Raw genomic sequence first — 144,179 nt, 5'->3', positions numbered from 1 at the left:
TTCTTTACGCTTGAAAATGCCCTACTGAAAAAATTGGCCGGGTATCTGCGTGCTTCGCTGCAAATGTCGTTGAAAGACGATAGAGGAGGCGCTGCGTTAACGCTGCGTGAGATATGGACGTCGTCTGGCAATACGCCGGGAAACATGAGCTTGTGCAGAGGCCACAGATGAAGGAAAGTTCTTTCCTTCCTCCGTGGCAGAGGCCTTTCGTCAGGCGTGCATTGTGTGGCATTTTTAGCGCAGCCGCATTTCTAGCGCAGCTTAAGAAACTAGGGTCATTAGAATTACGTATCTATGTATTGTTCTAGTAAAGGAACACACCACCTAATACCTACATAGTGATCTTGCACCAAAGATATGCGTAATGTTTTCTTATTGATGGACAATGTACACAAGTATGAACCTAGCCAGCAGTTAAAAATGGCTAGGCGTTCGGCAAGTGGTTCCACTTTGGCCGGGAGGCTGAATCGGGTGACAGACAGACACACAGAAAGACAGTTCGACAGGCAGATCAAAATTTCTGCGTTTAAGTTCCCCAAGAAAGACTATCGTCTTTAAAAACGACATCGGCTCTATGCTGGCCCAGCGGGCATGGGCGACCTCGCCGGCCACGGCCCGAGCTAAGATGACAGAGTTGGGCCGACGTTGGGAGTGGTTAATGGCGGCCTTACACCGGCCGACATTTGGCTGCTGAAATAGGCCCAAGGCCGTATAGGCCGACCTTGTAGACATTAGGAGGTGCACGGATGGATTAAATATTCTTTTGTGAATACTCTAGCGCAATCTAGTGACAGCCGACGCTGAACGCTGAAAGAATAAATTTTCGCTCACCGAGAAATAATGCGCGCGGTGTACGAAAAAAAAACTTTTATGCGCTCTTTCAGATCAACTTCAAGGCACTCGATACGGCGGTAAGGTTAAACATTACTGCCCCGACGTGGGAGCAGCCGGCGTTCACCTAAGGGTGGATCTTCAAGACCCGAATAAAGTTCATCGTACCATATAGATATAATGCAATGCGGACTTGTCGCTGGCTCATAGTACCTGGTCAACGTCGTAGGTAGCAAAGCACGGCCCTACGGAGGACCAGGTTTGGTCGCCCGAGCATTGGGTGCCGACTCTTTCCCTATCATTTGCCGACTGTTGGCTGAACGTCTTAGGCCAACTCATAACCAGCGTAATTGGTTGCCGATCATGGCCCCACTTTGGGCCGCCATTGGTCGGCCAACAATACCGGTTGCCGAGCGCTGCCCAGTTGTTTACCAATACCATCGGCCAATTTCGGTCGGGTGTATAAGTCTACCGCGTGCTGCTATAAACCGACGTAATGCGCAAGGTCACATTAACACATGCAATAATGTGTACACCTTTTCACGCGAGAGAAGAAACACATCCATGCTAAGCTGTGGCACGGGAGTGGGCTGACGTCACAGCCTCGACAGTGCATTTTTGGGGGTTCCGCCTATTTAGCACAGCCCAAAGATAATTATGGGGCCACCCAGGTAGCCCTCTGCGAAAAGGTCGATTGGGGAGCTCCGTTTCAGCATGAAGAAAATGTCTGTCGTTTCCTTCTTTGCCATTTGTCTCTTTCCTTATTCAGGCTCAATCTGAGCAGCGCTTTGGCAAAAGGGTTGCGATGCACCACCTTGCACAATCTGCAGTATATATGCAGCCAGGCCCGGCCATGGCCAGGAAATTTTTCGGGTGGAAAGGGGGAAGGGGTAGGGACTGGCAGGTATCCGTGATGTGAAATGTTAATGCTCCTTTCACACAATCCTTCTCCACAAAAAAAAAGGATTTGGGCGCCATCTGTCGCTCTTACACCAAAACATTGGCGCTGTACTTTGTCTTAACGGCGATAGATGGCGAAACCGGCTGACATTACGTTGACTGTTCCTATTTAAGGCGAGAGCGTTAAAGAGCTCGTTTCGCAGGAAGTGCGGTGTCGGCGTCGACGTCGTTGTGAGCGAAAAATCGGCGTACTTTATAAGAGAAAAATCGAGACGGATGCAAAGCAAAAAATAATGAAAACATTTGGTTCGAGTGGGAATCGAACCCCAGCCTACTGCGTGGGAAGCTGCGGTTGTATCGCACAGCCATGCCATGGCTTGGAGGTGTTTCAGAAAAAAAACCTATACGAATGCCATGCAGTGCGAGGAGTCTCCTTAACGCATGCAATGTTGCGTGGCAACAACGTAGAATCGCGCCAAGCGTCAAGCGTGTGAATTGCACAATGAGTAAGCGGTTTGAAGGCCCACTAATTCAAAAGTGTTCAGAGATACTTAGTAATCATCCTGATCAAAGGCATCAGCAAAGTGCGAAGCTGCGTAGGTTCCCGTGTTGGCTTGTGGACGCGTAGTGGGTACTTCGTTAATTCGCAAAAAGTAGAATTATGGCGTAGTTGGCACTTGGCAAGTTATTTGCAATAGGCATTATAGGATAATATTAAACGGCCAGTGTACCTCGCACAGACGTTGCTTTCCTTGCAACAGGGTTGAGGCGTTCACTGAAAAGCGAAGCAGGCTAGCGATTGAGTAGGCGTTGCGAACGGGGCCCTATTACGCAATCGTGTTCTACTCTTGAAGCGAAACCCGATCGACCTCCAACTTTATTTTACACCGCACAGTTACCTGAAATAGTGGTTGTAGCCTGCGTCATACCTTGCCTCGCTTCGCAGGCGCTTCCTCTTTCTGGTTTGTTCGTACTTAACTTTCCTATGGTTAAGCACGACATGTAACCATAGCCACCTGCAATGGGCTCGCTGTTTTTATTGCTATCCCTGGCCTTGACCGCAACCAGGAATGTTAGCCAACTTGCCCAATGCCGCCGGTCTTCTGCATCGCAAACGATATTAAGTACCGTAGGGGTTATGGTCATGTATAGTTATCTGTCGCTTATTTATCCACAGAATAACTTTACTTCTATTTCATTATATTACGAGTACTTCATCGCAGGTGATCTTATCGCTTATTTTGTGGGACCTGTGTTAGAGATTGCATTTCATTAGTTGGCCTGTAAATAATTAAGCTGTCTTTTACAGCGAAAGCTTTTATGAGATCTTTTCAACGGCCGTTTTTGGTGCCGTAGTTGTCCGCCGCCGCCGCCGGCGTCCGTAACCGCTATCGCACGAAATAAGAAAAAAAAGGAAATAAGAAAACATTACCAGGATGGAACGAGGTTCAAAGCTGGTCTCTCTGCGTGGGAGCCCAGTGTTCTACCTCAGGGCCATGCATCTTGTGTATGCATCTTCTCAGAAACCTTAAGCGCTAACTGCGGCAGGGACAAGAGAGGGAGGAAACGACACCAGCGCTTTCTATCAACTGAAAGGTTTATTAAGCAAAATCGAACATATATACCCAACGAGAGCATGTCACCCGCTGCACCATAGAGTTTCCTAAAATTAACTAGAGGGGACTCTGGCGCCGCGATCGTTCAGCTTCCATGGGAATGATGGGTAGTACACAAATTTGCCTAGTCTTCGTGCTTGCGGCTTCAAACGTACTTGTGGCTTTGTTTATTGCTATGTTTTGGTTTTCTTTCGGATAAAAGAATGGATCGTTGTGAACTTCGTGACCAGATTTGAATCGCTGAGCCTAAAGAAGTTAAAGTGGCGAAGTGAAACTACTGACTTTTGCTGAAATTCGTTTTGCGACAAAGCGGATGTAGCCAACGCGGAGCTAAACGGAGCCGAAAGTACGAAGTTTAGACAAATTTGTGTACTACCCATCATTCCCATGCTGGCTGAAGCGTCATGCGTTGCAGCTCCCATAGACACTAGCGCCAGAGTTCCCTCTAGTAAGTATTGTAGGAAACTCTATGCGCTGCACAAGCGCGCCGTTCCTATAGGTGCAACACCAGCCACTATCACACCGTATCTGTTTACAAACACCTCTCCTTAAGCGGTGACACTTCCTTGCTGGAATACGTATATGATTAAACATACGAATGGGATCATACGTGTGCGAATGTTGGCGTTGCAGGGTTGCTGGCAACGCTGCATGTCGATGCGACAGCCCGCGGTATGTGACTGCGCATGCGTATGCGCAGATCCCTCGCGTTACGCTTCAGAAATGGCCTACATGCCGCGCGCTGAGGGGTGGAGTGTTTCCTTTTCCTTTCAATTACTTTGCTTTTGCGACTCGCTTGTAACTAACGGGAAGCAGCAACACTCGACTCTCTTCTGTGTTCACGAGCTTTTCGGAAGAAACCTCTGCTCAGAAATAATGTTGAACAAGAGGATGCGCTTCCGATACCAAGAAAAAATTTAGAGATGTTAGGCCAGCCTCGCACTGGTGGTGCCAAGCCTGAAGGAGCAGCGGAGCTGCTTGGCCCTCCTTAGCAAAACAGCCAATTCTAGTATAGAGATAGCCAATAGGCTTACATATAGTCATATGAGTGTAGAGAGAGGCAGTTAAACCTGGGAAAGCCAAGTCTCTATATTTCTTTCTCTGTTTCACCGTTTTTCTATTTCTCTCGCTCTTTCTTTATGTATGCGTATAGTTCTTTTTCTTTATTTCTAGCATTCTTCCTCTCTCTCTCTATCCTTTTCTCGTTCTCTCTTCATATCCACGCAATCATATGGTTGCCGTTAGGAATTGTTCTGCAAGCGTGTCTGGATAGCCAAGCGGTTACGACTCTCGCTTTCGGAGCATGTGTACCCGCGTTCGAATCCCGGCTCGCCAGGAAATTTTATTCAATTATATGGACAGTCTCGACGGGTTTTTACCGTCGCCGTTGCCGTCGCCGTCATGTCCTTCCGGTATGAAATCCAAATTGATAAGGTCCCCCCGCGCATTGGATGTTCCACCGCGGGTAAAAGCGTGCGAGCGGGGGCGACGAACGTGGTCGAAACAGAGATCAAACGAGCTGGCCCATTTCCTTCGCTCGGAGGGTGCATGTGATAACATCACCCCGCTCGGGAGGCCTGCCGTCGAAGCAGAGAGGAAACGCCCCGGCCGTCTTTAAAGACCATGAAAAGACACGAGATGGGGGCGGGGGGGGGGGTGTTCGCGCGAGGAGCCACTTTGAACTTTGAATCTAAGGGCACGGTTGCGATCGCTGGCGCGCGTGCTATCTCGAGAGCCATCACAGCGGGCAGCTCGTATACCCTTCTACGTGCTGCGCTCTCAACGCGAAGTGACTATGCGGAGAGCATTTCTCCCTGGAGCGGCCGTATTCTCTTACACTAGCGTTTTGTAGTTACGCGAGATCGAATACAAAACACTTAGCTGCCAGCCGCACTTCGTGTAACACTACAATTTGTTGCTATCGCATTCATTGCTTCGACTTTGCTGCGAAACTGTGGCTTTTTATTGTTATTATTTATTCTCCTCCCCTTCTCTACTCTCTCTCCTCCTTTCCTTTCTCCAACGCGTTGCCAGGCGACGCACGGTGATGTCAACGCTCGGCCAGGTCTTTCTGCGAACACCTAACGGCCTAACCTTCGGCTTAAACAGCTGCGCTGTTAAAAATGACAGACGACCCCGATCCTTCACTTAGGTGTCTCGTAGCGGCACTCGCGCGTCGGCGTTCGTGGGCACTGGTGTATTCCTTGGGTCAACTTCCCGTTTCGTCGTACTGGCGAAGCGGATCTCTGAAGTCACCTTGAAATAAGCGCGTGGTTTCTATCTACTCCGCCAGGTGTCGCAACTATGCCAGCTGCTCACAAGAAAGCCGTCTGCACTTTAGGTGAACCGAGTCAGTTAATTTCCATTAATTATTCTGAAACTTAATTGACCCTTATCATAAGCAAACGTATGCCCCGATATCATGTGTATCAAAACATAACTTTTAACTTAAACAGAACCATCGATTTCGTAGCACTTTTACGTTTTCGAAGACTTTTTCTGAATGTTTCCATAGTCAAGTCTGACGGAATCCCGTCTGGTCGGAGACAAACATAGTCAAATAAAGCAAGAACGCCGAACTAGGAAAAAGGCACAGAAAATTGAAAAAGACGCATGGGCTTGCGAACAAGGCGCCCGTGCGGGAGCCGAAACGTCTCTTTCAGTTTTTTTTAGGGGCGAAGCTCCTCTTAGTCTAACCTTGTCACGCGTCCGGCGTAAGGCGTAACCGGCAGTATCTCCCGAACAGTGTCTCCCATCACCGATCCTTTGCAAACTGCCCACTACATCGTCTTTGCACACATCCCACTATGATCCATCACCGATCCATTACTTGACCGACCATAAAGGCGTTATAATGAAGGGGGAACGGAAGCCACCTTTGCAAACTGCCCACTACTTCGTCTTTGCAAACATCCCACTACGACCCATCACTGATCCATCACTTCACCGACCATAAAGCCGTTATAATGAAGGGGGAACGGAAGCTACCACTTACGATTAATAAAATTTCTTGTATAAATATATACAGCGTTTGTCACGTCTTTGATGATGTACTGGGCTATCGCTTTGATTACTGCTGGGCGAAATCACTGAAGATTTCACGGTGTAACCACGATTGCTTCAGGAGCTTCGCCCAAGCTCTTCATCCATCACCCGTGGATATGCTGTGAATGTTTTTGGCTTTTACGTTGATCGCCGTGACCGGACGTAAGTGATTAGTAGAGAGGCAAGAGCGTCACTCGTTGCTCGTTACACTAACAAAATGTGTGGTGTTGTGGGACCAGTTGCGGTGCCTCATCACCCCTAAAACCTATTGTAGGCCCTACGTGGTGTCCTCGGTTCGCATGCGTGGTTTCGTGGGACCGAAAGCAAGCGTCATAACTGGGATGGTCGCATTGGTTCGCGTTATATTGACGTCACTAGGAATTTCCAAGTGAGACAACCCGGATATCAATCGCTCGTTTGTAACAGGAATTTCATGGCTAAACATGCCCTGAAATTTTATATTCGCCAGGGGTCTGCGAAAAGCTGACTGCGTTTAAGTACTGGTCCTACTTTATTCTCCAGCGTCCATACTAGCCGGATGTTGCAGGCCTGAATGCGGGGTTGTAAGTACTCACGGATTGAAATGAGACATCATTTTAGCCCCACTTGTCGGCGGCATTCAAGTGACTTTGAGTCAAAAGCCGGCGTCGTTATCCTGGCGTTCACGCGAGACCATCAGGGCACTTAAAACGGAACATCCGGCAACTTTAACGAGAACATACGGGCGCCCAAACGAGATAACCCGGGTATCGTTTTCTTTTGTGTTTTTCTTGGTTAAACGGCTGCTATGAGCAATTCCTCGTGGTAACCGAGTGTTATCGCTGTAAATCTGGCCGCAAGAGGTAATCTTGACCCTGACGCAAGTCTTCGAGTCAAAATTATGCCCATATGATGCAAACAGTAGACACTGCAAAAAAAGTACGTGCATTACTTAGCTCTGAAGCTTCGCTTTTCAAGCAGTGAGTACTGTACGGTGTAGTCGTAGGGCTGGACGCGATGTGATTAAATTTGGATGCAATAGAAGTTAAGTAGCATTTATTTAATGCGACGAGTATTGAAAGGCTCGGACTTTGATGATCTTCGTTTGATGATCTCCGCCACCATAGTTTTCTCTGTTTTTGCTGAGAATGAGTAATACTGAGCATGAATCTTATTTTCAGGTTGCCAGCTTAACCACCGCCATGCAGTGCGATGCAGCTGCCAATGACCTGACACTTTACGGACAGGCGTCATACGGAAAGACTCCGAACGCGCTGGCGCCGTAGGAACCGGTACCGAACGCCCAGGAACCGATTGTGCAGGCACCGTACGGACAGGCGCCATCCGGAAAGATTCCGAACGCGCTGGCGCCGTACGAACCGGTACCGAACGCCCAGGAACCGATTGCGCAGGCACCGTACGGACAGACACTGAACGCTCAGGCACTCTGCGGACCGACTCCATACGCACAGGGACCGAACGCCCAGGCTCCATACGGACAGACTGCGTTCGGAGAGGGGCCAAACGGACAGCAGTGCCAGCAGCTTGACTACCTGCCAGTCACCGAGGGTATGCCACGCAAAACAACGGTTCACTCTACGATTTGCGCAAGTCTTGATGGCCTATGCTGTTTAACGTAGACTTGCGAGTGCCACGTAAGAATGAGAAATTTCCAGTTTAGTTCGCAGTTAAAGACGAACTCCTGCGATCTCAGCACTATTTTTAATATACGTTACCTTACCCCCTCCACGGTGGTGTAGTGGTTATGGCGCTCGACCTGCTGACCCGAAGGTCGCGGGATCGCATCCCGGCCGCTGCGGTTGCATTTTCGGTGGAGGCGAAAATGTTTTAGGCCCGTTTACTTAGATTTAGGTACACGTTAAAGGACCCCAGGTGGTTGACATTTCCGGAGCCCTGCGCTACGGCGTCCTTCACAATCATATTGTGGTTTTCGGACGTTAAACCCCAGATATTATTAATATACGTTCTCTTGTGACGTATGTATTGGTGGCCTACCTTTTGACGCATATGCTGGCATGGCGACGTAATTTGTGACTGAACTCTTGTGACGTATGTGCTGGTATCGTTCATATGAAACGTAGGTACCGTTAGCGATGCTCCTTACACTGTTATAAAATTGACCTATTGTTCGTTAAAAGCTCGCAAACTACTGAACGTTGCGTTTTATATAACTTTTTCTTGACAGGTTATAAGAAGGAAAAATCGTAAGTACACCAATTTATCGTGATCCCTAGAATACGCAGGCATTGAAACCTTCAGAGCAACGTGGCTTTAATGGGGTTATGTGAACAGCTCAAACGTGTTAGTGCTTGTTGAGAGCAGTTAGGGTAAACTAGAGCATCCAAAAACTGGAGACGGCCGTGATGCTTGACTTAGATGCCTAAATTGAAATTGAGTGACTGAATTAAATATCGTTATAAAACACACAGCGTTAACAATTTTTTTGCAACCCAGTAATTGTAAAGTAGATGAAAGACATTTAGCTTTCACCCAAATGCTATCGGCTCCAAATGAAACCCGAACAGTGGAAAGTATTCGTAATGGTATACAGTCGAACGCTTCAATAACAATATCTCCGGGGAATCGATTTTTGTTCGTTCTCGTGAGAATTTCGTTGTCGCGGCAAATACAAAAAAATACGCACGCCTGTTACTTCGCACAACCAAAATTCATTTAAAGAATTCGCTTATCTTGCTCCGTTTCACGTTGCTTTGAAGGAGCTTGACGGCTCGAGCGTCACAGCCTAATGAGCTTTGCGTATAGCTCCGTTGTCGTCGCGTGGGCGCCGAGAAAAAGTGAACGATGCCAAAAGCATGAAGAACTTCGCGCAAACTTACTTGCCCGTCTTGCGTTTTGTTGCTTTCCTCACTGATGATCCTAGACTTGTCTTGAAGTGTCGTGAGCTTACGCGTTTTAATAGGAGGCGGCGTCTTTCCGAAAGGCCAAACAACACTGCGCGTAAGCAAAGCGGGGGAGATATCGTCGTGCACACAAAGACACGCGCCCCCGCCACAGTGGTCTAGTGGTTATGGCGCTCGACTGCTGACCCGAAGGTCGCGGGATCGAATCCCAGCCGCGGCGGCTGCATTTTTGATGGAGACGAAAAATCACAGCATATCTACGGAGTGAATGATGATGAGTGGGCGAAGCTGCGGAGGTTCATCGGTAAACCGTGAATCTTCCGTGAATTCTGCCCAGTACATCATCACCGACGTGAGATAGGGCGCGTTTATACTAAAGGTTCGATGAGTTATGACGACTTGCAGCTCACTTTAATTTTACATGTACGCTGTGAATTTTCATTGTTTAGAAAACCATTGCTTTAGAAAACATCTGGCGTCTTTCGTTAAGCAGCTGGCGTCTTTTCCTTTTGCTTTAAAAACATCTGGCGTTCTTCCGTTTTGCTTTTACAAAACATCTGGCGTCTTTCGTTGGTTTTTTTCATCAATCAACGGCGTTTTGAACAAAATTCTTATTGTTTAATCACGCACAGGAGAAATCTAACCAGGCACTACCTTGGAGGTAAAGAATGGCTGCTAATGGGAATGAGAGACAGAAGATGTCGGCTTTTAGCTACCGCTGCGAATTTTTTATTGTTCAACAACGCACAGGAAAAATCTCCCACCGGCACCACCTTGGAGGTCAAAGCGTAAGACTGGTTACGGACTACGACTACGACTACGAGGGACGAACGGGTGCCGCCTTAAGGAGCTTCGCCCCTAGAAGTTTGAGACCCTTGTACTTAGATTTAGGGGCACGTTAAAAAACCCCAGGTGGTCGAAATTTCCGGAGCCCTCCACTACGGCGTCTCTCACAATCATATCGTGGTTTTAGGACGTTAAACCCCGAATATATTATTGAAGAGACGCGCGGCTGCAAGCGTGTACACGATGTATGTCGGCATGACCTGACTTTAATGGGTGTCGTCACTTGAAACATCATATGCCGACGTAGTTGCCAACAGAGGCGTTAGCAAAAAAACTGTTCCTAGCGAAAAAAAAAGGAATTCTTGCTGCTATCATCATCGACAGATAATAAACAGGAATGGTCGCATCGACGGTTGTTGCACATTTCGAACTTACGGGTTACACTAGCTCATGGGTTGAAAAAAATGTGGCGGTTCCCGACCTCAAATTTCGTTATTGCGGGAGTGCTTTTTAAGATCTCTTCGCTGTTGAGAGGGGCCAAATGCATTCAATTCTATGGACGTTCGCCGAGGACGCTACATTTCTTCATATCCGCGAGAATTTCGTTTTTCAGGGGTTCAACTGTAGTGCGCGCCCTCCTGTCATCACCACTGACAGGCGCACGCATCTGCTTTGGCAGCACTGCGCATATGCGCGCCTGTCCATGATGACAACTGGACGGCGCGCACTATACCATGGCGAATGCTTGCGGCTGTTTCGGTTCCATTTAACGCCGATAGTACATAAATCGGTATCATTTTGATCGAAAGGCAGCACTAGAACGAATACAAAGGAACAAGAAGAAGACAGGACATACGCTGTGTGTTTTTGTTGTTCTTCTTAATCATCTGCAATTGTTCTAGCGCTGCCTTTCTATCAAGATGAACCCAAACCAACTTGCCCAACCATCTGCAATTTGGTATCATCTCTCTTGAGTTCACATAGAAAAATTATGGTATGCATTTTAGGCAGCACAAAGATGTTACTATGCTGTTAAGGTACTTCAAGATGAATAGACATAATCGAAAAGATTTTATAAGGCATTTCTCTTGAACTTACCGCTTAATCAATATTGTCTGTCTGTCGCAGAGGGCGCAGCGCTTGGATGAGCGTAACGATGGTCAGCACGGCCGTCCTGATCCTAATCGGCATCGTACTGGGCATGCTGGTGTTAACGGGCAACACAAGTGAGCGTTAATTTGTCACGGTGCAGCAAGACCCGTTGTGGTACAAGCTTAGCGGCTAAGGTGTCGCTCTGCTGAGCTCGTGGACGCGGGTTCGATTCCTGGCCAATGCAAGGACAATACGACAACACAAAGATTACCTTGTTCTCTTCTCTTGTGTCCGTGTTCGCTCGTCTTACCTTATATGATGAGCCTGTCATGTCTCCTGACGAGGCCAGGCTTTTTAACACGGAGCTGTTTAAGGACTTTACGAGAGTTGACTGTTGGGCTAGTTGGTGTTTAGACATGGGAAGCATAGTTAAAAGCGCAACAGCACACAACACAAGAGAAGACCAGACGAGCACAGGCGCAAAAAATAACTGAAGCTCCTCCCATTACTGTCAGCCTGCTGGTACGACGTTCCGGCTCCTTAGGCATCGCCACAGCACCAAGGATCCACCTAAAGTTGTAGCTCCACCAGAATTCCGTAATTCGCATGGCTTCCCGTTCAAAAGTGTGGAACTGGTTTTTGCGCCACAACTCCGGGGTACCGAGTAAAGGTAGCCACCCTCAGCCAGTCGAAGTATACACGCGAAGTATAATTGCGCCTGCGCTCGCCTGGTCTTCTCTTGTGTTGTGTGGTGTTGCGCTTTTAACGATGGTTCCCCTGTTTAAGGACCAGGTGAGTCCCAAGGGATCGTCGTCCGCACTTTCTAGCCCAGCTGCGAGAGCGAGGCCTGAGAAGAGAGAGAGGATGGGTAAAGCTAAGTGCGAGAGAGGGAAGCTAGTTTAGAATCTTGAGCCTGGTAAAACGAAAGGGCACAAAGAATGAGCCACAGTAAGTATGGTTGTTTTGCGCAAAGAAATAACGAGAGAAAGAACCAAGGGAAGACGAGCTTTCTCTAAAGGGTAAAGATGGGGCACAATTGCCGAACATACTGCAGTTTACATAAGTGTGAGCCGTGGATTGAACAATGTTCAGGTTCTGGGCAAAAGCAGGGACACCGCGGCTCGCGAATTGTAGGAGGCATTCCATATAAAACATGAGGTTCGTTTTGTATCACTGCCACTTCATTGTCATTCTCGCAGGTAGAATGAAAGCTCCTAGCTAACAGGTTGCGATTATGGAGGTACGCGCTCGAAGTTTGCTTAGCTTGCTGCGCATGTGTGTGCCGATTTATTTCAATGTACAAAGCGTTCGATAAACGGCCCTCCTTCAACCATTCCCTCGTTATTATTGCGATAACAAATATGTGGAGTGTCGACGGGTTTCTGCCGTCGCCGTTGCCATCGCCGTCATGTCCTTTCGGTGTGAAGTCCAAATTAATAAGATGTGTAGCGCCACAAAATGCGGCGCTCGTCAAGGAAGAAGAAGTTGGCATTCGGCCGCGCGGCGGGTGCAGCGCGATAATAAAAAATCAGTTCGAAAATTGAACGCTGTCAGGGCTGGATCTTTCTCGTGTTAGCTCCGACAGTTAATGGTGACCCGACAAAAAACACGCAGCCCCGATCATCCCGCATGGATCCCGCCGGCTCTGCCAGCAATCCTACCGGTCCTGACGCCCAAGAAGACGCCAGACCTAGCGGTGCTGCGGTCGCTGCGATCCAACATGTCGACCTGCCACCATTTTGGCCCAACAGCCCCAGCACATGGTTTCTGCAGGTCGAGGCGCACTTCCGTCTACGGCAAATCACCAGCCAACAGACCAGGTACTGGCATCTGGTGTCCTGCTTACCTCCGGACGTAGCCGACGACTTAGCTGATATTTTAGCGTCGCCGCACCCGAGCCATCCCTACGACACGTTGAAGGCAGCTATCATTTCCCGCAAGTCTGAGTCCGAACACAGCAGACTCCAACAGCACATCACGGCTACAGAGCTCGGTGACCGTCGCCCATCACAGCTCCTACGACGTATGCGCCAGCTCCTTGGCGGCCCCTTCGCCCCTCAAGAGGAGAAGCTGTTGCGTGAGTTGTTCCTCTAGCGCTTACCGCAGAGCATGGTCCCGGTCCTCGTGGCTGCAGGAGATGTCCCAGTAGGCACACTCGCTGAAATGGCTGACCGAGTGGCGGACTACTCGCAGGCACATAGCCTCAACGCCGTTACCACACCGCCACCGGCCACAGCTGCAGACCCGGCGCTCGCAAGCATCGAGAACAGTTTGGACGCCCTTGTCAGGCGCCTCGATGACTTTGTACCTGCGCATCGTCGACCGTCATCCAGGTTCCAGATACACAGTCTCTCCTCGACGCCCCCACGTTCTCCGGAACTTCGGCCAACCGACGCGCCGCGGGACGTCTCATCCTCAACCGTGTGCTGGTACCACCGCGGATTTGGTGCCTCTGCTCGCAAGTGCACTCGCCCGTGCTCCTGGTCGGGAAATGCGACGACCGGCCACTGACAGCGGCAAGTGGTACTGGTCGTAAGTTATGCCGCCTTTCATATGTTTCTGATAAGATCACTGGCGCTTGCTTCCTAGTCGACACAGGAGCCCAGGTTAGCGTCATACCGGCCTCGTGTGCAGATCGCCGTCGCGACGAACAGACCTGCCCACTCCAAGCGATCAACAATTCCGCCATTCGCACTACGGCCAACGCTCTCTTACACTTGACCTTGGACTACGCCGTACGTTCCGCTGGATTTTCATGCTCGCTGACGTCTTGCAAGCTGTTCTTCGAGCTGACTTCCTCAGTTTTTTCAACCTTGCTGTGGACATGCATGCTCATCGCCTCATTGATCTGAACACCCGCCTCTCCATCAGCGGTGTACTCTGTACTTCCTCGTCAACGGGACTGCGAGCTCTCACACCTGCTTCGCCGTATGCAAAAATACTCGCCGACTTTCCCAGCATCACGAAGCCGCACATCAGAGAGTCCCGGTGAAGCATTCCATCACTCACCACATTGTGACCACTGGACCTCCCGTTTTTACACGACCCCGTCGACTATCTGGAGAACGCCTCGCCATCGCCCGCCGTGAGTTTGAGCACATGCTTGAACTTGGCATTGTGTCGCCTTCCTCAAGGAACTGGGCGTCGCCACTCCACATGGTGCCGAAGAAAGATCCTGGCGACTGGAGACCATGCTGGGATTACCGCGCTCTCAATGCCCACACCTTACCACTGTCGGAGCTAACTGTCGGAGCTAACACGAGAAAGATCCAGCCATGACAGCGTTGAGTTTTCGAACTGATTTTTTATTATCGCGCTGCACCCGCCGCGCGGCCGAATGCCAACTTCTTCCTCGACGAGCGCCGCATTCTGAGGCGCTACGGACGTCCCCGTTCTACCGCTGGTAAAAGCGCGTGAGCGGGGGCGACGAACGCGGCCGAACCAGAGATCAAACGAGTCGGCCCATTTTTGTCGCTCGGAGTGTGCATGCGATAAGATCACCCCGCTCGGAAGGCCTGATGTCGAAGCAGACAGGAAACGCCCCGGCCGTCTTTAACGACCATGAAAAGACGCGAGGTGGGGGCGGGGGAAGGGGTTGTCGAGTGAGCAGCCACTTTGAACTTTGAATCTAACGGCTCGGTCGCGATCGCTGGCACGCCCGCGTTATCTCGACAGCCATCACAGCGGGTGGCTCGTATACCCTTCTACGTGCTGCGCTCTCAACGCGAAGTAACTATGCGGAGGGCATCTCTCCCTAGAGCGCCAGTATTCTCTTACACCAACGTTTTGTTGTTACGTGAGATCAGATACAAAACAGTTAGCTACCAGCCTTACTTCGCGGAACACTACAATTTCTTGATATCGCATTCATTGCTTCGCCCTTGCGGTGAAACTGTGACTTTTTTTCGTTGCAGAAAAGAGGCATACTTTCTGTTGCTTATTCTTTGATCATGAATAGACTAGCTCAGCAACGTGTACATCTAGAAAAAGGGGTAGCGACGTGGAGAGAGTGAGGTGGGTTAGAGAGGAGGAGATCAATGAGAAAGCTATGGCAGGAGCGGAGCAGGTGATCTGGAAAGGAGGAGAGAGCGGGAGCACCATTGGATGTACCGGTTAAAGGAGTCGATCAATGGTACCTCGCGCTCGAGCACAGGCAGTGCTCGTGAGACATTCATTCTTTATTGTGAGGTATGGAAACAATAAAACCTCAGCCCACACCACAATAATATAGCAGGCAATGCCTATTAGAAAAGAAAATGAACAGGGCAGAGCCAAGTGAAATTTTGACGGGGAAGGAGAAGGGGACCCCAACCCCAGGAAGCCGGAAAAGCTACTGTTCTTAACAATGGTATTCTTGCTGCTAACATGTTTCACAGAGTTTAATCTTCCGCTGCTGAATCCTTGCAAGTGGTAGCTTAGAACTGGAGGCTGCTGCTTGTAATTCTGAAGTGCTTGAGCTCTTCAGTCTTGTCTTCTGGGCGTCTCTTGCTTGTGTTGTTTTCTGTGAGAGTAGGCTGTTGATTGTTGGTTTCAACTTCTCTTACTCTCCGAATGCTCTGCAAAATAAGGAACTTTTGATGATTACTGCTCCCCCCCCCTCACCACAGGAAGAAGTGCGTGCCGAGCGTTGGCGTAAGCGGGGCAAAGCACGCTGATGCCACGAGCTCCGCTGTTTAATCAGCCGTCACGGCCTTAAACCAATTGAAGTTGCGTTTATGTTTTTTTCTTTTTCTTTATATTCGTTACAGCCGATTCCAGAGCAGCGGTGTTGCGCTCTCCTCATTGGCCGATTGTCCGGTGACGTTTAACGTAGTGTCTGTTACGAAGGGCATGCGTGCGTGAGATTTTCCCTCTCTCCCGAAGGGCGGCTCCCTTGAAATAAAAGGTACATGCTTCGTCGTGTCTGCCCTTTCTTTTAACAGAGAAGCTGTTCTTAGTCGACCATTCGGCGTTCTCGTTACGCAGCTAGGCGAAAGGATTGTAGTGAGTGCGAAGAGGAGGCTGGGGGAGGAGATGATCAATGAGAGACTGGACGCGAGGAAGAAAGGCCCAGTGGAGACGAGGCGATCGCCTGTGGGTTTCGCGAATAATTTGAGCCAATGCGCCACATAGCGGAGAACGCGCGAAACAGGCTATCGAGGTCCATGTAGCAGTCGACATTCACTTTCGCACGTGCGGTAGCGGTTCTGGCGGAAGGATTCGCCGTCAGCAAAGAAAAAAAATGGATCGCGAAGCAGTTTTTCTGTGTTTCGCTATGCACGTCGGTGAGGCGGAAAGGTAGGATAGTATCTTTTCGCAAGTTTCTGTTTTCTGAGTGAATTGCGAAGAACGGCGTGAATTAGTAACCTCCCCAACGGCAATGTTACTCCGACGATGGTTGTTTCTTCTCAGCACTTCAGGAACAAGTAAATACGTCGCTGTGCTGAAAAGTTGCTGCATTCTTCGAACGAGATCAACGAAACATGGATAACACAGCTGGAATGAATCGGAATCGGCTTATGGGAACTTGCCGAAGCGACTCAAGCTACGAGAGACCGTAGTGGAGCGCTCCGGGCAATCTCGACAGGCCGGGGCTGTGAAATTGCACGGTACGCGGGCGTCTAGCATTTCGCCTCCATCGAAAGGCGACCGCGGCAACTGGAATCGAACTCACGTCCTTCGGGCTAGTGGTCATGCGCCGTAACCACTGCGCAACAGCTGCGGACAAGATCGAAATCTTCGTAGTGCTGTTATCAGCAGGCTTTGTGCGCGGAGTAAATGTCTCGTACGCTTACTGGGGATGGCGTCCAGTCAAGAGATGCTTGCTGTCTTAGGTCTTATGTCTTAGGCCTAGTGCCTTGCTCTCTAGATGCTATGTGCTCGATTTTCTTGACTTGTGGGCACGCGTACGTTGCAAAACCTGGCCGATGTCTGATCGTATACGGTTCAGGGAGCTATGAAGGGGCCAATTTACATCTACCTATAATGACAGTGCTCTAGCAGCAGGTAAGCAGTATTGTTTGTGACAACTACAATGGCGCTCACGTGTGCGGATCAGCTGATACACACACAATACACAGAGATCAATAAGGCTATCTGCTTTAAAAATGGTCAACAAGTTTCCTACCATCACCTTTAGCAGTTAGCAGTCACTGTATCTCTCCGCCTATTCTTGTAGCCGCACCGCATATAGAGCATATAGAGCCCGAACCACTATTACGCTCAGTGTACCGTCACCGCCTCATTCTTCGGATTAGGAAGCAAATGACGGACTAAGTCGCTGCAAGATATTGACGTGCCGCCGTGATGCTCTAGGCAATCAGCATTCGATGAACGATGCCCTCTGGCAGCTGTCGACTGCGTTAGCCCACCTACCTACAAAACACTGTCGAACAGTTTGTCTGCGTGAATGACGTGTCTGATGTTGTGCCAACTGAGGTACAGCGGCGGTCATCCCCCCGTCCACTTTATGGGATCTATATGTGCATTTAAACCTAAAAGAGTGTTTCACACTCGCCGTCATGGCTACTGGCGGCGCTGACTAACACTCCTATGTTTAAATGCACATATATACCCTAAAGTGGACGGGGGGATGACCGCCGCTGTAGCTCAGTTTACAGAGCATCTGACACGTTATTCGAAGGTCGCAGGTTCGGTCCCTGCCAAGGGCAAGTTATCTTCTCGTCCACTTTACTTTCTTCACATTTACGCCATAATTCTAGAAATAACATCCCCTGTACTTTTGTTGGGTTCTTGTCTGTTTTGACCAAATTCACACAATACGTTTACGTGCACGAACAGTGCAACATTCATTCCATCGTCGACCTTGCCCTTCCCGACAACCAAAATGAGGTACTAGGCAGTAAATACACTCTCACCTTCGAAAAAACACCGCACGCACACGGCGCCAAAGGAAGAAAGCTAAAGACACGGCGCTGACACTCGGCGTTTTGACACCGCAATCTACAAAACGACGCATTTCCAACAGCAACAATCCGAACGTGGAACTTCTTACAGCCGACATCTTTACCAGCGCTGCCTAACTTCGCAGCGCCCCCCTGGATTTCGTTTTAGGTGTGAATAAGAGCGTGGGTTTATGTGCGCGCCGCGCCTTTACCGGAAATGAGCAAGAATTCGCGTACGCCCGAGGAAGAAGTCGCGAGTGGAAGTGGCAGTTGGCACGAGAGCGCATCAGCGTTTCGGCAGCTTTCACTGACAGTAAATGGTGTTACTTTTTTAAAGACGATAGTCTTTCTTGGGATACTTAAACGGAAAAATTTTGGTCTGTCTTTCTGTCTTTCTGTTTGTCGGCACGTCCCTTGATTCAACCACTCGGCCAAAGTTGAACCACTTGCCCAAGGGCCAGGCATATTGAACTGGTACGGCTGTTCATACTTGTGAACGTTGTCGATCAAAAAGTAAATATCACGCATACCTGAGGCGCAACATCACTAGGTAAGCATTAGGTGGTGTGTTCCTTTAATAGAAAAGGCATACATACGTAATTCTAAAGACCCTAGTTTCTTAAGCTGCGCTGAAAATGCAACTGCGCTGAAACTTGTCTTCCTCCGTGCCCTCTGCACGAGCTCATTGTTGTGTTCGGTTTCGGTTCTGTATTGCACTGTACGAATGCCATGGGTCGCCGCACTGACATTCCTGTTTTACGCAGGCGACGTGTAAATAAAAGAGTGTGTGGAGAGTACTCGTTGAGTGCGGACATTTCTTCTGCTTCAGCGCATCGCGCCAAACCGCTTGTTCAGGCTGGCTGGCATCCCCGCCGCTCGCGTTGGTCACCGCCGGTCTTGCCTGCTACTGCGCCGGGACTACCAGCCCGCAACATAGCACTCATGTTTCCCGACGTATTGCCAGATGGCGTCCATATCTCACGCAGCGCCTCTTCTATCGTCTTTAGACGACATTTGCAGCGAAGCACGCAGATACGCGGCCAATTTTTATTGATGTTCTTTTTCTTTACGAGCGAGGATGCTGTCACCGTGGAAGCACGTATATTGTATTTATTTTGTGAGACCTTTATACTGTGCACAGATTTCACAAGCTTCCCTCCGCGCCTGTCGCTCACGATGAGGCTTCGGATGCCTCGGGCATTGAAATGAGCGCATTTCATTGTTGCAGGGCAGTCCCCCAGTACCACAGTAGCGGAGGAGGTTACCGAAATTTCAGTGCCTCCCACGGTGGTGATCGTTGACAAGCCGGCTACCCCAACAGCGAGCACGCCGGCGCCTGCTGTCATCACTAGGTCCCCTACTTCAGCGGCCACTACAAGAAGTCCCTCGCCTCCCCACTGCCACGGGGTACACTCCCACTGAGCCTCACACGGACCACAAACCCGGAAAAGGCAAGTCGGTCTCACTCTGACCTGCACGTTTATCTGTCAATCTGCCGGTCCGTCGGTCCGTCCGTCCTTCAGTGAGGGAGCGTACAGCCACAAAACAAGTGTCAGAAGGAAATATATTCTTCCTATACGCAGAGGTCTGCCTGGAATGCCAGTGATCGTTGCATAGCGGGTAAAATCGGGCGCGCCGAGCAGCATTGGCTGCTATGCTACGGGAGTGATGCGTTACGTCTATGCGGTGCTAGCGGGCCACACTATGACGTCGCAGCTGCATTCATATTCAACCACGGCCGGACTCGACTCTCTCCTCCGCTCTCACCTTACGGCCTTCGCAACTCGACGGGAGTAAATGGAACTTTTCCTTGGCGAGTTGTTCTACGGCTCACCGCACGAGGTCGCCACCAGCTCACCGTCTCTATGCGCACGAGCTAGCAGAGCTAGGCTGAGTGCTGTCATTTCTTGACTGGCACCTGCATAGATTGGTGATTCGTAGTGCGCGCTGCTTTCATCAGATCGTCGGTGAGTCGACTTGCATCCTGCAACCCTGGTCTATTTTTTGTGGGCGCAGTTATCACGCCACGTCTGCGTTTGACAGCGGCGTCTGAAGGAACTCGTCTATGCGCGCCAGCTTCTGCTGAACTTGTGAGCTTTCTCCATGGGATTGATGTAGGCGTCATCGTGTTGTTTCTTCCTGCCGCTTAGGGTGCAATCGCTGTAGCCGTGGTGTACTGTTGTGTGCCCTTCTGCAGATCTCAACAGGGAAAGACGCCAGGTGTTTCCTTTCACCAATTTCCTAGCGATGCGGAACTGTGTTCTAAGTGGCGAAAAAACATTTCGCGTGAAAATCTCGTCATCAACGACAAGTCCACGTCAACTGTGGGTGTAGCAAACACTTCAACGAAAGTGACTTTGTCCCCGGATGCCGAATACGGAAGTTGCTTGCTGGAGCTGTGCCAACCGTCTTTGAACTGTATCCGTCGTACATGGTGCCTACTGCAAAGAGACCGCGTAAGGACCCAGCATGTCGTCGCCCCCCAGCTCCTAGAAATCCTTTAAAGCGAAAAGCAGAGTCGCCGCTGCCTGGCCATGAAGACTTTGGTGCGCTGGAGGAGGTAACCGACATACGAACATGTGTTTCTACACAAACCAACAGTAACGATGCTAATCGAGCTAGTCGCTATCTCGGCATGGTCAAAGGCTTCGGACTCAGGTTGCCTACCAACGTTCAAAGTGCGGCGGGCTCCTGAGACAGCTTGCTGTACAAGGAGATAAGATGAAAGCGCACAACGACCACAAACACTATGCTGCTGTCAGAGGATCGTTGCCGATTCACAGACAGGTGAAAAAAGCTGTTTTTCGCCGTCACCAGATCGAAATGTATGGCAGCAAACGACCATCTTATTCAGAAGAACTTGTGAGAGAGTGCGTGATTTGGCGCTTCGTTTCGCCAAAAGGTTATGACCACGCTCGAAACTCTGACCTCTTGACACTGCCGGCGAAGTGCACACTTCAAAGGTATGTAGGCCCTAGCCCAACGTCGTCAGGTATGAGCCCTGTCATAAAGGAGAGGCTGATCTTTGAGGCATCGATGCTCAGCAAAAAGCACATGGCATCGTTGATCATAGACGAAGCTGCCATTGGGCCAAAGTGCGTCTACGACAGAAAGGCCGACACAGTTTTCCGTCTCAAAGACAAGTCCGACAACAGTGCAGCATGCAGCTCTACAGACACGCTTGCAAATAGAGTACTGTGCTTCGTTCTGCATAGTGTGGCGAATTCATACAGAATACCATGTGCCTACTACTTCACCAAACAACTGAGTGAAAGAAACTTGTTTACCTGGACCAAGGAGGTAATCTGTGCTGTGGAGTCTTGTGGATTTGTTATTGTCGAGTCGTTAAGATTACTTACTCGGCAAATGTCACAATGTTTAAACACGTGGGAAATGGATGTTTGTCTACAGTTAGTACCCCATCCTCGTGATCAGATACAGTGATTTTTCCTGAGTTTTTGACCCTGTCATATCCACAAAAATGTACGCAGCCAGTTCCTGGAGCGCGAGCTTACGACGGCGCAGTCATTACTGGGAAGTTTGTCCAGAAATTGTACGATTTTCAGAAGGACAAACAGTGAAGTTGGCCAGAAACCTAACAAGGAAGCACGTTTACCTGTACAACTTAGAAAAGATGAACGTGCTTCGCGCTGTTCAGACATTCTCTCTGCAAGTGACTGCAGCATTGTCTCACCTCCAAGGAAAACGGCCGCGGCGACCCAGCCCTTTGCAGTTTCAGAGAAGTCACCCCAACAATACTGTTCATGAAGATGATGAAGCAATGGTTCGACATCCGTGACACAGTGTACAGCGGGAGTGAGAACAAGACGCCATCTCTGAGGAAAATGACCCCAGAATGGTATGGCTGGAGAAGGATTTCACCTGCTATGTAATGAATGTTCAGGAGGCCTCAATCGCATCAGGAAAAGGTGAATTGACAAATTAAACGTACCACGCCTTGCTCTTCACCACAAAGGCAGCAGTGGAGACTATAAAGTTCCTCTTAGGGCAGGGTATCAAGTATGTTCTGACGAGGAACTTCAACAGCGACCCAGTTGAAGCTCTCATCGGACGGCTCAGGTCCATGTGTGGGGGTAATGATGTGTTTGATGCAAGGGCTGTGACAATTGCCCTTGATAACATCGTCAAGAAAAGGCCATCCACCCAAGGCAGGTCCGGCTGATGTCAGAGGACTGAAGCTGAAGAGCTCGCTACAGCCGTACCACAGGAAGTGACTGAACAGCTGGAGAATCTGAAAGGACACTTTTTAGATCCATCCCTTTCAGTGACATACTCCTGTCTGGTGTATGTGGGGGGGGGTGGGAAGGGGTACCTTCGTGAAACTCATTAGCGAGTTTGGCTGTGATGCATGCTTGATGATGGTGACGACGACTAACAAAGAGGACCCTCTGTTTACTCTGTTGCACGAACAGGACAAAAGTAGACTTCATTACCCAAATCGTGTGTTCTTGGCACTTTTGCACAACATTGTGGTTTTCTTTGAACGGCGGCGAAGCACCTACCACGGACAAAAGTTCACGAAGTGCTGCAACTTCTTGTTTACACCGTACCTCGAACAATCGCCCATTTTGAACTGCCCAGAGGATGTTGGCAACGGTCACAGAAGCCGCACAGCTAGTGTGATTGCTGTCAAGTTTCTCAGGCTGCTTCTCGTTAATCACACAAAATGGTAACTGAAAAAAGCTAGAAACCAGTTACTTACGTGCATAAGCCATCGAGAAAGCATTTTAGGTCTTGATGCACATGATATGAAGGTTGTCGGCACGTGCGCGTGCTTAAATAACCATATAGCCTAAGTAACGACGTGTGCTGAATAATTGTGAGTGTTGGGTTGATCTTCCCCTTTTATTGTTCCAGCGTCGTCTGCTGCTAGCTTGCGTCTTCGAGGAGAGGCCTCTAAGCTGTTCCGTCCGCATTATATGATACTACGATGTTGACTACTGGCGCTCAAAATGAAATATAAAGCTTAAAATAACAGATAAATTGTGTCCGCCAGCTGAGGTTACACAGATATTGCTGGCATGCAGCCTGCCGGAGCGCATCCGTCAATGCGTTTTGTGGAGCCGAAACAGTGAGCTGACAGCGCTACCACAGAGCTGCGGCAGCAGACGGCAAAATCCATCATTGCAAAGGCCGTAAGGGGAGAGCGGAGGAGAGAGTCGAGTCCGGCCGTGATTCAACACACTCGCGCAATATTCAAAATTGATGTTTTAATTTTTGTTTATTATCCAGTAATGTGACGGAGTAATAGAGACGGTGCAGTTGTGTATAACTTATCAGTCTAAACTTATTTACTATGTATGGTCGCCCATTTGATGTCGTCACCGACCATCATGCACTACGCTGGCTGTCGTCATTGAAGGATCCCTTTCAATTGAGCGTCGCTTCAAGAAATTAAAATTACAAATATCTGCTTATTCAACGAGTGATTAATGTGAATCAGTGCTTTAAAACAGCAATGACTCTGATCACTGTCTCGGTCTTTATTACGAGATCATCCGCTCGTTTGAGCCGTCGATAAAAAAAACTCGAACGGGTTTAGATGCGAAGCACTACATTATAATGCGGTTGCAGTTGAGTGAGTATTATAATGTTTTAATGGATTTTTAAAAGTAAACTAAACAGGGCTACCAGCCCTGCTATATTGAATTTTGCCGTGAGAAGTATGCCTAAATTTTAATAAAACATGTTCAGCCAAACTGAAAAGAATTGGCTAAGATTCTTCTAAGCCTAGTTATAAAGAGTGAAATGTATGTTTGGCTTCTTTTGGAAAGGCTATGTACAGAGTGCTTCATCAATAATACCTTCGACTTGTCACGTGGTACTGCAGCGGCAAGGCGTCGAGCGAGCGCAGCTGCGACTTTTCTCTGCAGCGGAACAGGTGACGTGATGTCATGGCTGCCACAGTGCAGCTCCGACGGCTCAAGGATGTTCCGACGCAATGAATTAATTTGGCAAACATAGCGTAGTAGAGCGTTCGCTCAAATATCAATAGGGTTGGTCTTTATGTCTTGTAAGGTGTACACACCAGTCTGTCACTGCGAATTGGCTCCTGTGGTGCAGTCGACAGGCATCCCCTGGTGTGTATCATGGGCGAGAGGCTTACCTCGGTTCAGCAGTTCCCGCCGGACAGAATGTGCGACTAAATCTTCTACGACTCACTGTACAAGGAAGACAGCCAGAACCTGCTTCCCGATCAGACCACCTACAGCGAGAGCATGAACACTTTCATCAACGACCACCATGGCTAGCGACATACGACGCTCGGCCTAGGCTTTTCTTTCGGGTGAGCAGACCGGGGTCTGATGGTCTGATCAGTGCCACACTGTCATTGGTAGAGCAATTACGTGGACATTCCAGGCGCATTTCTGCCATCGCCGAGATGCTCCGTATTGGCCGCGAGATTGAGCAGAGTCGCCGCCTGGCGGCTACTGGCTGAAGCTCGCCTAGTGTGGATTGCTCCCTGCGTCGTCTGCTAGCCACGTCGTGTTTCATGTGCGCGTACGTCCTGCACGTTCTCAAAGGGCGGTTTGTTCTGTTATGTTAGCGCGAGTTTAACTGCTCGTACGTATACCTAACATGGTGTACAGAAGCAAATGGGCTTGCTCGGCTGCATGCGCATTGTAATAGGATCAGTGAGTGCGACTTTCCAGAGGGCTGTGTATTGGTGTCGTACCTTTCGTGCGCCAAAATCATTTTAGTGTTGGTGCCGCTTTCTAGTTTAAGAGCATCCGAAAGTGCGCTTGGCAAAGCCCCAAACATGAGGAGCATTAAACAGTGTGTGAATGCCACGTTTCAGCGACTCGGTGGTAAACAAAGGCGAGGCTCATGCACTTTCGCGTTGTTGTTAGGTGTATAACTGCGGCACTGTAGTTCATGATGAGCTTTAGTTGTGCTTAAGATGTCCTTTTATTGTACGGTCGTGGTCCCACTACGGAGAAATATTTCTATGAAGTGAAGTCTGACACTTCGGTACTCAAACTGTCCCTTAAAAAAACAGACAGTGGAATGACACGGCAGTGATAAAAACAGAGTTGCCGCGCACAATTTTAACTTGGGGCGAAATTTATGTGAACCACCTGTGAGCTTAGATTTAGGTACGCTTTGAGGAACCCAGATGTTTAAATTAATCCCGATGGCGTGCCTTACATTTTTGTCGTATAATGTCGCAGAACCTCATCCCTTTTTTTACATTATCTGGAGCGTTTGCGTGGAGTTGTTATAATTGATGGAAGGCAGCGGACATGATTACTTCGATGAAAAAAACCCTTATTCCATAAAATGACCGGACCTTTGTTGCATCACTGTCGTGCACGTAATCAATCGATGAAAAACTCTGCGCTAAACACTCTTACACGCGTATGCGTATTCGCGCGAACAGTGCCACTGAACTCATTGCGCAGGAATATGGGCTGGTATACAAATCAACAAGAAGTAAATACTTCATTTCAGTCGTGCTACAGCAGTGCGTGGTACACAGAACACAAGGGTAAACACGTACAGAGGAAAACAACAAAAACCGTCCTATCGTGCGTAAGCGCAGACTGACACCCAGGGCGAGCATACTTTTCATCGGCAGATTGCGCTTCTCTCACTAGTAATAGTAACATTGGATGATCTTCCTGCACCGATTCAATAATGAAGAGCGTATATATTACCAGTCAGCTGCAATCAACGCATTTTATTCGCCGACAATAGGCTCAAACCGCTCACAACTAGGCGCCGCTGTGAGCATTTGTATACGCGCCGCCGACCGCCTCTCCACACTAACGCGGCGACGGTGCTGCCACCTATAGGACGATCTCGCGGCCAATAGAGTCCAAATCGTTAGCATCGCCTCGTGCGAGGTATGTTCTATGTGCGAGCATCCGATGATCGCGGCTCAAGCGGAGAGGAAACGCGTCGGCTATTTATATCCACTGTTACAACGAATATAGGATTTAACGAACTAACTTATAGCTCTGATGCTACTTCGCTATAACGAGGTTAGACTATACTGACGATTGAACCCCTGCCACTTGTACTTATTAGATAATTTGACTGATTACTTACTTGATTACTTTGCAGATTCTTGGCGATGGCGGAGGAAGACTTGAAAATGACAAACTCGAGTTCGCTCGCACCTTTTTGGAACCGAGGCATCTTCCATGCCGGAAGTCTCGACACTCCCACGAAGCCGACTCGAGATCAGACGAAAGCGGCCATTGCCACCCTGAAGGTGCAGCTTCGCGTCGCGCATTCGATAGGGCTAGTTCGAGATGAGATTAAACGGGCACTGTGACACTTTATGGTACGGTTCCGCATTTCACACTCACGAATGCGTACTCCGGAATGACGATATCGGCTATTTACATATTTAAATGTAAGCTTCTATATCGCAAGTTAGCAAGTCATAGCAAGTCTGTCATAGGAATCGGAACAACACGAAAGTAAACCGTGCCCTTACAGAACTAACTCAATGTTTACTGTACATTGATATAAGAGAGTTTGCACAATGTATATTGATGTCTGGCAGCTATGGCACTGTTTGACGTGCATGCACCCGCTTTGATGATTGGTGGATACATCTCCATCCCAACGACTAACGTCCACGTTAAATGATTGAACAAACCCTTGTGGTAGCTGTAGTTAACGGTGAAAGCGTAATCAGCGTTCGAGGTGTGATAGCCAGAAGAGCGTCGCATATTGGACGCAGAACTTGGTCGCCATCCCGCGGCGAACACCACGGCCGGACTAGAGGGAAACGCAAAGCGCGTCGTGCCGGCCCGGTAGCGCGGCCGCGATTTTTCTCAGGGCGAGTTCGTGAGCGTGAGCGGGGAACGCGGTGTTACAGCCAAATGAGGCAGGCGCGTGTCGCAGAGCTTTTGGTTTGGATTAGCGTGATGCTATGAGCGAGGCCGACGCTTTTACGACGCTTGGGCGAAGGTCGCCACCTCGCGGTGTGTTAAGGCATTGACAAAATCGAACTTCTTTTGAAAACGCGCCGAATGGGACGGACATGTAACGCTTTGCAGGTGCTAATCGCGGAGGCCACAGTAATGTAGAAGTACTTTACTTTACCGCTCCCAGAGGGCAACACCACCCCGCCGACCCGGAGAGTGGTAGATATAGAAGGCGCGTTTGCAAAGCCTCTAGAGTCTGTGACCGTGGCGCAGTGCATAGCGTGCCCGGCATCTGTTGTTGCGGACCGAGCGTTTGTGGGTTCGATGCCCGTTGACGGAACATTTTCCTTTGCCATCTGATCGTGTAAATTATTTGGACGTCATTTCCGTGACGGAAATACGTCACTGAAATCTTGGTGGACCCCGGCATAAAACATTTTCTTGTTAACAGAAAATGAAAAAAAAAGAACAAGGGATGGCGCCACTATACCAACGCACGAGGCGCATATGTACTTGTGCCTATATATATACTATACGCTATACTTGTACCAGAGTTGCAAGTTTTGTTGGCTCCGGAGCATGGCTTCGCTGCGAAGCTCTGGAATGAAATTGGGGCCCTATGCTCAGCCACTGCGTGTACAACTAAAGTCACTGGAATGGGAAAAGTACCACATTCGTTTTCTTTTCGCCGGCCGCGCGCCTTCCCGCTCCATGACCTCGCCATGAAGCGGGAACTGAAGGAAGGCTCAATCACTGTGGGATCACTACATATCTATGTAATAAAAGACCTGCCTGTTATGGAACTTCCAGCCTGCCACAGTGCTGCATATAAGTTGCTCAAACGAGCTTTCGTTTGTAGACTGATCTGCTCAAGAACATTTTTTAAACACTGAAATGCGGCTCCAAACGAATGAGTATGTGAGCAGTCTGGGCGAAATTGGCGTAAAATAATATTAAAACGGGGGCACCATGTATCTGTCGAACGGCTGCATGTAGTTTTATACCGGTTGTCGCAAGAAGTGTGTCCGAAATTCTTAAAAATCAGGGGAATGCAATATTTCTTGGATGCGTTCGCAATTACTCGTTTTGCTACCGCAGGCAACTTAAGATGGCTAAAGACATCATTTGGGACAGTAATCAAGAAAGTTAAATTAATTATATTTTATTTTTGTAATTAGGTGGTTATGTTAAATGGGAGGATTGAAGTCCTTCATGCGAAGAACCAATTACAGCTTTGAGGTTTGGAAAAAAGCGGCCTAGGTTAAGATCGGATATGAGATCACTAAAATATAATGGCTGATGCCGTGATCGCAATGGCCGCCATTTTCTGTTCACGACGTAGTGACTTGAACTTCCTCTTTATCCATTTTGCCTTTTAATAATTTATTTAGGTCGACTTTGGGGTTTTATATCGTACTCAGAATATAAACCGGGTGCTGGACACTCTGCGGAACCGCGGTGAGACTGCAATCACGGCGTTCGCTGTTCCGCATCCGGACCTTGAGTGGGCCTTCAACTTCGCCGAGGACTTCAGGTACAGGTTGAACCAGGCTAAACACCCTTTAGGGTGCATAGCGGTGGCTTTTCTTCGTTTTTTTTACTCGGTGTTAAACAAGGCTGTACACACTGAAACTCTTGTGGATCTATAAAGGAAGCTCGGTTGTACAATAGAAACATACCACTCTGACGTATCAGTTTTTCTATTAAGCGAAGCTCGTTATGAGTGAGAGATTTCGGTGGTAGCGCTGTCGTATAGAAAAAAATCAGCCTAGCTTGTACTGGAGGCGCAAGCCTAAAGAGGCAGCGGAGCTGATGGCCAGCTTCGCACTGGTACCAAGCCTGAAGGAAGGGTGGAGCTTGATCTTATTTTTTAAATGCGAAGCATTTCTTAGCGAACCTTTGGCACTTTGAGCGTTTCTATCTATCTATCTATCTATCTATCTATCTATCTATCTATCTATCTATCTATCTATCTATCTATCTATCTATCTATCTATCTATCTATCTATATCTATCTATCTATCTATCTATCTATCTATCTATCTATCTATCTATCTATCTATCTATATCTATCTATCTATCTATCTATCTATCTATCTATCTATCTATCTATCTAGCCGCCTACGTATGGGCGCTGTCGTGATCGCCCTCCTTAACTTGGTGTAGACCAAATTGACATGAGAGGGTAAGAGGATTTGCCGAATATGACTGTTGGGTGATGACAGGAATGACGTGAAAATCTTGTCGCCTACGTCATCCAACCCTTTCCTCCAGACGTGTGGCACGTACCCGTTTACGACAGGTCGTGGTGTACGGGTATGCGCCACAGGTGATTGAGAGTTTATATGTACCCAGGAACGGCGAGAACAGTAATTCGTAATTTAAATGCGAGAGCCTTAAGAAAAACCGTCATCCGCAGCGTTGACCGACGAATGGAAAGAATAAGAATTAGGATACCAGCAGGAATCGAACCCAAGCATTCTGCCGGGCAATCAGGTATTATACCACAGAGCCACATGAGGTCTGTAAACTGGTTTGGAAAAAGAGCCACTGCAGGCGCAATGTCGGTGCAATGTCAATTGTGTTGGTGGTGCTGGCTACTTAATTTTACAAGAAAGCAATAAACACTACATATGCACTCCTACGATACAGGCGTCATCTCAAATTAACGTCTGTGGTTGCAATGTTGGCTCCACGTTTATAGCACTGTAATAAACGCTACATGTGTATTCCAATAATTCAGCAAGCTATATTGAAGCATTGCTCGACCTCGGTGGAATAAAATAACGAAAGTTACGTGTGATATTCACATCATTGCGCCATAAAGTGCACTTAGTTTCGATAATACTAACGTATGTACTCTATGGACTGACGTTACGTCGCACCATATTTTACCCTTTAAACGCCAGTGTTGTCGACGTGCCGGGTAAGCCCACGATGTGCACATAGCTACTAAACTTACAAAAACACGTTCATCCACCTCGTGACGCTTGGCTCAAAGCCATAAAGTACAGCATAGAAGTACTCGCTGACTGCTTCGTATGAAACCGATTCCCACAACGCGTGGGATCTGCCGAATTTTTCCCTTTAGTTTTCTCATTCTCAAGTCGTGCGACGTAGCGGAAGGGGCATGCCGGAAGTTAAGTGTGATCTCGAGGACAGGTTACGGAAAGGGGGCAAGAGATTCGATGGAGATGGGGTGGCGTGGTGCAAATGCTTAGACGCTTAACGAAACGCGAAAGGAGACCATAGGCGTCAACACGAATGGAGCAAAATCATGTTTGTCGTCACCACATGACGTCGCAGATTGCCGAAATTTGCTAGAAACGCTACATTGTTGCCATGATGTCTCGATCCACTGCTGGAGTTGTTTGGCGATTGGTTTTCCTATAATTTCATCTCGATGCAGAGAGCTCCGCTTCACCCCGGGCATGTTCATCTCGATCGGTCACTACCGACTTGGTGACGAACCGCGCGGGTTCTGCTACATCGTGCCCCCGACACGCCACCCGGAAGACGTTCCGTGTCGAAGCATCCTGGAAGACTACAGCTTCGATGTGGTTGGCGCAGATTCCTTTCTATAAGGCGAAAGCCTTAACTTCTTTATCGACCGCAGAAAGTGACCGTGGGCGTCAAGACGAATGATGCAAAAAAGATCATCATCATCATCACCATAATGGTATGACGTCATCATGACGTAGCGATTGCCAAGATTTGCGCTGTCACCGTTACGCCGCTATGACGTCACATAATGTGACGTCACGGGATTACGTCATCGCATGTCATCGTCGCTTGGCCAAAGATGTGCCGATCACGCAGGCACTGCGAAAACACATGATGTACTGAAAGATTGAAGAGCCTCCGGCAAAACATAATATAGGAACTGAAAATATCATGATTTTCGCTATGAGTTCATCAATGCAAAGCGTTACGGTGTTCTGTGAAAAAAAGTTCACAAAGCATGCCATGTTAAGTCTCTGAATCTCCTAAAACGTGATGTCGTTCATTTTTACCTATAAAAGGTTACACACGCTGTCAATGTCTATCACATAACGATAACCGAATGCGAGAACTTTAAGCGCTGTCGTTTGATTTATGTGCGTTTTTTGTGGCTTACCAAGCTTCTCCTCGCGTGTAAAGGAGCCCTTACGGCATTGCGAAATGACATTTTAACAATACGAAGTTCATCGTTTAACTGGTTAGGGTCTCTTTAATGTCATCTATAGTCGAATACTACTTAAGAAGGCAGGAGAGGCCCCACGAAGATATCATAAGCGTGCCAGTCGGTTGCCTCCGCGACTAAACAAATAATCCGCTCATGTACTCGGCAAAGTTCTCCAGCAGCGCAGTCACGGACCGTGCGGACTATGACGTCAGTCTAGAGCGCGCGCTCATTGGTGCATGCTTGTGTGAATGTGATTTTGAGGTGGAAGTTCCTCTGGTTTCTAATGCTGTATCCGACTATAATATGTAGTGGGTAAGCCTGTTACTTTCTCTTCTTTAGGATGCGGTCTTTTTGTCTCACTTCGTCATCGTCTCTCATTTCATCATTTGTTGAGTAGTACTTATTCTGGGAATTCCTTGCGAACAGCGACACTGCTTCTCCGTGCCCAAAGGATAACAAAAATATGGCAAGATGGAAGAGGTATTTGTACAGGGTGATTCTTTTAGAAGTGACCTATTTCACTGAGGTGTAGCTTTGTTACACATTATGCGAATTTAATGCGAAATGCAGCAAAATTTTGAAGAAGGACGAAACTTTATTTACGCTTCCCGTTATGTGCTCAACAAAATAAACAATAAACAAGAAGTGACGAGTATTACGTGATTCCGCAAAATTTCATACAAGAGGGACGCCGGGCGCGACTAAATGCGAATGCGTGAATTCGACGTGGCGCGGCGCGCGCGTCGCATTATAAAGTGCTTGGTTTTCGCGTCAATATAACGCGATGAACCCTGGAGTCGACAACATCTGCCGCCGCTGGCCCACGCGAAACCTGCGCCGGACTAGCCATCTCTCCTTGTATAGCATTTAGGAGTTATTGTTATCGCTTATATATTCTAGTCCTTCTGTGGTGCGCACAGAAAAACTGGACTAGCCATTAAATTTTTATCGTTTGTGAATGTCATGCCGCAAATCGCAATAAAATCGAATGCTTTGCAGCAAAACTACAGCCCAATCAAATAGGTCAGTTCTAAAGGAATCCCGCTATATCGCAGTTATCAAGGCGAAAGCCATGTATTCCTCATCAGACGCGAAAAGGAACAGTCGGCGCAAAAGTCATATACAAAAAGTCAAGTGATCACCAGAATTCACCAGAATTTGTGGCACAAAGACGGTGTCACACAGCATGACGTCACATGATGAGGTCATTACACCGAATCGTCGCTTGGTGAAAATGGGGGTCGATCCCGGAGGCAACAAAACACGAGGTGAGGTGAAGAAAGCTTGCAATGGCCTGCGATCCGGGAGGCAGTGCAAAGCAACGTTAATGTCAGAAAATCTTCAGAAGGGATGGGGGGGGAGGGGATAAGAGACGTTCTGAGTTATTTTAGCACGAATAACTATTACTAATGCAGTAAAAAGCTAACCTATTACTACATTAATACTAATGCAGTAATAGCTAGACCCTCATCAGTTTTAAGCATGATTAAGTATTACTAAAGAAATCAGTAATGCTAGTTCCTGCATTAGTGATTAAGTTGTTATTCTTAACTGGATTACTGCGTTAGCGATTATGTTCTTACTGGAATTATGCCACCACTGTCATAGTGTCATTCGTGTAATTAGTGATTATTTTCTTATTCCATTAATGATTGTTGTAGCCAATTTGTAACTATCAAATGTGCTATTGCTGCTGACCCTGTGATGTGAGGCCTAGGCAGGAGGTTCAAGTCCGCCTGTTGCCTTACCTTGTGGGCAAACCCGGTGTGTGTCATGCCCAAATATATTTTGTTCATTCATTCATAATGTAACTGTTCTGCAGTCGTTCGGAAGATAATGTGAACGCATCAAACACTTATTAATGCAACTATTCGCGTACTGTGCAGTCTTCTCCCATGTACCAACTACGCTACCTCTATTCCAATGGCACGGACACCAGAGGGCTCCTGGGCGTTACACTGAAGGGTCGTTTTTCATACCCTGTGTTTAACTTCGACGTGGACTTCTACCAACCCTGCTTGCCACAGGCTACAGCGTTCGACAGCTACACTGAAGTAAGCCTGCATAACGTCCGCGTTCTTAAATCAATGAATGAAACTTCCCAATATTGTGAAATCACCGGTGTCCTGAAATACACAGTGCATCCCCTATTACCCTGGTCACCAAGGAGTGTTCAGCACACTGCCTTCACGAAGCTTTTAGTGCGCAACATGTTCTGAGTGTGAATTAAGTGAACCGGTTTTCCGGATGCAGTATCTTGGTTGGCTTAAAAAACCATTTGCAGGGCTAGAATTGTGGAAAATGTACAATTTGGGGAAGGTATACGTTAAGTATCTTCAATTCGAGATTTAAGCTAGAATAAATTACACTGAAAGAAAGTAATCCTTCTACGAAATTGTTACGGAATTAAGCGAGAAGTCGCATCAACGCCTGGAAGTATAAAGCATTAATTGCTAACGTTAGCTTTCACTGCTTAATATTGCGTAACTGTGGCGCAATGCTGCCAAAAGAATCCATAGCTTGGCACCGGTGTATTTAATGTTTTTGTTATGCCAATTTTCGTCCCCAGAATGTATCATCATCAAAGTAGATGAAGAAAAAAACAGCGCTTAAACGGGATGAGATGAAGACACAGGCAAGGCGCTGACACAGACAACTAGCGATGTCTGTGTCTTGATCTTGTCCCGTCTTAAAGGAGTACGACACCATTTTGAAACATTGCAAAAGGGATATTTTTCATTTCCATGGTGTGCACTATCAACGCTCTCGACACGCCGGAGCCAGACAACACCTGTGAAATATTTTACTTAATTTAAAGTTTTCTTCGCCCAGCGTCTGCAAGCCAGCCCAACCACACCGGACATTATTACGACGAGGTAAACACGGTTCACTGGATTCGCGAAGCATGCGTCCTGCATGCAACATAAATCTCAGAAATCGCTGTCAGAGTGTCTGCACTACAATTCGCTCATCGCTGTTTACGTTAGCCACGTGCGACTGACAGCAAACTGACAGCTGTTGCTAGCACGTCGCGAGTTGCAGTTTCCCCGTGACGTCAGCCTTGTGTTGACACGTCACTGCGAAGCCGCCCCTTGATACTGAAACCGAAATTGCTTTTTTTGATGTAGCGGTATTGAAGATATATTCAAAGCATTCCCAAACACTACGACACTTTTTTTAGGGTCCTCGACACCCATGTTTCTGTTTAGAGCAGCAAGCCAAAAATACTTAAAATTCGTATCAGTACTCTTTTAAGCGCTGTTTTATTCTTCTACTATGCATCAACCAGCTAATAAAGAACATTGCTCCATCAAGAACGGGTATGAGCCACAGAAAGCGGGCACTCCAGGTCGCATTCTCACTGAGGCTAGTGAAGCGAAACTCCGGAAGGTACTAATTACTGCTAACCGAGTTGATCCTACTTAAACCCGAAACAAGTCTAATACGTACTAATTAAGAAAGCCTAATTAAGACTAATTGTGTGACCGAACAAAGCCTACCACAGATAGTTGAGTTTCATGTGATCTACTTATCCAAATGAAGCCCAAATGAGCCAAGCCGAGACTAGCTAAGAGACCGCCAGGTCCGTTGTCACTAAGCCTTGCGCTTCTAGTGCAAGCTGCCCACATTTTCCAGCCAGCCATTTTGAAGTTATCCTGGTGCTTCCTCTCTTCAGGTGTGTCCCGGTGGAGGCGGCCAGTTCGTGGCTCAGTTGAATTATTCGGCCGAGCACTACGCCATGTTTATCTTCATCTCCAGCATCCGTCGCACCTTTACCTACGACAACGAAGATGCTTTTACTCAAAAGGTGCGAAAAAATCACAAAAAAATCACAAAAAAAAGAATCACAGGGGCAGCCCAAGGGCTACATGATTCTTGGATGACCTTTTAACATCTCTTCTACCTGTTCAGCAATGATCTTGCGCTCTGCAGGTGACACACGGTACGGTTTCTCCCGGATAGGGTGAGCGGATCCTGTGTCGATCACGTGACGAGTCCGCGAATCGGGTGCACTTGTTTGCTCTTCATTCTGTGCAAAGTCGAAACAGTGGCATGCTTGGCAAGGACTTTGACCAAGGCTTGGCGTTTTTCTGATGACAGCGACTTGTTTATCATGCTTACAAAGTTGGTTTCTGTATAGTGAGTTGCCCGAACAAGGTCTGTCAAGAAAGATTATGACGACGGCATGAATAGCATGCGAAGCGTATGATCAAGGCACATGTCTAACGGTTAACTAGGTAGCTCAATTCCAGTCATGCAGTGACAGGGAAGGATGGCTTATACATTGATCTGTATTCCTGGAAATGTGATATGCTTCAGATATTTCGCGCGTAGTTTGATGAGGATGCCGGAACAACACAACTGTATTCTCAAACAGAGGTTGGCACTTGCACGAAAAGCAATGTGACGCTAAATGGGAGTAAGGTGTGTTCTTCAACGAGCTTTTGTGTTCTCTGAGACGCACGTTCACACATCGGCCGGTTTGGCCAATGTACATACGTCCACAAGAAAGGGGTATCTTATACCACTCCGGTGTTGCACTTAACAAACTTGTTTACATGCTTCTGGAGGCATCTTCTACCTTTAGATGCATTCTGTGCCCTCCTGTGCACCATTGAACATATACTGCCCAATTTATTGGGTGCAGAGAAAACAACGCGCACGCCAAAACGGTTTCCCACATTTTTTAACCCATGGGCCATTTTATGAATGTAAGGGATTACAGCCGCACGCTTCTTTTTTTTCTTCTTCCCTGTTCCCTGACGAAGTGCATGTGCGTCTTTCTTTATTTTTGACCGTACGCAAGAGCTTTTCACAGACTGAGGCTATTACGTAGGAAGGGTATCCAGCACCTATTAGCCGTTCTAACTGTGCTACGAAACCACTTTGCATGGTATGAAGGCAACATTTTTCGAGGGCTGAACGTAAGCACGACATTACTATTCCGCGTTTAACGAGCTTGGAATGACCAGAAGAGTAGTCTAGAACGGGTTTTGCAGAACGAGGATTATATCTCCAACAAAGATGCTTATTACCGAAAAACAGGGAAAGGTCTAGGAACTGCAATTTGTTATCTTTGGGAACCTCGGAGGTAAACCGGAGGCCCATGCCTTCATTCTCGAAGCATGCCTTGACACTTTCAACGTCCACTGCTGAACCCTTTTTGATGATTATTAGATAATCGTCAACATAACGGAATACTTTTGTGTTTGGCTGAAGTTTAGTGCTTAGGGCTGCATCCACCTTCCCAAGAAAAATTTGGCTTAAAACAGGGGCCACACTTGAACCTATACAAACACCTGATTTTTGCATGTACAGGTCCCAAGCCATACGACGAAGGTGGACTTCAAATAGAACGTCAGAATTTCTAAAAAAGACTGAGTCGACACTCCTGTGCTATTCCTGAACGATATCTCATCATTGTCTTCCACAATGCACTGCTCTACGCTGTTTAACAGTTGATCATGCGGCAAAGAATAATATAAGTCGACTACATCAAGACTAAAAGCTGTAACACCGGAACATTCACATTTGTTGAGGTATTCAACCACGATACCAGAATTTTTTACGTGAAAAGGGTCATTTACGCGCAACGCAGAAAGATGTTTTTGCAGATACTGAGATACAGCCAACTGCCACGTATCCCTTTCTGAAACAATCGCGCGCAGCGGCATTTCCGGTTTGTGTGTTTTAATGGAGTAAAAAATTTCCAGCTCTACACCTTTCGCCTTTTCTACTGAAGAACCAAGCTTTCCTAGGTTAAGCCTTTTTAGCAGCGAAATCGCTCTTGTCTTCACTTCCTTGCTTTTCACAGAAAGTGGTTTGAAATTCCTTTCTATGGCTTCCTCGGCCTTCTTAAAAAATCTTGTTCATTAATGATGACGAAGAACCCTTCCTTGTCAGAAATGAGTACCCTTAGCTGATTGTTCAAACAAAACTTAACAACTGGTTGAATGCTCAATTTTCTACTGAAATGGCTAACACTGCTCGAAACTGCTTGAACACATTCTGTTACACACCTATAACGTTCTTCCTCCTTGGCCAGCTTGGAGACGGTCCTTGCTGTGGCAATCTTTTCTTCAGGTCGAAGGGTAGGTTCCACGGAGAACTTCGGGCCTTTTCGCAGAACTTGCTGAATTTCTTCTGGCACAGACACATCACTTAGGTTCAAGAAACGTCCCTCGCCTGAAGCTTGTTTTTTCCTGACAGGTAGTTGTGGTCTGATGCAATTCCACAGGGTTTCCGTGACAGTTGTCGAAGTTTTGCACCAGTCGCGATACGAACCGCGGTTGTTGCATCTATGTCCGTCTTGGTCACAAATGACCCTCAGCCAGTCCTTATACCACCGGACTTGTGTGTACCATTCCGAACGAACGATTCGGCACATCCTCTTGGTATGACCAAACGACGGACTGATCAATCCAAACAGCATTTGTACATCTGCCGGACATGTTCCTTGACGAAGGTGCCACGATGCTACTCTTGCCCGACATGTAGCGACAGCAATCCACGATGCCAAAATGGCAGGGTCTTGAAGAAAGGGACTAAAACAGTTAAAAGAGCCCTGTGTAATAGAAATACATTGCAGGAGGATCGAAAGGTGGGCCAGTTGGTAATTCATTTTCTTCGTTCAGCGAACTGGGAGCGCGGAAAATACACAAAGGACGAAGCGAGGAACCACATAAGACGAGCGCTCACTAACAACTGATTTATTTTCCACATCGGAATGACACATTTACACACAAATTGCGCATGTCAAGAAAGATTATGACGACGGCATGAATAGCATGCGAAGCGTATGATCAAGGCACATGTCTAACGGTTATCTAGGTAGCTCAATTCACAGTCATGCAGTGACAGGGAAGGATGGCTTATACATTGATCTGTATTCTTGGAAATGTGATATGCTTCAGATATTTCGCGCGTAGTTTGATGAGGATGCCGGAACAACACAACTGTATTCTCAAACAGAGGTTGGCACTTGCACGAAAAGCAATGTGACGCTAAATGGGAGTAAGGTGTGTTCTTCAACGAGCTTTTGTGTTCTCTGACGCACGTTCACACATCGGCCGGTTTGGCCAATGTACATACGTCCACAAGAAAGGGGTATCTTATATACCACTCCGGTTTGCACTTAACAAACTTGTTTACATGCTTCTGGAGGCATCTTCTACCTTTAGATGCATTCTGTGCCCTCCTGTGCACCATTGAACATATACTGCCCAATTTATTGGGTGCAGAGAAAACAACGCGCACGCCAAACCGGTTTCCCACATTTTTTACCCATGGGCCATTTTATGAATGTAAGGGATTACAGCCGCACGCTTCTTTTTTCTTCTTCCCTGTTCCCTGACGAAGTGCATGTGCGTCTTTCTTTATTTTTGACCGTACGCAAGAGCTTTTCACAGACTGAGGCTATTACGTAGGAAGGGTATCCAGCACCTATTACCCGTTCTAACTGTGCTACGAAACCACTTTGCATGGTATGAAGGCAACATTTTTCGAGGGCTGAACGTAAGCACGACATTACTATTCCGCGTTTAACGAGCTTGGAATGACCAGAAGAGTAGTCTAGAACGGGTTTTGCAGAACGAGGATTATATCTCCAACAAAGATGCTTATTACCGAAAAACAGGGAAAGGTCTAGGAACTGCAATTTGTTATCTTTGGGAACCTCGGAGGTAAACCGGAGGCCCATGCCTTCATTCTCGAAGCATGCCTTGACACTTTCAACGTCCACTGCTGAACCCTTTTTGATGATGATTAGATAATCGTCAACATAACGGAATACTTTTGTGTTTGGCTGAAGTTTAGTGCTTAGGGCTGCATCCACCTTCCCAAGAAAAACATAGATGCAACAACCGCGGTTCGTATCGCGACTGGTGCAAAACTTCGACATCTGTCACGGAAACCCTGTGGAATTGCATCAGACCACAACTACCTGTCAGGAAAAAACAAGCTTCAGGCGAGGGACGTTTCTTGAACCTAAGTGATGTGTCTGTGCCAGAAGAAATTCAGCAAGTTCTGCGAAAAGGCCCGAAGTTCTCCGTGGAACCTACCCTTCGACCTGAAGAAAAGATTGCCACAGCAAGGACCGTCTCCAAGCTGGCCAAGGAGGAAGAACGTTATAGGTGTAACAGAATGTGTTCAAGCAGTTTCGAGCAGTGTTAGCCATTTCAGTAGAAAATTGAGCATTCAACCAGTTGTTAAGTTTTGTTTGAACAATCAGCTAAGGGTACTCATTTCTGACAAGGAAGGGTTCTTCGTCATCATTAATGAACAAGATTTTTTTAAGAAGGCCGAGGAAGCCATAGAAAGGAATTTCAAACCACTTTCTGTGAAAAGCAAGGAAGTGAAGACAAGAGCGATTTCGCTGCTAAAAAGGCTTAACCTAGGAAAGCTTGGTTCTTCAGTAGAAAAGGCGAAAGGTGTAGAGCTGGAAATTTTTTACTCCATTAAAACACACAAACCGGAAATGCCGCTGCGCGCGATTGTTTCAGAAAGGGATACGTGGCAGTTGGCTGTATCTCAGTATCTGCAAAAACATCTTTCTGCGTTGCGCGTAAATGACCCTTTTCACGTAAAAAATTCTGGTATCGTGGTTGAATACCTCAACAAATGTGAATGTTCCGGTGTTACAGCTTTTAGTCTTGATGTAGTCGACTTATATTATTCTTTGCCGCATGATCAACTGTTAAACAGCGTAGAGCAGTGCATTGTGGAAGACAATGATGAGATATCGTTCAGGAATAGCACAGGAGTGTCGACTCAGTCTTTTTTAGAAATTCTGACGTTCTATTTGAAGTCCACCTTCGTCGTATGGCTTGGGAACCTGTACATGCAAAAATCAGGTGTTTGTATAGGTTCAAGTGTGGCCCTGTTTTAAGCCAAATTTTTCTTGGGAAGGTGGATGCAGCCCTAAGCACTAAACTTCAGCCAAACACAAAAGTATTCCGTTATGTTGACGATTATCTAATCATCATCAAAAAGGGTTCAGCAGTGGACGTTGAAAGTGTCAAGGCATGCTTTGAGAATGAAGGCATGGGCCTCCGGTTTACCTCCGAGGTTCCCAAAGATAACAAATTGCAGTTCCTAGACCTTTCCCTGTTTTTCGGTAATAAGCATCTTTGTTGGAGATATAATCCTCGTTCTGCAAAACCCGTTCTAGACTACTCTTCTGGTCATTCCAAGCTCGTTAAACGCGGAATAGTAATGTCGTGCTTACGTTCAGCCCTCGAAAAATGTTGCCTTCATACCATGCAAAGTGGTTTCGTAGCACAGTTAGAACGGCTAATAGGTGCTGGATACCCTTCCTACGTAATAGCCTCAGTCTGTGAAAAGCTCTTGCGTACGGTCAAAAATAAAGAAAGACGCACATGCACTTCGTCAGGGAACAGGGAAGAAGAAAAAAAGAAGCGTGCGGCTGTAATCCCTTACATTCATAAAATGGCCCATTGGTTAAAAAATGTGGGAAACCGGTTTGGCGTGCGCGTTGTTTTCTCTGCAACCAATAAATTGGGCAGTATATGTTCAATGGTGCACAGGAGGGCACAGAATGCATCTAAAGGTAGAAGATGCCTCCAGAAGCATGTAAACAAGTTTGTTAAGTGCAACACCGGAGTGGTATATAAGATACCCCTTTCTTGTGGACGTATGTACATTGGCCAAACCGGCCGATGTGTGAACGTGCGTCTCAGAGAACACAAAAGCTCGTTGAAGAACACACCTTACTCCCATTTAGCGTCACATTGCTTTTCGTGCAAGTGCCAACCTCTGTTTGAGAATACAGTTGTGTTGTTCCGGCATCCTCATCAAACTACGCGCGAAATATCTGAAGCATATCACATTTCCAGGAATACAGATCAATGTATAAGCCATCCTTCCCTGTCACTGCATGACTGTGAATTGAGCTACCTAGATAACCGTTAGACATGTGCCTTGATCATACGCTTCGCATGCTATTCATGCCGTCGTCATAATCTTTCTTGACATGCGCAATTTGTGTGTAAATGTGTCATTCCGATGTGGAAAATAAATCAGTTGTTAGTGAGCGCTCGTCTTATGTGGTTCCTCGCTTCGTCCTTTGTGTATTTTCCGCGCTCCCAGTTCGCTGAACGAAGAAAATGAACCACCTAGTTTCCCGGCGGTGGGGAAGTGACGCGGCGACCAGGAGACGGGGAACGGCGCCGGCGCGCAGTAGGGGGCGTCAAGCTTCGTACAGAGGAGGGCGAGTCGCTGCGGAAATTCTGGTGGAAATTGCGTCCGACGTGCGTGTCACTGCGGGCATTTTGCTGGAAGCCGTGGCCGACGTACGTGTCCGGCATTGAGCGCACACCACCGCGCCAGCTGTTTTGTCGAGGAGAAGGCGGTGGTCCCTCGTAGTGGCGCTGTGGTGCGCGACGTCTTTGAGCGCAGAATCGAGCCACATGTGCACGGAAACCGCAGTTGAAGCACACAGGGGCCTCACGCACGTCACCAAACCTTCCACGAGGCACCGTGTACCTGTGATCGTCCCACGAGGACACCATTGTAGGTGGTTGGATGAAGGCGTTCTGGGGACCACTGCGACGATGTAGGTTGTCGGTTGGTTGCTCCGGTGCTCCTGATAGGGGCACGTCGTACACCGTGGCATCAACGGCAGCACACATTGCGTCGTATGGCAGAGGGACATCACTGGCACGTGCCCTTGTCGTGGTGACGGCATCACGTCGTCCAAGTTCTTCGCGCACGATTTGTCTAATCATTGCGGCAAGATCGCAGGGTGGTGTTGGAGTGACGTCGACACTTGCAACGGTAGTGACGCTGGCAAGTCTACCAAACTTGGGAGTGATGCGCCTAGCCTTCAGAGTCTCAAACGTGCGGCAGTGTTGAATTACGTCCGCTACAGACTCCAAGGTGTCCTTTCCGATGAGGAAATTGTAGACATCTTCAGCAATACCTTTGAGGAGATGCCCAACCTTGTCATCTTCCTTCATGCGTGGGGCTACAGACTTGCACAATTTCAAGATCTCCTCAATGTAAGTTGTGCAAGTCTCGCCGGGCACTTGAGCACGCTGCATTAAAGTTTGCTCAGCGCGCTTCTTCTTCATTGAAGGGTCCCCGAAGCAGCTCGCTATTTCCTTCTGAAACTCTTCCCACGTCGTTATTGTTTCTTCGTGGTTTTCGAACCACACCAACGCCGTTCCTTCAAGAAACAATCCGACGTTGATCAGCCGGGAGGCCGAATCCCAATGGTTGTATCTACTCACACGATTGTAGTGTTTCAGCCATTCGTCGACGTCTTCTCCAACCTTACCAAGAAGGTTCGTGGCGCCATGTGTTGGGGCCACGTAGCGCCAGACGAAGACCGCGTGTTGTCGCCGTCAGCAATCGGATCCATAGAGAGGGTGGTAGTCCGGCCAGTCGGCGGCTTCGGCGTAGCTCCAGATGTAGCGCTTCCGTGATCGTTCACCCGGGATTGCTCTGCTGGACCCAGCACGTCCACCAATACTGTTACGGTGACAGACAGACAGACAACGAACTTTATTGGATCCTGAGGAGTTACGACCCCCTAACGGGAGGCCGTTGTAACTGCTGGCCGCGCCCACGTAGAGGACAGAACGCCGTGACGCTCCGCCCTTTCCTGGGCCCTCTGGATAGCCTGGGCTTGCTGTCGGAGTGCCGTGCTTCTGATGGCCTCCTCCCATTCGGCTTCGCTGGAGAGTAGAAGGGTTTGAGGCAACGCGGGACATCGCCAGAGCATGTGAGCCATGGAGCAAAAGGTTTCACTGCAGTCGGGGCAACCGGGGTCAACGTCCGAGTACATCTTACTGAGAATGCCCCGCGACGGGAAAGACCCCGTCTGCAACATTCTCAGAGTAGCTGACTGAGCTCTGCTGAGCTTCGGGTGAGGAAGAGGATAGACTCTCCTGCCAAGTTGGTAATGCTTTTACCTCATTAAATGTCAGAAGTGGATCATTCTGCTGAGTCTCTTCCTGCCCCTCCGGAGCCTCCAGACCGCCGCGGCGCGTGAGTTCTCGCGCACGATCGTGGGCCAGCTCGTTGAGGTTTGGGAAGCCCTCGAGAACGTTCTTCCCCATGTGTGCAGGAAACCAAGTGATAAAATGAGAGCCGGGACAAGCCCTCTTCTCTAGAATGGAGGCCGCCTCTCGAGTGAGGTTGCCCGATTCGAAAGCTCTGATTGCCTCCCTCGAGTCGGTGTAAATGTAGGAACGCTCTGGGTCAGACAAGGCCAACGCTACCGCAATTTGCTCCGCTATACCCGGGGTGGCCGCCCTTACTGAGGCGGAGGAGCGAAGCTCCCCCCGCCCGTCTATAACCGACAACGCGAACATTCTCCTGTTCCCGTACTGCGCTGCATCGACAAAGACGGCGGAGTCCATGTCATCTTTAACTCTCCTCAAGATGGCTCGTGCACGGGCTTTACGTCTACCTCGTTATACTGCGGATGTACGTTTCGGCGGGAAGGGCCCCACCATGTAGGTCGCCCTCGTTTCCCTACTCAGTGTTGTCCGCCGTTCCTCCATGATCCTAGAAGCCATGCCAACCTCGTCAAGGATTCTGCTGCCAGCCTTTGTTGACGATAGCCTAACCACCTGGGCAGTGACCTGCGCCTCTATTATCTCGTCTATGTTATTGTGCATCCCGAGTTGATCTAGCCTGTCGGAGCTCGTGAAAATAGGCAAGCCTAGGACTTTCTTGATGCTCTTGCGCATGAGCGTATTTAACTTCCTTTTCTCTGTTTTAGTCCATATTAGAGCTGACGCCACATAATTAATATGGCTCATAAGAAACGCGTGGTACATCCTAAGGAGGTTGTCCTCACTTAACCCCTTCTTGCGGTTGGACACCCTAGCGATTAACCTTAGCATATTCTCTGTCTTGGCTGTAACGTGGGTAATTGTTTTGGCATTACAGCCCCTCGCGTCTATGAGCAGCCCTAGGATTTTGACTGAGTCGACTCTAGGAATTTTCTTGTTGTTTTGTGTTGTTATATGGTATTTTTGGCACCAAGGCCAGTGGTGGCCAAAGAGTGCCAGGTCATGGTATGGGATGTGATCAATGAGGATGTTAGATGGCTGTATAAGGGCCTAAAATTGTTCGCAGTGACGGTGCGTAAAAAGTATAATTGCTAAATCATGACAGTGGCGTGAATTGTGTGTGAGGATAAATCAGTAGTGCTTGCGTTACTAAAATAGAGCATGGAGGTAGCACGAAAACCTCACGTACGCCCTTGAGACCAAGGGCCTGAGGTAGGTGCTTTCTCTTAAGAGACTACCGCAACATCGACCTCTTGTGAGAGGCCGTGCTACGGATCACCTGTGTATATGATGTGAAAATTACGAAGTTCTTTGAAGTATCTTAAAAGATATTCATATTTGAAAAACGGATCCTTGCCTAGCAACATTGCTGGGTGTAGTGGGATTTGCTGTCGGACTGGTACTGGAAAATGTTTTCTCCTAAGCACTTCAAGTTCTCGGCATTCCAACAAGACGTGAAGGACTGAGAGTGGCTGGCCACATTATCACAGCTGGGTGGCTCACCACCGGATAAAAGGTACGCGTGTGTGCTGTGTGTGTGTCCTATTCTAAGTCTGCATAATGTTACTTCGGTGTGGCGTGTCTTTGCAGTGGGCGTCCAACTACAAAGGTGTGGCTTAATCAAGTGTAATTTGTTATCTAGTTCTAGATCCCATGACCTTTGCCAGAAGGCCCTGAGCTTTTTCCTTAAAAAGGGTTTCAGGTCCGTTACGGGAACCCCCATAGATGTATTAGTAGCATTTACGTGGACAGAAGTGGCTAGCTGGTCAGCCAAGACATTGCCTTCGATGTCTCTATGTCCAGGCACCCAGCATAACACGATATGTTGGCCAGATGCATACATGGTGCAAAGGAGTGCATATAGTTCCATCACTACAGGGTTTTTATTCTTTCGGAGAGACATGATGGCTTTCACCACACTGAGAGAGTCTGTGAATATAATAGATTTTTCTAACTTTTCTTTGCTGATATGTTTCACAGCAGTCAATAGTGCAAAGGCTTCTGCTGTGAAGATACTTGTTTCTCGGTGCATAGCGCCGGATTCTGTAAATGAAGGACCGATCGCTGCATAATGAACACCGGCATGCGACTTGGAAGCATCAGTAAAAACTCAGCACAACAGTACTTTGCCTGTAATTCAAGAAAATGTGTATGTATATGCGCTTGTGGAGCATGTTTGGAAGTTCTGATGAAGGATATGTCACAGTCAATTTGTTGGCACTGCCATGGCGGGAGTGGTCTCGCCGGAGGCATTACATGGTGTGTAACAATCGAGACATCCATTTCTTCATTAAGCTTCCTGACACGAAGTGAGAACGGCTCTCTTAGTGCCGGTCGCTTGTGGAATAGTGTGGCACATCCTGTATCATTTACAGTAGGATAAGCAGGGTGTTCAGATTGTGCATTCACTTTCAGAAAATACGTGAAGATATTGTATGACCGTTGCAAACTGAGTGACCACTCGTCTGATTCCACATAGAGACTTTGTACTGGGCTCGTCCTGAAGGCGCCAGTGGCTAGGCGTATGCCCAAATGGTGAATCGGATCAAGCATTTTCAGCGCACTTGGTGCGGCAGAGTGATACACCACACTTCCGTAGTCTAAACGTGTCTTGACAAGACTCTTGTAGAGGTTCATTAAGCACTTCCGTCACTTCCCCAAGTTGTGTGTGACAGTATTTTTAGGATATTCATTGTTTTTAGGCACTTTGTTTTAATGTACTTGATGTGTGGGATGAAGGACAGTTTTGAGTCAAGAATGACACCTAGAAACTTATGTTCTTTGTTGACCTGCAAGCGTTGTCCATCCAGCGTAACCTCAGGATCTGATACAAGGCCTCTTTTTCTGTTAAAAAGAACACACGAGCTTTTAAGGGGGTTTATCTTAAAACCATTTTCATTTGCCCACTTAGTTATTTTGTTCAGGCCAAGCTGAACTTGTCGCTCACAGATTGAAAGGTTACATGATTTGAAGCCTATTTGGACGTCATCAAACATATACACAGTAAAACATTGCGGGAGGAATAACCGTACGAGGGAGTTCATTTTTACAATGAAGAGGGTGCAGCTAAGCACTCCTCCTTGTGGCACACCAGTTTCTTGAGTGAACGGTTTTGACAGGACATTTCCCACTCTAACGCGAAAAGTGCGATTGGACAGGTACTTTCTATTGTTTTGAGCATGTTGCCCCGAACACCCAACGCGGACAGGTCTTTGAGGATTCCAATCGCCATGTTGTGTCATAGGCTTTCTCGAGGTCGAGAAATACGGAAAGAAAAAACTGTTTATGGATAAGGCATCTCTAAACTATTCCCTCAATGCGAACAAGGTGGTCTAGTGTTGAGCGACCCTCCCTGAAGCCGCACTGAAGGGGGTCTAGTAGGTTGTTGTTTTCGAGAAGATAGATTAATCGCCGGTTTATCATTTTTTCATAGAGTTTGCACAAGCAGCTCGTCAATGCTATTGGCCTATAGCTACTGGCTAAGGACGGATCTTTCCCTTGCTTGTGTATTGGAATTATAATGGCTTCTTTCCAAGACGTTGGAATGTACCCAGCTGCCCACAAGGTGTTGTAGAGAGACAGAAGTGCATTCTGTGCTTCGGGGTGTAAGTTCCTGATCATCTCATACATTATACGATCACCACCTGGTGCTGAGTTGTGGCAGGAGTTCAAAGCGGCCTTGAGTTCGGCTACATTAAACGGACGGTTGTAAGGTTCATCTTTTGCGCACTTTCGTTCAAGGCGTTCCCGCTCAGCGCGTTCCTTGAACCTCAGGAAGGTTGGATTATAGTGGGATGCGCTAGAAATATGTTGAAAGTGTTCACCCAGAAAGTCTGCCTGGTCTTCCATGCTATTGCCTTCGGTATTTACTAAGGGTAGTGGTTGTGTTTCCCGGCCATTTATTTTGTTTAGGCTATTCCACACCTTACCCTCATCCGTATAAGAGTTTATGTTAGATATGTACTTTTGCCAGCTTTCTCTCCTAGCCTGTCGACGGACTCGTCTGCCTGCGACTTTGTTTGCTTGAATTAACGAGGTTCTCAGCTGTTGGATGGTCGCGAAGTAAAGCCAAGCTTTGTTCTGTTTTTTCTTGCCTCCCCTACATTCTTCATTCCACCAGGTATACGACGTTTCTAATTGTCTGTTGGTTTGTTAATACATTTTTTCAGCAGCGTCTATAATAAAATCGTGTTATATACGCCACAGCGTCGTCTATGCTAGAGGAAGCAATGTCATCCCACTGTAGATATGTGTGTTCTTGGAACAGCTCCCAGTTTGCGACTTAATTTTCCAACGAGGAAGCTGGGGGGAACCACTGTCTCGTTTTGTTAAGCTTATCGCTATAGGGAAGTGGTCGCTTCCGTATGGGTTTTTAATACCTGCCATTCAAGATACGGAACTAGAGTACTGGGATGTGATGGTTAAGTCGATAGATGAGTATGTTTCGGTGCGTGGCATTGAAGTATGTGTGTTCGTTTTTGTTGGCAGACATGCACCAGTAGAGAATAGGAAATTTTCTATCAGTCTTCCTCTCGCATCACAACGAGAATCTCCCCAAAGAGTGCTATGTGCATTGAAATCTCCAACTAGTAAATAGGGTTCAGGAAGCTCATCAATTAGGTTCTGGAATTCAGTTCTACTAAGTCTATAGCCTGGGGGAATGTATAATGAGATGACAGTGATTAGCTTGTTAAAAAGCACCGCTTGAATAGCGACTGCTTCTAGATGTGTTCTCAGATGGAGTTGCCTGCAGCTAACGCTACTATCAACTATGATCGCCACACCACCGGACGAAGTGACTGCGTCGTCACGGTCCCTGCGGAATATGGCATATTGTCTGAGGAACTTTGTGTGTGTTGGTTTAAGATGTGTTTCTTGAACACACAGCACTTTTGGACTGAATTTACGCAGGAGCTCATTAACGTCGTCTAGATTATGCAGAAGACCTCTGACGTTCCATTGCAATACCTGCGTATCCATCTTGAATGGAAGGTTAGTGCTGTGTGTTTAGAGAAACCTCAAGTTACGGAGCTCTTTCTAGGCCCCGTAATAGGAATTTTTCCTTTCTTAGAGCGGTCGACAGAGTCGCGCCGCTCCTTGGCGCTTTCCGCGCCGCCTCACTCGAACTAGTGTCCATCACCTCTTGCGAGGCGTTGGATGTTCGCCGAAGAGGCTTTCGCCTCAGGAGGCAGAGCCTTTGGCCCACCTGCTCAGAGGCTGTGGGTCCTTTTTTAGAGATGGCGATGCAGCACTGGCTGCAGCCGCCGAGGGGGAAGTTGGCGTCACTGCCAGCTCACTACGTGTGCGCTGGACAGCCGCCGGAAGCCGTTGTGACGCTGCCCCCTGTCGCGCCACATCGGCAAAGCTACCATTCGGTAGGTAGGAAATACGCCTGCGTGCCTCCTTGAAGGAGATGTTTTCTTTGACCTTAATTGCAACTATTTCCTTCTCTCTCTTCCATGATGGGCACAGATCGCGAGGTACGCGGCATGGTCCCCATCACAGTTCACACAGTGTGCAGCATTTTCGCAGGACTCGGACGGATGTTCAGTTGCACTACATTTTGCACAGTAGAGCGGCCGCGACAGTTTTGTGAACTGTGGCGAATCGCTGGCACTTGAAGCATCGGAGAGGATTTGGAATGTAGGGTCTGACTTTGAGTTTGATGTACCCTGCCTCGATCGTTTCGGGCAGGATACTGGAGCCAAAAGTAAGGATTAGATGCTTGGTCTGTATTTCCTTTCCATCGCGCCTCATGCTAATTCTCTTCACATTCAGGACATTCTGGTCACTCCAGCCCTCAACAAGTTCAGCCTCAGTTAGTCCCCATGAGGGTCATCATCTGAGACAACACCACGGGATGTGTTCATCGTGCGGTGGGGGGTGACTGTCACTGGGACGTCCCCAAATGATGTTAGATTCAGACAGTTTCTGATGCTGCATTTGGTCGCGGAGTTCTAAGAGGAGATCTCCATTTGCCATTCTCGATGCTTTGTAGCCTGCTCCAATTGTATCTGACAGTGTTTTCGAGACCAGAAGGTGAGATCATTCCACTGTCTTTCCTGCTTTTTTCGGAATGTACGACATGATAACGTGGAAAGGTTTCTTCTGGTGTCCACAAAGCGAAATACATCTTCGGTGCTGCCCCCTCTTATGGGGACGATCGGAAGTTTCGGGAAAGAGCTATCCATAGGATGTCGTATGTTTCGGCAGTAACGCCAACCACCCACCACAGAGCCCAACTAGGGGACGCTGCAGGAAGTGTGAAAAGCACATCCTGCAAGCGCCAGCTGTACGTTACCGCTATACCAAATATGGCGTATCCAAGGCTGGCTACCCACACAAGGTTAACCCTTGCCGCCATGAAAAAGAAAGTAAGTTGAAGAGAGTAGGGACAGGAAAGGTGAACAGTGAGAGAGAAAGACGAAGATGTGGGAGAGAGATAGGAAAAGGCGACTGCCGATTTCCCCTGGGTGGGTCAGCCCAGGGGTGCCGTCTACGTGAAGCCGGGGCCAAAGGGGCTGTGTTGCCTCTGCCGGGGGCCTTAAAGGTCCAATCACCCGGCGTCGGCTCAACCCCCAGGATCCCCTTTTCCCCGGACACGGCAAAGCACGCACGGCGAGGCGTGGGAAGGGGTCGAAACCCCCCCGTTAGCTCGGGTCCGTGGTGTCGCTACACACCAAACGCCTGCTTGCGCAGACGCCCCTGCGGGGAGGAATTTTCTGTCTACTCGCATATAATGCCACGGGGAGCTGGTTTAAAGGTGTTAGACCTCTAACTCCTTGCCTTGCCGGTCTGTAAAGTAACAGCTCCGACTTAATCGGAGACAGCTTGAGACCCGTGTCCGCGAGGTAGGTCTCCGTCTCGTCCAAGGCCGCTTGTAAAGCTTGCTCGATGTCCGCTAGGGAACCCCCTGGGCACCAAATCGTCATGTCATCCGCGTAAAGTGCGTGACCTATGCCCCGGAGGCCACCCAGCCTGTCTGAAAGACCCTTCATGACTATGTTGAAGAGCAACGGTGAGATAACTGAACCCTGGGGGGTACCCCGAGGTCCCAATTTGTATTCGCTCGACCGAATCTGCTCCGCTTGAATAGTAGCAGTTCTGTTCATGAGGAACGACCTGACAAAGGCCTGGAATTTGACTCCCAGGCCCATGCCCGCCGTGGCCTGCAGTATGTATCGATGGAACACTGTGTCAAACGCCTTAGTGAGATCCAGGGCTAGAATCCCCCTTACGTCCCGAGTGCCGCTATCAAAGATTTGCTTCTTCAGCATTAGCATAACATCTTGCGTAGATAGCCCGTGCCGGAAACCCATCATATTATGTGGAAAGAGGCCCATACGCTCTATATACCCGGAAACCCTGTTCAAAATCGCGTGTTCTGCTACCTTGCCTATGCACGAAGTTAGCGATATCGGTCTCATGTTGTCCAAATCAAGGGGTTTTCCAGGTTTTGGAATCAGTATCACCGAGGCCGCTTTCCATTCGTCAGGCACATCTCCTTCCTCCCATACTCTGTTGATCTCCTCAGTTAGTAGTTCCACTGCCTTATCGTCCAAGTTCCGTAATAGTCTGTTAGAAACCTTATCCGGCCCCGGAGCCGATCTGCTATTTAAATTGTGCAGCACCACCCTTATCTCCGATTCGGTGAAGGGCGCGTCCAGATCCTCCACCGTCGCGCACTCGATCTGCGGATAATCCTCGTCCTGCGTCGGCCCTATGGGGAGGTATTTATCCGCGACCGCATTCAAAAACGATTGTCAGTACCTCCCTCATGCTTGTGCCTGTGGATGACTTTACTGAGTGTTTGCCTTTGATTCCCCTTAGTCTGCGCGTCACCCAGGAGGTGTTTAAGAGGTTCCACTTCCCTCCTGTGCGCATGGACCCGTCTACTGCCGCGCATACCTCGTCCCACTGTAGCCTATTGAGCTCCACGCAATATCTCTCTATCTCTCTATTAAGCTCAGCAACCTTTTTTCTTAGCCTGCGGTTTAGCCGTTGTTTTCCACCTCGTCAGAATCGAGGATTTGGCCTCCAACAGGTGCGCTAGGTGGGGGTCCATCCTTGGGACTTCCGCTTCCGTTTGTACTACCTTAGTAGCCCTCTCTACATCCTCCTTGAGCGAGGCGATAACCTCGCTGAACGAGGAATATGTGTCCGTGCGCTCCTTTCTAATTGTCCTAAACTGGTCCCAGTCCGTGACTCTAAATACCCTTGTTGGTTTGGCGTCGACCTGTAAAGTTACCGCTGCTATGAAGTGATCACTGCCCAGGTTCTCCTGTTTATTGGCCCACGTGACGTTACCTACGTTCCTCACACATGCCAAGTCAGGCGTTGTGTCTCGAGCAACCGACGTGCCCAGCCTAGTGGGGAACCCTGGGTCCGTGATTACAGTAAACGCGAGATCATCCAGGATCCTCACCAGATTCTCTCCTTTTACCGTCTGTCTCGCATAGCCCCATGCATTATGAGGGGCGTTAAAGTCCCCGGCAACTATCAGTGGAGAGCGCTTGGCTATCGACGTCGCCTTCCTAAGGAGACAGTTAAACGTCTGTCTATGGTCCGACGGCGGGCTATACACATTAAGTACAAAGACGCTCTGCTTGAGCCGTCCGTGCGGTATAACCTCCACGGAAAGGGCCTCCATTTTACCCGTCCGGATTGGATTTGGTGTTCAATGTAGGCTAACTTTTTGCTTATCATCGTGGCTAGTCCTCTTCCTCCCTCGTTCCTGACCGACACAGTTTTAAAGCCAGGGAGGGTAGGGACATCACATAGTGTCTCCTGTAATAACAATAACTGCGGCTTTTCCACCTGAATCTCCAAAAATTGCCGCAGTGGAGCCTTGCGCCTTTGAAAACTAGCGCAGTTCCACTGCCAGATTACCAGCTCTTTGTGATCGCCCTCCATGATGCTACATAACCATGCCTTGCTCCGCACCCGTAGCATCCTCGGAGTGATTCGTTGTCTTGCTCTGCGTTCGGACCTTGGCTTTGGCCCTAATCGCCGCCTTTTCCTCCAGTACCGTTACTCTTTGCAACAAAAGCTTTACACTTTCCTGATTTTCTCTACTTATCCTGAGTAGTTCCTCCAACATCTTCTTTTGCTGAGCCTCTCCCTCAGATGCTTCCGAGTCGCTCTCCTCTTCAGGTAGAGGCGCCTTACGCTTTGCTTTAGTGAGACCTACGCGGGGTACCTGTTCGACTGCCTCTGGCGACTGGTTGTTCGCCTCTATTTCACAAGGCTTGGGGTTTGCCTTGATGGCTTTGAGGCGGCGTACCTCCTCTATAAGCGCCTTCACTTCCTTAAGCAATGCATCTACGTGCGACCTACTACCATGCTCTGGCGAAGCCGACCGCGTTACCTCCTTTGGTCTCTGCTGCTCCCTCTTCGTCGTCCCTTTGACACGATCCGCCCAGGTAGGCTCCTCCTGGATTCTCACGCTGGATGCCGAGCACCCTCTGGATCGAGAGCGGCCCCTTGTAGCGTCGTGCTTCCGCGCTGCTGGCGTGCGTGAGCGGCTCCTCTCGGTGCTGCGCTCCCGCAGAGCTGGCGTACGCGAGCGGCTCCTGCCACCGCCGTGCTGACGTTGGTCGAGTCACGTGACCGATGAAACTCCTGCAGCTGCTCGGCGCGTCGCCTCCGTTGCCTCCGTCGTCTTCTTACGATATATGGAACTTGAAATTTGTCCCTGCACTCCTTGGCCGCCGTAGGGGCGGGCCACCGCACAAAGTGCACTTCGGGTCGCACCGGTGATCTTCCGTCGGCGATCGTTTCCCGCAGGTGCGGCACCACTTGCTTCCCGGGTTGGGACACACGTCAGCCCGATGTCCCAGTTCTCCACACTCGTAGCAGACTTCCGTGTGGCGTCGGTAGAGCGTGCAGCGAAATATGCTTGCGCCGCATGCCACGTAGTTGGGCACCCTCATGCCCTCGAAAAGCACCACCACCGCCGTGGTGTTCTTGATCCGCCTTGCCTCCAAAGCGCTCGGGTTGCGATGATTTACAATTCTCGCTCTGAGTTGAGCCTCGGTGACTTCCACGTCGACTCCTCTTATAATTCCTTTGCACGTATTCTCAGGTGGGGCCAGGTACGCCGCCAGCCCGAACGTGCCTTCGCCGAGCCTAATTTGCTGCACTCTGGCGTAAGCGTCTGCGTTTTTCTCGTGCGGGGTGCACACCACAAAAATGTTTTGAACACCATTGGGACACATTGTGTCCTCTTCGATTTCGGCAGGAGCCAAGGCCGCTGCCATGGCCAAGGCTTGCTCAAAGCGTATTCTACTGATCTTGTTGACATTCAGGCCATCCCTTGGTCGGACAACGATACGAAAAGTATCCCTCGGCAGTGGAGGGAGCCTCGAAGCAGCAGTGACGCGTCGTATCGCGTCGCGCGGTGCAGCAGTGCGGCCGCCTTTCCGCCGTCTACCGCGTGTATTTCCACCGTCTTGAGTCGAAGAATATGCCTCCCTACTCTTGCCGGGCCGGCGGCCATATGCCACCTTCCATCCCGGGTCGCATGCCTCTTCTTGAGAAATCTCTTCTCCTTCCACAACTTCCATCCTGGGTTCGAAGCCCCACATGTGCGGGAGTAGGCCTAAGCCTACCCACGTCGCCTCGCCGTGGTAGGCTTACCACGGTAGGGTTAGCTGGACCGCGGCGTGAACGAAAGTTCAGACACCTACAGAACGTCGCAAAGTCCTTCCACCGACGAAAATCCGGTAGCAGCAGAGTCCTCTTGACTCGCCTCGTCGATTAAGCATAAATCACCCGGTTCCGCAGGGGTAACTACCCGAGAACATTTGTTGAAAGCCGGTCCGATGTTACGGTGAGATGCGTTTATTTACAGGAGATGATGGATGCGAGAGTCCAGGGATCGAGCAGATCACAGTTCGTGCCCTGCGTCGTTGTCCTCTTCTTCCATGCGTTCTCCCAGTATCGTAGCAATATCTTTTAGCATTGCCATACAACGAATAAAGCGGTATTCACACGAGGGGCAAAGCCGCGGGAAATAAAGGCGGAGCTTAGTGAGGTCAGCTGGGGGTGACAATTCCCCTAAAAAGTGCCCGCTCACACGGAGGAGGCGAACGGGGTAGGAGGCCAGTGTTAAAACTACACTACTCTGGTGGCTCGTGCCACTACACGTTTCAACTTTTGCTAACGGCAAAAGAGGAATGCGGGCCAAGAAGTAATGGCCAGGTGCGGAATTAGGCTGTTAAGACGTGCGCTGCTGCCTGTCCCAGAATGCGCGTAATAAGTTTACGTAATATTGCCACGCCCACTTCTTGTTTTATTTTGATGTATTTGGGTTTGACCAGCAAGGACAGTTAGCAACGCTCGACGCTGATCGTGCCGCAGTGTTCGAGAAGCTTCGCGATTGTAGTAGATCATTTGTTAAGATTGCGCGCAGGACGCGAATAGTCTAGATTATTCCGGCGCTTACGCGACCACTAGTGATAAGACTGGAAATTACGATGCGTGATGTATAAGGACGGCGCATCCCAGCCATGAGCAGATTATCGACGGCCGACGCCCAGTTCGCCGCTATCAGTGTACAGCGTGTATTGCTGTAGTTTGAGCTTTCCTTTCCCGGCCACAAGTTCGGCCAAATAGACAGTTTCATCTCGACACGCCGACTGCTGTCTTCATCGTCGTCGCGACCACGTGACAATATACCGACGCTGCTGTGCCCTTTGTTTGGATCTCCAGCATTATTCCGCGTGCTTTTGTTGTTGCATGTCCGAACTCAACGACAGGGACGTCGACGGCAGCTTTTTCCCCTGCTGAAGAAATTGCGCAGAGCCTTTCGGATTAATAAACTTCAGCTATAATTAGTGAGGCTTTGATTATGCAGTCAAGTCATAGGAATTGAAATGAAGCATCTTTGGATGATGGTCGGCTTTGTGTTAACGAAAAAGTGCTGTTATCCTAGTTTTTTTTATTTTCACGAGAACGGAAGAGATGTCACCTCTTGATGCGTAACAGTGATGTCTATTGGCGTTTTATTAAAAATGGAGCACAGCGAAACTATAAATTCCTGCTGTCGACAACACGCAGAATCAGTTTTAGGTGTAGCAGAAAAAACGAGATTCCTGTTCCGCGAGGGTATAGCGTAAATTAAGGCATAAATCACGCTTCTGATGGCGTGTTAAAATAATTTTTAATGTATATTGTGAGAGCGACAAGTGAACGACTCTTCATCCTGTATACATATCATCACCTGTAGATCTTCGTCACCTGTATATACCATCACCAATGTGATTTTGGCTCGAACACGGCTGAATAAAGCGGTTCCTCATATATAGTAGAGGTGCGGGGTAGAAGACAAGAAATCCGCGTCCACGACAAATCCGGATTGGGCCCGTCGTCTGCATGCATGGTGCATTTAGGCGCCGACGGCGAGTGCACAGATAATCCGCCAGCAGGCGCATCCACACGATAGGCGGAGTGCTAACGCACAACAGCACCAGAGAGCCGAATTATTCTCGTGCGCAGCTTCTGTGCTGGCTGCCAGCGGACGGGTTAGAGAGTAGTCGACAACATGAAGACCGACAGAAAATGACGCCGCATTCTAGTCACTGCAACGACACTCGCTTTGTCGAGTGTCGAGCTCTGACGAGGACAGTAATTTGTTTCGGTAAGAACGGTGTTGTTGGTGGAAAGACTGTATGGGAATGTATGGGCTGTATGAAAAGAAAAACCTGCTCTACGAGAGCTGCTGAAGACTGACCTCGGTGCTGTCGTGCGTGGGGTCCCGCATACGAAGGGAGGATACAGTGATGCGCCTTTTTCTTTTGCGCACAATTCTGAAATGCAGGCCTTGTGGTTTCAAGGATCACCTGCTCGAGTGCCAGATCTAAAACGAGAGCGCTCTTGCTTTCATTTTCTATGGGCGCCATAGATGCCAGGAATGCGTGACCAGAAATTAAATGCAGATTTGTGTCGAAAACGGGAAGTTTTAAAAACATGAAAAATTCTGGGCAGATCCCATGCATTTTGGCAGTCAATGTCATGCGTAACAGTTTCCATGAAGATACCCGCGAACATTTTTTATTCCGATAGTACTTATATGGACAGTCTCGACGGGTTTTTGCCGTCGCCGTCATGTCCCTCCCGTGTGAAGTCCAAATTGATAAAAAAAACCCGCGCATCGTATGTTCTACCGCGGGTAAAAGCGCGCGAGCGGCGGCGACGAGCGCGGCCGAAGCAGAGATCAAACGAGCCGACCCATTTCCGTCGCTGGGAGGGTGCATGCGATAACATCAACCCGCTCGGGAGGCTTGCAGTCGAAGCAGACAGGAAACGCCCCGCCCTTCTTTAACGACCATGAAAAGACGCGAAGGACGCGAGGGGGGGGGGGGTTGTCGCGTGAGCAGCAACATTCAACTTTGAATCTAAGGGCCCGGTCGCCGTCGCGCGCGCTATCTCGACAGCCATCACAGCGGGCGGCTCGTATACCCTTCTACGTGCTGCGCTCTCAACGCGAAGTGTCTACGCCGATAGCATCTCTCCTTGGAGCGCCCGTATTCTCTTACACCAGCGTTCTGTAGCTACGCGAGATCGGATACAAAACAATTAGCTGCCAGCCTCACTTAGTATAACAGTACAAATTGTTTCTATCGCATTCATTGCTTCGCCCTTGCGGTGAAACTGTAATTTCTTTTTTTGCTTGGAGCCAAGCGTTACGATGTGGATCAACGTATTTGTGTACATGAGGTACTTGAGGGCATATTGAGGGCTTACCAGGCACGTAGACTACATGGGTGCCTAAAGAAGTAGTTCGTGGCCCGATGTCAAACGGATCTCAAACGATGTCAGATCTCAAACGCGCGCTTCTTTCTAAATGGCCTTTGAGATCCCCTTCTGCCGCGCTCGACACGCAGAGTTAACGCAAGGAATACACCAGGGAACGTGAAGGTTTCCTCTGACCACGCCACACGAGATCTACAGACGGCAAGCCGGGCCGCTAAAGCGCTAATCTCTTAAAACTTGCATTACCATAACCTTGTGGTAATGACGGAACCGGTCCGCCTTAGTAAAGGTATAGGGCAGACATGGCGCTCCCGAGATGAATAGGGGTGGGCGGCCACCACCCCCCCCCCTTACCTCCCTTATGCGCAAGCCATGACGAGTGCCATTCCAGACACCTACGTGAGGGAATAGACCGATCTCACCAGATGATCTGCGCATGCGCGAGATTTCGACAGCGGCACTGCCGCCATCTTAGTTGGAGTACTCTGAGCGCTGCTGGTGTGGCTGCTTGCTGCGTGCTTCAGGTATATTGCCGTTTGGCATGAATCCTCGGCACAGAAGACAATTGAACGCTGTGTTAAACTGTGTCCGGACCTCTCATGTATGTTATTTTACTTCAGGTTACACTGCATATCCCAGCTTTAAGAGAGAAAAAAAGAACAGTAGACAACGTTTACATGTGACCAGGTCGGTTTCGTCGTATTGATGGGCGCGCGTCGCTTCGCTGATAAGTATTAGTTAAAAAAAAATAAAGACGAGAAATCATGTTCCTGCCGTCATGAGCGCAAAAATCTTTAGTGAACGTCAGCACGCGAGCGATAAATGTTACAGTGTGCGGAAAATAACTTGCCCAAACGAAGAGCTCTCCGCGACTACGAAGACGGGAAAAAAACAAACAGATGAGACGCAAAAAAAAGAAAGCTTTTTGCGCTTCTTTTTTGTTCAAGCAGTACTTTCAATGTACGTACACTGTGTTGTCAGCGCAGGACTTCGAGCACAGTGATGCGTTAAACGTGAATGAATATGAGACGGTCGCCGTGAAGCAGGTTAGAAGCGCGCTCGCGGGGCGACGACTGGCCGCATGCCGTTTGCAAAAGTTAACGTCACGGAAATCTTGTGAACGGCAAAATTTCCTGCTGCACAAGGGATGGATGAGTAAGTAAGAGGTTTGGTGACACACACAATGTGGCGGATGAGCAGTAGCCCGCTCAGGCCGGCGGCGGCAGGCTCAGCTGATTGCTCGTAAAGTCCCTGGATATTCTTGGGAAAGTACCGTCTTTCTTTTAACCGAGCCGCCACGCCGAGCACCCTCCTCTCCCGCCTTCCTCCACCCCGCTTCACCGGCCGTCGCCCAAGAATTGTGCGCGAGCCTTTCTTTTCTTTCTTAGTTTTCATTTTTCGCCGAACCGGCTCTCGCCACCGTTCTATCAAGAATGCCATGTCACACTGATAACGAACGTGCTGTGCGTGACTTGGAAATATACCGGCGCACAGCGATAGTGAAAGGAGGGGCACGCGGGATATAGATGTGTGGCAGAAACACTCCCCAAATACTCGGTTTTTCAGAACGATATTGCGACGTGTCGTGTATCAGTAGAATTTCGGCACCCGTGCGCTCTGACACTCGAAGGTGTGCTATTTTCATGGGGCGTCCGTCATGCCAGGATGCTGCGCGTATCAGTGCTCCAGCCGGCGGGAAATGGCTTCACGTTGTTCAACATCCCGCGAGGAAAAATGAATGTCGCACGCAGAAAAAAGTGGATTATCAACGTCGACCGAAAGGACCTCGTCCCGACCGAGAATACTATGCTCTGTGAGGTACTGTGTATTTATTTCTACTTCAACTACTGTGTATACTTGAAGCTTGTTGCAACTTCATGAAAGCGAGGAAAATCTTGCTTATTTCACTTGCCATTTGATGGCGTGTGCGTTGTAGTAAAGATTGCTGTTCATCTTCGTAATCTCAATGTAGATTTCTCGAGAGAACGCTTGCAACTCTGACGCTTGTTTTGTTGTTATCTAACAGGCTTTTGGCATGGAGGAGAATAACAAATGTGATTTTTTTTGCAACAAGAAGAAGAAGAGTCATGAAGGCGCAAACCCCGATAGTTTGTGTCAAGCGTGGAGGCGTGGCAAGTATATAGGTTGCACAATAGAGAATAATAATATTAGTAGGAGTTCTAGTGTAATTCTAGTAGTAGAATATTTATTATTAAAAATGAGTGTAAGTAAATTCACCATGTAATAATTACTGCAACTGAAGATGAGCGGTAGAAGTTTCTGTGATTAGGAATGAATAAGAAGCAGACGCTCAAACCTTATTGTTTTTGGTGTACCTGAAATTCGAAAGAGACAGAAAGGACCTGAAACAGAAAGTCATTACAGAGATATTCTGCGAAAAGCTAAATACGTCCGGCAATACAGTGGGCCGAATCCACCGCCTCGGCAAATCGGGTAAACAAAGACCTGTGATAGTATATTTTCAGGATTATAATGAAAAAGAACTGGTACTGAAAAATGCTCATAAGCTCAAAGGTACTAAAATAGCTATCCAGAATGACTACTCACCCAATACACTGAAGAAGCGAAAGCTTTTGTGGAACAGTGCCAAAAGCGAAAAGGAACAAGGCAAGAAGGTAACCCTTATTCACGATAAACTGCGAATCGATGGTGACTCTATTTTTGGGATGAAAGCAGTAACAGCCGAATAAAAGTGCTAAACCGTGAACAAGGGTTCTTTCAAAACTGACGTAACCAGTTTCAAAGCTCTGACTTTCATCTCTTGAACATAAATGCGCGCAGCGTCGTAAACAAAGCTACGCAACTTGAAACTATCCTTCTACGTTATGCTCCTGATGTTGTTGTAACACAGAGACATGGTTGCACGCTGATATTGATGACGCAAGTGTTTTCCCACCCTCATATCAAGTTTTTCGAAAAGACCGATGTTCGCGGGGAGGTGGAGTTGCCGTACTTGTGAAAAGAATATACGGCATTGCTGACGCAACAAGTTGATAATCAAGAAATCATAACTTTGAAGTTATCATGTAGGCAACGCAGTATAGTCCTGATTGCGGTTTATCGGGCACCCGATTCACCCCATGAATTTTGGAATCATCTGTGTGATCATGTAGCGCGCTTTCATGATGACAAAGTCATTATAACTGGGGATTTTAATCTTCCAACGTTGATTGGAATCGCCATACTCGAATAGTAACCCACGTGGGCACGTTGATTACGTGGCCGACATTATGCTGAGTGCTGACGTTCACCAGGTTGTAAATGAACCAACTCGCGTTCAAAATAATTCTTCTTCACTACTAGATCTTATCTTTATTAGCCGTTCAATTGAAAATTACAATACATCCGTTGAAGAAGGTATCTCTGACCCCATATGGTGTGTCTTACGTGTTCTCTCGAGGTACAAAAAACAATTAGCACTCCAGTTTTGATTAAAGACTTCTCTCGGGCTTGTGATGAAAGTATTATGGATTATCTACTTCATAACGTGGACAATTTTCAAGGACATGATGTTGAGGTACTCTGGAAGTCATTTAAGACCTTATGCACGTACTGTCTTGAAAATTTCGTTCCGGACAGAATTAAAAAAACGCGGAAAAATAATCCTTGGATAACAAGGGATATATTGCACCTCAAACGAAAATTTAAAAGACTAAAACGGGCTAAATCAAACAACAATACAGTGAAAATGGCACTAGCGAGGTTGAATGAGGCAGTCTATAATGCAAAGCAACATTACTTCAGTTATACATTGCCTAATTTCATCAAAAACTCCCCCGAGAAGTTTTGGCGATACCTTTCCACACAGAAAAAGGCAGTTGATCGAATTATGTGCGATGGCGTGACTATCGATGATAAGCGCAGTATAGCTGAAAGGTTCAATGAATACTTCCACAGGTTTTTTCTAATCAAACTGAGCCGTTACGTCAGAGCCGTAATAGCCTGCATGAAAATTCCACCCTAATTTCAGAAGCTGGTGTTGTTTCTATGTTACTGAATTTAAAGACGAAATCGTCGCCTGGCCCTGATAATATACCAAACCCCTTTCTTCGTCGCTATGCCGAAGTGCTTTCGAAATATCTTGTTGTTATTTTCCGTGCTTCCTTGTCATCAGCTGGCATTCCTGTTGATTGGAAAACAGCACGAATCGTTCCCGTCTTAAAGAAAGGAGACAGCATGCTATTAACAAACTATCGACCGATCTCATTGACGTCATCATGTTGCAAAATGCTGGAGCACGTCATCGCGAATTACATAAACAAGTTTTTAGCTGACAATAGTAAATTAACTCCGTTTCAACATGGTTTTAGAAAGGGGCTCTCTACAGTCACCCAGTTGACAACAATCGTACATCGCTTAGCCTCGGTTCTAGACAAATCAGGTCAGGTCGATGTTATTTTCCTGGATTTTAAGAAGGCTTTTGACCTTGTATGTCATTCTAAACTAATCTTAAAGCTTCAGGCACTAGGCTTACCAGGTTTTATTATTTCTTGGGTTGCAGCATACTTAAGCGACAGAGTGCAATTCGGTGTATTGATGGCCATTGCTCAAGACAGCTACCAGTGACTTCTGGTGTGCCACAAGGAAGTGTCCTTGGGCCATTGTTGTTTTCTATGTACATAAATGATATCGTTGATGTAATTAGTGAGCCGGTTTGTATCAGACTTTTGCTGATGATTGCGTGCTGTTTAATGAGGTGAAATGTTCTGAGGATCAAGTACTCCTTAATTATAATTTACAGAAAATTCATAAATGGTGCGAAAAATGGGACATGGTTCTCAATGCCCAGAAAACTGTTTTCATGAAAATAACCAGAAAGAGCCATTGTCTTTCCTTTCCGTACTCGCTTGCATCAATTCCGCTTGTTGAAGTTACAAACTACAAATATCTCGGTGTCACTATAACAAACACGCTAAAATGGAATTCACACATATCAAACATATGTGCGTCCTCCTTCCGAAAACTCTGCTTACTCAGACAAATTAAAACAAGCACCAGCTGAGGCAAAACAATTAGCATACTTATCACTAATTCGACCGAAGCTTGAATACGCCGCTATTGTTTGGGACCCACATACTAAACAAAACATCGATGCTCTCGAAAGGATTCAACGAAAAGCTATACGGTTTATTTATTCAAAGTATCGGAAAACTGACTCTCCAACACTTTTAATGTGTGAACACGGTATCCCAACATTGCAGCTACGACGTAAGATACAGAGACTGAAATTTCTTTTTCAGCTAAAAAACAGAAAAATAGCTTTAAATCCAGATGAATACATATCACCCCTCTTAACCCGAGAAACGAGGCATCGTCATGCCGAGTGTCTTACGCCCTACAGCACCAGAACCAATGCGTTTAAATTTTCATTTTTCCCTCGTACGATAAACGAGTGGAATGCCCTTCCATTGACATGGTTACATAGTGCTGAACTAATAGAGCAAATGATTAAATAGACGTATGTCGTTTTGTTTTGATGTAACCATATCTGCTGTATTTACTGTATGTCACCTTACCTACTATATTTTATGATTACTGTATGCGTGTATATACATTCTACTTTGTTGTGTGTATTGCAATGCATGGCGATTGTTTTGCCTTTTTGTGTTGTTGCACGGATCTGTGTACAATGTATAATGTTCAGTTGAATGTAATATTGTAACCACTCCTGCTTGGGCCACTCAATGGGCCTGCAGTATCGTATAAATAAATAAATAAAATAAAATAAAGGACGGAATAATTAACAATGACTTAGCCAGCAAGAATGAATAAGATTGCTTCCTCCAAAGAGAAAATTACTGAGAATGCCCAGGCGAAATTGAGAATGGCTAAAAAGGACTAAGCACAATTAGGAAAGTAATAAATGTGTCGACAAAACTGTGACTGTGACGCAGAACGACCTAGTTAAACTTGAGGATAAATCGGAATAGTAGGGATGGATGATTTACCGACAAAGGTGTTGGGTCTCCCGATGGTGTCGTACCGGATCCCAGTGCGCCCATCTCACCTCACCGACGGGCGGCGCCACCAACGCCAAGCCTACGTCACCTCCGTCGCGCGAACACAGCGCCATCCTCTCGTCGGCGGCGAACCCTAGCGAGACGCGCCATGCGGCTCAAGCGACCCTACAGGGTTGATGCACCCCCACAGTGTAACCTTCTAGAAAAACAGATATGAAAAGAATCTCCCTCTGCCTCGAAAAATCGTGGAATATAAATGTCCTAACAGCTATTGATAGATATTGCGTGAAACATAGGCGATACTGGTCACTTTTTTCGCTTGAATTGTATTGCTGGCCACATGTGCGACTAATGATATTGTTTATTATCGCAGCTGCATTTTGCTACGGATCAGTTAGAGCCGCTGATACTGAAACGTTACGGGAAGAAGAAGTTGAAGCCTAATGCGGTTCCGACCATTTTTTCTCACCGAAGAGCACCTAATCATAGGAAGCCTCTTGTGAAAAAGATGCCACTCCCAAACATAAGTGGTGAGTAACATGCCTTGAAGTTTTGTAGAATGAACACAAAGCACTATTTAAAATATTTGCTCTCGGTATAGATCATGAGTAAATATCCAGCTGTGTAATAATTAACCGCTACGATTTTGAAGTGGTTTTTTTTTGACGTTGCCCATGCATTATTATTTTTTTTTCTTGCAGTACACTTAGCCGCGCTCTGTGTCACAGCTGTAATGCCTGCCAAGTCACCCTCTAATGCTCTTCTGAGCCATAGCGTTTCCGCACATACCTAAACAAGTACTGCAGGCTTTCAGGAGTCTGGGTTTTGTATTTCAGTGCCAATGGAAGAAGGCACCTCAAGTCATGATACCAGTGGTGAGCAGTGCATAACTGAAGGTAAGTTTAACTTCAGCACACCACATGCATGCGCAATGCTCAGTCATAAGATTTCAGGACCCCTTGGATTTTGCATTTCAGTGCCAATCGAAGAAGACACCTGCATTAATGATACTAGTGCCGAGCAGTGCAGCTCTGGCGGTGAGTATAGCGTCGGAGCGCCGCATGTCTTTGCACTGTTTGATATCATACTTTTCACGCAGGTATCTTGACAACCACACATTTCGATGCGGGTAGCATTATGCCTTCAACGCATTCTTTCGTGTCTCCTGAACTTGCTCATAAGAGGCCTTGCACTTCTGCGCAAGCATGAGCGTAATGTTCATGGTGGTCTACCCATTGGTAGCTAGTTACCCCGTATTCAGAAACGCTGCTCGACTTGAACTTGACTTCCCACCGCCTTGGGCAGCGCGTACAAAACGCGTTGAAGGCGGTCGCAAGTCAAGTTCAAGTGAAGGAGCGTTTATGAATACGGGGGAAATGCTTGCAGTGGTACAGATACAACGGATCACAAGCTCGTCATTTAAGCAGTGCGTGCTTTACTCTTTGCAGTCCCCACCACAGAAGAGCCCAAGGTTCAAGACTCACGGGAGCAGCCACCCAATCCTGGAGGTGAATAATACGTTTCCTAATATATGTTTGTTGACGTTTTCTGATACTTTCGTGCAGGTCCGCCAACAGCCACGCAACCAGCTGTAAGCACCATGGCGATTTCGGGGGCTCCAGCGTCGGACCTTGAACACGCGGGTGTGTTGCTGCGCGTTTCTAATTTAAATGTGAATATATATATTTATATATGTGTTTTTTTAACAGCACACCACGCCTTGTCAGATCGCTATCCGAGCTGGAGCGCCTTCAAGAAGAATCAAAGAGAAAGCTAGCTGTTGCCAAGAGGAGATACCTTAAAAGTGAACAAGAAAAAGAAGAGCTGCAGTCAAAAATTAAACATCTCTTCAGTGACGACCAAATGAGGTCCCTAGAGCGGCTTTCAACGCAGGGGATGCGCTGGGAGGCCAAGACACTGGTGCAAGCACTCAAGCTTCGTCTGTCCAGCGGGTCTCAAGGGTACTCTTTACTGCGAGATAGTGGTTTTCCGTTTCCAGCTGAGCGTACACTCCAACGCCATCCAGAGAACTTCAAGTTTCGGCCTGGGCTTCTTCAAGACATACTCGAACCTCTAAGGGAGAAGGTACGCTTAAGAAGACTTTTTAATACCTAAAAACAAAAACATTGCAGGAATGATTTGGGTGCTATGAATACGTAACAGCGCTAATCATTCTGTCAATTACAATATGAGCTTCTGCACCCTCAAGCTCCTTTTTGTCATTATGCTACGTTACTTTCATTCATTTCAGAGTACGGATAATGCATAAATATTTCTGATTTGGTGATTAGCATTAACTTTTACCAAGGTTAGCTGCTAGGCTCGTTAATCGTCCGTAATTTTGATGAATCAACACAAAGACCACATAGAGTAGACACAAGGAGGATATCAGCATTTCCGTTCGTGCCCTTGTCCTAGCATCTACGGCGTTGTGCTCTTTCCTCCGTTTCCCAAAAATGATGTTAACACTACTTATGTATGTATATATAGATGTGTGTATGGCGCATTTGTATCTATTCTCAGGATTGGTTACGTTTTCTCCCTCTAGGTGAACCTCATGACGCCTTATGAACGCCACGCCACATTAATGATCGACGAAATGCAACTTACACCAGGGCTTGTTTACGATCATTCATGCTGGTGTGTTCTCGGCCCTCCTACACTGCCTCTAGCTGATGGTTCTCTGCCGGAAGATACCTTAGCTACTCACGGCTTAGTGTCCATGTTGGGTGGACTGTCTACCAGGTGGAAGCAAACTATTGCGTATCATTTAACGGGCAATTCATTCAGTGCTCTAGCTTTGAAGGAAGAGATAATTCACGTCATAATGGCCTGCGAGTCACTTGGGTTGAAAATTCATGCAGTGACTTCAGACATGGGGGTGGGAACCTGGCGCTCTGGAAGCTTTTCGGTATTCACGTGGGAAGACACACTAGGCCACAAAAGTTGTGTTCACCCTGTGGGCCTGAACGGAAACTGTGGTTTTTTGCTGATGCGCCACATTTGCTCAAGAGTTTAAGAAATCACTTGACTAAAGGTCAGCTAATTTATCTTCCGGATGATGTAGTCCAGAAAAATGACTTACCGACAAATGTTGTAAATCTTGAATTTATAAGCATTCTTGTCCAACGTGACGCTAAATCTGAGCTGAAACTAGCCCCTCATCTAAATGCGGAATGTTTAGATCCTAGTCACTATGACAAAATGAAAGTGAGCATGACCTACAGTTTATTTCACAACGACACATCAGCTGGTTTGCGCCTTTTGGTAGAGAAGGGACTCATATCGAAGAATGCGCTTTCGACGGCTTGGTTTGTCGCAGCGATCTTTCGCTGGTTTCGCTTACTTACATCAAGGACTACCAAGCTCGCGTTTAGCAGCGCAGTTGAAGGAGCCTATGAAGACGTGATCATTTCTGAATGAGACAGTGGAGTTGTTTTCTAAAATTCTGTTGGTGCGCAGACAAAACCGGTATGGAAACCTGTCCAAACAGGCATAATTTTGTCGACACTCTCTGCTCTCGAAGTGCAAGAGATGCTACTCAATAAATACGAGTTCCAATATGTTTTAATGAGTAGGTTTAGTCAAGATGGACTTGAGAACTTGTTTTCAACTTTGCGTGCGAAAAACCCAATTCCACGCCTCTATGAATTCAAGTGCAGCCTTAGGAGCACGACATTAGCGCAATTTCTAAAGCCGAGTACCCATAGTAGTTACTCAGACGACGAAGGCTTCTTGCTCGTAGGCTTCAATGCTGGAAATGAAGAGAGTGGAGGGGGCAGTGTTACTGCTCCTTCTGATATCCTAGACTTGACCACGGAAAGCGAGCAGTCTCTAGTCTACCTAGCAGGGTACGTTGTATCAAAAATAACAAAGAGACTTCACTGCGAACACTGCAAGGCTTATCTAGCCTCTAGTGCTGCTAGCTGCAGGATAATTCAGATGAAGAACTTTTCTACATCGCACCTGTCGCTCACCAACCCTTCTGCAGGTGTGATCGAAGTCACAAAAGTTGCAGAGAATTTTTTCCGTGCAAACAAGACGCGCTGCGATCCACCCAAGTGAGCTTATCCGATGTTGAAGCGATGATCCTTCAGAGTGTTTGCGTGCAAACATTTTTCCCTTCTTGCCATAGCATATTGCCAGAAGTCGTTAGTATGTTCTTGAGAGTACGAATGCAGATTTCAGTCCGTACAGATGATTCTCAGATCGCACTTAACGCAGTACAGAGCAAGTGCGGAAGCAAGAGTATTGGTATGCGTGCCGCAGTATCCGGACTGCGGTAGACTATTTGATTCCTTTCTAATGATGCTGATGTGCATGGTTGTAAGGCAGCGTGTTTCCTTAAGCTAGGGTTCTGAAAGTCTCTTTTGCAACTGCGTTTCACCAAGTATTTTTCATTTCACTTTGTTTATGTCTTCTTTTGCTTCTCTGTGTGTTTCTCGTACGAAGCTTTAGGAGGCACCTGAAATAAAAACTGCACCTGAGCAGTCTGAATTATTTTATTGCTGGATATTCTCTACTAGTACGTCAACAAAGTAGCAAAATAATAAAACTTTGCAGCTCTCTCGATCGGCCGGTGCTGTCAGTGTTTTCTTGTCCTAGCTGTTTTCCATGTCAATTGCAAGAGAAATGGCACATGGGTAAATCAGTAAGACAATAGTTTGAAAAAATAAACCACATAATCCGCAAAGGAGGATCGGAAAGTTGTAATTGGATATTCAAACATTTGCTAATATATCTATATGCATCTTTTTAAACCAATGACGGTCTTCGCTGCACCGTCGCGACATCACAACGCTGGCGCTCTTGTCACATCAAGTGTCATGGAAGGAAGCAGTCAGTTAAATCCAGAGAAAGACGCTGCTGCCGACGCCGCCGACACCGAGACCGAAATTTCTGCGAAATGAGGCCTTTAAAGCTGTCTCGTTAAAAGAAAAACTTCAATGCAGGCGCGCCCGCGGGCGCCTTCCAACGCATACACTCTAAGAAAAAATCGAGTATTTGGAGTTTCTTTGCCACACAACTACAATCGTCGTCTACCTCGCATACTTTCTTCGCGTTACTACCGCGGTTCCGGCACTCCGCGGTCACCAACGCTGCGCGCGTTATCAGCGTGACATCGCATTCTTGATACGAAGGTGGCGCGAGCCGGGTTATAAGGCCGGCGCCCGCACGGTGGCCGTTTGGGAGAGGATATAGATAAGGTATGGACACTTGGGAGAGGATATGAATGAGAGTGTCGCTACTTTCTATATTAAGGGACTTTAGGCTGGCCCGTTGTGGATCCTCCTGTCGCACGAGGCCTGCCTTCTTCACAAGAAGGTCGTAGGCCTTGGAGTGGCTGGTGTTGCCGCTCAAGGTGTAGCCCGGGGGAAAGCCCGGGGGCAGGTTGTCCTCCATCACAGAGGGTGAAAGGGCACCACAGCACGTGCTGTCATGGAAGGCGGTGGATTAAGGGGGGGGGCTACATTGATCTTGAAGCCCTAATGAGGACTGCGTGCTAGGCGCTTGTTCAAGAAAAATAAAATAAAGCACGCACGGGTGGCATGAAAAAGCTATACGAAAGAACAAACTTCGAGACGGAGCGACCCGTTCGCGCGAGCGACCGAGCCAAGTCCGTAGTATCTCTCTGAGGAGAGGGCGAGCCCAGTCCGCACGCTGGAGAGAAGTGTGGAGGAAATGACGTTTTATCGGCCATATGCATTAGCAACAATGGCGGCGTTGCTATGGTTACTTGGCGCGCCGTGTTTTGTAGCGGCGACGACATGTGCGCTTCCGTACGTCTCGTACCGAACCATGCCGGACAGTACGAATTCATTGTGCCGCTTTGTTACCTCAGCAGTGTTCTCCCGGTGGTTGTTATATCCAGCGACGTTTATAGAACATGTACGTAGCCACAGGGTCTGCACAGTGCGTGGAACTAGTGCTTATCTATGTACCACACAGCGACAAAGCACCTGAAAGATTTGAAGTGTTTAGGTGGAAACAAAGCAGCAGCATAAATCTAATGTGTTAAAAAAAAGCTATGCAAACTGGAGGCGGTTGGTCATCGCAACAGTAACTTGATTGGTCCGATATCATAAAGCATCTTTATTTTCACGTAAGTTAATAAAAGCAAGATCTTAAAGAACAAATTAAAATGATTATATCAACTTCTTTCAGCTCAAGAGCAGATTACTCGGACGAAATTATTTTGCCAACGGTATCGCGGTGACCCGGCGTGTTGATTTCCGTTCCGTTGTTTTCGGATCGGCACGGCACACGGGTCGGGTAGCCACGTGGTTTTCGAGCCGGAAAGAGAGACGTGCCTTCTACTGCGCTGTTCGCATGTCAAGACGAGTGGAGAATCTGCCCAGTCAATATGGCCGACTTCGGGCTTCACCGAGGCTTCACAGAGAATGACGTCAGGGCCCCTCTTCAGTTTTTCCTTCCTCGATGATTAGCCACCAGTAGCGGACATTGCGATTCCCAATCCGAGAGAGGTCCGCCTCTAGCTGTAATGCGTAGCTCTGAGCAAGAAGAAAGGAAGAAAAATTTACTTTCAGGGGATCTAGTAAGGCACGTTGATAAAAGAGGCAATGCTTTACTGGAAAGTTTGTTCATCCTAATGGTATCGCGTTTTAGAGAAATAGCGACGGTATAGTTAGCGGGAAACCGCATGACTGAGTTGTGAAACTATGGCGGTAGAAGAGCATAAGCATTAGGTATACGTTTTCTTGTAAAGTGGCTCCAATGGCAATGCGCATGGGTAACACGCGGAATAAATGTTCGGGGCCGCTGCAGCCAGCTCTCTCGTAATAGAGTGCATAGTACTGCAAAGAATTCGCACTTTTGTGTAAACATAGGCTCACTTACTTGTGTTTCAAACCTCTTATGATTATGGTTCAAATCTTTTAGATGCGAACAGCTTTTGCGCGGGGCTGTGTCCGTAGTTCCGTTGGCGACAGTCCCACATAGCATAGCCTGCATAGCCTTGATGATGGTGCGTGCAGATCACTTTAGGGACCCGGGCTACTGTATGCGGTCCTAGCTGGGCGTAACGCAGGGAAAACCATGTGCGCTGGCACACGCTTTCGGGCCTGTGTAAGGGGCTGGGTAAGACGCTGTGGCCACTCCCCCTTACACTCTATCAGCAATCATGTGATGGCGTCGGGGAACGAGATTATGCAGACGCGCGATGAAACCGAGTGGCGTGCTGCAACAAGAGTTCGGGACGAGTAACAGGAACAGCAACTGCAGTGAATTCATGGTGTGCTCCACGTGCAAGGACCCGTTAACATAGGGCAAGCTGCCCGTGACGAACGGAACATCAAGTCGACCAATGCGCTGCTTCGCATCCCCACATGGTTCCCTTTAGTGGGAGATGGTGTAATTTTTTGATCTTTTAAACCTCCTTGTGCATACCACGTGAGTTGCAGAAAGCTTGTAATGCCTCCGATCATGGAGGCAGTGCAAAGGCTTTCGGGGAGGGGAATCGATGCAATGGATGGCGAAGAAAAGGAAGAAGATGGCTTTTGCCTTCAATCGAGTCGTTTAAGGCGAACGCATAAGCGGCCTTCCGACTGCTGTTTCAAAGCGAAGCTGTCTATGCGAACCTTATACCGGTGTGGTCAGCTGGCCCCTAAGACAGGTCACGTGACCAGTGGGAAACTAGAAGCATCGTGACAGGAGGAAATGGGAGGAGGTTGAGTGATCGACGGCGGAGATCTGGTGTAACTGAAAAATGCCTGAAATAAGGAAATAAATTAGGGGTGTGCGAATATTCGTGTTTAGAATTCGAATCGAATACTAATCGAACCTAATCGAACCTAATCGAATAATTCAATTCGACTTTCGAATAGCCAGTATTCGAAGTTTCGAATAATTCGGCAGGAGGAAGGAACGTCTAAAACGCGATAAAGGCCAATGGTGCAACTTCGTTAGGGTGCGGTGGCTAAAACTAATGCTAACGTCGTTACAGCAGGCCTTTCGTTAAAACTTTCACCGACATCCTGGTTCAAAAGCAAGCGCATGCTGATATTGTTACGAATATATTTAACTTATTTACAGTATGGAGTAGTCCAGCAATCAAGATGGCGGTTGCGTATTTTCAGAACACCGACACGTCGTCTGCCTCTTCTTCGCACACCTCACCACAGTCATAGCTGCAACCCCGCTACATCGACCTCCGGCGGCGAAAGCGCCGACTCGGCGCTTGTTAGCAGGTGGTGGGCGAAAGGTACGGCTTCAGGCGAGCGACGTGGACGACGTTGGAAGACGTAGAGGGCGCCATATGGTCCAGAGGGGCGATGTCATAGGTACCTCAGTCACCTGGCGTAGCACACTAAGGGCCGGAGTACTTGGGCAGAAGTTTTTCGGCCAGGCCAACATGCCGAGACGGAGACCACAGGAGAACGAGGTCACCCGGATTGAAGCGAACGTTCCGGTGGCAACTGTCGTATGTATGTTTCTGGCGGAGTTGCGAGTCCGAAAGGCGTCGATGGGCGATCTGACGGGCCTTTTCGGCTGTGCTAATAGCGTGGCGAGCATATTCGGTGGACAGGTGGGCAGGGGTGGGTACGAGCGTGTCGAACGGCAAGGTCGGTTCTCTTCCATACAAAAGGTAAAAGGGAGAATATCCAGCAGTGTCGTGGCGCGAGCTGTTGTAAGCAAAAGTGACAAAGGGTAGCGCAATGTCCCAGTCGCGATGATCAGTCGAGACATACATGGCGAGCATGTCAGTGAGCGTGCGATTCAAACGTTCTGTGAGTCCGTTCGTTTGGGGATGATAGGCCGTCGTAAGCTTGTGCTTGGTTGCACAAGACCGAAGTAGGTCCTCGATTACCTTGGATAAAAAGTAACGACCTCGGTCCGTGATAAGTTGACGAGGAGCGCCGTGATGTAAGATGACGTCTTGGATCAAAAACTCGGCGACGTCTGTAGCGCAGCTGCTCGGGAGAGGTCTCGTAATGGCAAAACGGGTCGAATAATCCGTAGCACGGCGACCCATCTGTTACCGTTGAAAGTGGGAAAGGTCCCAAAAGGTCGAGGCCGACACGAAAAAAAGGCTCAGCAGGTACGTCGATAGGTTGAAGGAGCCCGGCGGGTGCACAGCTGGCTTTTTCCGGCGTTGGCACGACTCGCAAGAAGCGACATAACGATGTACGGAACGGTAGAGGCCGGGCCAGAAAAAGCGTCGGCGGACACGGTCGTACGTTCTGGCAACACCAAGATGGCCGGCCGTTGGTACATCATGTAGTTGCTGAAGTACGGTCGAGCGGAGATGAGTGGGTACTACAACTAGTAGTTCTGTCCCACTGGGCGCATGTTCCGGCGGTATAAAATGCCGTCGATGACGACGAACATGCGAAGCGAACTGTCCGTCGAGTCAGTATTCAGGCGGGTGATTAGATCTCGTAGGGACGCGTCACGCTGTTGCTCGTCACCGATGTTGCCGAAAGCGGAGAGCGAGGAAATACAGATGGACGTGTCATCCGTTACGAGGTCTGGATCGTCGACGGGGTACCGAGAAAGGCAGTCGGCGTCTTGGTGTAGACGGCCGGACTTGTAGACCACTGTGTACGTGAATTCCTGGAGGCGCAGAGCCCAACGAGCTAGGCGCCCTGTTGGATCTTTGAGTGCTGAAAGCCAGCATAGAGCGTGGTGGTCTGTGTAACGGTGAAAGGGCGACCATATAAATAGGGGCGGAATTTACCAACTGCCCATACAAGCGCCAGGCACTCGCGCTCAGTAATAGAGTAATTGCGTTCGGCAGGAGAAAGGAGCCGGCTGGCATACGCAAGAACTCTATCATGACCGGATTGACGCTGGGCTAACACAGCGCCAATGCCGTAACCACTAGCGTCGGTGCGGACCTCGGTTGGAGCGGACGCGTCGAAGTGGGCGAGGATCGGCGGTGTGGTGAGCAGCGTAATGAGGCGGGAAAAAGCACTGGCTTGGTCAGGACCCCACCAAAATGGCACATCTTCTTGAGAAGGTCAGTGAGGGGGCGGGCAATATCTGCGAAGTTTCTGACGAATCGTCGGAAATATGAGCATAGGCCCACAAAACTTCGAACGTCTTTGGCACAAGTTGGTACGGGAAAATCGAGGACAGCGCGAACTTTGTCGGGATCGGGTCGGATGCCAGATGAGTCGACGAGATGCCCTAGAATAGCAACTTGGCGATGGCCAAAGTGGCACTTCGATGAATTAAGTTGTAGCCCAGCCGCACGAAAGACGGAAAGAATAGACGAAGTCGGTCGAGGTGAGACTCAAAGGTGGGAGCAAATACAATGACGTCGTCCAGGTAACAAAGGCAGATAGACCATTTAAAGCTGCGCAAAAGCGTGTCCATCATCCGCTCGAACGTGGCCGGCGCATTGCACAAACCGAACGGCATGACTCTGAATTGGTAGAGACCGTCAGGCGTTACAAAGGCGGTCTTCTCACGGTCGAGGTCGTCTACGGCGATTTGCCAGTAACCAGAGCGTAGGTCTATCGAAGAAAAATAGGTAGCACCATGAAGGCAGTCCAAGGCGTCATCGATACGAGGAAGCGGGTAGACATCCTTTTTGGTGATCTTGTTTAAATGCCGATAATCCACGCAGAAACGCCAGGTGTTGTCTTTCTTTTTAACTAAGACTACAGGGGAAGCCCACGGACTCGAAGAAGGCTCAATAATGCCTTTTGTGAGCATCTTGTCGACCTCCTGTTGAATACTTGGCGCTCTGATGGTGAAACTCGGTAAGGACGCCTGTGAATTGGAGCTGCATCACCGGTATCTATGCGGTGCTTGACTTGCGAGGTTTGACCTAAGGGCCTACCGTCAAAGTCAAATATGTCAGAGTAGGTCATAAGGAGATCACTGAGGTCTTTAACTTGAGAGGGCAAAAGGTCTAGGCAATCATCTTGGTTATGTTTTGTGCAGTGTAGAAGAGGTGACTGCGTCGACTCTATGCGGGTTTGGAGAACGACAGCGGGCAGTTCGGGTGACACCGATGAGATCTGGCACTCGTACGACGGTGACAGAGTAGCGAGAGCAATGCCTTGTGGTAGGACTTGAGGGCTCAATCCGAAGTTCAGAAGAGGAAGGCACGTCTTGTTCTGTAATAGTTACAACTGTGTACGGAGAGAGACGTTGCGGGCCAGTAGAACACTGGGAGAGGGAGAGACCACGTAATCCCCATCCGGTACACTGGGATATGGTTCAACAGCGACGCAAGTTAGGGCTTGTGGTGGCAGACGAACAGCCTCAGCACACGAAAGTTTCGTCTGAACCACCTCCGACACGTCGGCGGACGCAGGCAAGTCAAGTTGTACAACACCGGCCGAGCAGTCAATGACAGCAGAGTGGTCAGACAAGAAATCGAGTCCGAGGATGACATCATGAGGACAATGAGCGAGAACATGAAACAGAACGGACGTCTGGCGGTCGGAGAACCTCACACGTGCCGTGCACATTCCGAGTACAGCCGGAGTTCCCCCACTAGCGACACGTACAAATAGGGACTCGGGCGGCGTAAGGACCTTATTTAATCGTGCACGGAGATCAGAGCTCATAATAGAAATATGTGCGCCGGTATCAATGAGGGCAGTAACAGGCAGGCCATCCACTTCCACAGCAAGCAGGTTCTGGTCCGTAGTGAGGGTCAGCAGAGGGTTTTCAGGTCGGGGGTCGAATGCAGCATCACCTCCGGGAGCTGCATTGCTCAGTTTTCCGAGTATGGTCCAGTAGGGCGAGGCGACGAATGGCGACGGGGCTGAGGTGACCGGGAGCGACGATCGTGTGGGGACGGCGAACGGCTGGAGCGTCGGACCGATGTCGTAGAGCCTCATCGTATGGTCCACCGTCACGAGCGGGAAACTGCAGGGGCCGGTGGTTGTCGTCACGTCGATAGCCAGCAAACGAGCGAGATGAAAGGTGCGAGAACGACAGTAGCGGGAAATATGTCCTACACCGTGGCAACGAAAGCAGATCGGCTTGTCGTCCTGCGTTCTCCACTGGGCAGGGTCACGATAGCGGCGAACATTTCCGGTGCACGAGGAGGCGTTATGAACTGACACGAGGTTCCGTCAACGAACATACCGGCTGCAGTCCGACATTTGCAAGCTCCTCCCTCACAACCTGCTGGATCAACGAGATCGTTGGTCGAGATCATCAGATGGCCGTCAGGAAAGATGATGGCGACGCCGCCTCGATTTCTCGGCGCACGATGCGAACTACGCTCTCGTTGGTAGGCGGTTGACCGCATGGCGGCTGAAGGTCCTCGCAGGATGATGTAGCGGCCGTGTTCGGAAGTCGCATGAAATGCTGGGCAATGCGGCGACTCTTCAGCTCTTCGAACCGGCGGCACTCTTTGATGATGTCGTCCACGGTTGAGCAGTCTTTAGACACAAGTAAATTAAAAGCGTCATCCGCAATTCCCTTGAGCAAATGGCTTACTTTGTCACCTCTGACATGTTGGTGTCGACACGACGGCAAAGGGCCAGGACGTCAAGGATGTAGGAGACGTATGATTCGGTGGAAGTTTGTGCCCGACAGGAGAGTTCTTTAGAAGCGGCCCGCTGGCGTCCGACGGCTCTACCAAATAGGTCGCGAAGCTTCTGTTTACAGGCATCCCAACTTGTTAAGTCAGCTTCATGAGCTGAAACCACGCGCCTGCTGTTCCGCAGAGATAGAAGTCAACGTTGGCGAGCATCATTGTAGGGTCCCACCTGTAGACCGCTGCAAACCGCTCGTACTTCGCAATCCAGTCATCGACGTCAACGTGGTCGGTGCCGCAGAAGTTACCGGGATCGCGCGGTTGAGTCAATACGACCGGCTGTACCGGCTGTACCGGTTGTACCGGAGTCGCGGTCGAAGCGGCAGCAGCAGAGTTGCTTTCTGTTGACATATTGAGGCTGTCCAGGACACGTCCGCTGCGGAGTTCCGTCTTGCGTAGTACCCAGCACCACCACCAAAATGTTACGAATATATTTAACTTATTTACAGTATGGAGTAGTCCAGCAATCAAGATGGCGGTTGCGTATTTTCAGAACACCGACACGTCGTCTGCCTCTTCTTCGCACACCGCACCACAGTCATAGCTGCAACCCCGCTACAATATTAAAGGAGATTATGCCATTTTCGCACGCAGAAAAACACATGAGAAAACTGTCAAGCCCTTCACAACTTTGTTCCCGAAACGAAGGCACGGACTTCTGAATAGTTCGGTCGCGTATGCCGCAAGCGCCGTAAAACGTGCTGACTGGCCTGCGAAACCCTCAGTCATTGGCTTTGCATGTAAAAATTCGTTCACGCTGGGCAGTTGCCACTGCCGCACCAAACCACTTATTCAGAAACTCCCATGATTTCGGCACGCATGTAAAACGCTTCTGTGAACGTGCGCCCGAAGGTTTTTGCCCCAGGAGCGCCCATGGCGATGAAGCACAACATTACCGTCGTCAGATGAGTCGTATTGCGCGACCATGGGGAACGAAAACTAGCTACCATACCCCCTCACTTAGTCGTTAGTAGGTTAGGAGTGGCGCTGCTGACTGGAATGACGGCTTTTCTATCAATATGCTTGCACGCCCATAAAAGCTGGAACAAACGCCACTCCCGAACAAGTGCGTAATAAAAGTGTCGGCACGCCGTAGCATGCCTGATTTTTCTTTTGTATACACTTTGTATACACACTTTGTATAAATATACAATTCAATGTTCGATTCCATATTCGATATTTTTGTCCACTGTTCGGCACTATTCCATTCGAATTCGATTTGAGAGGAAATTGCACTATTCGCACATCCCTAAAATAGACACAACAAATATATCAGACATTGCTAATTCAAACGCGAAAATGTTAAGAAAGTCCGGCATCGGCAGCGTTCATGTTCATCCGACAAATGCAAAGAATAAGAATCGAAGCTAGGCATTCTGCGTTGCAGTCAAGTATTCTACCACAGAGCCACCCCATGTCTTGAAACAGCTTTGAAAAAAGGACTTTTGCAATAGTGTTAGTACTAGAAAACTACGATCTTATGCGACGTGATGTCGGTGAAAACGTCACTTGTGGTTCCAGTGTTGAGTATACAATTATATAACAAGGTAGTAAATATTCCATATGCACTCTTAAGAGACAGTCACGTCGGGTAACGCCAGTTGTGGTTCCAGTGTTGGCTCCGCATTTATTACACCACTAAACATTACATATGTACTCCTGTGAATCAGTAAGCCATATTGAAACGTTGTTCGACACCAGAGCAGTACGGTACCGAATGATCTTAGGAAGCAATAGCTAGGCGGGTTTGCGAACCAGCGTTGCGAGCGGAGAGGGCAGCGGAGCGCAGCAAGAAAGGAAGAGTAATAGCTGAGCGATTCCCTGCTTGTTTCAGCGGAGCAAAGCCCCTGAATAAAGTAAGATTTAGAGCGGAGTAAAGTCCCTCTATTTTTCAAAAGTAGCGAAAGGTCTTGATCCAGCCGCCGCGCCCTGCGATAGGTCGGTTGGCGACACGTGACCTCTTCGCCTTCGCGCCCCGCCCAAAGGGTCCAGCGGCGGCAGCGCTGTGCCGGCGATAGGTACGGATCACTGTGTTTTCAAGCGTGGAGTGGGGCGATTTTAGCACGTAGAGAGTACTTCACGCGCCTCTGTCGCACTGTTGTTGCAAACTAGAAGCGTTTATGTACCTGAAGTTGATTGGACGCAGGAATTCCGCGTTTGAATGTAATGTTTGGAGCGTGACGTGCTAGTATGTCGGGTCTCTAGCCTTCGGTTGCCTCCCCGCGCGGAGGAGAGAAAAAAGCTTTTTTTTTCGTTCCTCGCGGTGACAAAAATATATGCTGAAGGAAGGCCCAACAAAATCAGTCGCAAGAAATTTGTGCCCACAGAAACACGCGGATATGCGTAGTAAGTGATTTTGTAATGGTTATAACTTCAAGCAGCCTTTCGCCTGGCCGGCGTGCTTTTGTTCGTGCATATGCATGAGCATTATCTCAGCAACGCTATTATTTCTTCGGCATTCTTTGTGCCGGAGATTTGTGCGCAGTAGTCAATGGGGACCCTAACAAAAAAAACTTACAGCCAATCTGCAGAAATTCTACAGACCACGAGTCACCCCTGATTCGGAATGCGGAAAGAAAAGTGAAAGACTTTCTGTCACCCCTTGTCACCTCCCAGTAGGCAATTGGAACACCCTTTCTGCAGAAACCTCTTAGAGTATAAAGAAAATAAGCTTAGCTAAAAATACCGTGTAACCGTGGGAAGACTTCCGAACACTGACAAACACAGTCAAACCAATAAGCGCGTACTTTGCGCTACGCAATACAAGAGCGCTAGGTGCCCGATGAAGTTTCCGAAAGTACCAGTACGCTGACTACCTGCCTATTTTATTCGAGCTAGCAAACAAGCACATTTAACTCACCCAAACACCACCTGTTCTCCAAGTTACGCTGAATGTCAAAATATGCAAAGAAAAAAAAATGCCCTGCATGACTGCTGCTGTGGGGAACCCGCTTGGAACCTGCTTCGGAAACGCACGCGTTTTATTTCAATATTTAACGTGCTCCGTGCTCATTAACGTTATTTTCCCTGTAGTTTGATAACTGATGAGTATCTTAAGCCACAAATACTAATAATTTAGCGCTTCAAGCGATCACCGAGTTCGGTTTCAGGCGCCAGCAATATGCATGGGAGCGAGCGGCGCGTCGTCTGCTATCGCTGCTCCTTGGACCCCTCGAGAGGGCGCGCGTGTAGCTGTCGCTACCTTCATAAATATAGGGACCTTAGAGCGGAGTCCATTTCCGCGCCACCTGTTGAATAAGGTTGAAATAACTGTCGATCGAGCAGAGTTTTTGCTTCGTCACCTGCCGAATAAAATTGAAGCTACTACGTTCAAGAATATTGCAAAAGGCATTTTATTGGATTGTGTTAGATTCATTGAAGTTGCCGCCGACGACATGCAGACGCCGCTCGTGTGGCGGGCTGCCATCTTGGAAAACGGTCGCACGCCCGTGCGCTGCGCACGCTTCGCTGAAGAAGAAATGAGCGGTGAGCCGCTCGTTCCGTAAACACGCCGGCTTTCGCAGCATACCGCGCATGCGGACTTCGCCACTCCGCTCATTTGCTCGAAAACCCGCCAGCTATTACTGTTTAATCACGTCATCGCACCGCAGCATACAATTCTTTTCGATAAGACTGACGTCTGTGTTCTAACGTGAGTGCTGGCGTTACGTCAGACCACGAGTTAGCCTTTAAATGACCGTGATGTCGACGAGCGTTCGGTAAGCCCACGATGTGCATACTCTATTTACAAAAACACGTCGATGCACCTCGTAACGATTGGCTCAAAGCCATAATATGCAGTATAGACGGCTACTCGCTGACTTCTTCGCATGAAACCGATTCCCACAATTCGTAGGATCTGCCGATTTTAACAGCGAAAGTGTTTGTCAAACCATGAAGACGGCAGTGTTGCTGCAAAAAACTTGCCGCGTCGTTGCCTATCAACCACCGAGCACAGCACGCGCTCTGCGGTGGAGACCGCCGCGCATTGCGACCGATGGAGACGCCGCGCATGGCGCCCCATGGTAGTTTTAGGCCATGTGCTCATAGAGAGAATATTAGATAGAACGAAACAGGCAGCAAAGATCGCGACCAGATACTGCACTACCTGGCAAAGCCACACCCACCGACGGAGGCATCGCGCGCAACCTCCGCTCTACATTTCATAACCTGGCTGCGCCCGATCATGCAGAGGCAATCATGGGGCGTCCTAAGAAAGTACGTGCTCCCGAAAAGGAAGCCGTGCACCTCCAAGCTAGACGTGTCGGTCGACGGGGTGTATGAGTGGCGACGGGCCCGTGCTTCCCTGTGCCGTGGCGAAGCTGTGCTTCGCGTGCCGTGGCGATCTGAAAGCAATGTTTCTGAACTCAACACGCTGGGCCACAGCGATACCGTTGGCGAAATCATTTCGACCGAATATTCTGCTCTTGATATTGAAGAGGTTGATATGAGCACTGCATGTTATACTGTAACATCTTGCTTTTTTAGATTATGGCAAAACAAAGATGCTTTCTCGCACGCACCAAGTTACTGTTCCGATGACCAAGCGCCTGCAAGTTGCATCGCTTTTAAAAATGATTTAGTTTTATGCTGCTGCTTTGTTTATCTGTCGTGGCTTTCAGCCAGCCTGTGAGCTAGAAGCGGCGATACGAAAAATCTGGGCTATCTCACGTCATTAAAGAACGCTTGGCGATTACTGGCAATACTCGCAATTCACGTAGTACGTACGCATTACGTACATTCCGAAATATAGACCCATGGTTCAAGCATAGGAAGCTTACGAACACAAACAAGTACTTTGGTCGTTGCTTCATGAATCGTTTTAACAACTTAACAGGTTTCCGGTGGCGGGGCGCCGGGTAAATGGGGCGAGCAACAGCGTGCATACGCGGGGGCAATTACGAGAGAATGCCGTGTAGTTAGATACACGGGCTATGGCACGTGATGTATTTGTTTTACGACTTTTATTCGTGCGCTATACAGAAAAATTACACCATTTCCCGCTAAAGGGGACCATGAGGCGATGCGACGCCGGAGCACTTGCACCATCCCGTTCCGTTGGCGTTCTTTGGGCATGCTACCGACCTCGCGTCGCGGAAGGCGAAGAGGAACGCTACGCGCGTCTTGTCTTCCCTCTAGCCTGGCCGTTAATTCTCACAGGGCGAGCGGGGAACGCGGTCGGCAGGCGTGCGAAAGGGGGCAGCGCAGGAGAGGAGAGAGAGGGGGAGGGGACGCGCATGCGCTGGTGCTCATAGCGGCATTGCGCAGGAGAGAATTTCGGCTCGTCTAGCCCGCGTTTCAGAGGAAGAGTGGAAAGGGGGAGGGGAGATGGGTAGAGGAGAGGGGGACGGGAGAGGGAAGTGGAGAGCGAGAAAGGGGAAAGGGGAATGGAGAAGGTAAGTGGAGAGGGGAGGAGGGGAAGTGGAGAGGGTATGCGCATGCGCAGTAAGGGTGGTCACGCCGCACACCACCACCACCACCACCGGATTGAACTCCGCCATAAAATACTTCGCAACTAAAACGATCGGCCACGTGCCGGCTTCTATAGTTGGATGTGTGTCTCACGCGGCATCCAGTCACCGCTCCCGCGTTCGAAAAAAAAGCACACCGGCGTCAGCAATGTGCGACCTGTGACCTTGTACACGGTGAAAGTGGGCGAATGACACTTAATCGCGTGAGCTCGCATGCCGAGAGTACACTGCTGGGCAAGCATTGTAAGCAAAACAGGAAACGTTTTCTACGGTCAAGGAAATTGTTACCGTAAGCATATAGAACACGAAACTACATACATGATGTCCTCATTTCGTGTTGCGGCGCACAAATGTTTCCTCCGCCTTCACAACCAGGAACACTGCGCAACCGTCACTGACGTGCAAGGCGTTCATCGTGCACACTGGTGCCGTTCGGTCATCGTGCTTAGGCATGATTTCGCTGAGCACTTCAGATCCTGTCTCTTCAGCCGCTGCACGTCACGTGGATACACGCTCGTTCCACGCGCTGTGCAGACGCGCTGCCTACCAACAGATTTTTTTAAACGCTGATGAGTACAATAACCGCGGGAGAACACTACGGAGCTAGACACGCGGCAAAAAGAATGGCTACTGTCCGCCACGGTTTGGTACGAGACCTACGGAAGCGACACATGCCGTCGCCTACACAACACAGTGCGCCACCAACCGTACTTAGCTCTTTACTGTGTCATTTTTCAATAGCGCACGTTTTGTCTGTACTTGAATTCTCTATATGTTCTGCATTGTAAGGATGGAAAAGAAACAACACATTTGTCCTATGTACATTGCATCCCATTTCCTAATCATTGCACGGAATGGTCTAACGGTGGTTATGCGTTCCATCAGCATATCTTCGTGATGTGTATATGTCTCTGCGAGATGTGTCGCCCCATGTGTCTCGTTTGGGTGCAACGCATTAACGCAAGTAACATATATGCCATGCCTTCCTGCACAAAGTGTGGTACCTACTGAATGATCCTTATTCTTTCGGATAAGGGGTCTGAATGAGCGGCCACCGAATGCGGAGTTTGAATGTCGTTCGTCGGCGTGCTAGTTCCAAGCGTGCGTTAGTCACTCGTCGCCGATAATAAGCACTACTCCCTCCCGCGCGGAACGCTCGCGAAGAAATTTTTCCCTTAGAATTGCTCTCTTTGTCTATCTTAATTTACCTTGCTTTACTCTCTTTCTCTCGCTTTCTCCCACTTGTTTTCTCTCTTTCTCTTCTCTATACTGGTCGTCTCACCTATCATAGTTATTGCATCCCGCGCCGGAGAAATCTGCTCTTGTGTTTTAGGAGCGAAGCAAGAAATAGACGACGACGACACGATGAACAAGAGGAGGAAGAGAACGCGTGGCGGTTCACGATGATGTTCTTCTGGTGACACCGCAAAAATAACCGCGAGCAACAACAGTTAAGCTGTTAGAATATTCACAGGATGGGCGTTCTAACTATAGTCGTTCAGTAAGACCAGCGGATCGCCAGAAGCGCAGCAGCGCTTGCACGGGGTTCTTCCGCGACGTTAAATCCTGTCGATGGCGTAGAATTCTTCCTTCCTTCACAGTTGTGTAGTCGAATGTAGAGAGCGCGTTGCAAAGGGATAGTCTCTGCGCACTTTACTGCGGTCAGTTGCATAAGTCCAATTGCTTCATCACTGCCACAGTGATCACAAGCTGCGAAGGTGTACGTAACAAGGAATTTATGTATCGATAAAGTTTTCGAGATAGCAACATGCACCAGAAATTGGTATTGATGAGGGGCTTGTCAGATCATTTCATATATTGGCTCAAGCACGAATAGCTTCTAGCTATGGTATTTCTTTTATTTTATTTCTGCACAACACGTTGTTGTTGTAAAGCGTTGTTGTTCTTGAATAAGACATTTAAGTCTCATCAAACACAAAAAGTGACCGTCGGCGTCTGTGTCAACACGACTCATACAACAAATAATCATGACATGATGACTTCAACCCTATGACGTCGTCATGGATGCATAAGTCGACGAAATTTATGACATCACCGTGATGCCACATAATATTATATGATTACATCATCACATGACGTCTCCCTTGGTCATATGTGGGCCGAGCCCGGAGGCACCTGAGGTGCAGAAAGCTTGCGAGGCCTCTTATTCCGGATGTAGCGCAAAACCACTGTAGGCACAGAAAGCGTGGGAGCCGGGCGATGGATACAATAGATTGAACAGAAAAAGAAAAAAAAAGAAGGGGCTTTCTTCATCGAGTGATCTTAGGAACAAAGGACACTGTTAGTTTCTGATGTGTGCGCCAATGTTGTATGCACGCCTACAAATAAGAAATTTTCTGTCAGCGTATAAATATTCCAGTAAGTAAGATAGCGACGCGTTTGCGTCTGCAGTCTATACGTTGTCGCTGATTCATCCAAATATATTTAATTAGCCATCTCCAGCAGACATTACGATTTTCATTAGAGTGAAGTCCCCTGGTGTTGTAGTCCACAGATCTGTGCAAGAAAGGAAGAAACGTTTACTTTATGGGTACCTATTAAAGGCATTGCTGAAAAGCGGCATCGTATCGCGGTTTAGACAAATATCAACGGCGTTTTTAGCGAGAAGCCGCATGATATAGTGTTAGGGGACATCATAAGGACTCAGTATAACGTTTCCTTCTATGCGGCACTAACCGCAGCCGTCTTGTATTGCATTCGGCTTTCTGTATTGTATTCGGCGGTACCCCAACTATTAAGGACAGCCGCATAAGGCTCTATGAAAGTAGAGTACTTAGTACTGGCAAGTTAGTCACATTTTGTTTCAAGCTAAGCCTAGCTGCTGTGCATTGTAAGTATAGGGACTGCTGCATAAGCTCTCGCATAATAGTGTATATAGGCGTGCGCACAGGGGAACAGGGTGGGGGGGAGGGGCGGGCGGCCCATGCGTTTACTCTCTTTGACCACGCAGATTCTTGACAGTTATTGCGGGCCGAGGGCCCCTGATGTTACATTCAAAGAAATGTTTCTTTCCCATTTTAGTTTTTTTTCTTCTGTTGTGAAGCGTCCTGTCCTTCGGAGTCGACCAACGGAGCGGGGGGGGGGGTGAATTAAAACTCTGCACCCCCATCCCCCCTAATGGGGAACCCTGCGCAAGCTTGTGATAGTGTATTTAGTACTCTAGTCACAGCTTTCACGTACAGTGGGAGCCACCAAGCGATTGCCGACAGAAGCTCCGTCGAGATTACTGAAAAGTCGAACCTGCTTAGGAGAGCAGGTGTTTCCGCTCGCTTTGTCTTGTTTGTCGTCTTATTGAAGCGTTCTGAGTGGTATCGATATTAGCGTTTTGTTTGGTTTCGTCAAGTTGACCAAAGAGAAACCAGAAGTAGAACGGCAACTGATCTTGCTGCGTCCCCCGATGCGCAAAGCCTACGGCTGGAGGTAAAGTAAGGCTCCCCTCTAGATTAGGCGTTCATGAAGACGTGAGTGGTTAAATGGTTAAACTTCATAAACAGAGAACCGAGCCCCATGCAGGCATGCAACACCACTTTTGTGTTCGAGTAGCTGCTTGCTGGGATTAAAGCTTCTTCCGCATTTCTCACGTTGCGTTTCCCCACTCGATAGGGTCGGGGTGGAAACAGAATCAGGAGTGGTTAGAAACTCATTCGCAAAAAGTGCGGTTTCAAAACATGCATAGCATTATTCTACATCCGAAGCTCCAGCAGATCATCTCTGCGGACTTCATAGCTCCAGCACTTGCTGTCTCCATGACTTTCGTTCCGATTTATTGAGGGGAAAACCTTGGATGCCTCATCAAGCGCGAGAAGTGACCGTCGACGTCAACACGTGGGATGCAAAATATCACCAATTTGTGATGACGTCACTCTATTACGTCGTCACATAATGAAATCGTTGCTTACTCAAAGGTGGCCGCTCCCGGAGGCACTGCTCAACCACATCAGGTGCAGAAATCCTCCAGCTCGTTCGACCAGGGAAGCGGTGCAGAACCGCCTTAGGTGTAGAAAGGTCTCGGGGCGGGGAATAGGGTGGAAGCAGGGTTCAATTCAATCGACTGAGAAGAAGGAGAAGATGGTTTTCGCCTTCTAGGCATCTTAAGCAAATGTGGATGAAGCACATGAAGGACTTGAAGTGTTCAGCGAAATCATATGTTCGGGCAACATGACGCAACGGAAGCACTGTGCGCGATAAACGCCCAGCAGGTCAGTGACAGTTGTGCAGTGTTCTGCTTGTGATTTCGGACAAAATATTTGCGCGCTGCAAGACGAAATGAGGACATCATATTTATAGTTTTGTATAGATAGTTCTAAAGTCAGGCAACATCGCGTCACAAATAGTCACGTGACATGTCTAGCAAAGCCTAGCCAAATCAAGGCATACTCAGTACTACTGACAAAGTATTCGCCGCTCAACAAAAGCTTGGTAATAGTAGCAAAACTTAGCTAGGCCGAACACTAGCTACGCTGACGGTTCTAGCCTTGCGCCACTAGTCCAAGCTGCGCATTTTTTAAAACACGGGAACGGTGACCGGGCGCCGCGTGAGAGACGCCACCAGCCGGAGAAGCCAGCGCACGGCCGTTCGACTTTTCTCTGCAGTGAGTGAATAAAAGCCACGTGCCGCAGAACGTTTATCCTATTGTCCGCGGCGTTCTCTCGTGCTTACCTCCTTGTCGGCGCGCTGCTGCTCGCCGCATTTCCCGGTTCAGTACGTTGAAACTTCTTGAGTACGTTAAAACAATTCATCAAGCCACGACCAAAATACGTATTTGTGCTCGTCGACTGCTGATCGCTTAGCCACGAGCCTTTATGTCAGAATGTACGCGTTTACTTGAAGTACGAGTGCTTCCAGTAATCGCCAAACATTATTTAATGCCATGAGATTACGCGGATATTTTTCGTATCGCCGCGTCTAGCCCCCAGGCTGGCTGAAAGTTCGAGCAGATGAAAAGAAAGCAACAGCATAAAATTAAGCGTATACAAAACTATGCAAATTGCAGGCGCTCGGTAGTCGGAACAGTAGCTTGGCTGGTTTGATTAAGCATCTTTATTTTCGCATAAGCTAATAAAAGTACGATCTGATCTTACAGTATGAATTGCAATGCTCACGTCAACTTCCAGCTCAAGAACAGAATGCTTGAACGAAATTATTGGGCCAACGGTTTCCGGGCGGCCCAGCGATTTAAGTTCTCTTCCATTGGTTTCGGATCGTCACGGCGCCGCCCAGCCCAGGTGCTGTTGGAGCCGGAGAGATTGACATGCCTTCCACAGCGCTGTTCGCATGCAAACAAGGGTGGAGAATATTCCCAGTCAAAAATTACACCATTTCCCGCTAAAGGGGACCATGAGGCGATGCGAAGCCGGAGCTCTTGCACAATCGCGTTCCGTTGGCGTTCTTTGGGCATGCTACTGACCTGGCTTCGTGGAACGCGAAGAGGAACGCTACGCGCGTCTTGTCTTCCCTTAGCCTGACCGTTAATTCTCACAGGGCGAGCGGGGAACGCAGTCGGCAGGCGTACGAGAGGGGGGAAGAGTAGGAGAGGAGAGAGAGGGGGAGGGGACACGCGTGCGCTGGTGCTCATCGCGGCGTTGCGCAGGAGAGAATTCGGCATGTCTAGCCCGCGTTTCAGAGGAAGGGTGGCAAGAGGGAGGGGAGAGGGGGAAAGGGAGAGGGGAAGTTGAGATGGGGAAAGGGAGGAGGGGGAGTGGAAAGGGGATGTGGAGAAGGGGAGGGGAGAGGGTGAGTGGAGAAGGTATGTGCATGCGCAGTAAGGGCGGTCACGCCGCACACCACCACCACGACCGGATTGAACTCCGCCATAACATACTTCGCATCTAAAATATGGCCGGCTTATGGATTCACCGAGGCTTCACAGAGAATGACGGCAGGGCCCGTCCTCAGTTTTTCCATCCTCCACGATTAACCACCAGTACAGGACAGTGTGATTCGCAATGCAATTAAGGTCCGCTTCTCGCTCTCATCCATAGTTCTGAGCAAGAAGAAAGGGCGAAAAATTTACTTTCAGGGGACCTAGTAAGACACTTTGCTAAAGGAGACAATGCATTGCAGGAAAGTGTATTCATCCGTTGTCTATTTCGAGTTTTAGACATGTATCAACGATGTAGTTAGCGGGAACTCGAGAGAATGAGTTGTGAAACTATGGCGGTAGAAGGGGATAAGGATTAAGTATACCGTTTCCTGTAAGTGGCTCCAAGGACAGTTCGTCTCAGCCATTCCTCATGTATCGCCTACACCTTAACATCTGTTGTACATATGTGGCGTCTTTTCCGAAATGGGCTAAATCAGAAACCGAAACTAGCTCAAATATTGCTCCATTGGCAAGTACATTCTCTCAACTTTCCTCTGAAAGAGAGATCGGAACGAAATGAGTCAAATACCAACAGCTACGTGTGCTCACAGATCCCGTTTCAAAACGAAATTGAGCCAGATCCATGCGCTGTATGGATCGAAATGAGTCAAATCCAGTATGCCGATAGTAGAGCGCTTCGGCGATCACGTGATTCGGCGAACGTGGAAGCCTCCGTGTGATTTCCCGCCTAGCCTGACTACTCTGCCTGTTTTCTGGGTGTTTGTGCAAGTTTTTTTTTCTTGCCCTTTCGGAGCTGGATTATCATGGATTCTGGTGGAAGTGAAGAGATCGGCGAGAGATCGGTCCCGAGACGTCGGCGACATCGTGAACAGAAGCAATGTCGACGCCGACGAAGCATGAATGTGCCACTGCCCGAATTTCAATAAAGTTTTTTCAAGAATACCGCATTGAATTCCATGTCTCAATTCGAAATGAGCCAAATCCAAAGTTATCATGCTAATAATGGTGAAATCCGCTGCATATTTTTTAATTGATTGTGGCCAGAAACTTCCCCTAGCCGACATGTAAAACATATCATAGAATAGCTTTGACAGCGTTGTATTTAGTTTGCATAGCAAATTTTTACCGTTTTCTCAATTTGACCCATTTCGAAAAAAACGCCTCATATGTGCTTGTATGTTCACGAAATCATGTATATTATGTGAAAATAGGATTGTTGTAAGTGCTTGTTAGCCCATAGTACCATGTGTTGAAGACGCCCTGTGGACTTGGACTTCTGTGTAAAAAATGTTTCTTGTATGTAGTGCTTAGACATTAGTATATGTTACTGTCCTTGATTACGACACTGTACCCAACTGTTAGTAGCGTCCTGTGATGAAATAAACTTTTTCTAAACACAGACAGGCGCAGAGGACAGCTGCGCACACTTCCCCCGTAATGGAGCAAGGACTACTTCAAAGCATTATTCACAATATTCCCATTATACACTAGACACAACCTTAGCCGCTGAGTTCTCGGCTGCCCCGAGCTGCGCAGCACTTAGTTCAAGGACGCCTGCATACATCGACCGCCTTGTATAAGATGTAGTACTCCAAGTCGTGTACCTCTTCTGTGCGAAGGCACTTCTACAAAACCTATGAAAATTTCGGGGATGCAAGGAGAGACCACGAGACGCCGGCTGTACTCAGCGGGGTGGTAGGTAGCAAGTTAACAAAAAAACCAGCATGGCGTAAAGACAGCTGCTTCTCCTGTATGTAATGACGTAGTACATATGATACGGGTGTCATGATCTATCATTCATGTTCGTGGTATACTCATGTCATGCCATGACTTCTTGTAGAGAGAGAGTAAGCGAAATGACGACGGCAGCAAAATAGGCGCAACTAGATAGATAGATAGATAGATAGATAGATAGATAGATAGATAGATAGATAGATAGATAGATAGATAGATAGATAGATAGATAGATAGATAGATAGATAGATAGATAGATAGATAGATAGATAGATAGATAGATAGATAGATAGATAGATAGATAGATAGATAGTGGTCGGGTTCTAGGTCAGCCGAAAACCAGAACTCCTTAGCGACGAGGCCGAGACGCCCAGCAAGTCGTCTTCACCTGTGCAAAGCTCGGCCGCGACAGACTGTCCGCGGCGGTCGAGAGTGAGCTGCGAGCGTTCCTGTGGCCATCGTCCTCTTCTTCCCCCATCGCCCATCGTCCCATCGCCTGGCAACGAGCCGGGACTCTCGCTGCCAGCACTGTCATAAAAATATGATAGATATAATCAGGGCACTTTTGTTTCATAATGAAATGGTTCGCAATTAAGGAGCCCTGCAACACTTGAAACTAAGTAGACGTAAGAGGGTGTCAATCTGTGCTCGACGCTCCCTTGAATATGTCAGCCAAATACCGCTTGTCGGAACTGCTCAAGCTCATGAAGCGTGATGACGTAGCCTCGTGCCTCCTTGTCATGCCTCCCTGCGTAGCTTCCTTTGCGCTCGTAACGCGAGAGACCCTTGTAACTCCGCTTATGCTTGACGAATTCAAAACAATTTCGCTGAAAGAGATTTGTGACGCAATACACTCCGAGATTGTTGTGATTCGATAACTTGAACAGTGCCTCCTCTATTTTTCAGTGCCTGGGCGAACGCTTTCCTCGGGCCGTCGAGCGCGCGCTCCGCGTCCGCTCGCCGCTGCCGCGTGGTGGCGCTGTGCAAGTAGACTACGGGAAGCTGGCGCTGAATGGCCGCGCGTATTACGAAGCTCACGAATTCGTGTATGCATCCCAGTTTAATTGCATTTGTGCTTCTTGCAGGCTTTCACAGGTACAGGGGGATGGAAAGAAACGCGAACATAGCGGCGCGCTGTTTTCATCAAGCTCTAACCGTGGTGGCAATAAAAAGATGCTAGATGGTCTTTTATTGTGGCATGGATGACGTCGTGTTCTCATCAATCATCGAGGCTATAACCACTTGAAAATAGATGCGAAACAGCAAAGAATGCAGATGCCGCATGTTCGCGTGTCTTTCCATCCCAGCTGTAAGTATTCCGCAGGCAGACTGTCAGGCCGTGCTGCCGGTACGATACTTGCACTCCAGTTTGATGGTATTCGCGTTTTATTTTCTATTTTAGTCTATTGCAACCGCCCCACTGCCGTAGTATGTCATACTGTTGTGTTCCACTCTGCAAATGGAACTGAAAGTAATCACGTTTGTCCGTTTTTTATTTCCCTTTATTGATAAAGAAAACAAAATCTCACAGGGTTCCTTATGCATTCATCTAAGACGGCTGAAAGGCGAAAACCATCGTCTTCTTTTTCTTCTAGTCAATGTATTGAACATTCCCTGCCTCCCTCCGAGATATTTCTGCGCCTAACGTGGTTTTCTTACAGCTTCAAGGATCGGAGGCAGTGCAAGCTTTCTGCACATCAGCGGAGGCATGCACTGCCTCCGTGATCGGCCCATTTTGACCATGCGAAGATGTAATATGACGACGTCACGTTATGTGACGTCACGACGATGTCACAAAATTTTATGATCTGTGACGTCATATGATGACGTCATCACGTAATTATTTTTTGCATCACTCGTGCTGACGCCGCCGACGGTCAATTTTCGTGTTTGATGAGGCATCTAAGATTTCGCCTTAATACACTGTTCGGCTGTCGTTCCATGAAATTCCAGCTGCCGCTGGTGTTCGGCAGAGGTGGCTCGCAGTAATTAGGCGGGATAATTGGTCTCCTAATACATCTTCAAACTACACTAGAATATGCAGCCGTCGTTTACGACGCGCAGATTTCATAAGAAGCGGCGGCTTATGAAGGATGCAGTAGCGTCACTCTTTGCAGACTACCCTTCACGTTTGCAGCCCAAGGTAACAACTGAATCAAGCATGGCAAGTATCCCTAAACGTGACCGTGTTGCGTCCGAACAGTCAAGGAATGCATGTAGTACCAGTAGCAACGATGCCTCGCGATCGCCGCCATGTGCATGCAGCGCTGACATTAGGCCCCGAAGATGAAGAATCGGAGCCCATAGACACTACATGCGCTACCGACAACAACCGACAATCATTATGTACATTGTCACTGGAAGCAGCTTAGAGACATTTCATGCTATTTAGCGCATGAACTCATGGCTTGCGTATAGTGCGCTACACCAGTAGACGGTAGCACGCATCGGGGAACTTTAAGCGCCCAAACTTTCAGCATTAGCTCTTGGCAAATGCTGCTTTCGAAAATTGACTTTCAGACAGTCAATAACCGACTCTCAGTCAAGCGAACGTAACGGTGACAAAACAATTTTCCGCGCATCACTGGCATGCGCTCTGTGGAATCGGGCTAGCAGACGACGCGCGAGCGTCTCGATCAAATAGCCGCGAAAGACATATGCCTTCGAAATGGGCTGGTTGCCCAGAACAAGTGCTTCATGATTCCAGTTTACAAGTTTTCATTATACTTTAAACAACGCGAATACAGCCGAAAACTGAACCACATAGCAGCTTCGAATGCGGCCACGGCATTCATTTCCGCGAGCGACTACACGACGGCTGGTCTACTACGGTGGCGGCGCCCGGCGGCTAAAAGCCGCACTAACGCCGACGGTCATTTCCCATTGCGCTCCGCTCCTTCGCCCAGGCACAGAAAAATAGAGGAGGCGCTGCTTGGAAAGATAATAATTCCTTGCAAAGGGGTTGACTGCTGCACGGACCCTTTATTATTGACTGATTAACTTCTGGATTATTTTATTTGCGGAATTTGCGGAACGTCGAAACGGATGCCGAGTAATAGGTATGCCATTCTTGTTTGGCATAAACTTTAGGACTTGCGCCACTATTGAGACGTCCTGGAAGCTTGCATTTTCAGGTAACCTAATTCTGAACCTTACAAACGGGCCGTGTACATTACTTTTTGAAAAGAAAACTCCGAAAAGCATCAGATAAGTCAAACAAATAATATTTTTTCTAATGTTCGCCCAACTTGCACTATGCTGCTGTATTATAGGACTGTGTCTCAGTACTTACTGCTAATAAGATTGAAGCTATTCAAAATAATGCAGCGCGGTATGTGACTGCCTTTAGAACTGATGCTCTGTCGGGACACGCTTGATATCCATCCTAGGGTATATCGGTGTTCATTGTTAAATCAAACCGATCGCAATAATTCCGCCATTAGGCACAGTGTTGTCCTGAGAGCACCGAGCTTCGTATGAGACAGACATGCCCATAACAGAAAGATTCTCTAAATTTCTTGTCGAAGTGAAGTATTTCACTCGAACAAATTGCCTCGGGTTCAAACTCCCTAAGGGATAGTGTTGCACACTTCCCTCTAAAGCTAATTCCTTGTTCCTTCCCAATTTTAAAACGAGTTCCTGTTACAGTTCCCTTAACGCAAAAGGAACGCATTCCAGTGAAAATTACAAATTTGAACGTGCCTTCACATTAACGCTACATCTGATTTTTCTGAATGAAATACAGTGTCGGACAATCCTGGGTCCAAATAATGTTAGCAATTTATTACTAACATATAATTGCGCATACTGTGCGAATTTGAACATCGCCAACAGCACATTATTTGGAGATGAAAAGACGATCCAAGATGTATATTTGTCATGTAGCACCGCACATACTCCCGACATGGTTAACTGCAACATTAGTCCTCGTCTATTGCAAATGCAACACCTATGAAACTTTCCACTTCCATATTCAAATGCGCGGTCAGGAGACTGCGCTTCAGTAGGGCAAATAGAAAATGACTCACAAGCATCAATATAATAGAATTTATTGCACTAGAAACTGCATCGAATCTCTTGTTCGAACTCGGCAAGATTTGCATTTCGATGTTGTTGTCCCACAGACGTACCCGTTTTTTAAATGCGGAGCAATTCTTAGCGAACTTCTGCGACTTTGAGCGTATCTATCTATCTATCTATCTATCTATCTATCTATCTATCTATCTATCTATCTATCTATCTAGCCGCCTACGACTTTGTGCTATCCTGGCCGTTTCGTTAGGATGTACACCAAAATTGGTATGGCGTAACATGGCTTTATGACGAACATAAATGACAGGCCATAACATGAAAATCATGATATACATGTCATGTTTTGTAAGCACTTCATTGGCAATGTTCAATGGCCGTTCCACCGAAGTGCTTGAGCACAGAAGAAGAAGAACAAAACTTTATTTGCGCGAGACTTCGTTGCCTCGAAAACAAGGCAACGCTGTGTGGTCGGGCCCCTATTCCAAGGCACCGCTGGCCCTCGCCATCCTTTCGGCCCTCCGGACCAGCCTGAGCTGGTCACCAAAGGCAGGACTGGACAGCAATGCCTCCCACCTCAGTCTGGTGTTATCCACCTCTTGCTCTTCGGTATGAGCCGTGCATTCCCATGTGATGTGGTAGAGTGTCGGTGTGCTCCTACACCATGGGCATGTGTCTTTGTATGCTGTGGGGTAGTACACATGTATTCTACAAATGTTTGTCTATGTGTCCGTTTGGATCCTACGTAACGCCGCAGAATCCATGGCTGAAAGGTTCTTGTGCGGTGCTGGGTAGAGTCTGCTCAAATCCCTGTAATATTGCAGGACCGCTTTGTAACTAGGTTCGATGGGTGTCGGGTCCTCTACGACGCTGCTATCGGCAGCTCGGTAATTAGTGAAAGCTCGAGCCGCCTCATTTGCTTAGAGGTTCCCAGTAACACCCTCGCGTCCCGGGGCCCAAGGTATTGTTTGGGTATAGGTACTGTCCAGTTCTCTGCTGCTTTCGGTAAGTATCCGGTGTGCCTTGGCGCCGACTTTTCCTTTCTGATAATTCCTGCATGCGGCCTGAGAGTCTGTGATAATTGTTAGTGGAGCGTTGCGCTCCATACCTTCTCTTATAGCTAAAGCAGTGGCTATCTCTTCTGCTTCTATAATGGTTGCTCGGGAAACCGAAGCACAGACCGTGATTTTACATCTTCTGTTTACAACAACCACCACCATATTCTTTGCGTTGGCACTGTAGGGTGAAGCATCCGTGAATCTTGCAGTGTCCAAGAACTTCGTCGTTTTGTCTATGTATTCTGCTCTAGCTTTTCTCCTACCTGCGTGTAATGTCGGATCCATGTTTTGGGGTATCACATCTGACCTGGCAGGGTAGCTCTTTGGTGCTTTGATGAGTTCGTATGCATTCTGCCAGGCCGACTCTACGAAGAAGAGCTCTGCCGGCTTGCGTTTGCGCCAAACGGCTCCGCTGCGCTATGAGTTTGGCCTCTGCTAGCTCATCAAATGTATTGTGGAGGCCAAAAGATAGAAGCTTCTCATTTGAAGTGTTGCGTGGCAACCTCAAGGCTGTCTCCTTGAGGATGCCATCCTTATTATTTGATCCAACTTTTCCTTTTCCTCCCCATTCATGGCATGGTAAGGTAACGAGTATATTACTCTGCTGGCTCTGCAGGCTTTTCACGAGTCTGAGGGTGTCTTGCTCCCCCATCCCTGTCCGATTATGAGCCACCCGGGCTACCATGCGTTTAATCTGCTGCGTTGTTTTTCGTATCGTGTTTAAAGTGTGGAGACATCTGTTGTTCGATTGTAGCCACATTCCCAGCACTCTAAGTGTTGACCTCTCCGGAATAACCTTCCCCTCAAGCCTGATCTCGAGTTTGAGTCCCAGATCTGTTCTTTGTTTCTTGTTTTTGAGAGGCGAATCAGTTCTGATTTCTCCGCCGAACACTGTAGTCCTCTTTGTTTCGTAATGTTTCTATTATATTGGCTGCCAATGGGAGCTTTTCCTCCTTTTCACCCAAGTTGCCCTTTGTTATCCATAATGTTATATTGTCCGCAGATAGAGAATGACGGATGTCGGGAATTTCTTGAAGTTTTTGGTTAGTCCAATCATGGCAATGTTGAGGAGTGTAGGCGAAATGACCGCACCCTGTGGCGTTCCTTTGTTAGGAGGATGGATGACTTTGGATTCAGTATCCTCTACGTTGATAACTGCTGTTCTCTGGTGAAGGAAGCTTCGGACGTACTCGTACGTCCTTTTACCACTGTTGGTTTCAGCTAGTCCATCCAGTATCCCTTTGTGACTTACGTTGTCAAAGGCCCCTTTTATGTCAATGGCCATGACAATGTGTTCTCCTTCCTTGGGGATTTTGGTTAATACTTCCTCTTTTAAAAGCAGGATAATGTCTTGTGTTCAAAGATGTGGTCTGAAGCGAAACATGGGGTCAGGCATCAAGTTGTTTGTTTCAAGATGTCGTTGCAGTCTAGTGTTTACTAATCTCTCGAATACCTTTAATACGCAGTTAAGGACAGCTTCATACAGCTCTGCCAAAGTAGAGTACACCGTAATGCAAGTCATTCACCTTTTGTTTCAACGCGAGCTATAGCTTCTGAGCCCTGTCTGTACAGAGACCGCTGCATATAGCTATCGCATAATAGTGCTTTAGTACAATATTCGGAACTTTCACCTGCCATGGCACCGCCGAGCGGTGGCCGCCGGAACCTTTCTCGTGGTTATTGTAACGAGGAGGGTTCCAGCAAACTACTTGGACGAGGACAGAAAAACGTACCACACACCGCTGGACTAGCAACTGAACACGGCCGCACCCGATGTACTAAGTGAACCCGGTGGACTAGCAACAGAAGCGGTGTGCGTCTTTCTGTTCGCGTCCGAGTAATTGGCTGGAACGCTCCTCGCTATGTGCAACCAACGCGCTCAGGCAAGCACACTCCTGATTTATTGCAACGTCCAACCTGCTTGAGACAGCAGATGTTGCCGCTTGCTTTGTCTCGTTTGTGGTCGTATGGCAATGTTGCGAGCGGTATTGGTATGAGCGTAACGCTTTGGTTTCCTCTAGGAACGAAAGAAAAGAAATAAAAAAAGGCAACTGATTACGCGGCTTGTCTCAATGCGCAATGGGTACGGCGGAAGGCCAAGTAAGCCTCCCCGTCGCATTACGTCCTCGTAAAGACTTGAGTCGTTAAACGGATTAAACCTCGTTAACAGATGACCGAGTCCTGTGAAGATATGCAGAACCCATTTTGTGTCCGAGTAGCTCCTTGTTTGGATAATATCTTATTTTACATTTCTCACGTTGCGTTTCCCGACTCGATAAGGTGGGTGTGTAAACAGAATCAGAAGTGGTTAGAAATTCGTTCGTAAAAGTGCGGTTTCAAACCTCCATAGCATTATTTCACATCCGAAGCTCCAGCAGAGCATCTCTATGGACTTCACAGTTCCAGCAGTTGCGGTCTACGTGAGTTTCGTCCCGGTTTATTGAGGGGAAAGCCTTAGATGCCTCATCAAACGCGAAAAGTCGCCGTCGGCGTCAACACGGGGGGTGCAAAAAATCGTCACTATGTGACGACGTCACCCTATGATGTAATGACGTCACAGAACGCAATATTGCTGACGGCATCACATGGTGCTATCGTCGGTTAGTCAAAGATAGGCCGATCGCGGAAGCACTGCACAACCACGTGAGGCGCAGAAAGCGTCCAGTTCCTCCGATCAGGGAAGCAGTGTAGAACGGCGTTGGGTGTAGAAAGCTTTCGGGAGAGGAGGGTGCAATACAATCGACTGAGGAGAAGGAGATGGTTTTAAATGCGAAGCATTTCTTAGCGAACTTCTGCGAGTTTGAGCGTATCTATCTATCTATCTATCTATCTATCTATCTATCTATCTATCTATCTATCTATCTATCTATCTATCTATCTAGCCGCCTAGGACTTTGGTCTCTCCTGGCCGTTTCGTTAATAGGATATAATAGGATATACACCAAAATTGGTATGCCGTAACGTGACTTTATGTGGAACATAAATGACAGGTCATAACATGAAAATCATGATATCCATTTCATGAACGACATGATTTACATGCCACGGTTTTGGTGCTCTTGCGGCCGTTTCGTTAGTTTGATATATACCAAAATTGGTATGGCCTGACAATAGTGTATGACGAACACAAGTGACAGGTCCTAACGTGCAAATCATGACACGCATATCATGTACAGCATGATTTACATTCCACGCTCATGGTGCGCTGGTGGCCGTTTCGCTGGCTTGATATACACCAAAATTGCTATCGCGTGACGTGACTGTGTGGCGAACACAAATAACAGGTGGTAACATGAGAATCATGACACGCATGTCATGCACAGTATGACTTACGTGCCACGCTCATGGCGCGCTGGCGGCCATTTCGCTAGCTTGATATACACCAAAATTGGTATCTCGCGACCGACCTGTGTGACGAAACAAATAACAGGTAGCATAGCGTGCTCGCCAAGGGACACAACTTCAACGTGAACACGGCGCATCCGTCACTACCAAGGATCATTGCGGCCACGGAGGAAGGCATAAACGACTCGTCAACGGCATTCGAGAAAATGTCCGTCTCAAGGCCATCGGTGTGCTTTCAGAAATAGGAAAGCGCCGTGAGCACAACATGTCGAGGGAGGAGAATAATGCGATCCGTTCACTCCGGAATGACGAGAACATTGTCATCCTCCCAGCCGACAAGGGCAACGCAATGGTCGTGCTCTATTGGGAAGCGTACAGCGACAAAGTGCGTGATGTCCTTCACAGCCCGGCCTATGAAACGCTGGCGAAAGACCCCACACCAAGAGTCCAAAGGGAACTGAACAAACTCCTGGCGGATATCTTTAAGAGGCACCCGGAGACAAGAACCACCTACCTCCATCTTATCTGCCGGAACGGCTCTGCACCAGGATATGACGGGCTTCCCAAGATCCACAAGCCCACTGTCCCGCTCCGTCCTATCGTGGATTTTACATCTTCTCCACTCCGTGCGCTGTCCAAGTATCTCCACCGGACTCTGGCGCCGCTCGTGGGAAAAACACCAACCCACATACGCAACGCCAGCCACTTCGTGGAGCGCATGAAAGTTGTGACAGTGAGCAGTGATGAGTGCATCGTTTCGTTCGACGTCGTGTCTCTGTTCACCAGTGTGCCCATAGCGCTAGCAGTGTCCTGCGCACGATCAGCTTTGGAGGAAGATAAACTTTTGAGCGAAAGAAGCTGCCTAAGCATCGACGAACTGTGTCGTCTGCTGGAGTATTGCCTCAAGGGGACATACTTCAGCGTCGACGGGATCTTCTACAGACAAACCAGCTGGACCGCGATGGGGGCGGCGATCTCCGTTACAGCTGCGCACCTCACAATGGAGCACATTGAAGAAACGCCACTAGGCTCCTTTATTGACAAGCCGAAAGTGTTTGTGAGGTACGTGGATGACTGCTTCTGCGTCATAAAGAAGTCAGCCGTAGACAGCTTCCTCCAATATCTGGATTCCGTCGACCAGGCGATACAGTTCACGGTGGAGCGAGAGCGAGACGGGACGCTTCGGTTTCTCGATGTGGAAGTCGGGCGGCAGGGCGAGCGCATGACCTTCTCGGTGTACAGAAAGCCAACGCACACCGGCAGGTATTTGCATTTCACGTCCTGTCATCCGACTGCCTACACAGCTTCGGTAGTTTCGGCGCTCCTTTCACGTGCAAGAACAATCTGCACGTCGGAGGGGGAGAGAAAGAGAGAAGAGGAAAGGGTCGTCGCCGAGCTGCTAAAGAACGGATACACCAAACCTTTCTTTCGCCGAGTGTCGCGCCGTGTGCCGAAAGACACGCTACGCGACCCCCATCCCCCCTCCCCGGCCACCCCAACGGCCACAGCGGAATCCAAGAAGCCAGCCCAGCGCATTGTCATACCATATGTGCCGGGCATCAGCGAAGAGCTCGCCAGGATTCTCAGAAAATAGGGGGTCACGGTGATACACAAGCCAGAGTCGACGCTCACCCGCCTGCTACCGCGACCGAAGGATCGACCCCCGAGGGAACAACACCAGGGCGTAGTTTACAGGATGCAGTGTTCACAATGCCCAGCTAGCTACATAGGCGATAGCAAGTGCTTTCCAGAAATAATGCGCCAACATAAGAACGACGTCAGGAAGATGGAAATGCAACGCAGCGCTCTTGCAGAGCACTGTGAAAAGCACGACCACAAGACCGACTTCGACGGCGCTTCTGTTCTGGAAAGAGAAAGGAATCTGGGAAGGAGGCTCTTGCTCGAGTCGTGCCACATTCAAAACACGGCGGCAAATGTGAACCGGTCCATGGGAACAATGCCCTCAGTTTACGTTCACGGCCTCCGAAACGTGAGGGAAAGGGAAATCCGGAGCCGCGGTGGAACAAGTCGGGGAGAAGCTTCCATGACCAAACCAGTCAACCCCTGAGGAAGGGACCGAATCGGTCCCGAAACGTCGGGCGCTCTTAAACTTGGCTGGAGCCATATTAACCTCCTAAATTGTTCCATCCAGCCAGGCAGATTTCTGTCGAAATGTTTGCATTTAAATCATGACACGCGTGTCATGCACAGCATGATTTACGTGCCACGCTCATGGCGCGCTGGCGGCCGTTTCGCTACCTTGATATACACCAAAATTGGTATCTCGCGTGCGTCGTAACTATGGGACGAACATAAATAGGAGGAGTTAACATGAAAATCATGACACGTATATCATGTACAGCATGATTTAAATTCCACGCTCATGGTGCGCTCGTGGCCGTTTCGCTAGCTCGATATACACCAAAATTGGTATCGCGTGACGTGACTGTGTGACGAACACAAATAACAGGTGGTAACATGAAAATCATGGCACGCATGTCATGCACAGCATGACTTATGTGCCACGCTCATGGCGCGCTGGCGGCCGTTTCGCTACATTGATATGCACCAAAATTGGTATCGCGGGACGTGACTGTGTGGCGAACACAAATAATAGGTGGTAACATGAAAATCATGACACGCATGTCATGCACAATATTACCTAAGTGCCACACTCATGGAGCGCTGGCGGCCGTTTCGCTTGCTGGCTATACACCAAAATTGATATCGCGCGACGTGACTGTGTGACGAACACAAATAACAGGAGTTAACATGAAAATCATGACACGCATGTCATGCACAGCATAACTTACATGTCACGCTCATGGCGCGCTGGCGGCCGTTTCGCTAGCTTGATATACACCAAAATAGGTATCGTTGACGTGACTGTATGACAAACATATATGACAGGTGGTAACTTGAAAATTATGATATGCATATCATTTACGGCATGATTTAGATGGCACGCTCATCGTCCGATCGCGGCCGTTTCGCTAGCTTGATATACACAAAAATTGGTATCTCGCGACGTGACTGTGTGACGAACATAAATAACAGCTGGTAACACGAAAATCATGACATGCATGTCATGTAGGGTATGATTTAGATGCCACGCTCATGGTGCACTCCCGGCCATTTTGTTTACTGGATATATACCTAAATTGGTATGGCGTGACAAGAGTGCGTGACGAACATAAATAGCAGGTCAGGCATCGTATATACGTAGCAGAATATATGTTTCATTAGCATGGCATATACCAGATTATACACGCGTGCATGTATGACAATCTCGCGATATATAGCGAACTAGACGTCACGACATGAATGACTTCATAAGCTTCAATGACAAACAAGACGATGTATGCAGCTATTTGCTGGCTGCTTCGCATTACCTCGATTCCCACCCTGCGTGGGATCTGCCGATTTTTTCGCCCTCCAATCTGCTTAAGCAAATGCAGAAGTGAGAGCGTGAGTTTTTTTTTTTTTTTTTAAATAAAGCTGTTGAACAAATCGTTCCTTGTTCACCCCGTACCAAAAAGTTATCGTGATCATAAACGGGTATGCGCCACAGAAATTGAGCAAATCCCACTACTCACCGCTTGTGTACTAAAAATGAAAAATAAAACTATCGTGATCCTACTGGTATGTGCCAGGCCTATCAGAAAACCATCATCGTCATAAACGGGGATGTGCCACAGAAATTCGGTAAATACCACTATACACAACTTCCACTAAAGAGGAAGAAAGCAATTGTTAGCTCAACAGATGGCTGCGAAGCGATGGCATCGAGCCAAAGACCCGAGTACGTACAAAGAGGGAATACTAGGGAACGGGAAAGGCAGCAGCGGGTGCGAGAAGACCCCGAAGCGATGGAAGGTCTACGCCAACAGGCCCATATTCACAAACCAACCTTATCCTTATCTTTTGCCCTCCTTACCATTTCGGCACCAAAACGCGTTTCATAAACAAACCTTATGCTTCAATCCAACCTTTCCTTATCCTTATCGCCGTGAAAAGGTGGCGTTCGATAAGGTAGCCCGGCAGGTACCTTAAGGCGCCACTTATGCGGCGCGCTATGGCTGATTCCGCTAGAAGTTTACAGTGCCATTAAAGAATAGGTGACGTGCGTGATAGGCGTCCATATGTGCAATTAATGCTGCGAGTGTTCGGCGAACAACAAAATGAAATGGAATAGTTCAGCGACGATGGGCTGCTGAGCAGATTCCGCTTCTCGAAGCGAGCACTTCATGTCCCCGACCTTGGAGCTCGAAACGGCCCCCACTACGTTGGTTTTCCCGTGCCACCACTCCTTCAGCTGCTGGTAGCGTTCTGTTTCTACGGCGCAGGTACTTTTCAAATTGCGAATGCTGACTTCCACACTGCCCCGCATTATGAAACGTGTGAAAAAGTCAGTCACCCTGACAGATTTTTCAAACACGACGGCGCGAAAGCCGACGTGTTTCACTGCAGGATGGGATATTTTTACTCATTTTTGCACTCACGTAGCCGGTCCTCGGTGCGCATATCGCTCTTGCTTGTTTGAGCTGCTCCCACTTTCTCGTGTTGTCGTTCATTAACACCGCGTGTTAACACAATTTTTCGCTATGACAATATGACGCTTTCAAGTTGATTACAAGCGCTGGATCTTCAGTGAAGTTCAATTTTCGCCTTTCTGTCGTACTCAATAACAAGCGTATGTATGACCCACGCAAAGAGCCACACACGCAGACAGACGGAGAAAAACCGCTCGCAACTTCATGCGCCTGTCGGTGCCCTCGTTGAAACCAGCGCTTCGTCGACCGGCGCATCTGTCTCCGCATGTGGCGGCGCGTCTACGCGAGCCGCCGGTTGCTATGGCAACGGTAAAACGTGAACAAAGAAAAGGAGCAAACGGCGCGGCAAGACGAGGCGCGTTCTTACCGAAACTTGCACGGGTATGCGTTCCTGCATTTTTCTTGTTGTTTTGAGGAGCATACAGCTTCTTTTCTTGCTAATAAACCAACAATGAGCCAGTAAAAGTTCATAGCCTCGCTCCCATGCTCGTTCCTTATGACGACAAGGCCGCCTTCCGTAAGGCTACCTTAAAACCGAATAAGGCGAGCTTATGAAACGCACTGCGGCCTTTTCTTATCCTTACACTTTTCCCGTCCTTACGAAAGGCCGCCTTATAGCGTTAAGATAAGGTTGGTTTGTGAATACGGGCCGTAGAAGCAAGCTATAAACAACCTACCTTCACTAACTAAGGCCTAGAAACAACCTAGAAGAAACCAAACTAGTCTTAAGATTCGCCCAGTCTCGCTCTTTCAAGCCTTGCGCGGACTAGTACAAGCTTCGCCCGATTTTTTTGCAAATGGCGCTGTTCTTCTCGTCCCTACCCCGAAAAAGGCGGAAGCCATACCTCGTCAAACGCGAAAATTGACCGGCGTCTCGCGTTGGTGGAGTCGGCGTCCCGTAGCGTCGGCGCGAACACTATTGGCCTCGAGGCCCACCACTGGAAACGCCGGCGCCACCGTCGGCGTGACGTGCTTGGCAGGATCACGTGGTCTCAGCGGCCGCGTCGGCTGCTTGTGGAGCGCTGCCGCGTGCTTTGAAAACGAGTTTCAAGTGCCACATGCGCTGCGGTCTGTTCAAATACGGAAGATTTCTCGCATTGTCTACTCGATTGAAACCATTTTAATAGAGTGGCTGCCTCCGAAGGCGACAAACATGGGGCTCTACCGCTCGGTGCCGCAGTGCCGGGCCTACGCAACGGAGCCCAGTGTCAGCCTGCACCGGAAACCGCGGGACAAGAAACTGCGTGAAGCGTGGGTTGTAAAGCTAAGAACCGGCAAGTAGCCATCGGCTACGAGTTTGTGTGCAACAAGCACTTCCGCGACGAAGACTTTCGTTACTGCGTCGGGCCTGCGAAGTTCGGTGAGTAGCAGACAGCGCGCACTGAGACGATGGCTCACGCACGCTTCCCGCCGGCAAATGATGCTTACCTGCCACAGCATGGAAAAGGCGCTACCTTTTACCACGTGCGATACCATCTCAAAACCCTCTTGTGCGACCTCTTGATCGTCGGCCCCCTGCTCAACATCACCAAAATCGGCTGCAGATGCGCAAGTCATTGTTTAGATAGGTTGAATTAAAAAACGCACGGGGTCCCTTACGCATTCGCTAAAGATGACCATGACCTTGAATACGTCATCACGTGACGTCACCTTATGTGACGGCATAATGACGCTACATATTTTGGCGATCTGTGACGTCATGATGACGTCATATGGTAACGCCATCCCCGATCACGGAGGCAATGCAAAGGGACCATGTCGTGTGAATACGTTATTATGTGACAACACGTTATGTCAGGTCATGGTGATGTCATAATGAAGTTAAAATTTAAGAGGTCTGTGACGTCATGATTACGTCATATGTTGACCTCATCACGTGACGATTATTTTTTGCGTCACTCGTCTTAACGCCGCGACGGTCAATCTTCCTGTTTGAAGAGGCATCTGGCTTTCGCCTTCATAAGCTACGCGACGTTTGCTGGTGGACGTACATAGCGAGAGAGTCAAATGATGCGGCTGTATTTATGTTGGCAATCACATTTCTTCAGTCAAGCTTGCGTTCCCCTGACGCAAACACTATGTGCTAAAAAGCCAAAATTTATTCGTGTCACTCTCAACCTGACGTTGGGCCTTTCAAACCCCATGTATTTTCTTAGAGCCTCATTTAGTTACGTCGGAAAGATGCCACCCTGTTGGCGTTAAACACGACACTGCTACCAAAATTGCTGGGGTACTCGTCAAATATTTACTATCTTGTTTTGCGGCTGCTGGTTTCTGGAAAACTTCTATTTTATTCACCGCTATTTCAAGGTCACGTGGGTCCTAGTTCACAGCCGACGCTTGCAGAACAAGTCCGGCGAACGTTACTGTATTTTCTTTCTTTTCCTTGTCGTTGCATGCTACTACCATGCTCGGTCTCGTGGTCTACTTCTCCTTCCACAGGCAATCTCGAAGTGGGGAAGCTTCGGTCTATAAATTGGTTGATGACAAAGAGTGGCAAGTTCACTGGAATGCAAATGAAACGATAATTAAGGAGCATTAAAAAATGGCGTCGCATTTGCTCACGTTTTGTGTGAGCAAAATTTGAGATTGGGCTAGTTAATAATTCATCTTCAACAATCAGCGCAATAACGGACAAGGGACAAGGGACGTCTATGTTCCCTTTCTTGTCCCTTGTCCGTTCTTGCGCTGATTGTTGAAGTTTGTGTGAGCACCAAACGAAACGAATGCACTGAATAAAGAAACAGAAGCGCGGCATTTGCCCGCTGAGAAGGCCGATGAATACGCATTGCGAGACAACTTGTCAAATGATATTGAAACGTACACGAATTTAGACCAAAAAACAAACTGAATCCTCGGGACGGCACATCACAAAGTTGCCATGCGCACCGAAGCCTAGTTGTAATGAAATTGTTTTTGAACGGCTCTGATAGCGTCCGCGCAACAGTAGTTTGTGTACTCACAAATTCTCATATTTTTCGGCCTAAAGTTCACAGCATGGTGCCAAAACGCGCTCGTAGCAAAAGCGAAACCATCAGTACGAGCGTATACATGCAGACGCTCATACATGCAGAGGCACCGTCAGTCGTCGCGAACCCGTGCGATCGCTGGCTTGAGGTTTCTTTCTGTTATGCTCTGTTTGGTTATACAGGCAGTCTACTCTACTCTAACGAGATATTTCACCTATTTTGCACTCAGCAAGAGACTACCTTTCACGCAAGAAACCGGTTCAGGGGTCTCCAACGCGGTGACCGCGTAAAGCGGGTGCTCGGTTTTCTGCAGAGAGACAGCGACTGTAGACTATCTTGTGCTTTCTGTTCGTCGAAAATTATTATTTTGACAGAAAAGAACATATTTCTTTTCGAAAGTACCTGCAGAAATGTCCCGGAGGGCTTCCGCGAGGTGATTTTGTAGTGCGCCGACAGCAAAACCTATGGGGCGCGCGCCGGCGGCATCCTGCCTAGCACGCAATCGAGGCGCGTCCGATAGAGGGCGACTCCGTAACTCCTCGCCGCCAATAGTGATGCCACGGAGGAAGGAAAGAACTGAGGAGAGGGCCTGCGCAGCCCGCGTACTGGGAGCATTATGTGGCGGAAATGACGTCTTATCGGCCATATCCCCTGTACACAATAGCGCCGTTTCTATGGTTATGTGGCGCGCCGTGTTGTGTAGCGGCGATGGCATGTGCGTTTCCGTAGGTACCGAACAGTGGCGGACAGCAGCCATTCTTCGTTCCGCGTTTTTAGCTCCGCAGTGTTCTCCCGTGATTATTTTACTCAGCAGCGTTTATAAAACCTGTTGGTAGCCAATGGGCCTGCACAGTGCGTGGAACGAACGCGTATCCACTTATTGTTGAGCGGATGAAGCAGATGAAGGATGTGAAGTGTGCTAAAGGAACACGGGAACCATGAGAGATGCGCGAGAGATGCCAACCCGCCATAGAAACTGGCGCACGGCCGATCGCGATTTTTGTACAGCGCGTGAATGAAAGTAGTATAAACAGTGACACCACGAGCCGTGGTCTGTGCATCTATTCGCTGCGGCGCTCTTTTGTGCTTGCCTCCGTGTCGCCGCTCTGTTGCTCACCACGTTTCCCCGGTGTGTCGCCGCCAGAAACTTGCTGAGTATGTTAAAATGATTCATCAAGCCACGGCCAAAATACGTGTTTGTGCTCGTAAGCTGCCGATGCTTTAGCCATTGGTCTACATTTTGAAATGTACGTACGTACGTGAAGTACGAGTGCTGCCAGTCATCGCCCAGCGTTCTTTATTGCCGTGAGATTGCGCATATTGTTGCGTGGTTTTACCTACGCTAAGAGGGCATAGTGGGCTATACCCTGAAAAGGGAGCTGAAAAAGAGGTGAAGTCGACGTTGTGTTGTAAGCTGTGCTGTGGCTTGATACTGACTCAGTATTGTATTTTCCCCGTAACATTTTTGGTGGAGCTGCGGGGTACTTTTTTTTTGACGACGGAGCTCCGCAGTGGACGCCTCCATAAGTCTGCAACCATGGCTCCGGGTGAAGGCACGCCTTCGCCAGCTACGTCGGCAACATCTCCGACAACAACAACCCAGTACGTCGCTTTAACGCAACCGCGTGACCCTGGCACCTTTACCGGGGAGAACAACATCGATGTGGACAAGTGGCTCAGCATGTACGAGCCCATCAGCAAGCAATATGGCTGGGATCCAACCGTTATGCTGGCAAATGTCATCTTCCACCTCGACAAAACCCCTCGCGTCTGGTTTGAGACCCACGAGCACGAAGTCACAAGCTGGGACATGTTTAAACAACAGCCCCGTGACCTTTTCGGCAACCCATTTGGTCAACAGCTTGCTGCACGGAAAGAATTGGCCGTACGTACTCAAACGTCAACCGAACCCTACTTGACCTATATTCAAGAAGTGGTACCCTTGTGTCAAAAGGTTGACCACAACATGTCCGAGGCTGACAAGATTTCACACATTTTGAAGGGTATCGCAGACGATGCGTTCAATCTGCTAGTTTTAACCAACGTCACGACCATGGACGCCGTAATTAAGGAGTGTCGCCGCCTGGAACAAGCGAAGAGTCGGCGCATTCCGCACCCGTTCCATCGTCTCCTCAACACCGCTGCAACATCGTCTTGCGAAGGAACCCCTTTTGAGCCATCCACAACTGACGATGTGACACGCATCGTCCGACGCGAACTCGAGGCTGTGTGCTCGGCTGCCCATAAACCGACGTTGTCCGAGACACCGGCCCCAGCTGTCGCCCTGATCCAGGCCGTTGTCCGCCAGGAATTCGCCAATCTGGGTCTGTGTTCCACTGTATGTGCCATGAACAATACTGACACCTCCGTAGCCTCTGAGACAACACGCCGCCGTCAGTACCCTGTTCGTTCCAGGAACCCTTCTGAATGGCGAACAGCAGATGATAAGCCGATCTGCTTCCGCTGTGGTCGTGCAGGCCACGTTGCTCGTTACTGTCGCAGTCAGTGGCCCTCTACTCCTCCTAGCCAGTATCCCGCTTACAACGGCCCCTTCCGCACAATGAATCGCCGTTATCCGAACCGCACTGAGTCTTCAGCATTCCCCGCCCCTGAGCACTATGGCCGCACCTTCCCATCGTCGCCGCCTCCAAGCCGTTCATCTCGCTCACCAACGCGCCGCCGCCCGCCCTCGCCGTCATTTAGCCGTTGCATGTCTCCGGAAAAATAGGCTGCGCAGCTTCTGGAGGTGAAGCTGCCCTGTCGACGTTAACCAAAGATCCTCTGTTCCCCTTACGTCTACACCAGAACACACTTGAAGTACATGTTGATGGCACTCCTGTTCAAGCTTCGATCGACACAGGCGCTCACGTCTCTGTCATGAGTGCGGATTTTCGTCGTCGCATGAAAAAGATTCTGACGCCACCCTTGACCAATGTGATACAAGTCGCGGATGGCGGCACCGTTCCTGTCATTGGGATGTGTACAGCTCAGCTTACCGTTGCCGGTTATCAGGTGGTCGTCCTGTTTACTGTCCTTGCCACATGTCCCCACGACCTCATACTTGGGCTGGATTTTCTGGCAACCAACTCTGCGCTTATTGATTGCTCCGCCGGTGTGCTGCGCCTTGAACTGCCACAACTCAGTGACCCCCCGTCCAAACCTTCGTGCCGATTACATTGCAGCGACTTTATTCATCTGCCCCAGCATTCTATGACGTACGTCGATATGTTGTGATCACCAGCTGTGCCAGACGGTGACTACTACGCTGCGCCTCTTCCCGACTTGCTGCTCACGCATTGTGTTGCTGTTCCCCATACGGTTCTCAGCATCACGGCTAAGAGAACCTGGCTACCAGTGGTAAATTTCGGCTTCGCAAATCAAGTGCTCCCACAAGGCATTTCCGTAGCCCACCTTTGTTCGCTGCTAGATTCACCGGTCGAAGCTTTCGCCTTGGATGCCGCTGTTCCTACGCAGCGGACGCAACCGACAACCAATTGTGGCAGCCGTCAAATTTTTAACATGATCGCCGCTGACCTTCCGCCTGAACACGTTGAAGCCCTCCAGCGCGTTCTCGGGTCCTACCAGGACATTTTTGATTTCGGTGACCGACCTCTAGGGCAGACGTCCGTTGTCCAGTATCGCATACACACAGGTGATGCCAACCCTGTTCACCGCCGCCCCTACAGAGTGTCTGCGTCTGAGCGGAGCGTCATCCAACAGGAAGTAAATAAGATGCTAGCGAAGGACATTATAGAGCCGTCCTCCAGTCCCTGGGCGTCTGCGGTAGTGTTAGTTAAAAGAAGGACGGATCGTGGCACTTTTGTGTGGACTATCGCCATCTCAACAACATCACAAGGAAAGACGCCTACCCTCTACCTCGAATTGACGACGCCCTTGATTGTCTGCATGGGGCCGCGTACTTCTCTTCCATCGACCTCCGTTCCGGATATTGGCAGATCGCTGTGGATCCCGCGGACCGAGAGAAGACGGCCTTTGTAACACCCGACGGCCTTTACCAGTTCAAGGTCATGCCTTTCGGCCTATGTAATGCCCCAGCCACATTCGAACGAATGATGGATTCTCTGCTTCACGGATTCAAGTGGTGTACGTGTCTATGTTATTTAGACGACGTAATTGTGTTTTCGCCGACGTTCGAAACGCACCTTGAGAGACTCTCAGCAATTCTTGAAGTGTTCCGTCTCGCCGGACTTCAGCTTAATTCGTCCGAGTGCCGGTTCGGCCGTCGCCACATTACGATCCTTGGGCATACTGTTGATGCCTCCGGCGTACAACCTGATCCGGAAAAAATTCGAGCCGTGAAGGACTTCCCTGTGCCGAAAACCGGCAAAGATGTTCGCAGCTTTGTGGGACTCTGCTCCTACTTTCGGCGGTTTGTCAAAGACTTCGCTGAAATTGCTAGACCTCTCACGGACCTGCTCAAACAAGACACGCCCTTTAACTGGGGTCCCTCGCAAGCAGCAGCTTTCTCCAAGCTTGTCACACTGCTCACATCTTCCCCTCTTCTGGCCCACTTCGACCCTGCCGCGCCAACCGAAGTCCGCACTGACGCCAGTGGTTACGGAATCGGCGCTGTGTTGGCCCAGCGACAACGTGGGCAGAATCACGTGAGAGCTTATGCTAGCAGGCTGCTGTCCACTTCGGAGCGCAATTATTCAATCACGGAGCGCGAATGCCTCGCTCTGGTATGGGCAGTTGTGAAATTTCGCCCTTATTAGGGGCGAAGCTCCTTATAGCGGCACCCGTTCGTCCCTCGTAGCGTAGTATGTAACCAGTCTTACGCTTTGACCTGCAAGGTGGTGCCGGTGGGAGATTTTTCCTGTGCGTTGTTGAACAATAAAAAATTCGCAGCGTTAGCTAAAGGCCGACTTCTTCTGCCTCTCATTCCCATTAGCAGCCATTCTTTACCTCCAAGGTAGTGCCTGGTGAGATTTCTCCTGTGCGTGATTAAACAATAAAAATTTTGTTCAAAACGCCGTTGATTGATGAAATAAACCAACAAAAGACGCCAGATGTTTTGTAAAAGCAAAACGAAAGAACGCCAGATGTTTCTAAAGCAAAACGAAAAGACGCCAGCTGCTTAACGAAAGGCGCCACATGTTTTCTAAGCAATGGTTTTCTAAACAATGAAAATTCACAGCGTACATGTAAAATTAAAGTGCGCTGGAAGTCGTCATAACTCATCGAACCTTTAGTATAAACGCGCCCGATCTCACGTCGGTGATGATGTACTGGGCAGAATTCACGGAAGATTCACGGTTTACCGATGAACCTCTGCAGCTTCGCCCACTCATCATCATTCACTCCGTGGATATGCTGTTGTTGTTTTTATACGGCCGACAGTTTACAGTGCTCACCGACCATCATGCCCTTTGTTGGCTCGCCTCTTTGAAAGATCGCACAGGTCGTCTCGCTCGCTGGGCACTCCGTTTGCAGGAGTATACCTACACGGTCGTGTACAAGAGTGGAAAACTGCACCAAGATGCGGATTGCCTATCCCGCTACCTGTGGCTGACCGGCCCTCTACGAGCACTGCCTCGATCGACTGCGTATTTTCCCTCTCCCAGCTGCTTCGCCTCGGCGACGAGAAGCGTTGGGATCCGCATATCAGTCAAATAATGCAACGGCTGCGATCCTCCCCGCACGACGCCTCTGTACGCATGTTTGCCTTCAAAGATGACACCTTATATCGGCGTAATTTGTCACCCGCTGGGCCCGCTCTACTGCCGGTCGTACCAAAGCACCTGCGTTCCACAGTCCTCCACGATCTTCATGACGCCCCAACCGCTGGTCACCTTGGCGTTTCTCGCACGTATGACCGTGTGCGCCGCCGCTTCTACTGGCCTGGCCTTGCACGCTCTGCGCGGCGTTATGTCAATGCCTGCGAAGTTTGTCAGCGCCGCAAGAAGCCGTCGGGACTTCCTGCTGGGTATCATCAGCCTATCGACATCCCACCGCAGCACTGTTTCCGAGTCGGCTTGGACCTTCTCGGTCCCTTTCCAACATCCACTTCAGGAAACAAGTGGGTTGCCGTTGCTACCGATTACACGACCCGCTACGCAATCACGCGAGCCCTTCCAACCAGCTGCGCTACAGACGTCGCTGATTTTTTACTTCGGGATCTTATTTTAGTGCACGGTGCCCCACGACAACTGTTGACAGACCGAGGCCGTACTTTCCTTTCTCAAGTGATTGACGATATCCTGCGTTCCTGTTCCACCCAGCATAAGCTCACCACCTCTTACCATCCTCAGATAAACGGGCTGACAGAGCGCTTAAACCGGACCCTGACAGACATGCTTTCGAAATACGTGTCGACCGACCATCGTGACTGGGACCTTGCACTGCCCTACGTGGCGTTCGCGTACAATTCCTCCCGGCACGACACCGCTGGACACTCACCGTTTTACCTTTTGTTTGGACGCGGACCAACGTTGCCATTGGATACCTTCCTTCCGGCTGCTGCAGAGTCGACCAGGGAATACGCACGCGACGCTATTGCCCGCGCTGGCCACGCCCGTCAGCTTGCCCGCAACAAATTGACGGCTTCTCAAGAAACACAGAAGCACCGTTACGACGAGCGGCATCGTGACGAACGTTTTCCAACCGGTTCCCTCGTTCTTTTCTGGTCCCCAACGCGACGTGCCGGCCTCTCTGAGAAGCTACTTTCTCGATACACGGGGCCATACCGCATGCTTCGACAAGTGACAGACGTTACATACGAAATTGACCCGGCTAATCCTACAAACTCTTCAATGTTATCCCGTGACGTCGTCCACGTATCCAGGCTCAAGCGTTACCACCCACCTTCTGCTGTGGTCCCATAGACGCGCCGGGTGGGCGCTTTTGCCGCCGGGGGTTGTGTTGCGTGGTTTTACCTACGCTAAGAGGGCATAGTGGGCTATACCCTGAAAAGGGAGCTGAAAAATCACACCATCTCCCGCTAAAGGGGATCATGAGGCGATGCGAAGCAGTGTTTCGGCATGTAGAGCCCGCATTTCAGAGGTGGAGTGGTGAAGGGGGAAGGGGAGAGGGAAAGTGGAGAGGGGGAAAGGTGAGGGGGAGGGGAAAGGGAAGGGGAGATGTGATGGGGAGAGGGGGAGTGGAAAGGGGGAAAGGGGAGGGGAGAGGGGAAGAGGAGATGGGAAATCAGAGGGGAGAGGGAAGGGGAGGGGGAGAGGGAAGGGGAGAGGTGATGTGGAGAGAGGGAAAGGAGGAGGGAAGGGGAGATGGTGAGGGGAAATGGAAGGGGGAAAGGGTGAGGGAGGTGAGGGGAAGGGGGAGGGGAGAGGGTAGTGGAGAGAGTTTGCGCATGCGCAGTAAGGGTGGTGACGCCGCACACCACCACCACCACCACCACCACCGGATTGAACTTCGCTTTAAGATGGTTCACATCTAAAAGAGGTGAAGTCGACGTTGTGTTGTGAGCTGTGCTGTGGCTTGATACTGACTCAGTATTGTATTTTCCCCGTAACGATATTTTTTCGTATCCCCACATGTAGCTCGCAGGCTGGCTGAAAAACCGAAGAGATGGAAACAAATTAACAGCATAAAACTAAAGCGTTTAAAAAACTATGCAAATTGCAGGCGCTTGGTCAACGGTACAGTAGCTTGGCTTGGCTGATAAAGCATCTTTATTTTGTGATAATTTTTTGAAAGCAAGATATTACACTATAATTTGCCATCCTAACATCAACTTCTTTCACCCCAAGAACAGAATACTCGGACTAAATAATTTCGCCAGTGGTATCGCGGTTGCCCAGCGCGCTGAATTCTGTTCCCTTGGTTTCGGATTTCATCGCCGCGACACGGGCGCCACGCTGTCCAGGTGGTTTTCAAGCCGGAGAGAGACACGTGCTTTCTACTGTGCTGTTCGCCTGTGGCTGTGTTCCAATTCTGGACAGCATCGTAGACAGTCTACGCAGACGGCTTAAAGACAGCAGCGAGCCCCGCGGTACTCCGAGAAGTGGAACGCGTCTAAATGACGTCTGCGTGACGTGACGCCACCTCGCGTCTACAAGAGAAAACTAAGACAAACAGGCCTAACTGTTGTTTCTTTATCTTCATTCGAGTTCATATCTATGAAAAATTAAACGTAGCTCACAATGAGGGCCTGCAAAAGCATGTGCTTGCGTGCGTACGACCACACCGGCGAGAACCGAGCTATCCGAGCACTCTCTGAGCCGCCATCTTGTTTGGACAGCAAAGTAGCCTGCATCGTATTTGTCTCCGATGCCGTCCTCTCGAAGCTGTCTATTTTGCCAGCTACGTGAGAATTGGAATGGGACTTAAGATGACCGCTGTCCACTTAGCTGTCTATTTAGCCGTCTACGGTGAGCTTGAAGCACACCCTGTAAAGAAGGGTAGAGAACCTGCCCAGTCAATATGTCCGACTTCCGGCTTCACCGAGGCTTCACTGAGAGTGACGTCAGGACCCCTCCTCAGTTTTGCCTTCCTCCGTGATTAGCCACCAGCAGCGGAGATTGTGATTCTCAATCCGAGAGAGGTCCGTCTCTCGCTGTCATCCATAAGTCTCAGCAAGAAGAAAGCATGAAGAACTTACTTTCAGGGGATCTAGTGAGGCACTCTGCTAAAGGAGGCAATGCTTGGTTGGAAGGTTTATTCAGCCACTATCTACATCGCGTTCTGGACAGATATCAACGGCGTAGGTAGCGGGAAGCCGCACGATTGAGTTGTGATACTATGGCGGTAGAAGAGCTTAAGGATTAAGTATACTGTACCACGTTGAGTGGCTCCAGTAGCAGTGCTGTCAGGTAACGCATTGCGACACAGCTCTCCGATAATACCTCAAATAGTAATGCAAAGCGCTCACACTATGCTCTAAACACTAGTGTAGTTGCCATGTGCTTGGCAGGTAAGGGCTGTTGGTCAGTGTCAGTGGAAGTACGGTTGCATACAGCTATCGCCTAGTAGATGGTGTCGTACTTGGAGTCAAGCACCTCTTCTGTGCGATTCGAGTTCTACCCAACCGTTTGAAATATCGCGGGTGTAAGGAACGAACACGATGCTTGAGTCAATGGGGTAGTATGCGGCAAGGTAATGAAATGCCCACCATGTCATTAAAAAAGCTGCTTATCAGTTATGTGATCACGTAGTACATATTACGTGCATGTCTTGATCCATCATTCATGTTCGTCGTACCCTTATGTCTTTCCATGCCTTGTTTTAGTACAGAGCCATCGAATTAATGAGAGCAGGAGAGCGTGAGCTGCAATATAGATAGATAGATAGATAGATAGATAGATAGATAGATAGATAGATAGATAGATAGATAGATAGATAGATAGATAGATAGATAGATAGATAGATAGATAGATAGATAGATAGATAGATAGATAGATAGATAGATAGATAGATAGAGTCAGTGAGCTTTCGCTTCATAAAGAAAAGATTGTTTAGAGTAGCCTCGACCACAGATCGGCAGCCTTTTCTGCCGATCTGTGGTCGAGGCTGCCAATGTCGCTTTCCTGAAATTCTCCAGCTCACGACGCGCGCTGACGTAGCTTCCTGTCCCCTTGTCATCGCTCCCAGTGTAGCTTCCGGTGTGCTCGTTGGGATGAAAGAAGATAAAAAGCACTCGGAACATGCGACAGATGCCTGTAACTCCGCTTATGCTTCACGGATTCGAAATATTTTTGCGGAAAGACAATTGTGGGACAGTAATCTCCTAGACAGCACTCATTCGATGAATACTCGGAAGTAATCATCAATTGAAAAAGTGTGCCGTGTTGCAGGCCCCTTTCATTACACACTGATGAAGATCTCAGTTATTTGCTTTACGGGACTTCTGAACGTCGAGATGGATGCCCAGAAATATTTAAGTCATTATTGCTTAGCGTAAGTTAATGTCATGCGCAGGTTTTAAGATAAAGTTGAATCCGCATATATCGAACTCGCTAAGAAATGGGAATTAATTCGTTGTATTATATACCTTCATATAGATTTTTTAAAGAATGTGCCGTATTTTCGCAGCGAAGGAAAGCGGGGCACAGAAATACTCGGGGAAGTTTTTTTATTTGTTATTTTTACGCGGTTTGTAGTAGGAGGTGCGGTTTATCTGCAGGGGTGGGTTGTCGTAGAGAAAATACGGTATCGATCCAAACAGCGACTCAACATCTTCAAAATCAGCTGTGCGTACTTGTCGGATGCATGAAGCCTCTAGTCTTCCTTGGTCCAATTATTGAAGGAAAGAATATTACTTTTAAGGGCTCGTTTTTTTTTGTCAGACACAATATTATTGCGAACTAACAGACAATAACGCCAAGGAAAGTACAGAGAGTGTTATTTGTAGTAAATAGGATGTAAATGTGAAGAAGGTAAAGTGGTCGAAAAGATGACTTGCCGCCGGAAAGTCCCTGTCGGTGGCAAGTTGTCTTTTCGTCCACTTTACTTTCCCCACGATGAATCCACATTCCCCACGATGAATCATGGGGAATGCACGCGAAGGATAGCGGTAGTTTTTAATCGCTGTGCGCGGCGCCCTTCTAATCACACCACTCTATCTCGCAAATGCATGCGGGAAAGTCCCCCTCCGCGAAGAATAGTCAACTTCTTGGGGTGTTCGCGCTGATCGATGTTCGACATTCCGGTGTTCCGGCTATTTTTGTTCGATGTAGCCGTATATTTTACTATGCATTGACGTTAAAGCATTGTCGCGATCGAAAATAGTTATATATGAAGGATAATTCGATTTACCACAGTTCGATATAGTTGGGTTTGACTAGCGTGCTTAGATGACTTACTGGTGACAGCGCGAAATGCGAATACTGACTGCGAGAAAATACGCGCTTATTTTGATTAGTGTTCGTTCGATCACCATTGATGTCCTAAGCTTACAACCATGCTTCGCGTTTTCCTCCTTGTAACATGACTGCCCCCCCCCCCCCACCTCCCAACGCAGCAATGACATCGGGATATCTATAGCAGCATAATAAATAAATAAATAAGTAAATAAATAAATGAATAAATTAATAAAAATAAATTAATAAATAAATAAATGTGCGCCGGGAAATTATTTATATTGCCGTTCGAGCCAACAGTTAGCCAAAGTCGTTCGTCAGGAATTTCTGTGTAACGCAAAAACACCGTCAAATGCCACGTGTATTTCGTTAGCTTGTAAGATTTGTTTCGGACAGACGATGTGTCTTGGCGATGACGCAGACACAAATGCACTCACGCGCTCGCACACCTCACACGTTTGACTTTAAACGCAGCACATATTAACAGCGGATAAACGTGGACTTAAATGTTAGAATGGTTAACAAGTGGGCCTATACCCGACGCTCTAACTTTTACGGCACTGTTGGATGCCTCATCAGTATAAAGGAAATTTCGGCACCATGTTTCACGCTCTGTAATACCTGAAGGTAAAAACCTTCTTCTGACTTAGTAATGCACAAAGTCACACCATCACGGAGCAGCGTTCTTTGAATAGTTCACGAGCCGCAGTGTGAGAGGCACGCAATAAATTACATTAAAGTTCTCAGCCGAACGTATTGTGCCACCCCCCCCCCCCGCTGAAGATTTCTGCACCTGACTTGGTGCTACACTTCCAGCAGGAAGCGACGATGACATGTGGCGTCGTAATGTGACGTTGGTTAGCACGTGTTGAATTTTTGTGCATTCTGACTCGATGATAACGTCGTGCATGACGTCGTTAGGAACTGTCACACACTTCGATGAGGCCCCGCCGCTCTAAGAACGGCTTTGCCGCAGACTTGCAGGCTTCCACTTTACGCTTCGGGCTTTGACGCCTGAATGGCCTCGAAGTGGTGCGTTTAGAATTTTTGATTACCGGTCGACCCATGCGGGCTTGCACGTGTAGTGATCTTCGGATTGACTGACGGACTTATTGAGCAGACAGCGATATTTAGTACAGAGAACAAACACGCATTTATTTAGAACGAGAGCAAATGCAAAGAGGTAACATAATCGACAAAGAGGAAAACAAAATATGCACGAGGAAAAAAATAATGACACGAGAAAGAATGCAAGGTTTCTTTCTTTCTTTCGCATTGGCCATCGCTCATTCCTGTGGTCTTAATCCATGCTTCGAATTGGACCGTCATACACGTGGTTTAGTAGTGTTACACTTCAGTTGCTATCTGCAGCAACGAAGGTCGCTTGTTCACATGCAGGAAACGATGAAATGTTACAGCGTGAAATGAAAGGTTGCCTCGATAACCTAGATAAGATTGTCGTCTGAGAAAGGGCTGATCGCTGAGAAGCCCCCAATCGAGACATCATCCATTATGGGAAAACGGTACATACAAAAATTAGAAGCGCTTTGCACTAATGGTGCCAAGCCTGAAGCAACAGCGGAGATGGGTGGCCTTCCTCGTTCATGTTTAGTTTTGCCTTTCTTGCCAGTGCGCCGCTCTGCTTCTCAACCCAGTGCGCACAGCTGCCTACGCAGCTGTGCACATTGGGTTGACAAGCAGAAGGTGGCCAGACGAAGTGTACGCGCAGCCACGCACACACACGACCGGTATCCTTAAGTAGGCTATGCAGTGGATCGTAAGGTTATCCAGGGGCGGGAATTCTTCGCGCGTTTTAGCGCAGTGTCCTGTAGTCAAGACAAAGTTCTGGAAATGTGTTGATTAGCAATCAATTTGCTTTGCTTATCCTATAGTCCGCGGCGTTCTCTTGTGCTTGTCTCCTCGGCGCGCTTCTTCTCGCGGCACTTCCCCAGTACGCGCCGCTCGAAACTTGTTTAGTACTTTAAAACGATTCATCAAGCCACGACCACAATACGTATTTGTGCTCCTAAACTGCTGATCGGATCGCCGTGGGTCTATATATCGGAATGTGTGCACTTACGTGAAGAACGAGTGCTGCCAGTCGTCGCCAAGCCTTCTTTAATGCCGTGGGATTGCATGCGTTTTTAGGGGCGTAGCTCCTCTTAGTCTAACCTTGCCCCATGTCAGGCGTAACCGCGGCAGTATCTCCCGAACAGTATAATAGATGGCGCTGTCCCATAGAGATAGAAAAATAAATAAATAAAAATTAAAATAAAATTAAAAAATAAAAATTAAAATGAAAAAAAGTTAAAAAAATAAATAATATAAAAAAATAAAAAATAGAATTTTTTTTAAGAATGGAAAAACTGAAAAAGGAAAAATAATCAAAGCGGCGTACCGCTTTGATTACTGCTGGGTGAAACCATTGAACATTTCACAGTGTACACATGATTGCTTTGGGAGCTTCGCCCAAGCTCTTCATCATTCACCCGTGGATATGCTGCAATTTTTCGTATCGCCGCGGCTAGCTCGCAGGCTGGCTGGAAGACCGCACAGATCAAAAGAAAGCAGCGGCATAAAACTGAAACGTTAAAAAAAAAGCCAGGCCTGCGCTGAAACCGCAGCACAGTCACAGCGCAAGCTGGAAGAGCGGCATTTCTAGAGCCCGTTGTAAGCTCTCTTGGAGCTACTAATACAAGTACACTAGCATGGTACCCACTACGGCATAAATCACAATTTTTGTGAAGTTGGGGAGCACCTACTAAGCCATTATTCGTCATTCTGCGGGGAAGCGAGGCACCAGCTACACGTCTGTAAGGCATTATGTGCAGTTTGTCGACGCGATGATTGATGTCGAGAGAATTATGGCTCAGCCCTTTGCAATGGGTTGGAAGCTTTAAATGGCCCACCATTTATGCAATTTGCATTGGGTGACGCCCGGTCGCTATTTCCCTCTCCCGCAATGCTGTATAACATACGTTGACGTGGGAGAGAGGGGGGGGGGGGCGAAGAACTTTTCTGAGACCCCGAGGAAATGGATCATGCGCTTATGGGCGTCCTTGGCAACCAATACAAGTGTACTTGCGAGAAACCCACTACGCTATAAATCATTGTAATTTTTGAGAAGTAGGGAAGCAAGCACTATGCCATTTTTCGTCATTCTACGGAGAGCCGTGGTACCTGCTAAACGCATATAAGGCATTATGCGCACTTTGTTCATGCTGTGCCTGATGACGATGAAGAATTATGGCGGATCCCTTTGTAATGAGTTGGAAGCATTCAACAACCTACTCGTTGCGCAATTCGCATTGTGTGATGCCAGGTTACAGAATTCGCGTTGTGCGACGCTTGGTGCCTATTTTACTCTTGTACCACGCTACATTGCATATGTTAATCTGGTTCCTTCCCGACATGAAGCCTGTATAGGATCTTTTTGAAGAGCAGTTTCAAGCACCGGCATGGCTCAGAGGTTGAATACTGGGCTCCCACGCAGAGGGCCCAGGTTCGAACCTCGTTCCATCCTGGAAATTTTTTCTTTCGATTTTTTTTTCTTATTTCGAGCGATAGTGGTTACGGACACCGGCGGCGGCGGCGGACAACTACGGCGCAAAAAACGGCCACTGAAATGATCTCATAACAGCTTTCGCTGTAAAACTATGCAAATTACAGGCGCTTGGTTGTCGGAACAGTAACTTGACTGGCCTGATAAAGTATCTTTATTGTCACTTAAACTAATAAAAGCACGATCTGGTCTTACAGTAAAAATTCGAATGCTCACATCAACTTCTTTCAGTTCAGGACCAAAATATTTGGACGAAACTATTTCGCCAACGGTATCAGGTTGGCCCAGCGTGTTGAGTTCCGTTCATCGTTTCGAATGGCCACGGCGCCGCGCAGGCGGCGTGATTTTGGAGCCGGAGGGAGAGACGTCCTTCCACTGGGCTGTTCGCATGTAAACAAGAGTGGAGCACATGCCTAGAAAATATGGCGGGCTTCTGGTTTCACCGAGGTTTCACAGCGAATGCTGTAAAGGCCCCTCCACAGTGTTTACTTCCTCCATGATTAGGACATCATTAGCGGACAGTGCGACTCGCACTGCGATTGAGGTCCTCTTCTCGGTGTAATCCATTGTGCGGAACAAGAAAAAATGATTAAAAAAAACTACTTTCAGGGAACCTAGTTAGGCACTTTGCTAAAAGAGAGAACGCATTGCTGGAAAGTTTATTCGTTCCTCATCGGTATCGCGTTTTAGACGTATTTCAACAGTGTAATCAACGAGAAGCCGCATGATGCGGTTGTGAAACTATGGCGGTAGAAGAGGATAAGGTTTAAGTATAGCATTTTTAATGAGTGGATTCTATGACCCTGTCGATCGCTTTCCAACATAGATGCAAAGTAAGGACTGCTGCGCACTCCTCTTCCTTAATGGAGTAAATACGATTTCAGAGCATTATTCACACTTTGCACTAAACACTGACTTTGTCGCTGAGTTTTCAGCTGCCCTGAGCTGCGTAGCACTGTCAGTGTAAGGACGGCTGCATACAGCGACCGCCTAGTAAGTACATGATGAAGTACTCTAAATCATAGACCACTTCTGTGCGAAGGCACTTCTGCCAAACCCACGAAAATTTCCCGGATGTAAGGAAAGACATCGAGGCGTCGGCTGGACTCAGTGGGGTGGTATGTAGGAAGTTAATGAAAAGGCCAACATGGCATCCAGACAGCTGCCTGTCATGTTTGTGGTGACGTAGTATATATGACACGCGTGTCATGATCTATCATTAATATTAATGAGCACTAACAGACAATAACACAGGGACCGAACCTGCCCACGGCAAGTTAACTTTTCGTCCACACTTCTTTCTTCACATTTAAATTAAATTTACTACTGACAACATCCCCTATATTTTTCTTCGCGTTATTGTCCGTTAGTGCTCATTAATATTGTGTATAACAAAGAAAAACGAGCGCTTAAATTTTCCACTTCTTTCTTTCATGATCTATTATTCAGGTTCGTGGTATACTCATGTCATACCATGTCTGGTTTTACTATAGACAGAGTCAACGAAATGATGAAAGCTGCAAAACGTGAGCGGCAAGATAGATAGATAGATAGATAGATAGATAGATATAGATAGATAGATAGATAGATAGATAGATAGATAGATAGATAGATAGATAGATAGATAGATAGATAGATAGATCAGTGCGCTTTCGTTCGGTAAAAAAGTGCTTCGCAGTGAATGGTGCCCTGGAATACATTTGGAACTAGTAGAGAGAAAGGCTGCCGATGTGCGGTCGAGCCTCCTGTGAAAACATAACCCAACGTCGCTTCGCTTAAATGCTCCACCTCATGACCGGCTCTGGCATAGCTTCCTGTTTCTTGTCATCGCTCTGGAGTGTAGCTTCCGGTGTGCTCGTTGGGGACGAAAGATGAGAGAAGGTGCTCGGAGCATGCGACAGATCCCTAAAACTCCGCATATGCTTGACTGATTGCAGTAACTCCTAGATTATGCTCATTCAACAAATACTACAAAGCCATCATCACTTAAAGAAGCGGTGAGTGATGCGGGTACCTTTTATTATACACTACTAAACTTCTCGGTTATTTCCTTTACGTGAATTCCGAACGTAGAGACGGATGCCCAGTAATTGGTAATTCATGCTTGCCTAGGGGAAGGTACAGCTCTTGCGCAGCTTTTGAGTCGAAGCTGCATATATTGAGCTCGCTAGAAAAAGGTAGTTGGATGTATTGTATAATTTGATATTATATTTTTAAAGAATTTGCCGTATTTTTGATGCTAATTTCGTTGAGCAAACTGGCTTTATGGCACTAATTCAGGATAATGCAAGGAAGGAAGCTTACAGTAATACGTGGCGTTGTTTTTTTTTATTTGTATTTTTTACGCGGTTTCATTATGGGGTGTGGGATATCTGCAGGACCGGGTTGTAGGCGAGAAAAGACGGTATCGATCTAAACAACGACTCAACATCTTCAAACGCAGAGCGGCGTACTCGTCGGGCGCCTGAAGCCTGTAGTCAGCCTTAGCCCAAATATTGGCGTTGTTTTTCAATATCATACTCGCGTGCTTGATGGGATACTGTACGCAGCGACGACACCAGAGTTCTTTTCTCTTCAGTGAACTGCGTTTATCATCGTCAGCTTTGCGGAGAACAGCCATGTTCTTCCGTTTTACGGCAGCCACTGTGTTAGCAACAGGGGCGTAGCCAAGGGGGGGGTTGGGGGGTTCAAACCCCCCCGAAATTTTTCAGTTTTGCTTGCGTATATAGGCACGCACACATACAAACGCACGCACGAACATACATAAAGTATGGTTGAACCCCCCCCCCCCCCCGAAAAAAATTTCTGACTACGCCCCTGGTTAGCAAGGAGTCTTGAGAAGCGAACCGCCACGCGGTACGACGGCCGCGACGAAGATGAGTCATGGAGAAAGCACGCGATGGCAAGCGGTGGTTTCTTCTCGCTGGGCGCGGCGCTCTTCTAATGACACCGCTCACTCTCAGAATAATGATTAAGTATACACCAGAGCACGCCTGTCTCGCACCCAGGCTGCTGGCGAGCCGAGCGGATACTCTCTCATCCAGACGCCGGGCTGACCGGGGCTGCCAAGGCGCGCGCGGGCTGCACCAAGTAAACAGGGCAAGCGGCAGTTCTGAGGCATTAATGTCGAAAAAGTACCCGTTGACGCCGCTTCAGCGTGTCAGAGCTCGTGTGGGCACTACTGCGTCGTCTTCGGATGCCAAAACAAGCTGCGCAACAAGAGGATATTAGCGTTGTCTGCGACGATTACGACGTGCCACGGAAATAGTGCCGGTGCGGTGTTTTCAACTGTGATTCAAGCAAAAAAACTAGGAGTCGAGTGAAAATGCGCGAGTAAGTACACTAACAGCGGGTATTCTGCAGTGTGATGCCCACCTATTTCATTCTGCGAACCTAATTTGCGTGAAACGCAGCTGGATTGAAGGCAGGCGTGAGCTTTGTGTGGAGGTGCACTTCATACCTTTGAGCGTTTCCTTTCACGAAATCTAGTGTAAGGTAGTACTTTCAAGCACAAGCAAAGAGCATGATTTGCCACTTTCACGTAGTATTAAGCTTTTGTGCTTTTGATGGCATCCACGCCTTCGAGATTTCGTCTTCAAAAGGTAATAAATGGCACGGTGCTCCTCAACAGTTGGCCAGAATTTCGTGCTTTCATTTCAGTGTTTGATGTCCCAAATTTATTTGGACACGAGGCATCCAGCTGCACATAATACATATATTGGCACGTAAGTAAACAGTACTCGCGCCAGTGTCCTTTACGTCGCAGGCGTAGCTAACCGGCTTAACTAAGAGTAGCACAGTTTCGCTTGTAAAGCACCATCGTTACAAGAATAAAATGGCGCAGGTAGCTTCCAAAAGGGATCGCTGAAACGATACTTCAGGTTATACTCTCTGATAGCACGCTTTTGTGAGCAAGACGCATTATTGTAAGAGCGCCCGTGAAATAAAAATTACGTTCCGCGAAACTACCCGTAAAGCGTACTCTAATTATTACGCGATGCATCCTGAAATGATGAGCTTTCACAAAACTTTGAGCACAACTTGTAATATGGGGCAACAAAACATCGTTTTCACCTCTTTCGCGAGCTGCACTGCAATTACGATTCACGCGTACTACAGCGAGAACGTTTTCTTTTTTACAAATGTAACGCTTTTTTACAAATGTAACAGCGTACGTATCTGACGAGGTTGCTTCCGCAGCCCACTCAGCACGTACTGTATACATTGTGGACTTGCATGAGGAAGATGCTCTTGATGTTCCAATAAAATCAGCGAAAATGTCGAGGCTAGAAAAGACGCGAAAACCCGCTCTCCGACGGGCTGAGTTTCGGAAGTTTCACGTTTGCTCTGTGTAGCGTCTGCTGGCGTGGCAGCCCGCGCGTGTTTTTCGTCGCGTGTGCGATAGATGGCGCGACGCGCGATGCAAATATGCGATGCGCATGGAATTCGCTGTGTTCTGGTCTATAGCGTCTTTAATAAGTGGCTGTGATCGCTAGTAAGCCAGTGTGCAACTTTGCGGCATAGACCGATTGTTAGCGACAGCTGCACACAGCCCTCCCATAGTAAATGGTGCTACAAACCATTCTCTTATTCCAAAAATCTTGGAGGACGCTTGAGCTTCCCCTTCAAGAGTAGAACCCGATAGTGTAATCGGGTTCCGATAGTGTAATCGGGTTCAGATAGTGTAATCGGAACCCGAGAGTGTAATCGGGTCCCGGGTTCGATCCCCGGACCAGGACGAATTTTTCGGCAACTAAGAGGCTTTATTTCTGAGAAATCCGTATGGATTTCCTTGTGGCTTCGTGCTACAAACGGGTGGTTGTCTATTTTCCCTTTCTTAACGCTTCCGCCACCTTGCGGAATTCCGCAGAACTGATTTGCAATATGTGTCCAGTTGCTTCGAGTGTCGATGAATTCGCCCTCGCGCTGCCAATTGCTAGCTTCCTGGTTAGCTCAATTGGTAGAGCGACCGCCCGGAAAGGCGTTGGTCCCGGGTTCGATCCCCGGACCAGGACGAATTTTTCGGCAACTAAGAGGCTTTATTTGAGAAATCCGTATGGATTTTCTTGTGGCTTCGTGCTACAAACGGGTGGTTGTCTATTTTCCCTTTCTTAACCCTTCCGCCACCTTGCGGAATTCCGCAGAACTGATTTGCAATATGTGTCCAGTTGCTTCGAGTTGTCGATGAATTCGCCCTCGCGCTGCCAATTGCTAGCTTCCTGGTTAGCTCAATTGGTAGAGCGACCGCCCCGGAAAGGAGTTGGTCCCGGGTTCGATCCCCGGACCAGGACGAATTTTTCGGCAACTAAGAGGCTTTATTTCTGAGAAATCGGTATGGATTTCCTTGTGGCTTCGTGCTACAAACGGGTGGTTGTCTATTTTCCCTTTCTTAACCCTTCCGCCACCTTGCGGAATTCCGCAGAACTGATTTGCAATATGTGTCCAGTTGCTTCGAGTTGTCGATGAATTCGCCCTCGCGCTGCCAATTGCTAGCTTCCTGGTTAGCTCAATTGGTAGAGCGACCGCCCCGGAAGGAGTTGGTCCCGGGTTCGATTCCCTGACCAGGACGAATTATTCGGCGACTAAGAGGCTTTATTTCTGAGTAATCCGTATGGATTTCCTTGTGGCTTCGTGCTACAAACGGGTGGTTGTCTATTTTCCCTTTCTTAACCCTTCCGCCACCTTGCGGGATTCCGCAGAACTGATTTGCAATATGTGTCCAGTTGCTTCGAGTTGTCGATGAATTCGCCCTCGCGCTGCCAATTGCTAGCTTCCTGGTTAGCTCAATTGGTAGAGCGACCGCCCCGGAAAGGCGTTGGTCCCGGGTTCGATCCCCGGACCAGGACGAATTTTTCGGCGACTAAGAGGCTTTATTTCTGAGAAATCCGTATGGATTTCCTTGTGGCTTCGTGCTACAAACGGGTGGTTGTCTATTTCCCTTTCTTAACCCTTCCGCCACCTTGCGGAGTTCCGCAGAACTGATTTGCAATATGTGTCCAGTTGCTTCGAGTTGTCGATGAATTCGCCCTCGCGCTGCCAATTGCTAGCTTCCTGGTTAGCTCAATTGGTAGAGCGACCGCCCCGGAAAGGAGTTGGTCCCGGGTTCGATCCCCGGACCAGGACGAATTTTTCGGCAACTAAGAGGCTTATTTCTGAGAAATCGGTATGGATTTCCTTGTGGCTTCGTGCTACAAACGGGTGGTTGTCTATTTTCCCTTTCTTAACCCTTCCGCCACCTTGCGGAATTCCGCAGAACTGATTTGCAATATGTGTCAAGTTGCTTCGAGTTGTCGATGAATTCGCCCTCGCGCTGCCAATTGCTAGCTTCCTGGTTGCTCAATTGGTAGAGCGACCGCCCCGGAAAGGTGTTGGTCCCGGGTTCGATTCCCGGACCAGGACGAATTTTTTCGCCAACTAAGAGGCCTTATTTCTGAGAAATCCGTATGGATTTCCTTGTGGCTTCGTGCTACAAACGGGTGGTTGTCTATTTTCCCTTTCTTAACGCTTCCGCCAAACTGATTTGCAATATGTGTCAAGTTGCTTCGAGTTGTCGATGAATTCGCCCTCGCGCTGCCAATTGCTAGCTTCCTGGTTAGCTCAATTGGTAGAGCGACCGCCCCGGAAAGGCGTTGGTCCCGGGTTCGATCCCCGGACCAGGACGAATTTTTCGGCAACTAAGAGGCTTTATTTCTGAGAAATCCGTATGGATTTCCTTGTGGCTTCGTGCTACAAACGGGTGGTTGTCTATTTTCCCTTTCTTAACCCCTCCGCCACCTTGCGGAATTCCGCAGAACTGATTGCAATATGTGTCCAGTTGCTTCGAGTTGTCGATGAATTCGCCCTCGCGCTGCCAATTGCTAGCTTCCTGGTTAGCTCAATTGGTAGAGCGACCGCCCCGGAAAGGAGTTGGTCCCGGGTTCGATCCCCGGACCAGGACGAATTTTTCGGCAACTAAGAGGCTTTATTTCTGAGAAATCCGTATGGATTTCCTTGTGGCTTCGTGCTACAAACGGGTGGTTGTCTATTTTCCCTTTCTTAACCCTTCCGCCACCTTGCGGAATTCCGCAGAACTGATTTGCAATATGTGTCCAGTTGCTTCGAGTTGTCGATGAATTCGCCCTCGCGCTGGCCAATTGCTAGCTTCCTGGTTAGCTCAATTGGTAGAGCGACCGCCCCGGAAAGGCGTTGGTCCCGGGTTCGATCCCCGGACCAGGACGAATTTTTCGGCAACTAAGAGGCTTTATTTCTGAGAAATCCGTATGGATTTCCTTGTGGCTTCGTGCTACAAACGGGTGGTTGTCTATTTTCCCTTTCTTAACCCTTCCGCCACCTTGCGGAATTCCGCAGAACTGATTTGCAATATGTGTCCAGTTGCTTCGAGTTGTCGATGAATTCGCCCTCGCGCTGCCAATTGCTAGCTTCCTGGTTAGCTCAATTGGTAGAGCGACCGCCCCGGAAAGGCGTTGGTCCCGGGTTCGATCCCGGACCAGGACGAATTTTTCGGCAACTAAGAGGCTTTATTTCTGAGAAATCCGTATGGATTTCCTTGTGGCTTCGTGCTACAAACGGGTGGTTGTCTATTTTCCCTTTCTTAACCCTTCCGCCACCTTGCGGAATTCCGCAGAACTGATTTGCAATATGTGTCCAGTTGCTTCGAGTTGTCGATGAATTCGCCCTCGCGCTGCCAATTGCTAGCTTCCTGGTTAGCTCAATTGGTAGAGCGACCGCCCCCGGAAAGGAGTTGGTCCCGGGTTCGATCCCCGGACCAGGACGAATTTTTCGGCAACTAAGAGGCTTTATTTCTGAGAAATCCGTATGGATTTCCTTGTGGCTTCGTGCTACAAACGGGTGGTTGTCTATTTTCCCTTTCTTAACCCTTCCGCCACCTTGCGGAATTCCGCAGAACTGATTTGCAATATGTGTCCAGTTGCTTCGAGTTGTCGATGAATTCGCCCTCGCGCTGCCAATTGCTAGCTTCCTGGTTAGCTCAATTGGTAGAGCGACCGCCCCGGAAAGGCGTTGGTCCCGGGTTCGATCTACCGGACCAGGACGAATTTTTGGGCAACTAAGAGGCTTTATTTCTGAGAAATCCGTATGGATTTCCTTGTGGCTTCGTGCTACAAACGGGTGGTTGTCTATTTTCCCTTTCTTAACCCTTCCGCCACCTTGCGGAATTCCGCAGAACTGATTTGCAATATGTGTCCAGTTGCTTCGAGTTGTCGATGAATTCGCCCTCGCGCTGCCAATTGCTAGCTTCCTGGTTAGCTCAATTGGTAGAGCGACCGCCCCGGAAAGGCGTTGGTCCCGGGTTCGATCCCCGGACCAGGACGAATTTTTCGGCAACTAAGAGGCTTTATTTCTGAGAAATCCGTATGGATTTCCTTGTGGCTTCGTGCTACAAACGGTTGGTTGTCTATTTTCCCTTTCTTAACCTTCCGCCACCTTGCGGAATTCCGCAGAACTGATTTGCAATATGTGTCAAGTTGCTTCGAGTTGTCGATGAATTCGCCCTCGCGCTGCCAATTGCTAGCTTCCTGGTTAGCTCAATTGTAGAGCGACCGCCCCGGAAAGGCGTTGGTCCCGGGTTCGATCCCCGGACCAGGACGAATTTTCGGCAACTAAGAGGCTTTATTTCTGAGAAATCCCTGTGGATTTCCTTGTGGCTTCGTGCTACAGAAGGGTGGTTGTCTATTTTCCCTTTCTTAACGCTTCCGCCAAACTGATTTGCAATATGTGTCCAGTTGCTTCGAGTTGTCGATGAATTCGCCCTCGCGCTGCCAATTGCTAGCTTCCTGGTTAGCTCAATTGGTAGAGCGACCGCCCCGGAAAGGCGTTGGTCCCGGGTTCGATCCCCGGACCAGGACGAATTTTCGGCAACTAAGAGGCTTTATTTCTGAGAAATCCGTATGGATTTCCTTGTGGCTTCGTGCTACAAACGGGTGGTTGTCTATTTTCCCTTTCTTAACCCTTCCGCCACCTTGCGGAATTCCGCAGAACTGATTTGCAATATGTGTCCAGTTGCTTCGAGTTGTCGATGAATTCGCCCTCGCGCTGCCAATTGCTAGCTTCCTGGTTAGCTCAATTGGTAGAGCGACCGCCCCGGAAAGGCGTTGGTCCCGGGTTCGATCCCCGGACCAGGACGAATTTTTCGGCAACTAAGAGGCTTTATTTCTGAGAAATCCGTATGGATTTCCTTGTGGCTTCGTGCTACAAACGGGTGGTTGTCTATTTTCCCTTTCTTAACCCTTGCGCCACCTTGCGGAATTCCGCAGAACTGATTTGCAGCTGCTCACTTTGTTGATGCTTTGCCACTGATGATAATAAAATATGTCTTGAGGTAAAACTGTAATGACGCAAAGAAGACGGGGACGAAGCGAAGACACGAACAGACAGACACGGGCGCCAACTTCCAACTGTTTATTATCAGTGCTTTGTAATGGGTGGGCATTTAAAACACCCACTCGTTGCGCAATTCATACGTTTAGTCGCATGGCGCGATTCTACGCTTCTGCTGCGCAACATCATATGCATTAAGGAGACTCCTTTCACTACAATACATACCATCCATATAGTGTTTCTTTTCCGAAGCAGTTTCAAGCGATAGCATGCCTCTGTTGTAGAACACCTGCTTGCCACGCAGACGGCATGGGGTCGATTCTCACTCGAGCCGAAGTTTTAAATGCTAAGCATTGTTTTAGCGAAGCAAAGGAACTTTCGCCGTTTCTATCTATTATCTTTCTATCTAGCCGGCTATGTCTGGGCACTCTCGTTGTCGTCTGCTTACCTTGACACATATCAAAATTTCCATGGGGGGAAATTAGTGTATGACGAACAGAATGAACAGATCAATAAATGAATAGCTTGGCATATTTGTCGCGCACATCATGAAACCATTTTCTTCAGCCACGTGTGGCACATACCCCCATACCAAGACACATGTAAGGCGGGTATGAGCCACATGTGATTGACAGATTGTATAAAACCAGAACGGCGATGACAGGATCGTTGCGCGATCGCGTTATGGAGCTTGTGCGGTAGAAAGTGCGAGGCAGGTGTCGGCGGAGTTGTCGGTCAGGGAAATATCAGACCGGCGGAAAGATTGAAAACGCGGTTAGAGCCGGAATCCAACACAGGCATTTTGCGTGGCAGTGATGCGTTCTACCACGCAGCTACGTCAGTGCTTGAAACAGCTTAAGAAAAAGACGATACAATTGCGTCATATCGCACCAATGTCAATGGTGGTACTTGTGTTCACTGTCGGCTTTTATAGCAATATAATAAACATTACATATTAATTCATGTGTATCGCCAAGCTATGGTCAACCATTGCTCAACCAGGAGTAATGCGGTAAAAATCGCTTCTTATGATAGAAGAACGTCATCGCATCCTCGCGTACGATGATCGTGGCATGGCGTGGCGTGGCGTTACGCGTGGTTGGCGTTAAACGTGGCATAGCGTTACATCGTGGCGTGGCGTTACGCGTGGTTGATGACTGCGTCACGTTGCCGCCTCGCAGTAGTATCTTCGTCCTTGTTGAGTGCCCACAGCAAAAGCCAAATACGGGCATCGCCGAAGGTAACCTCACGTTATTGCTTGATCGGGAAGTCGCCTTAATAAACAAGTGTAACGGGCTAGTTGGTATAGATCCATCTTCGTAAGAAGCGCAAAACCACTCACACGGACAGCTAGAAAGAAAGACACTACACAAGCGCTTGACTGCAACTAAGCGTTTATTCGGAAGCGCGACATATAAAAAGGAAAGAAAGAAGACAACCAAAACAAGCCATCGCCCTAACTCTCGTTCGGCTCCGAAATGGCCACACTACGCTTTTACTTACGAACTTCAGTGGCGAGTACAAGCACTTTGCCAAGCGCACCACCCTAGCTTACTTAGAGGCACAAGGATGAGTAGGACGCCTTCTCTTTGGTTACGACAATCTCGACAGAGGGAAGCTGCGATGTCGACGTGACTAGTCACCTCAGCGTCAATCGCCAGTTAGAACAACCTAAGCTGGCAAGGCTCCTCAGTCCACTGTCATCCTTTAGTGACTGTTTCGCCACTACATCGAAGGTCCGGCAGACACCTCTAAGGAAGCACAGAATCATCACTAAGCCCAAAGTCCAACCTGTGCGCCAACATGCTTACCGCGTGTCGCAGAAAGAACAGGATGCCATTCGTCATCAAGACAAAGAAATGCTTGATGACGACGTAATTCAACCATCGACAAGTCTTGGGCGTCACCTGCCGTGTTGTTTAAGAAGAAAGATGGTTCGCTACGATTCTGTGTTGACTACCGCAAACTGAACAAGATCACGAAAAAAGACGTAAATCCTCTTCCTCGCACCGATGACTCCTTGGATCGCCTGCGTCACGGCCGCTGCTTGTCTTCGATAGATCTGCGTAGCGGGTATTGGCAGATTGAAGTAGACGAAAGGGACCGAGCAAAAACGGCGTTTATAACACCTGACGGTCTCTACGAATATAAAGTCCTCCCTTTTGGACTGTGCTCCGCTCCAGCCAAATTCCAACAAATGATGGACACACTTTTGTGTGACCTCTAGTGGCACTCGTGTTTAGTGTATTAGACGACGTAGTCGTGTTTTCCACACTGTTTGAAAAGCACATTGAACGGCTTGAGGCGGTTCTTCTGGCCATTCGCACCGTAAGCCTGTCTCTGAAGCCGGAAAAGTGTCACTTTGGATACGAGGAGCTTAATTTGCTCGGTCATATTGTAAGTAGTAGCGGTTTTCGACCCGACCCTGAAAACGCCGTAGCAGTTGCTTTGTTCCCGATCCCGAAGACAGCATGATGTACACCGCTTTCTGAGCCTTTGTGCGTATTACCGCCGTTGTGTGCCAAGTATTTCGAAAATCACCGAACCCCTGCAACAACTCGTCAAGGACGAGGTCGCCTTCGTCTGGGGTCCCGAACAGTCAAACGCTTTCCGTGACCTTCAACAACGCCTACAAACGCCGCCGATCCTTGGTCACTTTGACACAGAAGCAGACACAGAATTACGCACTGATGCTAGCAACCTTGGTCTCGGAGCCATTCTCGTGCAATACCAAGATGGCATGGACCGCGGTATTGCCTACGCTAGCCGCACGTTGTCATCTGCGGAGAAAAACTACTCCACGACTGGAAAATAATGTAGGGCGGTCGTACGGGCTATTACAAAATTCAGGCCATACCTGTACGGACGCCCCTTCCGAATCGTCAGTGACCACCACTCTCTCTGCTGGCTGGTAAATCTGAAAGATCCGCCAGGCCGTCTCGCAAGATGGAGCCTTCGGTTACAGGAATTCGATAAAAAAAAAAGTCTGGCCAGAAACACACCGACGCCGACTGTCTTTCCCGCGCAACCATCGAGACCGCTAAGGAAAGCAATGACGAAGATTTCAGTTGCCTTTCTATTCTAACATCCTTAAACATGGCTCAGCAGCAACGCAACGACTTAGAACTGCAACCACTGATCGAATACCTTGAGCGACGTCGCCCACAACTCACACGTCAGTTTGCGCGTGACTTGTCATCTTTCTGTCTACTCAACGACGTCCTCTACAAGCGCAACTTTCATCCAACGAAAACTGTTTACCTCCTAGTCGTTCCTGTTGCTCTCCGCGACGACATTTTGCGTGCACGCCACGACGAACCATCGTCCGGGCATCTTGGCTTCGCGCGTACTCTGGCGAGAATCAAGCACAAATACCACTGGCGGAAACTTACAAAAACCGTCAGGCAGTACGTCAAGACTTGCACAGCTTGCCAACGCCGCAAAAATCTACCGATGAAACCAGCTGGTCTGCTTCAGCCTGTACGACCCCCTCACGGACCTTATGCACAGGTCGGGATGGATTTACTCGGCCCGTTTCCGAAATCTTCAGCTGATAACCGCTGGATCGTTGTCGCCACCGACTACTTGGCTACATACTGCGAAGCCCAAGCCGTTCAGTGAGCAACTGCTTCCGATGTGGCAAATTTTTTTGTCAAAAAAACATCGTTCTCCGCCACGGTGCCCCCGCTGTCGTTATCGCAGATCGTAGTACTGAATTTACGCACAGTTGCTCCGAGATATCCTGCGGCTGAGTGATACGACACACCGAACAGCAACTGCGTACCACCCGCAGACGAACGGGTTAACCGAACTCTTTAAAAAAACAATTGTAGATATGCTTTCGATGTATGTCGCCAAGGATCACAAGAACTGGGACGAAATCATCCGATATGTCACATTTGCCTACAACACTGCTCTTCCGGCAACCACCGGCTTTGCTCCTTTTAGTGTGGTTTACGGCCGCGACGTCACCACGATGCTTGACGGCATGCTACAACCCACTCCGCCGGACGTGACTACCCCGGATACAGATGTATTTGTTCAGAGCACCGAAGAAGCACGGAAACTAGCGCGCATACGCATGCTCGCCTGTACAACACCCATCACAGAACTGTAACATATGAGACTGGCGACCTAGTCTGGGTTTGGACCCCTCTACGTAGACGAGGGCGCTCCGAGAAATTGTTATGCCGGTACTTTGGACCCTTCAGTGTTCTTCGTCGCCTCAGTGAAGTAAACTACGAAGTTGTTCCAGCAGACACATCGCACCACTCCCGCGGACTATGCTCCTCGGATGTTGTTCATGTCTCCAGGATGAAGCCGTACCATTCCCGTTGACCGTAAGTCACGAACGTTGTGGTGCCGAGCCTGCCTTCAGGGCCATTGTGCATTTCTTTCCCAACTCTTTTATCTCGCCCCTGTGCTGTGCAAGAGACACAAATTTTTTTTTGCTAAGCTTTCACTGTTATTCAGAGCGTCCGCATCAATACGATGTCTCTCTCTCCTTTTTTTCTTTTGTGGGGAGAGGGTAATGCCACGCGCTAGTGGTGGCGGAAGAAGAGAGCGATGAAGTTGGTGGCTGTTGTGGCCGGAAGTAACCAGCCGTTCGCTTCAATTTCCCTGTTTGTTGTTTCCTCTCGCGGCAATATATATAAAATCTTTAAATAATTATATGAGTGCATAAATAACCTGAGCGCTGTACTTCTGGTCCCATAAGATTTCATACTGTATGTCTGGCCCATTCAAATAGAAGTGGGATTGCTTTCAAGGAGTGTACTGTTTAATGATTTGTTCTAAGACACACGTGCTCTCTTAATTAATCTACGTGGGGACTCCTCTATGCGGCTCTCCTATTGTAGAGTGCATATAGTAGAATGAAACCTAAAAAAACCAAGAAAAATACTCAGCTTAGCCCAGAGACGTTCCTATCCTATCCAATGAGAATTTGCGCAGGAACTCTGCGGGACAACCTTAGCTAATTTTCGTGACATGAAGAACTTTTGCGCAGTTAAGAGAGCTGACGTTATCATCAAAATATATGGTTCTCTCGCTAGTATGCGTTCGACGGATTACGTCATCGATACAAAGCCAAACGTGTAATTTTTGGCCGAAAGGTCCAACATTTATTTTCCAGTGTGCCCAGCATTTACACTAGTAGGGAAGAAGTAACTGACATCGACTGCTGACTCGAAGGTCGCGGGACAGACTCCCGGCCGCGGGGATGGCATTTGAATGCAGACGAAATGCCAGAGGCCCGTGTGCTTTCATTTAGGGGTACACTAAAGAGCCCGGGGAGGTCGATATTTCCGGATCACTCCACTACGGCGTCTCTCATACTCAATCATATTGTCGTTCTGCGACGTGAAACCCGAGTTGTCATTATTAGAAATTACCTGCGGTTAAAACGGACATTAGCTGTTACGACTCTCTCACAAAGACGAAGGGCAGGCGCAGTGTGCAGTCAAAACTCGTCGTCTTATGTGAATGCATATCGAAACGTGTGACTTTTTTACCGTTAATGTTGTTACGTTGTGTATAGATATGCGCATCTCTGACGTCACTTGCGGTCAGTGTGGATGCGCTGACAGGTGCCACATAAACGACGTGTGGTGCGCAGGTGGCTCGTGACGTCACCCTTCTGAAACCTCACCCACCCGAAACCCGTCTTGCCAGTTGGAGAAGTGCCATTCGTAATTTATAAGACGAAGAACCTCAGGTTGTTGCTTAGGTGTATATGCAAGAGCGTCATGGTTCCGACATATGTTATGACAAAATTTCTGCTTTTGATATATTCACTTATCCGACTCTAAGGACAACGAGCACTACGGTGCTGCAGTATGGGAGGAACCGGAAAGGTTGAAGCAGTGATTAGTGGAGTTATTTTTACAATACCGATATTTTTTTATAGTTACGCAATGTAGTTCGGCACCTGTGGACTGTGCAGACTAGATTTATATCGATGCGGAAATTGCAGTGTTGCCACCATATCGTTTATTACATTGCAAAAAAAAAACACACACACATATTTTAAAACCACATGGACGCTTGGAATCAGCACTGCAAATTTTTGCTAATACCAGCCACGTACCATCGCGCAAAGCGCAAAGAACAGAACAGAAAATCTTTAATGAAATATGCCACATTCTTATGAGGGGAGCCTTAGTCGAGGACCCAATGACACCAACACACACGTCGGAGCAGTGCGAGACCCGACTGTCCAGCTCTGACCTGGCTGACCAGCAAGGCTGAAGGACTCGAACTCACAGTACCGTATGTCGTCGACAAGCCTGGGCACCCTGAAGAGATTCCAGCACCGTCCACCGACACAGGCCACGATGTTGTGCGGATAATAAGTCAAGCGGTTTCTTATACATTCGCCTAAGACAACTCAAAAGCGAAAGCCATCATCTTATTTTTCTTCTCGGTGGATTGCATTTATCCCCCTACCAGCTTTCTGCACCTAACGTGGTTTTGCACTGACTCCATGATCGGAGGCATTGCAGGTTTTCTGCGCCTCACGTGGTTTTTTAGTGCCTCCGGAATTGGCAAACATTTGAGCGAATGACGATGTCATGTGTTGACGTCTTAGGGTGACGCCGAGCAAGAGATAGATAGATAGATAGATAGATAGATAGATAGATAGATAGATAGATAGATAGATAGATAGATAGATAGATAGATAGATAGATAGATAGATAGATAGATAGATAGATAGAAAAAAATCACGCAATATCCACGAAGTGAAAGATGATTCAGGAGCTGGCTCGGAGATAATCGGGTTTTGCCTGAATAATTATCACCATCAAGGCGCTCGAAGAACAAGAGGAAGAAGACTTCTCTTTCGCGTGAGCGTGCGCATGCTACAGTTGGCAATGCTGTATGTGGTTTTGCCTGCGTTAATATCACCAAGGCGCTCCAAGACAAAGAGGGAGAGAGCTGCGCGTGTAGCGGTCGCCTCTGGAACTAAGGTTACGCTTACGACTTGGGACTTTGGCCCAGCTTAAGAACCTGGCGAGACACTGGAAGTTGTAAAGAAGTACGTCTACTTAGGACAGGTAGTAACCGCGGAGCCAAGCCATGGCAGTGAAATAACTAGAAGAATAAGGATGGCATGGGGCTCATTCAGCAAGCATTATCAAATCATGAATGGTAGTCTACCACTATCCATTAAGATGAAGGCATATAACAGCTGCATCTTACCTGTACTTACCTACGGAGCAGACAGCCTAGAGACTTACAAAGAGGGTTCAATTTAAACTGAGGACGACGCAGCGAGCGATGGAAAGGAAAATGATAGTTGTAACCTTAAGACAAAGGAAGAGAGCAGAGTGAGTCATTGAACAAATGGGGGATAAGGATATCATAGTGGAAATCAAGAAGAAATGGATATGGGCCGGGCACGAAGCACGTCGGCAGGATAACCGGTGGTCATTCAGGGTAACTGACTGGATTCCAAGAGATGGCAAACGCGTGAGGGGGAGACAGACAATTAAGTGGGTAGATGAGATTAAGAAGTTTGTAGGTATAACGTGGCAGCAGAAAGCACAGGACCGGGTTGATTGGTGGAACATGGGAGAGGCCTTTGCCCTGTAGTGGGTGCAGACAGGCTGATGATAAAGAACCTGGCGAGCCAGCTCCTAAAACGAGGCTAGCAGTTCAACTTGCTTCACAGTGGTTAAAGCATGACTTGACTTTAACCTTCTCAGGCTTTCTAGTGCCATGGTCGTATGTTTTTGCACGCCGCAAATGTTTGTACGCGAAAGTACACTGCAGTTACTGAAAGCATGCCATATCGAAACAACATTTAGAGAGTTTGAGAATTGGCGACCTACCACACTGGGTCCCCATGCTGTGTTAGGTAGGCTCAGAGCCGTATATTCCTTCGGAGAGTTCGGCGGAGGGGCGGAGCCAACAACCATCCAAATTTAGCGGCGGCGCTGCCCGCCATTTTGTGCCGCGGCACTGTAAGCTCGCGTTGGCGTGCGCCCGCAACGCTCCGTCTCTGGCGAACCCTTTCTTCAGCGAGTTAAGGGGCTGATATACTCCAGCGTAACGTCGACGCGCGCGCACGCTCGGCACAGTGACGCTACGCTAACAAATGTGCAGCACTCTATAGGCCAACGCGCGATGCGACTGACGCGCCCAGCGTCCGTCAACGCGCCCCGGCTGCAGCCGGCGCGAGATGCGACATGCTGCATTCCACGCCGGCGACGTTATCCAGACTGAACTGCGTCTGTGTCTCTACGTGAAGAAGGGACGCCGAGTGCGCTCAATTGCGCATGCCTCAAGGCGACGTAGTGCGTCGCGCAAGTGGGAGTATAGAGTGCTCTGTTTTCGCGTCAACGTAACGTGACGAACCTAGCGTCGCCAACTCCCGCTGCCGCGGGCTGACGCGAACGCACGTCGGAGTATAACAGAGCCTTTAGAGCAGCCTACTGCGCTGCAAGCCCCCATTGCGACGGCCTTGCAGGTCCACGATGTTCCACGCAGCCGACACGTGCACGAACAGCAGCAAAGACACACTAGGTCGGTCACAGAGGAAGCATAAATGCCGACAGCGACGTCACGGGTACAGCATCACGAGAAACATCGGCACGAAATGGCGTCGGCGGCGCGGAAGCGCGCTGTTGCCAGACTTGCGGTGAGATCAAAAGAGCGCCGAACTCTCCCAAAGGGAATATACGGCTCTGGGTAGGCTGTTCTTGCGTTCGGAGAATCAGCAGTTTCAGAATTGGGTCTAACGCAGGCTGCGTTGGGTGCAACGCACGGGGTGCCACACTTAACAGAATTAAAATTATGCGAGACGCGGGCCATACTGCGTCGTGGCCCACGCTGCGTCTGTGTCGTCTAGCTGGCTACCCAGGACGCCTTGGGGACGTACGCTAGCTTTAGGTTTTCGGATCTTGTGTCCACGCGAGCGGAAGAGCCCAAGAATGGCTTTTGGTTCTGCGCATGCGCCCCGGCGCCTCGCAAGTTTCTTGGGTCCAAAATCTCCTTCGACCGCCAATTTTCAAACTCTCTAATAATATACTACATAGTCCACAACGCAGAACATCGATAGCGTGTACGGCTTCATTTCGGAGTGCATATGGACCATTAAGTATCTTTAGCATTACAAAATGAGACTTACCTCGAGGTATACGTTCTACACGGTGTTATCTCCACTTGTGAAATGCATTTCGCGTTTCCACATTTCAACAAGGCATTTTCAGCAACGTACTAATTGTGCGCTCATTTTTACCTGCTCATAAGGAGAGCCCCCGAAATAGAAAAGTAACATGAGGCTACGCTCCTACCCGCAAAAGGATGCAGCGCCCTCAAATGGGCCTACTGGAAGCAACGCTTTGCCTGTTGTCCGTTGCCACAGGCAGCGTTTCGCGCGTTGGCAAGGTTGCAGGTCGGGCGGGTCGGGCGCCAACATGCGTCGAAATCTTGCAGGGATTCATTGCGCTCGACTGTACGCCACTATCATTATCCAGATCTCACGGCCGACGACTGATAACTTGGCAGGAGCTCTGTTCTGATTACGGCCAGACACTTTACGATGAAAACCGGCGCGTTTATTCGGCCGGGTAATTGCAGATAGGGCGATCCATATATTTTTTTTTCTTCATGCTGGCTACCTCACAGTGAGCTTGTTTCAGGGCGCAGCTTTTTGATGCGCTCAACAGTCTAGTCACGTATCACTTTTCAGATTTCACAGGCTTTATTTCTCAACCGGAAAAAAAATGAGCGCGCAATTAGTACGTTGATGAAAATGGCGCAGTTAGATGTCATTTGAACATGCCTTCATATGCCTCTTTGACAATTGAATGATTATGTTAATACTTGTCGCGTTACAAATATGATTATGACTAATTAATTAAACCCTATGAACGAAAAATATAGCAGTGGCTGCTAGAGTGCGCCATGAGTGAGAGAGAGAGAAAGGTAGAGGAAAGACAGGGAGGTTAACCAAGAAGAACTCCGGTTGGCCACCCTGTACTGGGGAAGGGGAAAGGGGGTGCGAAAGAACGAAAGAGAACAACACAAACCAGGTTTGATTTGCGTAACGCACTTTTTAATTTGTGCTGCATGATAGCTGGGACGCCCTTAAAGGCTTAAGCAGGCCTGGCATCGAGTTCTGTTGTTTCTTTAGTTTTTTTATACCGAGCGTGTTGTACTGAATGAACGACACGTTGTGGTAATATGTGTCCGTAGCGATGTGTGTCACTGTGGTATGCGCGCATACAGGTTAATAAATTTTATTTCATTGTATAAGCATTCTAGTTACGTAGGAATGCGACGCGGTTGCGTCTGCAGTCGTGCACGCTGTGGCTGATTCTTGCGAATATATTTAATCAGCCATCTGCAGCGGACGTTACGATTCTTACCCCCGAATTCAGAAACGCTCCTTAATTTGATCTTGACTTCCCAACAGGGCAACGGCGTTTCAGAAATACTCCCCAATTTGAAACGCGTCCTTCCGGCGAGCTTTGCTCCACCAAGTAATCTTGAAAACGAAGTATGGACGCGAGCAGTCTTGAATCGGTATTCGAATCAGAAGCATAGCGGCTGGTGACGGAGACGCAGCACACCACCGCAGACGTAGCCTCGTGGATACGCTATGAGCGTTTCAGTTTGCATGCACAACGCCTCTTCATGCAAAACCTGTGATGCCACATTAGAAGACACATACCTTTTGCCGAATGGACCGAGGCGATGGTTGCACGATAAAGAAAACAAAAAATAAACAAAACTTGAAATTCGCACCTTGGCCTCCGCGATTACTGCCAGCAGCGCAGCGTAGTAACGACGAACTACTAGAACTAATCTCGGAGGCCGCGTTCCACGATATTGTTTATGAAACAAAACAGCACAATGGCTGCTGGCGTCTTTGTCATTTGAAACAACACAACTAGCTCGACATTCGTGTATGACTCTCATCTTTTCATTTATTGCTTTTTGGCTGCGTTGCTACGGATTGGCTTTGACGTAGTGTTTATTTGCGGATGCTGGATGACAACACATTTTGTGCTTCGATATCCTAAATGGCGGAAACATAGTGTTTCGCATGTTTCATGGTTAGCTTTACTTTTTCGGGAAGAATGATATTGCGTTGCAGTTAACATCATAATCTCGAGCCCAGTAGTGTCGCATTGTAAGCAAGCGCTGACATGGCGAAAGAAGGCACTCGGAGCGAAATGGAATGGCTGTCTCGGCGAGTTTGAAGTCACGCACTGGCTTGAGGCTGACTTGAGCAAGTCAAGTCGGGGCTTCATATTAAGGCGCGTTTATGAATACGGGGTTTAATATTTGTGAAGTCCAACGCTTGCTGTATTCCGTACTTCTGTGCATAAAAAAGTAAGAAATGTTTACTGCCAAGGAAAACGAATAAGACACTTTGCTAAAAGAGGCAATCTTTTGACAAAAGGGTTGTTCAACTATCATCGGTATCGCATTTTAGAGAAATGTCAATCCCGCAGTTAGCGCGAAGCCGCATAATTTGGTTGAGAAACTATCGAGGTAGATTGGAATGAACACACACTGTAACGTTTAGGACTGTGTCTCAAATGAGCGGTGGGCGTCGTTCCCGCACTTCCCTGGCAAATCTTTCGTAGACGTATTGTTAAGGACACATGAACACAGCCCTCCCATAGCAGAGTACAGTACTACTCTAATTCATTCACGTATTGTGCTAAACAAAGGGTTAGTTGCGGAATGCTCAGAAGAGTTTAGCTGCTGGATACTGAAAATATACCGACAACTGCATAGAGTTCTCGCATAGTGGAAGATGTAATACTTTAATTATTCACCTCTTCAGTGCTAAATCTCTTCTACTCAACATATGCAAAACTCACGGTTGACAGGAAGGAACACGAGGCTTCAGCTGGAGACATGGGGTGGAGGTGAAGTAGGTAGCATTGTAATGAAGTGGTCAACATGGCATCCCAACAGCTTCCTTATCATGTGTGTGACTATGTAGTAAATGACATGCGTGTCATGATCTATCACTCATGTTAGTAGTAAACCCTTATCACCGCGCCGTGCCTTGTTTAGGTATAGACAGAGCCAACGGAATGATGAGAGCACCAAAACGTGGGATAGTCACCGTTATGCTATTGGCGTTGATGACGATGGCTGAGACCAGCCAGTTTCTTCTAGAATTGCTCGCTCAGCCGATTTCTAGGAAGGTTATCTCAGACTAAAAAAATGATGGGGTGGTGGTGTTCAGGCACAGGCGTAGACGGGGGGCGGCAAAGGCTTAGCGGGGGTCCAGCCCAATTCTCCCGAAATCTTTCAGTTTCTGTACCCTGCTATGGGGTGGGATATAAAGAGCTGGAAAGAGGGCTCAGAGGGACGTCTGTGTCTAATTCTCGACGCTTGCGTTTCGCTGTCGCTTCGCTGGCTCGGAGGGACGAATTCGCTCTTCGACGAAGCTGACGTGCCAAATGTGCAGCCTGCTCGGTTTATGTGCACCAAACGTGGGACCTGCGTGACCCTGACGCCAGACATGAGACAAAGACAGGGCGGTCCCTTAAGCTGCTCCGCAGTAAAAAAATCACAGTTTCGCAGCAAATGCGAAGCAATGAATGCGATAGCAACGAATTGTAAAGTTATACGAAAGAAGGCTAGCAGCTAACACTTTTGGATCCAGTCTCGCGTAACTACAATTTATGCGAGGCTTCAACTGACTAAACATGGTAAAGGCCGATGTACAGCAGAGCTGATGCGAAGCCTCAGCCGTGAAATGCAAAGTGATACAAAGCTAGGCGAGCATGGGCATGGCTTAGCACTGAAGGAACCTCCTCTCCATTTGACCACCTGCATGTCTCCAACCTCCAACTCGTGTCCCTCCTCCACTAGCCTCCACTCTACTATGCTGTACTCTCCCTCCTCCTTTCGCTTCTCCTCAGCCTCCCTTCTTTTTACACCCCTTGCTATACTATACAATACATAGCTATGATATGTATGATATAGTGCATGCTTCTATGTTCTTACGTGTTGTCTTCTTCGCACAGTTTAAACTTTCCTGCTCCGTCTATGAACCAATTAGCCTTACCGCCATGTCATACTTCTGCGCTTCGTGTGTGTGAGTGTCTATGTCCTTAAGTGATCTCTTCCCGTAGTTGGAATTTGTCGACCGGACAATACCTCGCCCGGTTGAGCTCGGCTGGGAATAGGGCTACTCCAGGGAGAGAAGCGGATCACGTGACGTTTGTTGCCTCAGCTTGAAGCGGTGAGAATACAGCGCGTAGAAAGGCGTACGATCCGTTTGGAAATGTCTGCCGAGATAGTGCGCACGCCAGCGCTTGGGATCACGCCCTTTTGGTCGAAGTTCACGCTTGGTGCTCAAAAGATGCAGCCCCCCCCCCCGCCCACCCCCTCCTTTTGCGTAGATGCTCCTTCGTCCGAGAAAAAACAGGTGGAGCGTTTCATTTCTACTTGAGCAGCAATCGATGGCAGCCGTCGCACGCGGATTGATGTCATCGCATGCGCTCTCTGTGTGACGGAAAAGGCGATTCGTTTCATCTCTCTACAGCTTCGTTCGTCGCCCCCGCTCGCGACCTTTTAACCCCGGGTAAACTATACGATGCCCGGGGCGATGTTACCGATATTGACGTTATATGAAACATGACGGCAACGGAAAAAACCTCTATCTATATAATTGCTATCGCAAGGACTCACAGGAAGGACGTTCTTAATCCACGGGTTTAAGAAGGCCGGGCATTGCAAGACGTGCAGTGGCTCTTGCGTTGCCCGTTATAGATGGAGTAGAATTATTTCTTCCGAGAGCTCGGTCGTCCAAATTAGTGAGCCCGTTGCATGGACACACGCCTCTTACGCGGCAGAAGGAGGCCCAACTGTGCAAGTGAATTCAATGAAGTGTGATTCCTTGTGCAGGATGACCGCGAGGGAAAGGTAGTCGTTGAAGCTTTGGTGAATTTATTGAAACAAATGACCGACAGGCGTGTCTTTTCGAGTATAATCACCATCAACATCATTCTAACCATTTCGAGCGTCATCTTCATTTATCTCCATTATCATCACTTCGAGCATAACCATCGTGGTCATCATCAGTTATCATCATCAAAATCATTATCATAATTTCGAGAAGACGATGCAGGCTCGACTTAGAACAGCTCCATTGTTAAAAAAAAGGTCCTTGTTCTAATAATTTTTTTTATCTCTTGGCGTCGTTTCTGATTGATTAGTTTCTTCCGCCACTACACAGAGGGAGCTAGGGTTTCCAGTTTAATGCTTTAAAATACAGCACCGCTCCCTATAGGGCACTAGGCGTTCTTGTAGACACGAGCGAAGAGACTGCGCAAAATTGATGAAGTGCGCATTTTTTACAGCAGAGCACTGAAAGAAGAAAAAAGACAAGCAATGTGATAATAAATGCTGTGCACCCATTCTAAAGAAAGGAAAACGCATTCCCGTTCCGTTTTTTCTTTCTCGGGAGGTCTATACCGTAGCGCTGTCGCACATGCATGACGGTATTTTTAAATTTTTTTAAAAGAATGTAGATACGAGTCAACATATGTACATGCAAAGGTTTGTGCAAAACGTGAAATTATAGTCTGCGCTATTTCTCTTCTACCGTTTGTAGTGCTTTTATTTTCATATCCTGTCAAGACATTGTGACTTTTTATTTTTTGTTTTTGTGGGTATTCATTCCACGATCGAACGACACATTGGGAGGTTGCGAGTATCAATAAGTAATAAATCATAATAAAAATATGAACCTCGCCGTACGTTAGTGTGATAGACGGGCTCACCATTCGCAAGCCAGTATAATTGCCGTGCTGCACATAATGAGAAAGCAATGACCACATGGGAATCACCGGAGCACAATGAGGCGTTCTGTGCGGCTAGCACAATGTAATAAATTTCCTTCACCCTTTTTCTCTCCTTGAATGAATTTAAGTGTCTCACTTTCTCTGATCCTCCTTGCCTCTTCTGCGCATGCGCATTCTTCTCACGCTCGACTACATACACATCCGTTCACTCTATCGACTTGCATCGTACGACTTCACATCCTACGCGTCCTATGACTTTGTTAACTGAAAGAAGCCACAAAACGTCGAAAACGGAAAAAGCAGAGCGGCAGAAAACAGAGACAGAGCACAGAGACGTGGCACTAACAACTGGCGTTTATTTCGGAAAAACCTTCTTTCAGTTAACTAAGTATGTACCAACTTGCCCAACAAGCAACTCTCCTGAACTATGACTTTGGTTTTGTCAATATATCTTCTATGCGTCTATTCCACCAATACTGAAAAAAACCTCTTTTATAGGGTAGCAAGACGAAGAATTTACTAGTTGGTATGCCTTCTTTTTAGAAGTTCTACGAAGCTCAATAAAATACTGTTACATGTATGTTTGTTGAGTATAGCTTCATGCTGACTCCTGACCTGTCAATAACCCGCTTCGAACACCAGTGTTTCTGAAATTTTGACGCCATATACGGGTAAAACTCCGTAAAAAACCCTGATTTTTATGTAGTGTTCGATCTAGCGAAGAAATGTTTATTCCCCGGCAGGTGCGCATGGGGTTCAATGTTTTCATCAACCCGAATGAACGATAACGACTTGGCACCAAACCCGATTTAAAGAAACTATGCCTGAAATAATTGAGTAAAAGAGGGAGGAATTCTTTCGAAACGTTTTCCTTCGATCTAAAAACGGGCGATTTATTTCGAACACTGACGGGTTTTTTCGAGCGTGTGTTCTGATGCTACACCGTTAAATAATCTATTCGCCACAGTTACGGCCCTAGCTTTTCTTTGGTGAGTCTGCACGCCGCGCCCGTGCACGGAAGAACGGACTTAACAGTCGGCAGAGCTCTTACGTACCAGATGGCGCTTGGGACTGCGGTGGTTTAATTATTATCCCCCTAAATGATCACCCTATCGATTGCTTTCGCTATTTCATGCTTTATATGACACATGACAGTGATTGCCTCCTCGCAGTTTGCTTGCTCGGACTGCTTGTACAATCACTGAATTCGTGCTCCGCCTCTTTACATTTCGGCAGATTGTCATAGCAACTGTCTACGCAGCCTGCATCGCCCGTACATGGGAGGCTGTGTGTCCAGGCCGCTTTCGCAGATTTTTCCGCACGCGAGGG

The 144,179-nt window shown here is 48.4% G+C and overlaps 6 non-coding genes across 6 annotated transcripts; all 6 read left to right on the top strand.

Annotated features, from left to right (window-relative positions):
- Positions 1-124,503: 124,503 nt before the first annotated feature.
- Trnas-gga (transfer RNA serine (anticodon GGA)) lies at positions 124,504-124,577 on the top strand. Its single transcript has one exon. It is a non-coding gene; the product is annotated as a tRNA-Ser (tRNA).
- A 740-nt stretch (positions 124,578-125,317) lies between these two features.
- Positions 125,318-125,391, top strand: Trnas-gga (transfer RNA serine (anticodon GGA)). The gene has a single exon. It is a non-coding gene; the product is annotated as a tRNA-Ser (tRNA).
- Positions 125,392-125,873: 482 nt separating this feature from the next.
- Trnas-gga (transfer RNA serine (anticodon GGA)) lies at positions 125,874-125,947 on the top strand. The gene has a single exon. It is a non-coding gene; the product is annotated as a tRNA-Ser (tRNA).
- Positions 125,948-126,986: 1,039 nt separating this feature from the next.
- Positions 126,987-127,060, top strand: Trnas-gga (transfer RNA serine (anticodon GGA)). Its single transcript has one exon. It is a non-coding gene; the product is annotated as a tRNA-Ser (tRNA).
- A 461-nt stretch (positions 127,061-127,521) lies between these two features.
- Positions 127,522-127,595, top strand: Trnas-gga (transfer RNA serine (anticodon GGA)). Its single transcript has one exon. It is a non-coding gene; the product is annotated as a tRNA-Ser (tRNA).
- A 203-nt stretch (positions 127,596-127,798) lies between these two features.
- Positions 127,799-127,872, top strand: Trnas-gga (transfer RNA serine (anticodon GGA)). Its single transcript has one exon. It is a non-coding gene; the product is annotated as a tRNA-Ser (tRNA).
- The last annotated feature ends 16,307 nt before the right edge of the window (positions 127,873-144,179 follow it).

This window comes from Rhipicephalus sanguineus, unplaced genomic scaffold (genome assembly GCF_013339695.2).
Source record: "Rhipicephalus sanguineus isolate Rsan-2018 unplaced genomic scaffold, BIME_Rsan_1.4 Seq712, whole genome shotgun sequence".
Lineage (NCBI taxonomy): Eukaryota > Metazoa > Arthropoda > Arachnida > Ixodida > Ixodidae > Rhipicephalus > Rhipicephalus sanguineus.
Note: the sequence above shows the minus strand (reverse complement) of the source record. Positions and strands in the feature narration are given on the sequence as shown.